The 138,151-nt window shown below is 39.5% G+C and overlaps 17 protein-coding genes, 2 long non-coding RNA genes and 1 other non-coding gene across 29 annotated transcripts; 7 read left to right on the forward strand and 13 right to left on the reverse strand.

The window, feature by feature from the left end:
• Nucleotides 1-34,910: 34,910 nt before the first annotated feature.
• Nucleotides 34,911-34,984, forward strand: TRNAD-GUC. Its single transcript has one exon. It is a non-coding gene; the product is annotated as a tRNA-Asp (tRNA).
• An 11,835-nt stretch (nt 34,985-46,819) lies between these two features.
• Nucleotides 46,820-47,275, reverse strand: LOC122044851 (polygalacturonase inhibitor-like). The gene has a single exon (XM_042604961.1). It carries the CDS (start codon nt 47,273-47,275, stop codon nt 46,820-46,822), a length of 456 nt encoding a protein of 151 aa, XP_042460895.1.
• Nucleotides 47,276-53,593: 6,318 nt separating this feature from the next.
• LOC121990355 (polygalacturonase inhibitor 1-like) lies at nt 53,594-54,843 on the reverse strand. Its single transcript, XM_042544501.1, has one exon. The coding sequence runs from the start codon at nt 54,841-54,843 to the stop codon at nt 53,842-53,844; it is 1,002 nt and encodes a 333-aa protein (XP_042400435.1). The 3' UTR covers nt 53,594-53,841.
• A 159-nt stretch (nt 54,844-55,002) lies between these two features.
• LOC121990367 (AT-hook motif nuclear-localized protein 10-like) lies at nt 55,003-57,833 on the reverse strand. 4 transcript variants are annotated; one of them, XM_042544521.1, is made up of 6 exons: nt 57,752-57,833; nt 56,645-57,147; nt 56,347-56,399; nt 55,673-55,804; nt 55,382-55,546; nt 55,003-55,300 (listed from the first exon to the last, which is right to left on the reverse strand). In XM_042544521.1, exons 2-6 carry the CDS (start codon nt 57,066-57,068, stop codon nt 55,166-55,168), a joined length of 909 nt encoding a protein of 302 aa, XP_042400455.1. In that variant the 5' UTR covers nt 57,069-57,147; nt 57,752-57,833; the 3' UTR covers nt 55,003-55,165. The 4 variants fall into 4 exon arrangements, with proteins under 4 accessions (XP_042400455.1, XP_042400462.1, XP_042400449.1 ...); XM_042544528.1 differs by having other exon boundaries at nt 56,645-57,224; nt 57,752-57,825; XM_042544515.1 differs by having other exon boundaries at nt 56,645-57,224; nt 57,649-57,785.
• A 668-nt stretch (nt 57,834-58,501) lies between these two features.
• Nucleotides 58,502-68,070, forward strand: LOC121990399 (pyrophosphate--fructose 6-phosphate 1-phosphotransferase subunit alpha-like). The gene is made up of 19 exons (XM_042544535.1): nt 58,502-58,672; nt 60,487-60,659; nt 62,176-62,288; nt 63,481-63,555; nt 63,645-63,758; nt 63,851-63,918; nt 64,108-64,191; nt 64,417-64,470; nt 65,302-65,382; nt 65,505-65,598; nt 65,672-65,745; nt 65,839-65,949; nt 66,073-66,117; nt 66,205-66,261; nt 66,412-66,516; nt 66,592-66,708; nt 66,918-67,024; nt 67,266-67,431; nt 67,669-68,070. Exons 1-19 carry the CDS (start codon nt 58,583-58,585, stop codon nt 67,792-67,794), a joined length of 1,854 nt encoding a protein of 617 aa, XP_042400469.1. The 5' UTR covers nt 58,502-58,582; the 3' UTR covers nt 67,795-68,070.
• A 635-nt stretch (nt 68,071-68,705) lies between these two features.
• LOC121990409 (RNA-binding protein 24-like) lies at nt 68,706-75,297 on the reverse strand. Its single transcript, XM_042544546.1, has 8 exons — nt 74,571-75,297; nt 74,341-74,467; nt 72,524-72,653; nt 71,314-71,350; nt 70,975-71,209; nt 70,471-70,594; nt 70,301-70,394; nt 68,706-69,135 (listed from the first exon to the last, which is right to left on the reverse strand). The coding sequence occupies exons 1-6, from the start codon at nt 74,808-74,810 to the stop codon at nt 70,497-70,499; spliced, it is 867 nt and encodes a 288-aa protein (XP_042400480.1). The 5' UTR covers nt 74,811-75,297; the 3' UTR covers nt 68,706-69,135; nt 70,301-70,394; nt 70,471-70,496.
• Nucleotides 75,298-76,259: 962 nt separating this feature from the next.
• On the forward strand, nt 76,260-77,389 carry LOC121990462 (AT-hook motif nuclear-localized protein 29-like). The gene has a single exon (XM_042544594.1). The coding sequence runs from the start codon at nt 76,367-76,369 to the stop codon at nt 76,988-76,990; it is 624 nt and encodes a 207-aa protein (XP_042400528.1). The 5' UTR covers nt 76,260-76,366; the 3' UTR covers nt 76,991-77,389.
• A 15-nt stretch (nt 77,390-77,404) lies between these two features.
• On the reverse strand, nt 77,405-79,308 carry LOC121990474 (40S ribosomal protein S15-like). The gene is made up of 5 exons (XM_042544603.1): nt 79,147-79,308; nt 78,891-79,042; nt 78,757-78,814; nt 77,764-77,898; nt 77,405-77,689 (listed from the first exon to the last, which is right to left on the reverse strand). The coding sequence occupies exons 1-5, from the start codon at nt 79,147-79,149 to the stop codon at nt 77,576-77,578; spliced, it is 462 nt and encodes a 153-aa protein (XP_042400537.1). The 5' UTR covers nt 79,150-79,308; the 3' UTR covers nt 77,405-77,575.
• A 77-nt stretch (nt 79,309-79,385) lies between these two features.
• Nucleotides 79,386-82,119, forward strand: LOC121990419 (transcription termination factor MTERF6, chloroplastic/mitochondrial-like). Of its 4 annotated transcripts, none has more exons than XM_042544576.1 (2): nt 79,386-79,573; nt 79,819-82,119. In XM_042544576.1, exon 2 carries the CDS (start codon nt 79,824-79,826, stop codon nt 80,820-80,822), a length of 999 nt encoding a protein of 332 aa, XP_042400510.1. In that variant the 5' UTR covers nt 79,386-79,573; nt 79,819-79,823; the 3' UTR covers nt 80,823-82,119. The 4 variants fall into 4 exon arrangements, with proteins under 4 accessions (XP_042400510.1, XP_042400502.1, XP_042400495.1 ...); XM_042544568.1 differs by having other exon boundaries at nt 79,386-79,569; XM_042544561.1 differs by having other exon boundaries at nt 79,387-79,573; nt 79,801-82,119.
• A 502-nt stretch (nt 82,120-82,621) lies between these two features.
• LOC121990450 (protein MIZU-KUSSEI 1-like) lies at nt 82,622-83,574 on the reverse strand. Its single transcript, XM_042544584.1, has one exon. The coding sequence runs from the start codon at nt 83,508-83,510 to the stop codon at nt 82,776-82,778; it is 735 nt and encodes a 244-aa protein (XP_042400518.1). The 5' UTR covers nt 83,511-83,574; the 3' UTR covers nt 82,622-82,775.
• Nucleotides 83,575-84,616: 1,042 nt separating this feature from the next.
• LOC122019615 lies at nt 84,617-85,174 on the reverse strand. Its single transcript, XR_006121986.1, has 2 exons — nt 84,961-85,174; nt 84,617-84,839 (listed from the first exon to the last, which is right to left on the reverse strand). It is a non-coding gene; the product is annotated as an uncharacterized LOC122019615 (long non-coding RNA).
• A 644-nt stretch (nt 85,175-85,818) lies between these two features.
• LOC122044867 (AT-hook motif nuclear-localized protein 10-like) lies at nt 85,819-87,338 on the reverse strand. The gene is made up of 3 exons (XM_042604962.1): nt 87,193-87,338; nt 86,189-86,691; nt 85,819-85,943 (listed from the first exon to the last, which is right to left on the reverse strand). Exons 2-3 carry the CDS (start codon nt 86,610-86,612, stop codon nt 85,819-85,821), a joined length of 549 nt encoding a protein of 182 aa, XP_042460896.1. The 5' UTR covers nt 86,613-86,691; nt 87,193-87,338.
• Nucleotides 87,339-88,066: 728 nt separating this feature from the next.
• On the forward strand, nt 88,067-97,597 carry LOC121990485 (pyrophosphate--fructose 6-phosphate 1-phosphotransferase subunit alpha-like). The gene is made up of 19 exons (XM_042544611.1): nt 88,067-88,214; nt 90,029-90,201; nt 91,705-91,817; nt 93,009-93,083; nt 93,173-93,286; nt 93,379-93,446; nt 93,636-93,719; nt 93,945-93,998; nt 94,830-94,910; nt 95,033-95,126; nt 95,200-95,273; nt 95,367-95,477; nt 95,601-95,645; nt 95,733-95,789; nt 95,940-96,044; nt 96,120-96,236; nt 96,446-96,552; nt 96,794-96,959; nt 97,196-97,597. Exons 1-19 carry the CDS (start codon nt 88,125-88,127, stop codon nt 97,319-97,321), a joined length of 1,854 nt encoding a protein of 617 aa, XP_042400545.1. The 5' UTR covers nt 88,067-88,124; the 3' UTR covers nt 97,322-97,597.
• Nucleotides 97,598-98,212: 615 nt separating this feature from the next.
• On the reverse strand, nt 98,213-104,804 carry LOC121990498 (RNA-binding protein 24-like). Its single transcript, XM_042544619.1, has 8 exons — nt 104,078-104,804; nt 103,848-103,974; nt 102,031-102,160; nt 100,821-100,857; nt 100,482-100,716; nt 99,978-100,101; nt 99,808-99,901; nt 98,213-98,642 (listed from the first exon to the last, which is right to left on the reverse strand). Exons 1-6 carry the CDS (start codon nt 104,315-104,317, stop codon nt 100,004-100,006), a joined length of 867 nt encoding a protein of 288 aa, XP_042400553.1. The 5' UTR covers nt 104,318-104,804; the 3' UTR covers nt 98,213-98,642; nt 99,808-99,901; nt 99,978-100,003.
• Nucleotides 104,805-105,766: 962 nt separating this feature from the next.
• Nucleotides 105,767-106,896, forward strand: LOC121990550 (AT-hook motif nuclear-localized protein 29-like). Its single transcript, XM_042544670.1, has one exon. It carries the CDS (start codon nt 105,874-105,876, stop codon nt 106,495-106,497), a length of 624 nt encoding a protein of 207 aa, XP_042400604.1. The 5' UTR covers nt 105,767-105,873; the 3' UTR covers nt 106,498-106,896.
• A 15-nt stretch (nt 106,897-106,911) lies between these two features.
• Nucleotides 106,912-108,815, reverse strand: LOC121990560 (40S ribosomal protein S15-like). The gene is made up of 5 exons (XM_042544678.1): nt 108,654-108,815; nt 108,398-108,549; nt 108,264-108,321; nt 107,271-107,405; nt 106,912-107,196 (listed from the first exon to the last, which is right to left on the reverse strand). The coding sequence occupies exons 1-5, from the start codon at nt 108,654-108,656 to the stop codon at nt 107,083-107,085; spliced, it is 462 nt and encodes a 153-aa protein (XP_042400612.1). The 5' UTR covers nt 108,657-108,815; the 3' UTR covers nt 106,912-107,082.
• A 77-nt stretch (nt 108,816-108,892) lies between these two features.
• On the forward strand, nt 108,893-111,626 carry LOC121990508 (transcription termination factor MTERF6, chloroplastic/mitochondrial-like). 4 transcript variants are annotated; one of them, XM_042544650.1, is made up of 2 exons: nt 108,893-109,080; nt 109,326-111,626. In XM_042544650.1, the coding sequence occupies exon 2, from the start codon at nt 109,331-109,333 to the stop codon at nt 110,327-110,329; it is 999 nt and encodes a 332-aa protein (XP_042400584.1). In that variant the 5' UTR covers nt 108,893-109,080; nt 109,326-109,330; the 3' UTR covers nt 110,330-111,626. The 4 variants fall into 4 exon arrangements, with proteins under 4 accessions (XP_042400584.1, XP_042400576.1, XP_042400568.1 ...); XM_042544642.1 differs by having other exon boundaries at nt 108,893-109,076; XM_042544634.1 differs by having other exon boundaries at nt 108,894-109,080; nt 109,308-111,626.
• A 502-nt stretch (nt 111,627-112,128) lies between these two features.
• On the reverse strand, nt 112,129-113,080 carry LOC121990539 (protein MIZU-KUSSEI 1-like). The gene has a single exon (XM_042544659.1). The coding sequence runs from the start codon at nt 113,015-113,017 to the stop codon at nt 112,283-112,285; it is 735 nt and encodes a 244-aa protein (XP_042400593.1). The 5' UTR covers nt 113,018-113,080; the 3' UTR covers nt 112,129-112,282.
• A 1,043-nt stretch (nt 113,081-114,123) lies between these two features.
• On the reverse strand, nt 114,124-114,681 carry LOC122019679. Its single transcript, XR_006121992.1, has 2 exons — nt 114,468-114,681; nt 114,124-114,346 (listed from the first exon to the last, which is right to left on the reverse strand). It is a non-coding gene; the product is annotated as an uncharacterized LOC122019679 (long non-coding RNA).
• A 10,556-nt stretch (nt 114,682-125,237) lies between these two features.
• Nucleotides 125,238-128,050, reverse strand: LOC121990572 (probable L-type lectin-domain containing receptor kinase S.5). The gene is made up of 2 exons (XM_042544686.1): nt 126,428-128,050; nt 125,238-126,346 (listed from the first exon to the last, which is right to left on the reverse strand). Exons 1-2 carry the CDS (start codon nt 127,836-127,838, stop codon nt 125,499-125,501), a joined length of 2,259 nt encoding a protein of 752 aa, XP_042400620.1. The 5' UTR covers nt 127,839-128,050; the 3' UTR covers nt 125,238-125,498.
• Between the last annotated feature and the right edge of the window lie 10,101 nt (nt 128,051-138,151).

The following is a 138,151-nucleotide window of genomic DNA, read 5'->3' on the forward strand; positions in this document are numbered from 1 at the left end:
TACAGTCTGACCTGGATGTTGTTTTGCTGTTGACACTGATTTAAGTTTGTATCAGATATTTAACTCAGATTGATTACTAATCTAGGTTAACTTGGTTGACCTGATTGAGAAAGTCCTAACTGGGATGTTAGGCAGTTGGAAAGTCCTGGTGAGTGAAGCCAGGCAGATTGGAAATCTTGGTGAGTGAAGCCAGGTGAAAACCCTAGTGAGTGAAGCTAGGTGCAAGTCCTGGTGAGTGAAGCCAGGCAAGGGAAAATCCAGATGGATCAAGGGTGATCGGACATCTGGTGTTGAAAAGTCCAAGAAGGAAACTTGGCATGCGAAGTCAGAGAGGGCTCGGTAGCTCGTTCTCTAGGACCAGATGAAGTCGGAGAGGGCTAGGGAGCTCGTTTCTCCGGACTAGGTCAGAGAGGGCTCGACCCGGACAGCTGGATCGGTCGGCAGACCGATCCAGTGAAACCTTGGACACCTGATCGGTCTGGCGACCGATCAGGAATCGATCAGTGGCTACTGATCGATTACTGATCGGTCTGCAGACCGATCAGAAATCGATCAGTAGCTACTGTGATTTTACTGATCGGTCTGGAGACCGATCAGGAGGCTGTAAGCGCGGGAAGAGCGACATCTGATCGGTCTCGGGACCGATCAGATTAGTGCCTGATTAGTCCGCAGACCGATCAGAAGCTGTGCGCAGCGACATCTGATCGATCTGGAGACCGATCAGATTAGTTCCTGATCGGTCTGCCAGACCGATCAGCGATGATTCAGAAAGCGTGGATCGGTCTGCAGACCGACCCACGGTATTGTTTGTTTTGCATGTACTTTTTCTGATTGCCGTATTTGTTTTCACCCATCTATTTTTAACCATCTGCTGTGAGTCTTTTTAGCTTGCAGGTTGCAGGTCACACTCTCATGGTTGAATTCAAATTAAGCTTCATTAAGAGAAGAAGACAAGTGCTCTTTACACTGTGATTTGCTGCAACAGATGCATTTGAGGCATCAACGTTCACTGACGAATCTGATTGCGATTGGGCTGCGCTCAGTTTGACCTCTACTTATTGGTTCGTATCCAGAGACGCCAGTGATTTCCATTGGCATGGGTTCAGAGAACCAGATGAGGAGGAGAGGTGATTGGCTACGCCTTGTTGGCAGCAGCGATTCTGCAGGCAGCGGTGATTAAAGCCAGTGAAGCAGAGAGACATAAGAAGGAAGAAGAGAGGTTCAGAAAAGTAACCGATTCTCTGTTTCCTTGCGATCAATCCTTGAGAAAGCAAGTTGGTGAAGCTGTGAGCTCCTTGCTAAGAAGGTTGTTGTGCGCTCTCTGCTCTGTTTCTTCTCCGCGTGGCTGTAAGCTCATCTGATTATTCTTCTCAGCCACTGTAAGTCTTGTGCTTAATTCTATAATCAACTGAGACTCTGTTGAGAGGTTGCTCCACCGAGAAGGAGACATCTTTAGCCGGATTTTGTCCGGGGTGTGATCTACCGAAAGATCAAGGAGTCGTCCTCCTTACGGACACGCCAAGGAGTAGGGGCAAGTTATCCCCGAACCTTGTATATCCGTGTGTCTGCTGTGTGTGTCTTTCTTCCTCCGTTTTAGTTTTCTACTTCCGCTGTGCTAACAAGTCTTTCTTTAAGAAAGATTGTGTTTAAGTTTTCAAAGAGGCTATTCACCCCCCCCCCCCTCTAGCCATCTAAGATCCCAACAAGTGGTATCAGAGCAAGGGGCTCTTTGATTCGGATTAACACCCAAAAGAGCAAACAAGGATGGCTATGAAGGAAGGCTTTAGCACAAATCGACCACCCTACTTCGAAGGAGCAGATTTTCAATATTGGAAGGGCCGCATGGAGTATTACCTCAAGACCGACATTGCCATGTGGTTCTCAGTCAAGGAAGGTTTCACACCACCAAAGGATGAAGAAGGTAAGGAACTCGATTCGTCAAGGTGGTCTACCGAACAACTCCTCAAAGCACAAGCCGATGCCAAGGCTATGGTCACCTTGCAATGTGGAATCGCCAAGGACCAACTCGTCAAGGTAGGTCCGTTCTCGAGTGCAAGAGACCTATGGAACAAACTCATCGAGCTCCAAGAAGGAACTCGAGATTCTCGGATTGCCAAGAGGGACCTATTCTTGAATCAGCTCCAAAATCTAACCATGAAGGACAATGAAACGGTAAGTGAACTTCATGGGAGATTCAAGGAGATCATCAACGGTCTACACTCTGTGGACGAACGAGTGGAGAATCACGATCTAGTAAGGTACGCTCTTAAATCTTTTCTGAGAAATGCCTTGTGGTCATCTATGGTAGATGCCTACAAGGTATCCAAGGATCTTTCCATTGTTAAACTAGATGAATTTTTCTGTGAGATGGAACTTCATGAGCTTGCTAACAAAGGTCAAAAAGAGAAGGGTATTGCTTTATTTGCAGGACCAAAGAGCAAGGATGGAAGAAGGAAGAAGGAAAAGAAGAAGGAAAAGGAGATTTCCTCATCCACCTCTTCCTCCGAATCCGATGATGAAAGTGGATCATCATCAAGTGAGATGGCGAACTTCGTAAGAAGGATTATGAGAAGAAGCCGAAGATACAAAGGAAAAGGTAAAACTAATGATCAAAATTTTGATAAATCTAATGTTATATGTTATGAGTGTAGCAAGAAAGGACACATTCGGAGCGAGTGTCCGAAATTAAAGAGGAAGGAGGAACGAGCCAAAAACAAGGAGGAAAGAGTCAAGAAGAAGAAGGCTCTCAAGGCCACTTGGGATGAGTCCTCATCAAGCTCATCGGAGGAAGAAGAGAAGATGAAAAAGAGCACACGACAATTAGCACTTATGGCAAGGGAGGTTTCGGACTCCGGAAGTGAGGGAGACTGGAGCGACGCTTCAACCGCGGCTTCATCATCGTCGGATGATGAAGAGGTAACCTCTTCTCATATAGAAAAGTGTTATAAGACTATCACTCACTTATCTACATTGCTTAAAAAGTCAAAAACAGAAAATAAATTGTTAAAAGAAGAAGTAAAAACCTTAAGGACCCTTAGGGAAGATGAGGTCGATGACCTACATCTAGAAGTCCTTGAGGATGAGAACAAGGCTTTAAAGGGTGAGATTGAGAAACTCAAGAAAATGCTTGAGAAGTTCTCAACTAGCTCTAAGACTCTAGACATGATTTTAAATGCCCAAAGGGCAGTCTACAACAAGGCCGGGCTAGGGTATCAACCCAAGGAGTCGAGTTTCATTTATCTAATGTCTAGAACTCAAAATAGTAGATCACATGTTTCTAGGGCTCATGGAACTAGGAAAGGTATGACCAAGGCATGGATTCCTAGGTCTTTCGTTGTAGAAGCATTAGGTCCCAAGATTTGGGTACCTAAAACCTCTATCTTCCGTGTCTTGTAGGCATTGGTCGAGGGGGAGCATCTATCAACTTGGTTTGTTGATAGTGGATGCTCCAAGCACATGACCGGGACAAATCTTTACAACCATTCAAAATAAAAGTAGAGGTAATGTGTCTTTTGGTAATAATGGTAGCCTTAAGGTTGTAGTAGTTGGAGACATTCATATATCCGAATGTTTCCATATCAAGAATGTCCTTCTAGTCAAGGGGATGACTTTTAATCTCCTAAGTGTCAGTCAATTGTGTGATACGGGTTACACAATTGAATTTTATTCAAGTCAATGTTTGGTTAAACACATTGACACACTTGACACAGTACTAGTAGGCACAAGGGTTGATAATATTTATCAAGTAGCGTTTAAAAGTGCTACTAATGCTTTGATTAAGTGTTTCATGTCGAAAGAAGAAGAGTCTTGGCTATGGCATAGAAGGTTGGCACATGTAAACATGAAGAACATCCGGAAGTTGGCCAACCAAGGATTAGTGCGAGACTTACCCAGCATCAAGTACCACAAGACCAAACTATGTGATGCATGTCAAAAGGGTAAGCAAACAAAAGTTGTTCATAAAGGTAAAAGCACTGTAAGTACATCTACTGTTTTAGATTTATTGCACATGGACCTATTTGATTGCAATAGTGTAATATCATTGAATGGAAGTAGATATTGCTTGGTAATCGTTGATGATTTTACTAGATACACATGGACTTTCTTTTTGAAACATAAGGACCAAACTATAGATATTTTTATTTCCTTTTGTAGAAGAACTGAAAATGAAAAATCGACAACAATTAAAACCATTAGAAGTGATCATGGTGGGGAATTTCAAAATCATAGGTTTTTAGAGTTTTGTCAAGAAAAGGGATATAGGCATGAGTTCTCTACTCCAAGGACCCCACAGCAAAATGAGGTTGTGGAGAGAAAGAACCGAGTCCTACAAGAGGCTGCACGAAGCATGCTCAATGAGTACTCACTACCGAGCTACTTATGGGCTGAAGCTGTGAATACAGCTTGCTATGTGCAAAATCGAGTTTTAATACATAGGTTTTTAGGAAAGACTCCCCGTGAACTTTGGTTTGGGAAACCGCCTACAATTAAACATCTTAGGGTGTTTGGTTATAAGGTGTTTATCTTGAACACCAAGGATCATCTTGGGAAGTTCACGGCTAAGGCTGATCAAGGGATACTGGTCGGGTACTCTCTTACCAGCAAAGCCTATCGAGTCTACAACAATAGGACTAAATTGATTGAAGAGTCCTCTGATGTAGCTTTTGAAGAAATCCCTAACTTAAATGATCAACCAAGGGATGTAGGAGAAATTCAATTTGAACTTAGAAATCTAAGTTTGAATGATCAAAATGAAGAACGAGTCGAAGTTGACTCTGATGTTGATGAGCAAAGGCAACAAAGAACTCAATCTGATCCTTTGCCTGATATTGAGTCCTTGCCTGTGCCGAGTGAGACCACTCATGAGGCACCGCCAACACCAAGGCAGTCTAGGTTAGCCACTAGTCATCCCCAAGACCAAATTGTGGGAGACATCCAACAAGGGGTTAGGACTAGGTCATTCTTTAGAAATGAGTCTAATGAAGTCGCATTGATTTCAGATATTGAACCAAAAATAGTTGATGAGGCATTGCACGATCCTGATTGGATCTTAGCTATGCAAGATGAGTTAGGTCAATTTGAAAGGAGCCAAGTGTGGGACTTAGTTCCTAGACCTAAGAAGACCACCATTATTGGAACTAAATGGGTCTTCAAAAATAAGTTAAATCAAAAGGGAGAAGTTGTAAGAAACAAGGCAAGACTTGTAGCCAAGGGCTATAGTCAAGTCGAAGGTCTCGATTATGATGAGACTTATGCTCCCGTGGCCCGATTAGAGTCCATTCGTTTGATGCTAGCTTTTGCTGCACATAGAGGTTTCAAGCTCTATCAAATGGACGTTAAATCAGCCTTCTTAAATGGATTCATCAAAGAAGAGGTCTATGTTGAACAACCACCGGGGTTTGTGAATACCGAAGTTCCAAACCACGTGTACAAGCTCATTATGAGCTTAAACAAGCACCTCGAGCATGGTATGAAAGGTTGTCAACTTACCTATTAGAAAAGGGCTTTGTAAGAGGCCAAATAGACCCAACACTATTTCTGCGTAGAGATGGTGAAAATATTTTTGTAGCCCAAGTGTATGTCGATGACATAATTTGTGGCTCAAATAACAAGGGCTATTTGAATGAATTCATTTCTCACATGGAAAGTGAGTTTGAGATGAGTCTAGTAGGAGAGTTGACATTCTTCCTCGGACTTGAAATCAAACAAACTCGAGATGGAATTTATGTCCATCAGACAAAATACACTCAAGAGATGTTTAGAAAATTCAATATGAGTGACTCTAAGGAAGTGTCCACTCCAATGGCGACAAACACTCGCCTTGACAATGATGAGAGTGGAAAACCAATTGATCTAACGCAATATAGAAGCATGATTGGTAGTCTTCTATATCTCACAGCTAGTCGACCGGACATACTCTTTGCTGTGGGCATATGCGCAAGATATCAAATCTGTGCCAAGGAATCTCATTTAATTGCAGTTAAGAGAATTCTGAGATACCTTAAAGGCACAATTAGAGTAGGTCTTTGGTACCCTCGTACTGAGTCTTTTGACTTGATAGGTTATACCGACTTCGATTATGCTGGGTGCAAATTGGATTGGAAAAGCACTAGTGGGGGTTGCCAATTCGTAGGATCATCATTGGTTAGTTGGTCAAGTCGGAAGCAACATTGTGTTGCTCTCTCCACGACCGAGGCTGAATACATTGCCATGGGAGAGAGTGTATCACAATTGTTGTGGATGATTCACACTCTAGAAGATTATGGACTTTCATATAAAGGAGTGCAAGTGTTGTGTGACAACATTAGCACAATAAACCTAACGAAAAATCTAGTCCATCATTCAAGGACCAAACACATTGAAGTGCTTCATCACTTCATTAGAGATCACGTAGCTAGGGGAGACATTGCACTCACATATGTTGAGTCAAAGTCAAACTTAGCCGACATTTTCACAAAACCCCTTCCGGAAAATGAATTTAGTCATTTAAGGAGGGAATTGGGAATGTGTTTGGCTCAATAAGTCATGTTGACCACATCATGATCAATAAGGACCATTAAAATGACAAGAAAAATTGGGAAATTAATTTGGGCAACTTGGGGACATCTCATACAAACTATAAGGTTTAACAAATTGTTTTTGTTTGCTAAATATGGGGTGAGATGCTAGGATCAACCAAATTATTCAAAATGTATCATGCATCCCTTGAATAATTAGGTTGAAGAGACATTAATTGAGTATGGGGAAGGCCATTACATAATTCATGTGTATTTGGCTCCTAGATCTTACTCATATATTCCAACCAAGGAATCTTGGTTGGACTTTTGCCTAGAAATTATCTAATTATGGTTGATGGTTGATGTGTTGATTGGTATTGTTGTTTGGTTCATTTCATGACTTTGATTGATAAAACGATAGGTTGTTAAAGGAAATAATAGCAACTTGGATATATTTTGACAAACTTGAAACTAAACATAACAAGGATCAAAAATTTCAGCTTTCATGCCTTGATTGAAAAATTAGGACAAGTTGTTTATATTTTGACAAATTTGAACCTGATCATAGAGATGAGTTTAGCAAAAATATGTTTTGAACTTCTAAGGACCAAGAAGACAGAACTCCATATGGTTGGAGTTAGTGTGAGGTTTTGTTTGATAAGAGTCTGAAACTTTTGGATTATGAACAAGTTCAGGCCATAAGAAATCATATTTCGAATATATTAGTGTTTGGTGATTCCTAAGTTCTAGGGTATGTCTTAGGGAAGTTATGAATTATTGAGTTCCGGATTCTTCAGACTTCATGGCTCAGTATTTCAGTTACTGAAATTACTGAAATCGGGTTATCAGACACTGATCGGTCCACAGACCGATCAGGAAAGTCTGGATCGGTCTGTTGACCGATCCAGAACGAAGCCAAACTCTCTGTTTGGTATCTGATCGGTCCAGTGACCGATCAGCGCACGAAGAAAGGCCCCTGATCGGTCCGGGCACCGATCAGGATGATCCCTGATCGGTCCACTGACCGATCAGGTGTCGCCGATTCACTCGGGTGAATCTGATCGTTCAGGATTTCTCTTGATCGAACAGCCGTCCGATCAGGGAATAGATCGATCCCTGGCTTTAACTCCTCCCGACTCCCTCCTTTCCCATTACCTACGAAGCCCTAGCCGACTCTCTTTTCCCCCGTTTCTTCTTCCCCTTGATCGCCGAACCCTAGACGACTCCCTCCTGCCTCAGCATTTCTTTCTTTCTCCGAAAACCAGAGAAATGGCTCCAAGGTAACTTCATCAGCTCTATTTCTCGTTAGTACTTCATTTGTTTCATTTCTCACTGATTCAGTGATTTGGGGTGGTGCTCGGGTTGTGCTCCTTTGCTTCATCTGTGTCATGTTCCTAACCCCTTAGGAAGAAACCAGTAGGTGAGGGTACTTCCAAGTCCAAAGATAAATCCAAATCCAAAGAAACCTCCCGACCTCAACCATCCAGTTCGGGAAGATTTCCCAATCAACAATTTGAACAATCCTTTAAGGAAAGGACCTTCAAGTTGCTCCCATGTAGATCAGTCGATAAAAAATACATGAATGAGTTTTGTCCAGCGATTACGGAGACCATAGCCTACTATAAACTTGATTCCTTGGTATATTTAGAGAAGGATATCAACCTTGACCTAGTTTCTGAATTCTATAACAACCTTCATCAGACTATTGATGGTAGTTATAGATCAAGAGTGGCTAAGCAAACCGTTGATTTCAGCTTAATTGCCTTCTTTGATTATTTAGGCTGTCGTTTGTGTTCGGGGACTGTGTTCTCATTCTATCCTGCTTTGCCTGAACCCGTGCCTCATCCTCTTGATGTCTCATCTGACTCGATTTATGAGTACTTCTTTGGACATCCGAGACCGGATGGATTAGATGAGTTAGATGTCGACTTTCCTACATTTGCAGCCCTTGGCCTTTCTGCTCCTGATTACATTCTTTTCAAAATTGTCACAAACTCTCTACTACCTATTACTTCTAAACCATTGGCAGAGATTCGACCGTATCATTGTCTGATGCTTTATGGGTTGCGTAGACGTCTTGACTTTGATATCATGTCGAGTGTCTATACTTCTATCATATCCCATAGCGAGCCAAGCGGTTACACCATCTATATGCCTTATGGGCATGTAATTACTGATTGGCTTGAGACCCTGGGTGTTGACGTCTCTAGGGGGAGGATGGTAAAGATGGTTAGGCAGGATTGTCGACTTGGGAAACGTGCATTTTCCAAGTCTGGAATCTTAGGACAGGCTGGGGCAGTTAGGTGGAAGGATGGGAGGGCATTAGGTGAGTTACCTCGACGACAGGTTGCTCCTGTTGCTGCTCCTCCTGCTGATGACGATGGAGAGGCCGATCCTGATCTGCGCTGGCAGATCGCCGAGCTGGAGAGTCGCTTTGATCGCCACGAGGAGATGATGGCTGCTAAGTTCGATGGACTACGCATACGGATTGACCAGCGCTACGACGATCTGCGCAGCCAGCAGTTGGTGACTTAGCAACTGCTTCGAGGGTGGATGGCCAGATACCCACCTCCGCAGCACCACCCGGACCATACACTTTCGAGCAGCAGCATCCCGCCTCCGGAAGATATTCCTCCAGCCGACACTGGAGATGTTCCTCGTCTTGAGGAAGATGACTGATACTTTTTGATGATCATATTGATTGTATGTTTTGGATGATGGTTGCTAGATACTTATGTCTGACCTGGTTGTATGCTACTTACTGTTATGCTACTCATTCTTCCTTATATATTTGCTGTTCTTTTCTTGGTTGTTACTATACTCTTCATATGTCTTTTATTTCTTTATTCATTTACTGTCCTAAAATACACTTAGAAGGAATTCTAGGGGGATTAAGCAGAAGACAGTATGGATTAAGGGGGAGCTCTTTAAGTTATCTTACCTTGTTCGCTCCTTTTCGGTGTTTGACAAAGGGGGAGAAGATAACTAAGTTTAGAAATGAATGAAAGGTTGATTTTAGGGGAGAGGATGACTTTGAGTCTTTTTGAATCCTCTTACCTAATTCACACCTATTCGACTAAGTTAAGTTAAGTGATGAATTGACTTCATCGAGTCGATATGAAAAAGGGGGAGAAGATAACTAAGGTATATCCATCTTAAGGGGAGGATCCTGATTTCCCTAAAAATTATGGGTATATGAGTATTTCTGATCTAAACTTAAATCGTGTTGTCAAACAACAAAAAGGGTGAGATTGTTGATACAGTCTGACCTGGATGTTGTTTTGCTGTTAAGTTTGTATCAGATATTTAACTCAGATTGATTACTAATCTAGGTTGACTTGGTTGACCTGATTGAGAAAGTCCTAACTGGGATGTTAGGCAGTTGGAAAGTCCTGGTGAGTGAAGCCAGGCAGATTGGAAATCTTGGTGAGTGAAGCCAGGTGAAAACCCTAGTGAGTGAAGCTAGGTGCAAGTCCTGGTGAGTGAAGCCAGGCAAGGGAAAATCCAGATGGATCAAGGGTGATCGGACATCTGGTGTTGAAAAGTCCAAGAAGGAAACTTGGCATGCGAAGTCAGAGAGGGCTCGGTAGCTCGTTCTCTAGGACCAGATGAAGTCAGAGAGGGCTAGGGAGCTCGTTTCAGGAGGCTCGTCATGAAGCCAAGTCAAGCGGATCGGCACCGCGGAGCATTCGACTGAGGGACCGGATCAATCGATATCGTCGATGCCTTCGTCTTCTCGTCGCAGCCGATCGAAATCGATCGATCGATCGACTCAGGATTTTACTGATCGGTCTGGAGACCGATCAGGAGGCTGTAAGCGCTTGGGAAGAGCGACATCTGATCGGTCTCGGGACCGATCAGATTAGTGCTTGATCGGTCCGCAGACCGATCAGAAGCTGTGCGCAGCGACATCTGATCGGTCTGGAGATCGATCAGATTAGTTCCTGATCGGTCTGCCAGACCGATCAGCGATGATTCAGAAAGCGTGGATCGGTCTGCAGACCGACCCACGGTATTATTTGTTTTGCATGTACTTTTTCTGATTGCCGTATTTATTTTCACCCATCTGTTTTTAACCATCTGCTGTGAGTCTTTTTAGCTTGCAGGTTGCAGGTCACACTCTCATGGTTGAATTCAAATTAAGCTTCATTAAGAGAAGAAGACAAGTGCTCTTTAGACTGTGATTTGCTGCAACAGATGCATTTGAGGCATCAACGTTCACTGACGAATCTGATTGCGATTGAGCTGCGCTCAGTTTGACCTCTACTTATTGGTTCGTATCCAGAGACGCCAGTGATTTCCATTGGCATGGGTTCAGAGAACCAGATGAGGAGGAGAGGTGATTGGCTACGCCTTGTTGGCAGCAGCGATTCTGCAGGCGGTAGTGATTCGAGCCAGTAAAGCAGAGAGACATAAGAAGGAAGAAGAGAGGTTCAGAAAGAAGTTAACTGGATTCTCTGTTTTCCAATCGATCAATCCTTTGAGAAAGCAAGTTGGTGAAGCTGTGAGCTCCTTGCTAAGAAGGTTGTTGTGCGCTCTCTGCTCTGTTTCTTCTCCGCGTGGCTGTAAGCTCATCTGATTATTCTTCTCAACCACTGTAAGTCTTGTGCTTAATTCTATAATCAACTGAGACTCTGTTGAGAGGTTGCTCCACCGAGAAGGAGACATCTTTAGCCGGATTTTGTCCGGGGTGTGATCTACCGAAAGATCAAGGAGTCGTCCTCCTTACGGACACGCCAAGGAGTAGGGGCAAGTTATCCCCGAACCTTGTATATCCGTGTGTCTGCTGTGTGTGTCTTTCTTCCTCTGTTTTAGTTTTCTACTTCCGCTGTGCTAACAAGTCTTTCTTTAAGAAAGATTGTGTTTAAGTTTTCAAAGAGGCTATTCACCCCCCCCCCTCTAGCCATCTAAGATCCCAACAGGGATGACACTTCTTCATCTGAATCAGAAGCTCAAGAATATGCGGGGATTGCACTGATGGCAAGCCACGAAAGACAAAGTACATCAGAACCCAGCATCGATGAAGGGGGAGCGACCTCAGATGGAAGTAGCGAAGCAGGGGGAGATTCAGGCTTCAAGTCTGATATGGTAAGTGAGATATGCCTTTTACCCCCTGATGAACTTTACTTTGGTATCAAAGCTATGACTAAATCCATGTATAAATTAGAAAATAAAAATGCCAAATTAGAAAATGAAATTTTAGAAACAAAGAGAATTTTGGCAAAATCATGTCTTATAGAGGATTTTGAAAAATTAAAAATTGAAAATGAAAAACTAAAAGAAGAAATAGAAAGATTGAAAAAAATCTAATTGTTCAAATATTTCTACTTTTAGAAATTATAAAAGTTTAAATTGGTATTATAGATTTCATCAAAGTCAAATTAGAAATATATCAAAAATCTATATACCTAGGAAATACTTGGTTAATCCTGTAGGTAGGAACCTCTATTGGGTTCCAAAAACCTATTTAATTTAAAATTAAAATTAGACTTAGCATTTTCAGCAAGAAAATTAAACAACTAATTTCTTTATGAGGCTTTGTCTAAGGAAGTGGTTGTTGCTCCAATAACCAAGAAGGCCTAGTGCCTCGCCACGACCTGGAAGTCAAGTATTGAAATGAAAAGTTTAATTGATTAACTGAAAAAGTATTAATTTAAATTACTTAATGCTTTAAAAGAGTTATTCAATTTGTGTTAGAAAATATTTAAAAAAAAATTTTAACTTAACTTAGAAATTTTTTATTATCTTAGAAATTTTTATGAAAATTGACTTAGATTTTTTTATAAAAGTAAACTTAGAGTTTTTTTTTATAATATTGCCTTATCATTTTTTTTAAAATTGACTTAGAATTGTTTCTTATGAATATTCACTTAGAATTTTTTTAATTAGAAAATTTTTTTTTAGGAATGCTGAGATAAGTTTTAAAACTTCAATTTTTTAACACTTATGACTGTTCTTATCTGAAAAATATTTTTTTTCGAACAAAAAATTCTGAAGAGTGTATTTACTTAGACATTATTTTACACTTGAAAGTTCATGTTTGAATTGACCTTAGACTTGTTTATAACCCCAAATTTTATGTGATCAAAGGGGGAGAAGTATGTTAAGTCTAGGGAGAGGTACTATAATACTATAATTTTTCAATTGAAAAATATTTGGACTTATTTGAATATAAATTATTTTTATTGCATATGGTTACCCTAACTTAACTTGGGTTGCTCACATCAAAAAGGGGGAGATTGTTGGAACCCCAAGGTGTTTTGATGTGATCAAACAAGCTAAGTTAGGTCCTGCGTTTGTTTAACCCTTGTGTCTAAGTGTGCAGGAGCTTAGGAACACAGGAAGTCGAGCGGAAGACGCGGCTAGCGAGAAGGACGGCACGGGAGAGAGTCGACGGGCTCGGTGCGTCCGAGGGACGAGGTGACCGCGGAAGAGTACACCGGTGGACGAGAAGAACGTGTGCGACGTTCGAGGGACGAGAAACCGGGAAGGAAAGCTGCTCGAGGAGAAGGCCGGAACATGGGTTCGGGTGAGCCCTATTCCGGAAGGCCGAGATCACCCAAGCTAACGGAGCCGGAGCGAACAGACCCGGACCGAAACGAGCTAAACCGGAGCAGTGGAACCGGACCACAAAAAGTCAACAAAGTTGACTTAAGAGGTCCGGGCGCCCGGAGCTGGATTTTGACCAGGATCGCGTCAAACGCGATCTGATAGTTGGGGATAGAATTTTATCCCCTCCAAGGCGCCCGGAACTCCTTCCAGGCGCCCAGACCAGTACTATAAATATAGTACTGGTCTGCACATTCAGAACAACTAACTTGTAATCAATTCCTTCTGTGCTTTCAATTCTGTTCTTTTCATTTGTGCTGTCAACGTTGTAAAGAGGCTACTCCTCCTAGAGGAGAATCAGATAGTGCGCTTGCGTTCCTAGGATTAGCAATCCCCTGATTGCAAACCAAGTAAAACTCTGGTGTCTGCTTTTCTTTACTTAGTCTCTTTTATTTATTTATTACAAGTGTTCATTATATAGTTGAAATCCGAGAAAGGTTCAAGTTTTATTTTGTAGGGCAATTCACCCCTCCCCTCTTGCCGGCCTCCAAAGGGACCAACAATAATAACCCCCCATGATTTACCTCTCTTTATATAACCCGGGACGGACTGTGAGGGACGCTTCAGGTGTGAGTGTTATCACCTTTTGCCACCATAACATAAACTCAATTACATCATTAAAATATAATAAATTATATCTCAAACTTAAGCTTAAATGCAATATACTTGAAATACATTACCATTGAAATAGAAGATAGTAGAGGGATGGAGATAAGCGCTAAAAAAATACAGTATACCTGAAAATAACACAAAAAAAAAACAAAAATTAGCATTTCAATCACATTATATATTGCCTTAAATACAACAATAAAGTTCTTTCAATAAGCTCGCCAAGTTAAGGCCGAAAAATTTGAAGCTAGCCAAGGAAAGGCTGACCAAGCTAAGGCTGGCTAAGGAAAGGTTGGCCAAGCTCAGGCCGTCAAGGTGAGGTCGTCCTTGTCGCAGCTAGGGTTGAGGTTACAAGCTTGGCCACGGCCAACCAAGCTTGCTTCCTAAGGCGACGACTGAAGTCAAGTCAGCTTGGCGGCCAAGGGCAAAGGTGTGGAGATAACACCAAAATAGAAAAGTGATAGTAGAGAAAATTATCGGTGCGGGAGAGGAACTCACGCCTTAGGAGATCACCGTCGCCGGAGAGGAGATCGTAGGAAGATCTGCTGAGGGAGGGAGAGAGGAGATTGGGCACATGTGGGAGCGAGGAGATTAGAGCTTGGAAGCAAATTGGGCGAGTTCACGGAGGGGAGCGGGGGGATTCACATGTTTGAGATATTTAGGGCACTTCAGCGACCGAATTTAATATTTGATGGCTAATTTGTAACCGATTTTAAATTCTAATCACTAAGTAAAGACAACAACAACAACCAAGCCTTTTTCCACTAGGTGGGGTCGGTTGTATGAATCCTTTTACGCCATTGAGCTCTATCTCCTATTATATTATCATCTATATTTAAATAAATTTTATCTTGTTTTATTGTTACTAACCAAGTCTTTTTTTATCTTCCTCTTCCTCGTTTGATATGTATGTTTATCATAGTTTCACATAACCTAACTGGAGCATTTATTGATCGTCTAAGTACATGTCTGTATCATCTTAAATATATCTCTCAGAGTTTTTCCTCAATAGATGCAACTCCGACTTTCTCTCTAATGCTCTCATTTCTTATTTTATCCATCCTAGTATATCCACACATCCACCTTAACATCCTCATCTCTGCAACTCTGATCTTCTGCTCATGTGCTCGAGTCATAGCCCAACATTCAACTCCATATAACATAGCAGGTCTAACTGTGGTTTTATAGAACTTACCTTTAAATTTAAGAGGTACTTTACGGTCACATAAAATACTCAACGCTCCCCTCCATTTCACCCATCCTGCTTGTATTCTATATAAGATATCTCTCTCAATCCCTTCATCATTTTGCAAAAATGATCCTAAATATTTAAATCTCTCAGTTCCGGGTAACTCGTCCTCTCCGATCTTAACAATTGTTTCATTATTTCTAATATTGCTAAACTTAAATTCCATATATTCTGTCTTTAATCTACTAAGCTTAAAACTTTTCCATTCTAGTGTTTCTCTCCAAGATTCTAGTTTAGCATTTACTGCTTCACGTGTTTCATCTATTGGTTGCTACTCGGAAAACCTATCGGTTCCACTGTACAAAAATTTTGTACAAAGATCTGAACCTTTTCCTAGCTACCATGTGTTCTTTTAAATTAAACTTGGATCGCCTACGGAACTTAACACGTTTGATCCTAAGTTTAATTTATTTGTTCTTTTAGGTTTAGACTTGGATCTCATGCGGAACTTAACACGTTCGATCCAAATCACCTAGGTCACAAAGACAATTAAATATCTATTTCCAAAATCGGCTTCCAGTACTGCATGGCGAGGCACATGACCTTCTTGGATATGGGAGCAACCACCACCGACTAGACAAAGCCTTTTAAGGAAATTAAATATTTAACCTTCCCATAGTAACCCTAGGTTAACCGTTAAGAACAATCAAATTACAAGGAAAAGAAAAAACAAAAGAACACAACTTCGAAAACTAATTCGAAAAACTAGAATCGCATGCATTTTGTATTTGGTATTTTTACAAAGAAGCAAAACTAACATGATGCGGAAAACAATTATTAGTTATACCTTTCTTTGTGAATAATGACCTCTTGATCTTTTACCGTATTTCTCTTCTAATCTCGGACGTTGTGTGGGCAACGATCTTCCGAGACGAGAACCACCTAGCACCTTCTTCTCCTTCCTTTAAGTTTCGGCCAAGCACAAAAACTTCAAGGGATGAAGAACCTTTTCCACCAACCAAGCTCCAAGGGCTGCAAGCTTTCTCTCCTTCTTCTCCAAGCTAAGATCCGGCCACCACTTGATCTCCAAGAAAGATGAGAGGTTCGGCCACACCAAGGAGAGGAGAGAACTTGAAGGGGCCGACCACACCAAGGAATAAAAGAGGGAGAAAATAGAATAGAGGATGTTACCACAAAGGCACCCAAACCCCCTCTTTTATAATCCTTAGCCTTGGCAAATAAGGAAAATTTAATAAAACATTCCTTAATTCTATTGCAATTGAAAAAAAAATTAATTAATTAAAATTAAAATTCTTTTCTTAATGTATATGGCTGACCAATCAACACAAGGAAATTAGGAAATTTTTCGCTAGAAAAATTAAAGCTTCCTAATTTGCTTTCGGAAAAATTTTAAAATAAAATTTCTCTTTAATAATCCCTTCATGGTTGATGCTATAAAAGAAAATTTCTATAATTTTAAAATTTATCTTTTCAACATGTGGATGATAAATAAGTAAAGTTTTTACCAAAAATTAAAATCAACCTTTTAATCTACAAATAAAGAAAGAGATTTAACTCTTCTCTTAATCTTTTGTAGAATCTTATAAAAGGAAATATTTTAATTTTTAAAATCTCTTTTAAATAATATATTCCACATAAGAAAATTTTTAAAATTAAAATTCTTTTTGTATTTTTAATAGCCGGCCACCTAGACTTGGGTTCAAGCTAGGGCCGACCACCCATGAAACAAGGCTTGGCCGGCCCTAGCTTGGTCCCCAAGCTAGCTTAGCCGGCCCCTATAACATGGGTATGAAGGTGGGTATAGGTGGGTATAGTACTATATAAATAAGAGGCTACAATAGGGACCGAGAGGAGGAATTGGTTTTGGTCTCCCGATAAAATTAAGCATCCCGTGTTCGCCCCGAACACACAACTTAATTTTATCAATAATAATTCATTCCACTAGAGAACTATTATTGAACTACCGCACCAATCCCAAATTACATTTTTGGGCTCCTTCTTATTATGAGTGTGTTAGTCTCCCTGTGTTTAAGATGTCGAATGTCCACTAATTAAGTGAGTTACTGACAACTCATTTAATTAATATCTTAGTCTAAGAGTAGTACCACTCAACCTTATCGTCATGTCGGACTAAGTCCACCTGCAGGGTTTAACATGACAATCCTTATGAGCTCCTCTTGGGGACATTATCAACCTAGATCACTAGGACACAGTTTCCTTCTATAATCAACACATACTGTAAGTGATATCATTTCCCAACTTATCGGGCTTATTGATTTATCGAACTAAATCTCACCCATTGATAAATTAAAGAAATAAATATCAAATATATGTGCTTGTTATTATATTAGGATTAAGAGCACACACTTCCATAATAACTGAGGTTTTTGTTCCTTTATAAAGTCAGTATAAAAGAAACGACCTCTAATGGTCCTACTCAATACACTCTTAGTGTACTAGTGTAATTATATAGTAATAATAAACTAATTCCTAATTACACTACGACCTTTTAATGGTTTGTTCCTTTCCATCTTGGTCGTGAGCTACTGTTTATAATTTATAAGGTACTGATAACATTATCTTCTGTATGTGACACCACATACTATGTTATCTACAATATAAATTAATTGAACAACTACAAACAAATGTAGATAATTTTGACCAAATGTGATTCTTTATTCAAAATAAATATCTACAAAAGCTTAGGCTTTCAGTATACACTCTAACATCATCTACCAAAATAATATCATCTGCAAACAACATGCACCACGGTACTGTATCTTGAATGTGCGTAGAGAGTTCATCCATAATTAATGTGAAAAGATACGGACTTAGAGCTGATCCTTGATGTCACCCTATTTTTATTGGAAATGCTTCAGTTACTCCGCCTGAAGTCTTTACTCTGGTCGTTACATCCTTATACATATCCTTAATTAGTTCAATATATATTACGCTAACACCTCTCTTTTCTAAAATTCTCCATATAATTTCTCTTGGGACTCTATCATAAGCCTTCTCTAAGTCAATAAATACCATGTGTAGATCATGTTTTTGCTCCCGATATTTTTCAATTAATTGTCTAAGAAGATGTATAGCTTCTATTGTCGACCTTCCAAGCATGAACCCAAATTGATTTTCTGTCACTGTGGTCTCCTTCCTTAATCTTTTTTCTATTAATTTTTCCTAAAGTTTCATAGTATGACTCATTAGTTTAATACCCCTATAGTTTGCACAATTTTGTATGCCTCCCTTGTTCTTATATAAGGAAACTAGAGTACTTATCCTCCATTAATTAGGCATTTTTTTTCGTTTTCAATATCATGTTAAATAATTTTGTAAGTCATTCAATACCTTGTTTCCCTAAGCACTTCCATACCTCTATCGGAATATCATCTGGTTCAATGACTTTTTCATTGTGCATCTCATTTAAAGTTTGTTTTACTTCTGAAGTTTGAATTCTACGATAAAAATTAAAATTTCTATGCTCATTTGACCTACTTAAATTACCTAAGTTAAGTTGGTCACCTAAACCTTCATTAAAAAGTTGATGAAAATACCTCTTCCACCGCTCTTTTATTTCTCCATCGTTTACTAATACCCTATTATATTCATCTTTAATATATTTTATTTGGCTAAGATCTCTTGTTTTTGTTTCTCTCACTTTAGCTATTCTATAAATATCTCTTTCTCCTTCTTTTGTATCCAATTTTTGATATAACCGTTCAAAATTTTCATTTTTTGCTTCACTCACTACTTTCTTACCTTCTTTCTTGGCTAGTGTATATTTTTTTAAGTTTTCCTCGTTCTTACAAATATATAATTCTTTATAAGCTATTCGCTTTTCCTTTACTTTTTCTTGTACTTTCTCATTCTACCACTAAGATTCTTTACTTAGTGATACATGTCTTTTTGACTCACCGAGTACACTCTTAACTATTATTTTCAACTTTGATACCATCTTATCTCATGTTGTATTAGAGTCATTGTATATTTCTGTAATGCCCGAAAATTCTCGAAACTGCATTATAAATATTCTATGATTTTTCTGGAATTTTTAGATATTTTTCCAGAATTTTTCGAGTAGCGGAAGCAACAAAAATAATTAGAACCGCAAAATAGCTTAGGCGGGAATCGAACCCGAGACCTATGGCTTAGGGATAATGTTGAGAACCAGTTGAACCCAGCAGGGCCATGCTGAAAGGAAAGGGGACCAATTATATTTATAATTGGGTTGGCCGAATTAGTTACTTAGTATAAATAAGAAGGTTAAGTTGGGGGTTGGTTTATTTTGAGAACTTGGTTCGGCAACATCAAATTTCACCGTGACCTATCCCTCTCCCAAAAACCTTCACCGCCGCCCACTCCTCTTCTTCCTCCTCTCTTGGCGCCCAAGCCCCAAGGGCTCTCGGATCATCTTCCGGCGACGACTCCAACACGAAAGAAGTTCTTCTCCGCGAGAGGAACGCAAAGACGTGAGCGGATCGTCGAGAAGGTCATCTCCACCGAAATTCGAGCGAATAGAATCGTAAGAAATTACGAACAGGAGGTAAGAAACCCCTCACCTGCAGTATAATAGCTACCGTTGGATTTTCTGTGCATTAGTTTAGTTATATGCGTATGTTTTCGACACATAGGGTGTATTTAACCCTCCTCACAGGTTTAGGGATTTAGCGAGTACCTTTAGATGGGCCGGACACGTCTTTTCTCCTTCAGTTGGAGGTTTAGATGCGGTTGGGTGCCTAAAAGTAGTCTCCCTAATAGAAAGGGGAGTTAAAGCACACTAGGTGGTCGATTAAATAACTAGCTTAGAAAAAAATGCAACCTAGGCATTTTTTTTATTAGCACAGTTGAATGCATTAGAAGCATCTAAATCAGTAAATCAGTTTATTCTAGCTTATATGGGACTGCGGTCCAATGGGTGGGCTCCCACAGTCGCCTCTAGGTTCAGACAACCTAGCTCTAGGTTCAGATAACCTAGAAATAGCTATTTAGAACAGTTTAGCTATACTCAGTATTTTACTTTTCAGTTGGCACTGTACTGGATTAGATATCCATTGGGCTGGGCTCCCATAGTCGGTCCCTAGGTTTAGATAACCTAGTAGCTCTACTAAATTCGGGATTTGTAACCCCGGGTCTAGTTAGAGATGCGCGCATAACAAGTACAGTTGCCGGGCCCAAACAACAGCATGATTACTATTTTCACTTATTATGATATTAGCTTTCAAACTCTTAATTCACTCCAGTGATTATAGTTTAAGATCAGTTTTAGCTTAGTTCAGTTTCAGTTTCAGTATCATGCTCCAGCTTAGTTTTTCTGTGTGAATATGCATGATAACTTTATGTGCAGTTGTTATACATGTTTATATGTTCAGCTTTAGATATGTCATGATTGTATGCTTATATGTTATGCCATGCTTAGTCTATTCAGTATATTCAGCTTATGTTTTAAACAACATGATTTAAAATCATATTTGCATCGTTGCATGTTTTTGTGAGGTAGATGGTTTCTTACTAAGCTTTTTAGCTTACAGATACTACTTTTCTTATACTGCAGATAAAGGTAAAGGAAAAGTGGACTAGCAGTGGAGGCTGGAGGTCAATGCAGATCAAGATGTGTGTGGAAGGAACTGGAATAAAAGATCCTCATGGATTTTAGCAAGCTTAAATAGTAGAAGTCTTAGTATTTCTTCTTTTATGCAATTTTGAACCTTAGAGTGTTTAAATCATGGGAGATTTATTTAGTTTGTTAATAATTATGTTAGAATGTTGGTTAATAGTTGTTAGAATGCATTTCCATTGATTTTAGAATTGTGGTGTGAGATTTTGGCACGTCAAAGTGCTGAAATCAGAGTTCCCGGGCGAAATTAGAACTCTGATCGGTCTCCAGACCGATCAGAGCCTGGGCAGTGCCACTGGATCGGCCAACCGACTGATCCAGACAGATACAGTATGCTACTGTATCCTCCTGGATCGGTCAGCTGACCGATCCAGCACGATACAGTAGCGTCTCAGGAGAGCTTCAGGTGCCTGGATCGGTCAGCCGACCGATCCAGTTGGGAACAGAACGACCGCAGCTCCGATCGATCTGTGGATCGATCGGCAGGTCAGTAAGTAGTTGGGAAGTTCAGTTTCTAGTCCCTAGCTCAGTTGGGATGTTCAGTTCCCCTCCTTAGCATATGTATACCAGCAAAGAAGGTCTTTAGACCTTTCTTCTCAGTTGTATCCATCATTAGTAGAGTAAAATTTTTTATTAGCCCAGTTTTCCGCACAGTATAGTTTAGCATAATCGTAGCGACCGGCCTTACAGCCAGTACTCAGAAGGTGGGTCGTTACAATTTCACCTAATGCTTGTACTTCTACCTTCTCCTTAAATATATTTTGCTTCCCATCCTTTAACTTCCACCACTTAATTCTAGGAATTGTATATATTTTCTTTCTATTGATACTATGTTTGAGGCGTATATTCAACACTACTACCCTATGTTGGGTAGTTAAGCTTTCTCCAGAGATGATTTTACAATCTTTACAAATCTATCTATCCTTCTCCCTAATCATCAAAAAGTCAATTTACGATTTATTATTCCCACTTTTGAATGTGACTAAGTATTCTTCTCTTTTCTTAAAAAACGTATTAGCTAATATAAGGTCATATACTATTGCAAAATCTAATATAGATTTCCCTTCCTCATTCCTCGTTCCAAACCCATAATTCCCATGTACTTTTTCATATTCCTCATTTTTCACTCCGATATGCCCATTTAGATCACCTCCTATTAAAATCATTTCATTTGGTTAAATATTTTGTAATATTTCATCAAAGTCCTCCCAAAACCTTGATTTGGTAGATTCATCTAATCCTACCTGTGGTGCATATGCGCTAATTATGTTCATAGTTTCTTTTGCCACTATTATCTTAAGGGCTATAATTCTATCCCCTTTTCTAACTACTCCTACAACTTCATCCTTTAATAAACTATCTACAATAATTCTCACTCCATTTCTTGCTTTACTCTTTCCCGTGTATCATAACTTAAAACTCGAGTTCTCTATTCTCTTGACCTTCTCGCCTGCCCATTTTATCTCTTGTACACACCACTAAGTAAAGACCAAAATTAAAATTAAATTACAAAATTAAAGATTGCCTATGTCTAATTCACGGAATCCGCCTCGTAATTTAACGAGTAAAGTAATTTAAATGCGTTGTTAAATTGGGGACCGATATTAAAGTAGTCACTAAATTAAAGCCTGAATTTAATTTAATTTAATTACTAAATTAAATACCATTTATGTCCAATTTATAGAATTTCACATGTAATTTCACAAGTAATGTAAATTAATTTCAATCTCTAGATTAGATTAGTACTGCAATTCAGGGGGCGTTTGGTTCTTTCCTAGGAATAGGAATCGGAATGGGAATCATTGTATTGTGGAATGAGAATGGGTATGAGCATGAATATCACTCTTAAAAGCAATGTTTGGTTAGTTGCATATCTTCTATCGGAATAAATCAAAAATTTCCTTTTTTACCCTTAAAGGAAAATAAGAGAAAAAATTAGATGTGAGAGAAAGATGAATGTGAGAGAAAAATATGATGAAAGAGAATGATGAGAGAGTGTAACGACCCACCTTCTGGGTACTGGCTGTAAGGCCGGTCGCTACAATTATGTTAAACTATACTATGCGGAAAGCTGGGCTAATTAAAATTTTAGTCTACTAATGACGGATACAACTGCTAAGAAAGGTCTAAAGACCTTCTTTGCTGGTGTACATATGCTAAGGAGGGGAAACTGAACATCCCAACCAACTACCGTCCTGCCGATCGATCCGCAGATCGATCGAAGCTATGGGGCATTCGGTTCCCAACTGGATCGGTCGGGCAGACCGATCCATGTGTGGCTGGATCGGTCGGGCAGACCGATCCAGGTGTGTCTGGATCGGTCGGCAGACCGATCCAGGCACCCGAAACCCCTGGAACGCTACTGTATCGTGCTGGATCGGTCGGCTGACCGATCCGTGCATCTGATGCCTTAGCACAGCTGGATCGGCCTACCGACCAATCCAGGAGCACCCTGATCGGTCGGTAGACCGATCAGTTCGATACGAAATCAGAAATGCTGATTTTGACACCTTGTCGTGCCAAAACCACCTGCAACCACTCTAACATATACTAATAACTATTCTACCATACATTGGCAACATTCAAGACATAATATAATGCATGTTCACTAGTTCATACCATTAACCATACTAGAATGCGAAGCATAAGGGAAAAGAGAGCAAGACTTTAATAACTAGGCTTGCTACAAGTTCTAATGCATAGTAAAATAAAACTAGATCCCTAGGATCTTTATTCCAGTTCCTGCCACACACATCCTCATCTGCACTGACCTCCAGCCTCCACTGCTAGTCCATTTTCCTTTTACCTGTATCTGCAGTATAAGGAAAATAGTATCTGTAAGCTAAAAAGCTTAGTAAGAAACCATCTACCTTACTAAATCATGCATACGATACAAATATGCTTTTGAATCATGCTGTTTGAAAAACATACTGAATATGCAAGCATGGCATGGCATGGTATCATACAAGGCATGGCATAACATAAGCTGAACATAAAATAAAACTGATCATAACATGTCTATAACTGTATATGAAGCTATCGTATTTAACAACTAAAATAAGCTGAGTTGATACAAAAGTGAGCTAAGCTGAGACTGAGCTAATACTGAATTCCATTATGTTTTAAAACTGATTTGGAAAACTATTATAAATAATAGATGAAAATACTAAACATGTTGCTGTAGGGCCCTGGCAACTGTACTTGTTGTGCGCGCATCCCTATCTAAACCTGGGATTGCAAGTTCCGAATCTAGTAGGGTTTACTAGGTTAGCTAAACCTAGGGACGACTATGGGAGTCCAACCCAGTGGATATCTAATCCAGTACAGTGCCGCTGCTAAAAGTAAAATACTGAAATGCTAATTAGCTGAATCCAGGTTTTCTGAACCCAAAACTAGGTTGTCTGAACCTAGAGGCGACTGTGGGAGCCCATCCATTGGACATCTAGTCCCATAAAGCTGGAATAAAACTGATATGCTGTTTTAAATGTTTCTATACATTTAACTATACTGTTAAAACTGTCTAATGTTGCGCTAAACATTTTTATCGAACGCCTAGTGTGCTCCAACTCTCCTCTCTAATAGGGAAACCACCTCTAGGCACCCGACGACATCTAGAACCTCTATCTGAAGAGGAAAAACGCGTCCGACCCATCCAGAGGTACTCAACTAACCCCTAAATCTGCGAAGAGAATTAAATACACTCTAGATGTCGATAAAAATCTACATATAACTAAATTATAAGCATGCAATCAAACGAGAGCTACTTATACTGCAGGTGAGGAGTTTCTTACCTTGTGTGCTAGATTTCTTACAAATCTAATCGCTAGGAATTCCGGTGGAGACGACTTCTCGACGATCCGCTGTTGGTTGCTACTCGGAAAACCTATAGGTTCCACTGTACAAAAATTTTGTACAAAGGTCTGAACCTTTTCCTAGCTACCATGTGTTCTTTTAAATTAAATTTTGGATCGCCTGCGGAACTTAACACGTTTGATCCAAAACTTAATCTATTTGTTCTTTTAGGTTTTGACTTGGATCTCCTGCGGAACTTAACACGTTCGACCCAAGTCTCCTTAAGTTATTAATTCCATTAAATATTAATTTCCATAATTGGTTCCCAGTACTGACGTGACGAGGCACATGGCCTTCTTGGATATGGGAGCAACCACCACCGACTAGACAAAACCTTTTATAGAAATCTAATATTTAATTTCCTAAAATAACTTTAGGTTAACCAAAGAGAACAATCAAATCACAAGGAAAAGAAAAAACAAAAGAACACAACATCGAAAAACATATTCAAAATTCTAGAACATAAGCCTCTTGTATTTGGTATTATTTCCATAAATAACTAGCATGATGCGGAAAGAAAAATTACTAGTTATACCTTGTAGAAAAACCTCTTGATCTTCTACCGTATTCCTCTTCTAACCTCGGACGTTGTGTGGGCAACGATCTTCCGAGATGAGAAACCACCAAGCACCTTCTTCTCCTCCTAGCTAGGTTCGGCCAAAACAAGAAAGCTTCACCAAGGAAGAAGAAAAACACCAACCAAGCTCTAAGAGATGCAAGCTTCCTCTCCTTCTTCTTCTTCTTCTCCAAGTAGTATCCGGCCTCCATAAGAGCTCGAAGCAATAGAAAGTTTCGGCCACCACAAAGAGGAAGAAGAGAAGAGATGATGGCCGGCCACAACACCAAGGAAAAGAGGGAGAGAAAATAATAGAGGTTGTGTCTCATGAAGGCACCCTCACCCCTTCTTTTATATTCCTTGGCCTAGGCAAATTAGGAAATTTAATTACAATAAAATTTCCTCAATTTCCTTGACATGATTTAATTGAGAAAAATAAAATAAAATTTCTCAAATAAACCTACATTGGCCGGCCACATCATTGGAGAACAAATTGGACAAGTTTCAATCAACAATTAAAACTTCCTAATTTGTTTCCAGAAATTTTAAAAAATAAAATTTCTCTTTAAAATCTTTTCATGGTTGATAAAAAGAAATTTCTATAATTTTAATTTTATCAACATGTGAAAAATTTTAAAGAGAAAATAAAATATCTCACCAATCTACAAATAAGGAAAGAGATCTAATCTCTTTCTTTAATCTTTTGTAGATCTTTTATAAGAGAGATATTTTAATTTAAATTCTCTTTAATAAATTAATTCTTCCCCATAATAAAAATTAAAATTAAAATTCCTTTTTAATTTAATTTGGCCGGCCCCCACTAGCTTGGGTTCAAGCTAGGGCCGGCCACCCAAATTCATACCTAGGTCGGCCCTAGCTTGTTCCCAAGCTAGCTTGGCCGGCCCCTATTGGGTGGGTATAGAAGGTGAGTATAGAACTCTACAAATAAGAGGCTACGATAGGGACCGAGAGGAGGAATTGGTTTTGGTCTCCCGATAAAATTAAGCATCCCGTGTTCGCCCCAAACACACAACTTAATTTTATCAATGATAATTCATTCCACTAGAGAACTATCATTGAACTACCGCACAAATCCCAAATTACATTTTTGGGCTCCTTCTTATTATGAGTGTGTTAGTCTCCCTGTGTTTAAGATATCGAATGTCCACTAATTAAGTGAGTTACTGACAACTCATTTAATTAATATCTAAGTCCAAGAGTAGTACCACTCAACCTTATTATCATGTCGGACTAAGTCCACCTGCAGGGTTTAACATGACAATTTTTATGAGCTCCTCTTGAGGACATTATCAACCTAGTATCTCTAGGACACAGTTTCCTTCTATAATCAACAACACACACTATAAGTGATACCATTTCCCAACTTATCGGGTTTATTGATTCATCGAACTAAATCTCACCCATTGATAAATTAAAGAAATAAATATCAAACATATGTGCTTGTTATTATATTAGGATTAAGAGCACACACTTCCATAATAACTGAGGTCTTTGTTCCTTTATAAAGTCAGTATAAAAGAAACGACCTCTAATGGTCCTACTCAATACACTCTGAGTGTACTAGTGTAATTATATAGTCAAGATAAACTAATACCTAATTACACTACGACCTTCTAATGGTTTATTCCTTTCCATTTTAGTCGTGAGCTACTGTTTATAATTTATAAGGTACTGATAACATCATCTTCTGCATGTGACATCACATACTATGTTATCTACAATATAAATTATATGAACAACTACAAACAAATGTAGACAATTTGACCAAATGTGATTCTTTATTCATAATGAATGTTTACAAAGCTTAGGCTTTCAGTATACACTCCAACAATCTCCCACTTATACTAAAAGACTAAGCTGCCATATCTGTTGTCATACATATGATTCTCATCCCCTCCACATGCCGATCAAAAGCTTTCGCCGGAAGAGCCTTAGTGAAAGGATCTGTCAGGTTATCTGCTGATGCAATCTTGGCGACGACAACTTCTCCTCGCTTGACGATGTCTCGTATCAGGTGGTACTTGCGCTCTATATGTTTACTTGCCTTATGGGCTCGTGGTTCCTTCGAGTTTGCAACTGCACCGCTATTATCACAATAAATTGTGATAATCTTGGGCAAACCAAGAATCACATCTAAGTCCATTAGAAAATTCCTGAGCCATACAGCTTCTTTGGCTGCCTCAGAGGCTGCCACATACTCAGCTTCCATGGTTGAGTCTGAGATGCATTTCTGCTTAACACTCCTCCATGCAATGGCTCCACCTCCTAGAGTAAACACATAGTCTGACGTAGACTTACTATTGTCCCTATCTGATTGGAAGTCCGAATCCGTGTAACCCACAGGGAGCAAATCATCTGCCTGGTAAACTAGCATATAGTCTCTAGTCCTTCTCAGGTACTTTAATATATGTTTTATCGCAGTCCAATGTCCTTGTCCAGGGTTACTCTGATATCTGCTGACCATGCCCACGGCAAAATAGATATCAGGTCTCGTACATAGCATTGCATACATTAGACTTCCTACAGCTGAAGCATAAGGAACTGCTTTCATATCCTCTATCTCTTTCGATGTCTTTGGAGACATCTCTTTAGATAGAGCTACTCCATGTCTAAAAGGTAAGAAACCTTTCTTGGAATCCTGCATGCTAAAACGAGCAAGGATTGTATCTATATATGAAGCTTGAGACAGACACAACATTCTTTTCTTACGATCCCTTATAACTTTGATCCCAAGAATATGTGCACAATCTCCTAAGTCCTTCATATCAAATTGTTTGGACAACCATACCCTTACGTCTGATAATACCTTGACATTGTTGCCAATTAACAAAATATCATCTACGTATAGTACAAGAAATACCACCACGTTTCCGTTACACTTCTTATATACACAAGACTCATCCGGACTTTGAATAAATCCATATGACTGGATTACTTCATTAAAGCGGATGTTCCAAGATCTTGAAGCTTGCTTTAGTCCATAAATGGACTGATTGAGCTTGCACACAAGATGTTCTTTGCCTTTTTCAATAAATCCTTCTGGTTGCTTCATATGGATGTTTTCTTCAAGACTTCCATTAAGGAAAGCTGTCTTGACATCCATTTGCCAAATCTCATAATCCATATGAGCAGCAATGGATAAGAGTATACGGATAGACTTAAGCATGGCTACAGGTGAAAAGGTTTCCTCATAATCGATTCCCTCTTTCTGAGTGTACCCTTTCGTAACAAGCCTAGCTTTGAAGGTTTCTACCTTCCAATCTATCCCTCTTTTCCTTTTGTAGATCCACTTGCATCTAACGGCTTTTACACCATCAGGTGGTTCTACAAGCTCCCAGACCTTATTAGAGTACATAGACTCTATTTCAGAATTCATTACCTTTTGCCAAGATGCTGCATCTATATCTTGGAGTGCTCATTATATGTTCGGGGGTTCATGTTTTCCCGGATCAAGTCCAAGACTCTCCCAAAACATGAACCTTTCAGTCGCCTTACAACCCTCCCACTACGAAGAGGCGTTCTCGTGGTTGTGTATCATGTGTGACACGTGTTGCGCTCTTGTGGTACTTCATCTTGTATTGTTGCTGAAGTAGACATGTCCTCTCTAAGTTCTTCCAAAACAACTTTACATCGGGCTTGTGATCCATTATATAGTCTTCTTCTAAAACGGGTATTGGTGCTAACAATGACCTTCCGGTCTTTAGGACTATAAAATAAACCACCTTTTGTTCCTTTGGGATATCCTACAAACACGCGAACTTTTGTACGGATTCTAATTTATCAAGATCCGTTTCAAGACATGTGTTGGACTACCCCAATCCGAATATGTCTTAGACCGGGTTTTCGCCATTCCACAATTCTATGGGAGTAGAAGAAACTGATTTAGAAGGTACTAAGTTCGGAACGATCTGCTGTTTCCAGAGCATATCCCCAAAACGAATTTGGTAATTCAATAACTCATCATCGATCTAACCATCTCCATAAGAGTCCTGTTCCTTCGCTCGCTACACCATTCTATTGGGGTGTTCCAGTGTACACAATTGGAATCCCGACCTTCGATAAGTAATTCCTAAACTCTCCTAAGAGGTATTCGCCACCACGATCAGACCGTAGTGTCTTGATACTTTTACCTAGTCGTTTCTCCACATCAGCCTTGTATTCTTTGAACTTATCAAAGCACTCGGACTTGCGGCGCATTAAGTAAATGTATCCATATCGTCTATGAAAGAGACAAAATATTCAAAACCTCCTCTTGCCTGGACAGACATAGGACCACACAAATCAGAGTGAACCAATTCTAACACTTCTTTGGCTCTATACCCCTTGGCCTTGAATGGCCTTTTGGTCATTTTACCTTCTAAGCAGGATTCACAAGTTGGAAAATTTTTCAACTCTAATGAACTCAAAAGTCCATCGGCTATAAGCCTCTGAATCCTACTTAAGTTAATATGACCAAGCCTTAGATGCCAAAGATATGCTTGGTTCATTTCCGAAGGTTCTTTTCTCTTATTAGAATTAGAAGATGAGTTATAAATTTTCATGTATTGCTTTGTGGAAGAAATTGGATTTAAAGTATACAAATTGCCAACTAATGCACCAGAACAGATAATCACTTTATTTCTTTTAATAACTACATCGTTACTGAAAGAAACTGAATATCCATCTAAAAACAGTTTAGAAACTGAAATTAAATTCTTTCTAAAACTGGGTACATAAAGACAATTTCTTAAAACCATATTTCTATTTCTACTAAAAGATAAGTAGACGTCTCCCACTGCAACAGCTGCCACCTTAGTAGTATTGCCCATGTAGACGGTAATCTCCCCTTCAGATAGTCGTCGGGTTTCCTGGAACCCCTGCAAGGAATTGCAGACATGATCATGGCTCCTGTATCTACACACCAGGTCTTGGTAGATAACACCGCTAAACATGTTTCAACAACTAGAGCATGAGATATACCTTTGTTTTGGTTCCTACGAGGACATTCCGCCTTCCAATGTCCTGCCTGCTTGCAGATGAAGCATCTTTAAATCCCGTACTCTGAGATTTATTCACTTTCTTTCTGAGCCGACTTGTTTCTTCTTCTTCTTTCCTCTCGGTTTAGAAGTAGAACCATTTTCAAGATAGTGAATTTGAGAATTGTGACGAAATAATCCTTCGCGCTTGAAGTTCTGTCAGTAGTTCCCCTAATGAATAAATCCTTTTATTCATATTATAATTCGGAATTGCTCAAAACTTCTAGGTAGCGTTTGAGGATCATATCGATCTGGGTTTCCCATCAATTTCTCCTCCAAGGATCTATATCTCGTTCAGATAAGCCATCATTTTTAGGATATGATCCCTCACAGGAGTACCCTCTTGCATGGTGGCGTCATTATCTTTCTCATGGCTTCTTGCCTAGAAGCCCTATCCCGATGACCAAAGAGTTCCTTGAGATTGTTCATAATATCATAGTCGTTGGTAAATCTTAATGTCGATGTTGCAATACATTTGACATTGAGCGAAAATGTAACACCGCGCCATCTCATCCGCTTACCCATTTCCTATGAAATTCAATCTCCTCTTGGGTAGATTCACCAAGAGGTGCTTGGCAACGCTCAGTCAAGACAAATTTATAGCTTTCAGAAGAAGAACAATGTCCGTGTTTCTTTTCCAATCTATGTAATTAGGTCCAAGAAGTCTATTTCGTTGAAGTATGATGGACAGAGGTTGAAAGTCATCCTAAGAATCACAAATAACTTTTGGTCAGTACTCTAAATTTAGAATAATATTGATTCCTCAAACAATACTATTTTAAATTAACCAACACCTCATAACACCGTGAATTTTGTATGCCACGTTAGTGTGGACGTATACAAATTCAACATTTGTAAAGGAGGGTTTTAACCCATTAATTTTATTATCTTGTCAACCTAACTTTTGACAAATAAAATTAATAGTTGGTATTATTTGGTCACACAAATAATAGCGGTGACTCTGTTGGGGAGGATACTATTAGATGTGTCTAAGTGTATACAATTACTTGACACTAAGTCCATTAATAAGATTATGCCCCTTCCGTTGGGGAAGATCACACGCTCTTAATTAACTTCCTATAGTCATCCAAAAATGGAAGTATGTTCTAGTGATCCGCAAACAAGCTCATCCGTTATGGAGGAAGGCACTCAGAGCCAACGCGCAAGCTTGTTTGCATCACTTACAAACCAGTAATGGAGACCATGGGATTTATTTAAAAATCCCTCTCCCACTTAGTTATTTATAAATGAGGAATTTTAACTATGCTAGCCTACTTTACTTGTAAACTAACATGCACACACAGCACAATATAAAAGCAATAGAGAAACTAATTTTCAACTATTATGGCTTTTATCTCTAGTTGTCCTCCGTGTGTTGTCATCCCAAGTTGCTGCCATATTTGGCCACCGCCACCGGGTCTAGCTGTCGCATCCATCTTGCTCCTAGTTCCGCTGCGCCTCTGGTCCTTAGAAGGTTCCACGCTTTGCAAGATTCGATCCGCAACATAAATAGAATTTTACATTTTTGATCCTATATTCCATAAAAGGAATGTACATGTATCTAGATCAAAAATAAAATCCTAATAAAACTAAATACAGCTCCTGCTGTATTTTAATACAATCATGCACACACATATAAATGCCCTTGACATGTACAAGGGTCCAATCACACACATAATAACTAAAAGCCATAATAGTTGGATCCTGCATTCACAAAGTTAGCACATCCTACTATTAACCTGCCTAAATTATGTATGACATGTGCATAATTAAACTAAATACCAAATACACAGAGGTAAAACCCTAGCTCTGATACCAATTGTTGGTTGCTACTCGGAAAACCTATAGGTTCCACTGTACAAAAATTTTGTACAAAGGTCTGAACCTTTTCCTAGCTACCATGTGTTCTTTTAAATTAAATTTTGGATCGCCTGCGGAACTTAACACGTTTGATCCAAAACTTAATCTATTTGTTCTTTTAGGTTTTGACTTGGATCTCCTGCGGAACTTAACACGTTCGACCCAAGTCTTCTTAAGTTATTAATTCCATTAAATATTAATTTCCATAATTGGTTCCCAGTACTGACGTGGCGAGGCACATGGCCTTCTTGGATATGGGAGCAACCACCACCGACTAGACAAAACCTTTTATAGAAATCTAATATTTAATTTCCTAAAATAACTTTAGATTAACCAAAGAGAACAATCAAATCACAAGGAAAAGAAAAAACAAAAGAACACAACATTGAAAAACATATTCGAAATTCTAGAACGTAAGCCTCTTGTATTTGGTATTATTTCCATAAATAACTAGCATGATGCGGAAAGAAAAATTACTAGTTATACCTTGTAGAAAAACCTCTTGATCTTCTACCGTATTCCTCTTCTAACCTCGGACGTTGTGTGAGCAACGATCTTCCGAGATGAGAAACCACCAAGCACCTTCTTCTCCTCCTAGCTAGGTTCGGCCAAAACAAGAAAGCTTCACCAAGGAAGAAGAAAAACACCAACCAAGCTCTAAGAGATGCAAGCTTCCTCTCCTTCTTCTTCTTCTTCTCCAAGTAGTATCCGGCCTCCACAAGAGCTCCAAGCAATAGAAAGTTTCGGCCACCACAAAGAGGAAGAAGAGAAGAGATGATGGCCGGCCACAACACCAAGGAAAAGAGGGAGAGAAAATAATAGAGGTTGTGTCTCATGAAGGCACCCTCACCCCTTCTTTTATATTCCTTGGCCTAGGCAAATTAGGAAATTTAATTACAATAAAATTTCCTCAAATTCCTTGACATGATTTAATTGAGAAAAATAAAATGAAATTTCCCAAATAAACCTACATTGGCCGGCCACATCATTGGAGAACAAATTGGACATGTTTCAATCAACAATTAAAACTTCCTAATTTGTTTTCGGAAATTTTAAAAAATAAAATTTCTCTTTAAAAATCTCTTCATGGTTGATAAAAGGAAATTTCTATAATTTTAATTTTATCAACATGTGAATAATTTTAAAGAGAAAATAAAATATCTCACCAATCTACAAATAAGGAAAGAGATCTAATCTCTTTCTTTAATCTTTTGTAGATCTTTTATAAGAGAGATATTTTAATTTAAATTCTCTTTAATAAATTAATTCTTCCACATAATAAAAATTAAAATTAAAATTCCTTTTTAATTTAATTTGGCCGGCCCCCACTAGCTTGGGTTCAAGCTAAGGCCGGCCACCCAACATACCTAGGCCGGCCCTAGCTTGTTCCCAAGCTAGCTTGCCGGCGGCCCCTATTGGGTGGGTATAGAAGGTGGGTATAGGTGGGTATAGAACTCTACAAATAAGAGGCTACGATAGGGACCGAGAGGAGGAATTGGTTTTGGTCTCCCGATAAAATTAAGCATCCCGTGTTCGCCCCGAACACACAACTTAATTTTATCAATGATAATTCATTCCACTAGAGAACTATCATTGAACTACCGCACCAATCCCAAATTACATTTTTGGGCTCCTTCTTATTATGAGTGTGTTAGTCTCCCTGTGTTTAAGATATCGAATGTCCACTAATTAAGTGAGTTACTGACAACTCATTTAATTAATATCTAAGTCCAAGAGTAGTACCACTCAACCTTATTATCATGTCGGACTAAGTCCACCTGCAGGGTTTAACATGACAATTTTTATGAGCTCCTCTTGAGGACATTATCAACCTAGTATCTCTAGGACACAGTTTCCTTCTATAATCAACAACACACACTATAAGTGATACAATTTCCCAACTTATCGGATTTATTGATTCATCGAACTAAATCTCACCCATTGATAAATTAAAGAAATAAATATCAAACATATGTGCTTGTTATTATATTAGGATTAAGAGCACACACTTCCATAATAACTGAGGTCTTTGTTCCTTTATAAAGTCAGTATAAAAGAAACGACCTCTAATGGTCCTACTCAATACACTCTGAGTGTACTAGTGTAATTATATAGTCAAGATAAACTAATACCTAATTACACTACGACCTTCTAATGGTTTGTTCCTTTCCATTTTAGTCGTGAGCTACTGTTTATAATTTATAAGGTACTGATAACATCATCTTCTGCATGTGACATCACATACTATGTTATCTACAATATAAATTATATGAACAACTACAAACAAATGTAGACAATTTGACCAAATGTGATTCTTTATTCATAATGAATGTTTACAAAGCTTATGATTTCAGTATACACTCCAACATCCGCTCGCGTCCACGTGCTCTACTCGCGGAGGGGAATGTCCTCGTGCTGAAATCGTCGCCGGAAAGTGACCTTGGGACCCTAGGGAGAGAACCCTAGGTTGTTTGGGTGTTGGCGCCGAGAGAAGGAGAGGAAGGAGGGGTTGGCGTCGGTGAGGGTTTGGAGAAAATAATTGGCGTGAGGTTTTGTGAGGAGAGGGCTGCCGAACCAAATTAAACCAAACCCACACTTAAGTTTTTCCTATTTATATTAAGCGGATAACTATGCCCAACTTAAATATAAATATATTTGATTCTCCTTTCCTTTCAGCACGGCCCTGCTGGGTTCACCGGTTACTAAGGCTAACTAAAGGTTTAGCGGACCCGAGAGGTCCCGGGTTTGATTCCCGCTTAAGCCTTTTTATTCTTCTAATTATTTTTGCTATTTCCGTTACTCGGAAAATTCCGGAAAAATATCTAAAAATTCCAGAAAAAACATAGAATAATTCTAATGCAAGTTTGAGAATTTTCGGGCGTTACAGAGAGAAAATATGATGATAGAGAAAATATGATAAGAGAGAAAGTGTGATGAGAAAGAATGAAGAGAGAGAAAGTGTAATGAGAGAAAATAAGAAAAGAAAGTGTGATTGTAGAAAACCATTAAGAATAAAACCATCAAAAATAAAACCATTAAGAATATGTATACCATACACCTCGCTGGGATTGTAGTTCAATTGGTCAGAGCACCGCCCTGTCAAGGCGGAAGCTGCGGGTTCGAGCCCCGTCAGTCCCGAACTAGGATCCGATCCGTTAAATAAATTTATCCATTTATTTAACGTGAAAAAAGAAAGAGGGAGCAAGAGCTAATACCCAGCGGGATCCCTATTTCTTTTGTTTTTATTTCGTATTTATCATCAGACAAATATGGGAATTTCCATTTCTTTCATTAGAGAGCATGATGAGAGAGAAAATATGATGTGAGAGAAAGTATAATGGGAGAGGATGAAGAGAGAGAAAATATAATGAGAAAAAATGAGGAGAGAGAGTGTGATGAGAGAGATTGAAGAGAGAGAAAGTATGGTAAGAGAGAAAGTATAGTGAGAGAGAAAGTGTGATGAGAAAAAAAGAGAACAGTGAGTATGATGGGAGAAATTGAGGAGAGAGAAAGTGTGATGAGAGAGAAAGTGTGTTAAGGAAAAAAGGAGAGAGTATGACAAGAGATATTGAGGAGAGAGAAAGTGTGATGAGAGAGAAAGTGTAATGAGAAAAAAAAGAAGGAAGACAGTGCGATGGAAGAGATTGAGGAGAGAGAAAGTATGATGAGAGAGAAAGTGCAATGAGAAAAAAAGGAGAAAGAGAGTGTGATAGGAGAGAGAAAGTGTGTGATAAAATGATGAGAGAGAAGTGATACGAAAGAAAAAATAAATAAATATATTTTTATATTTGATATTAATGGAGAAAATTTTAGTTTTAAGTCAAGGGTATTTTTGGAATAAGGGAATATTTTGATTGATGAAAATAGGGTAATGACTCATTGAAGGAGAGGTACATGGGAATGAGTTATTACCCAATTTCAAGGATTCATTCCCTTATTTGTATTCCTATTCCTATAATCCAAATATTAACAATGGTAATCAATGATTCTCATTCCCATTCCCCTCTCCTATTACCCTAAACCAAACGCCCCCTTAATTTCGGTCTCTACGTAATATTTCAACATTAGATATGACATTTAACCAATGTAATTAGTCGTAAATGTGAAATTAAATCATAAATTAGGCCTAAATTTTAGTATATTAATATAATGATCGCTAAATCATCAACACATTTGAATACCCTTACTTCTAAATTAGCGATAGTGATTTTGATTTCTAATTTAATGACTGAAATTAAATTTGGTCCCTAATAAATTCAGTTCTTAATTAACTTCAGTCCCTAAATTAGGACCGAATTTAAATTAGAGATTAAATTTAAGTTTGGTAGCTAATTACTAAACTCTAAACGTATATACAATTTTTGCCCATAATCCTAACCTCCTAGTTAAGGATTAAAAATGAGGCACTTAACTAAAGGATGTTGGGCTCCTGTACTACCGGCTACGAGTACTTTTTGATTTATCCTGATAGCCGGTGGGAAACTTTCGTTGGACCGGACCGATCACTCCAGACTCGACGTTATCCAACCTGATTAATTTTTTTTTTAATTAAGGACTAAAAATAATTTTGATCCCCAATTTTAGCGACCAAAATTAAATTTGATTGCTATATATTGGATCTTAAACGGATATTCAATTTTATCTGTCACCCTAACCTCCTAATTAGGGACCGTGAATAATTTAAGTTGACCCCTCGGATGGGTCTAGTAGCTAGCACATGAGGTGTTGCCACCAATGAGATCTGGGGTTCGAATCTAGGTAAAGTCGAGGTAAATGTCTCCCTTATGTGCTAGTCACTATTCCAAAGGCTAGTAGTCGTCTGTGATTTATCTCCTTCATATTGGTCCTAGGACAGATTGACAGGAATACTAGGAACGAACATATTCACCTTTTACCCTGAGTGAATAATTTAAGTCCCTAATTCAATGACCAAAATTAAATTCGATCGTTATATGCTGAATCTTAAACGGATGCGTAATTTTTATCCATTATCTTAACCTCCTAAGTCAGGGATCCAAAATAATTCAATTGCTAATTTAAAAATTAAATTTTATTCTGTTGCTAATTTAGAAATCGAATTTAATTGCTATTTCCATTTTGTCGTAGGGGATCACACAAAAATAACTGATGTCATTTTGCTAAAATGTTTTTATAAACCTGATGTAGGAAAAGCAAAGAAAGAACATAATGGATCATAGACTACAAACCATGTTGGGCTTTTTTCCGTCCCCAAATTGTGGGCTGACGGAAAACTAACCTTAAACTAAACTAACCTTTAGTTTAGAGGTTTGGGAATGAGAGAATAGATTCATTTTCAAACCTTGTATTTGGTTGATGGAAATGGAATTAGGATTTTAAAATGAAATTCAAAAATTTGGGTATGGATGAAACCGACCTCCTCCCTTGGGTTTGATGGAATGGAAATAAAAATTAAGTTTTAGACGAAAATACCCTTCGTATATTTATTCAATTTTTTTCATTTCACTCTCTCTCCTTGTTCTCTCTCATCATTTTTTCTCCTTGCCCCCACGGGCTGGATCAGCTGGTAAGTGGCCTGGAGTTTGCTCAAATGGTCGCAGGGTCGAAGGTCGCCAGTTGCACACAAGAATAAAATCTTGGTCTGCTGGCCTAAAATTCCTGAGACCCCCAGTCCACTTACCCGCCCAGCTTAACCGTGATTTACTCCCTCTGAAATCATGTGGGGCCGGGCTCAGGGGGCCGCTGGGGTGGCGGTTCCACCTTTTTTTTTTGCTCAAATTTTTTCTCTCTCCTCATTCTATTATCACATTTTCTCTCTCAACATACTTTCTCTCCTCATTCTCTCTCATCACACATTCTCTACCATTTTCTCTCTGTATTCTATCTCATCACACACACTCTCATTATTTTCTTTCTCTTCATTCTCTCCTCATTTTTTCATCATGCTTTATCTCTCATCATTTTTCTCTCTTCAATCTCTCTTACCATACTCTCTCTCCATATTTTATCTTATCACACTTTCTCTCTCCTCATTCTCTCTCATCACACATTCTCTACCATTTTCTCTCTGTATTCTCTCTCATCACACACACTCTCATTATTTTCTCTTTCTTCATTTTCTCCTCATTGTTTTCATCATGCTTTCTCTTTCATCATTCTTTCTCTCTCTTCAATCTCTCTTACCATACTCTCTCTCCATATTTTATCTCATCACACTTTCTTGTTAGGATCCTTCGTACGGCTAGAGAGGGGGGGTGTGAATAGCCGACCCCAATTCGTTCGATTCTTTCTACAATGTCGAGTTAGCGCAGCGGAAATAAAACAATAGAAGCGACAAGGAAAGAAATCAAACCTCAAACTCGATGGATGTAACGAGGTTCGGAGATTAGGGCTCCTACTCCTCGGCGTGTCCGTAAGGTGGACGAGTCCGGTCAATCCGTCGGTGGATGAGTCCCCGGAGAACCGGCTAATATAAACTCCTTATGGGTGGAGAAACCTCACCACAATCTTTTGCAACAGCAAACAAAGGAGTACAACAATGGAGAAAACAAACAAGAACAATAGAAATTGTAATACACTTGCTTGCCTCTTGTTGTCGGAACCTTGATGAAGCGACTTCTCGGATCCAGCTAGAACACCGGAGAAACTCACGCGAGCTTCGACGAGTTCAAGAACTCAAGACAATGAGAGCTCAACCAAAGCTCGCAGAAGCGAAAAGATTCAAAGAAGAAGAAGAAGACTTTGGCTCGCAGTAGCCCTCCTTTTATAACTGCGAAGAAAGCGAAGAAAACAGAAGAAATCTGGCGTTGCGGCGCGGTTACTGAATCGGTCGGAGACCGATCAGACCTATTCGATCGGTCCCGGACCGATCGCTTTCTTCACGTAGCCGCCCACCTTACATGCGGGTTCGATCGGTGCGGGACCGATCAAATATGGATCGGTCTGACCGATCCCAACCTCAGCGACATCGTCTCGATCGGTCCCCGCACCGATCGGGACATGGCCTCGATGCGTGGACCGATCACCGCCTCTCTTCGCCTCTGTTCGCTGGCGATCGGTCACGGGCCGATCAAGAATCAACAGAGCTTGTATCGATCGGTCACGGACCGATCGAGCAAACAGATCACCGATCGGTCTGGTGACCGATCCAGAGCTTGGGTTTGGCCCAAACCAAGTCCCAAGACTTCCAAACCAATATCCGGTCAACCTTGACCTATTGGTACTTCATCCCTAACATCTGGTCACTCCCTTGACCTGCTAGAACTCCCTGCCAAGTGTCCGGTCAATCCCTTTGATCTACTTGGACTTTCCAACACCAGAAGTCCGATCATCCCTGATCCATCTGGATTTTCCCTTGCCTGGCTTCACTCACCAGGACTTTCACCTGGCTTCACTCACCAGGATTTCCACACTGCCTAACATCCTAGTTAGGACTTTCTCACTGCCTGGCTTCACTCACCAGGACTTTCCCACTGCCTGGCTTCACTCACCAGGACTTTCCACACTGCCTAACATCCCAGTTAGGACTTTCTCATTCACCTAGCTTCACTCACTAGGATTTTCACCTGGCTTCACTCACCAGGATTTCCAATCTGCCTGGCTTCACTCACCAGGACTTTTCCGTCTGCCTGGCTTCACTCACCAGGACTTTCCCTTGCCTGGCTTCACTCACCAGGACTTCCCACCTGGCTTCACTCACCAGGACTTTCCCTTGCCTGGCTTCACTCACCAGGACTTCCCAACTGCCTAACATCCCAGTTAGGACTTTCCACTGCCTGGCTTCACTCACCAGGACTTCTCCGTGCCAAGTCTCCATACTTGGACTTTTCCCGTGCCAAGTCTCCATACTTGGACTTTTCGCGTGCCAAGCTCCCTGCTTGGACTTTTCCAATGCCAAGTCTCCATACTTGGACTTTTCCAGTGCCAAGCTCCCTGCTTGGACTTTTCCGGTGCCAAGTCTCCATACTTGGACTTTTTCCCGAATCAGGTCAACCAGGTCAACCTAGACCTACGGTTACACCAATAATCTCCCAAACATCTATTCTTGTCCCATATCAAGAATAGAACTCCCTCACGAGTGTCAAACATCAACATGCAACTCAACTAGGTCAACCTTGACCTAAAGTTGCATCAACAATCTTCCCAAGTCAAACATCAAAATACAACTCGAGTCAAGTCAACTCGAGTCGGGTCAACCAGGTCAACCTTGACCTAAGGTTGCACCAACAATCTCCCCCTTTTTGATGTTTGACAAAACCATAATCAAGTTAGGTTAATCCGATAACCTAACTTAGGTTTTCCAACCATCTTCTAATGTCCAATGTTCTTTCCTTGAACATTCTCTGGACATTCTCCCCTTAGGTTAACCCGATAACCTAACTTGGGTTCTCCAATAATTCTCCCCCTTTTTGACACACATCAAAAAGTATTCCAATGTTCTTCCTCGAACATTCCTTGACATTCTTCCCCTAGCTTAGGTTAACCCGATAACCTAACTTGGGTTTTCCAATAATTCTCCAATGAACGCTCTCCCCTTTTTGACACACATCAAAAAGAAAAAAAAAAGAGTATCAAGGTCAAGAGTTTCTTCCTAATGAAAGTCCCATACCTTTCATTGAAACTCTTAATTTCCCCCTTGGTACTAAACTCAACAATCAACTTAGCGATAATCCCATATCACTAATCCTCAAAAATCTTAAGGAGTAAAAACTCCCCCTAAAAGTCAACTCCCCCTTGACTAATAGGTAAAACTCCCCCTAATGATCAACTCCCCCTTGACCATTGCACCAACAATGTCTTGGAGAGTCTCAAACCTTCAGAAATTCGAAACTCAACTTCAAAAACTGAAATTTCAGACACCTGCTGAAAATCAGAACCTGGCACGCACTGATCGGTCCCCAGACCGATCAGAAACCACCTGGATCGGTCCCTAGACCGATCAGTCCTTCCCTGGATCGGTCCGGTGACCGATCCAGCCTCTGAAATCAGAGATTTCTGATTTCCTTCCCGGAAATTCAGAAACTCCTAAAAAATTCCAGAAAATTCGAAAAATTGTGAAATTTTGAGGATACATTCCTCATATCATACACTATCATGGAAAAATAATTTTCTATGAAAATAGTTTCCATTTTCAAATCTTGATACAAAGTTCAAAAACTTTGAAATAGTTCAAGTTTTAACTCAACTTTGTATCACAATGTTCAATGATGAATGCTATCACTAGGAAAGCTTCATCAAGGTTTTCCAAATCAATTTTAAAATGCTTTTAAAACCATTTGAATTTAGGACCATAATCTTAGGGCTAAATGTACATGACTTGTACACAAGCTTTCCCTATGATCCCTCATTTCTTGAATTAGGCTCATCTAGGTACAAGAACTATGCACCTTGATCCTAACTCATGATCCTAATATCTCACACACATCTAAAGTGTATCAAACACATCCATGTCAATTTTGATGTGAGATATGGGTTTAGGTATCTTAGACTAAGGTCTCATGCATTCTCTAAACACCAATTTGATCTCAATATCAAATTATATGTTTGTCCTTAAATCAATTTCATTGATTATAATGCAAGAGATGATGACATGGCATATGGCAAATAATCATGGTAAGTTAACACAAATAAAATACCTAGATTACCTATCTAAGTATCCTTAATTACTTAGCTAACTTAAATTCTAATCCTAGATTGCCCAAAGTGCTCCAAGAAAATGTCAAAACCCAAATTGGCATTTCTTGATCTCTTGTTTGATTTATACCATTTAAGACTCTACAAGAGTAGCACTTCTAAATTAAGGCCCGGATTGCCTTGATTACCTAAGAGAGTATCAAAATCCCAATTTGATATTTCTCTAGGTTTTTCCAAATTGTGCCAATTGAGATTAAAAATGAGATTTCCAATCTTTAGGCACATTTAACTCTTCAAAGGAGTAAATGATAATTCATTTCATTTTCAAAGGTTCACACAAACCTTGAAAATGCTCCTTGAGTGTCAATTTCCTCAAAGTTGGGTTAACTACCCTTCTTATTGGAGTTGACACTCTCTAACCCATCTATGGGGTAGAGAAGATGCTCCTAGGAACCCAATACCTATTAGAGCTCATTGGGTTCACTAAATATTCACTAGGGATAACTTCCCTAGCAACCCTCCTAATGACCCTCTTAGGCTTTAAAGCCTTGGTCATTTGGGACTCATCAAGATCAACTCTAGGGGTGACTCCCCTTGTGACCTTGGTGATGGTCTTCCTAGCCCTAGGTTTTGTTCCATAATCGAATGGAACATTGTGGTAAGTGGGCTTGACCATTTGGGACTTAGATTTGTGACCCAAACCTTTCTTGTCCTTGGGCTTTGAAATTTGACCCTTAAACCCTAGAGATGACTTCTCCAAGTTCTTAAGAGCCTTTTCCAAAGTATCAAGTCTTGACCTCAAGACTTGATTCTCCTTCTCTAATACCTCAAGTGTTGATTTATCATTCTTTCTTGAGGTGTTCCTAGGCATATGTCTAGTTGTCTTGGGGTTTCTACCTAGGTTCTCCTTAGCCTTAGATGAGTTAATCCTAGAGTTGGCCTTCCTAGTATTATCCTTATCTAAGTTAACATGCTTAGCATCTAAACACATGTATTGATTCCTAAGGTTAACATGCTTATCATTATTGACTAATGCAATAAAATTACTAGCATGTATCCTACTAGAATTGCACGAATGAGCCTTAAAAGATACCTTAGGGTTTGCCTTAGCTCCCCCTATCGATGTGCTCGATCTCTTGTCCTTGCGAGGTTTCCTCCCCTTCGGACATTGGCTCCTATAGTGTCCCCGTTGCTTGCATTGAAAGCACACCACGTGCTTCTTGCCTTTGCGTGTTGGGACTCCGGCTTCCTTGACCTTTGGTGCCGGTGGAGTCTTCCTAACTCTCTTTGGACATTTGCTCTTGTAATGTCCACACTCCCTACACTCAAAGCATATTATATGTAACTTATTTGAAATTGAAATGCTTGAGTTACCTAGGTTTGGGCATGGGTGTGAGCTCTCTTCCTCATCCCTTCCGGAGGTAGATGCCTCTTCTTCTTGCTCCGAACTTGAACAAGAGGAACTCTCCTCCTCTTCTTCCTTGGATGTTGAGTAGCCCTCAACTCCCAATTCGCTCCCTCCATGATGTGAGCTACTTGGCTCACTAGGCTCCTCTTCATGACTTGAAGTGGAACTCTCCTCATGGTACTTGGCCAAGTTATCCCACAACTCCTTGGCATTGTTGTATTCACCTATCTTACGCAAAATATTAGTAGGTAATGAAAATTCAATTGTTTTAGTTACCTCATTGTTGACCGTTGATTGATGGACTTGTTCCTTTGTCCACTTGTTCTTCTCTAGAGGCTCTCCTTCTTTATCCATTGGAGGAGTAAACCCTTCTTGTACACAAAACCAATTCCACATATTAGTCCTAAGAAAATACATCATCCTTACCTTCCAATATGCGAAGTTGTCGTTGTAGAAGGGTGGAATGGTGATGTCTTCTCCGAATTGATCCATCTCTAGCGCTTGTGCTCCCACGGGTGTGAATCCGATGAAGAGCGGCCTTGCTCTGATACCACTTGTTAGGATCCTTCGTACGGCTAGAGAGGGGGGTGTGAATAGCCGACCCCAATTCGTTCGATTCTTTCTACAATGTCGAGTTAGCGCAGCGGAAATAAAACAATAGAAGCGACAAGGAAAGAAATCAAACCTCAAACTCGATGGATGTAACGAGGTTCGGAGATTAGGGCTCCTACTCCTCGGCGTGTCCGTAAGGTGGACGAGTCCGGTCAATCCGTCGGTGGATGAGTCCCCGGAGAACCGGCTAATATAAACTCCTTATGGGTGGAGAAACCTCACCACAATCTTTTGCAACAGCAAACAAAGGAGTACAACAATGGAGAAAACAAACAAGAACAATAGAAATTGTAATACACTTGCTTGCCTCTTGTTGTCGACTGGAACCTTGATGAAGCAGCAGCTTCTCGGATCCAGCAGCTAGAACACCAGCAGGAAACTCACGCAGAGCTTCGACGAGTTCAACAGAACTCAGCACAATGAGAGCTCAACCAAAGCTCAGCAGGAAGCAGAAAAGATTCAGCAGAAGGAGAGAAGAAACCTTTGGCTCGCAGCCGTAGCCCTCCTTTTATAACCTGCGAAGAAAGCGAAGAAAACACAGAAGAAATCTAGCCGTTGCGACGCAACGGCTAGTGCCTGGATCGGTCAGGAGACCGATCAGGACCTATTCTGATCGGTCCCCAGACCGATCAGCTTTCTTCACAGAAAGCTGCCCACCTTCTGTGCGGGTTCTGATCGGTCTGTGGACCGATCAGGCCATAGCTGGATCGGTCTACAGACCGATCCCAACCTCAGCGACATCGTCTCTGATCGGTCCCCAGACCGATCAGGACATGGCCTGATCGGTCTGTGGACCGATCAGCCTGCCTCTCTTTCGCCTCTGTTCGCTTGCTGATCGGTCACCAGACCGATCAGTAACCGAACAGAGAGCTTCTGTTTGGTATCTGATCGGTCACCAGACCGATCAGAGCAAACAAGTATCACTGGATCGGTCTGGTGACCGATCCAGAGCTTGGGTTTGGCCCAAACCAAGTCCCAAGACTTCCAAACCAATATCCGGTCAACCTTGACCTATTGGTACTTCATCCCTAACATCTGGTCACTCCCTTGACCTGCTAGAACTCCCTGCCAAGTGTCCGGTCAATCCCTTTGATCTACTTGGACTTTCCAACACCAGAAGTCCGATCATCCCTGATCCATCTGGATTTTCCTTGCTCGGCTTCACTCACGGGACTTTCCGGCTTCACTCACCAGATTTCCAATCCCCAACATCCTAGTTAGGACTTTCTCACCGCCTTGGCTTCACTCACGGGACTTTCCAACCGCCTGCTTCACTCACTGTGACTTTCCACACCGCCTAACATCCCGCTAGGACTTTCTCATTCACCTAGCTTCACTCACTAGGATTTTCACCGCTTCACTCACCAGATTTCCAATCTCGGCTTCACTCACAGACTTTTTCCGCTCGGCTTCACTCACGTGACTTTCCCTTGCCTCGGCTTCACTCACCAGACTTCCCAACCGCCTAACATCCCGCTTAGGACTTTCCACGCTCGGCTTCACTCACGGTGACTTTTCAACTGCCTAACATCCCAGTTAGGACTTTCCACTGCCTGGCTTCACTCACCAGGACTTCTCCGTGCCAAGTCTCCATACTTGGACTTTTCCCGTGCCAAGTCTCCATACTTGGACTTTTCGCGTGCCAAGCTCCCTGCTTGGATTTTTCCAATGCCAAGTCTCCATACTTGGACTTTTCCAGTGCCAAGCTCCCTGCTTGGACTTTTCCGGTGCCAAGTCTCCATACTTGGACTTTTTCCCGAATCAGGTCAACCAGGTCAACCTAGACCTACGGTTACACCAATAATCTCCCAAACATCTATTCTTGTCCCATATCAAGAATAGAACTCCCTCACGAGTGTCAAACATCAACATGCAACTCAACTAGGTCAACCTTGACCTAAAGTTGCATCAACAATCTTCCCAAGTCAAACATCAAAATACAACTCGAGTCAAGTCAACTCGAGTCGGGTCAACCAGGTCAACCTTGACCTAAGGTTGCACCAACATTTCTCTCTCTTCATTCTCTTCTATCACATTCTCCTCATTCTCTCTCATCACACATTCTCTACTATTTTCTCTCTGTATTATCTCTCATCACACACACACTCTCTCTCAATATTTTCTTTCTCTTCATTCTCTCCTCATTTTTTTATCACACTTTCTCTCTCCTCAATCTCTCTTACCATATTCTTTCTCCATATTTTCTCTCATCACACTTTCTCTCTCTTTATTCTCTTCCATCACACTCTCTCTCCTTATTTTCTCTAATCACACTTTCCCTTTCTTCATTTTTTCCTATCACACTTTCTCTCTCATAACATTTTCTCATCATACTTTCTCTTCTCAATTTCTCATTTTCTCTCATCACACATTCTCTCTCTTCATTTTTTCCCATCACTCTTTCTCTCTCAACACATTTTCTCTCTCATCATACTTTTTCTCTTCTCAATCTCTCCTATTACACTCTCTCTCCTCATTTTCTCTCATCACACTTTCCCTCTTTTCATTTTCTCCCATCACACTTTCTCTCTCATCATACTTTTTCTCTCATCATTCTCTCTCATCATATGTTTCCCTCACATTCAACTTTATTTTTCATCTAATTTTTTTTTCTTATTTTCCTCTAAGGGTAAAAAAGGAAATTTAAGTTCATTCCGATTGAAAATATTCAACTAACCAAACATTATTTTTAATAATGATACCCAATCTCATACCCATTTCCTATTCCACAATTCTATGATACACATTCTCATTCCGATTCCTAGGAGAGAACCAAACACCACCTAAATATTAATTACTCTTTCAAAAATAATCTACTTCATCTTATCAATCTCCTTTGTATTTACAAAAATTTTAATTGATTTTTTTATAATTCTTAGGTTCTATGAATTTTGGAGATAAATTATATTCACCCTTCGGAAAATTAGAAATATAATTTATACATACTCTTAGATATTCATTTCAGAGTATTTATTCCTATTTGAATTAGAATTTGAATTATTTTATTTATTTTTTAAGTAGTTTATCATTGTACTACATCTGTGGTATGGAGAAGGTCTTTTTTTTAATAATCTATGTATTTAATTTTTAAAATCAATTAATTTCAAAGATAATTGATCTGGATCCATAAAAAAATTTTATTAACCATCAAAATAAATTAAGAAACGCTAATAAAAACATATCTAAAATCGTTGCATAATTGTCCGTTTGGGCACGAAGAAGATCTTGATCTTATAGTTGGAACTTCCAGATCATTTTGAAAAAAGAAATTGAATAAATTTGGAGAGTGCAATCAAAAGGCTTGCTAGAGACTTTTACAGGCGTTTTAACGGATAGGTTCCTTATATTAAAATTATGTGCCGTATTGGATCACTGAAGGCCGGGACTTGGCCGGAAACCGAGGTGTTGGAGATGCCTAGGAGGGAGAGACGGGAGAGGCGGGCGAAGGAGGGAGCGATGGGACCGGAGAGGCCAGGCATGTCTTCGAGGGAGAGGCTTTCGAGAAACGGGAGGTCTCCGAACGCGGCGGGGACTGGGGTGCCGGGGGCGACGCCGGCGTCGTAGATGTAGACGTTGTAGACGCGGCCGGTGGTGGTATCGCAGTAGAGGTTGTCCCAGGCGAAGCAGTTGGTGTTGGGGAGCCACGTGGCGAGCAAGGGAGGGCTGCCGAGCCCGTGCTTGACTGCGAGGAGGGCGGCACGGTCGCCGGCGTTGCAGTCGAAGGCGGAGAGCGCGGCAGGAGCTGTGAGGAGGAGAAGGATCGCAGAGGAAAGCAGAGCAGTCCAAGGATAAGCCATTTGTTCGTGAAGTAGTGATCTGGAGCTGGCTTTGGATATGATTCCATTTCCATTTATAGCACGCCGGCGAGACAAAGGCCGACGGAGGCGGCGAATTGTTAAATACGATTCTTTCCAAAAGTCTGCTAAGAATAAAAAAATTAAACAAAACTTCATCATGATACATTGTTATACAAGTCTGCTAAGAATCAGACTATTTTAAAAAGGAAAAGGCCTGACAATTTTTCTTCTTTTAAAGTTATTTAAACACATTATTTTCCCCATATTAATGGCTTGCCATGCCATTTCAGTAATGGAAACGTTGAAATGGGCCTCGTGGAGAAAAAAATTTAATAAAAATAAATAGTGGGAAACTGGCCCATATATAATTCAATTTCAAATAAATTTTAATTTTCAAGGTGACAAAAGACGAATACTCTCCTCGTCTCAGCGCCCCCTAAATTTTAGTTTTCATGGACAATATTCAACTATGAAGTTTTCATTGGGCAATTGCTAGTGTGAAATTTTCTTGTGTTTTTCAAAGTCAGTAAATTTGGATTACTGACAAGCTTGCAAAGCCATGTGAACCGATTGGAGCTTGTCATCTTCTTAATCATTAATATTTAAAAGTATCATCTGCCTAAGGTTGTGTATCTATGTTTACTTTCTTTCATATCCATAGAATCGACATTAAAATGTCGTTAAAGTATTGGATAAGCAAAAATTAAAAGACTCTCTTTCTTTTTAAAACTATAATTTACTAAACAACTTAAGTGATTATACGTTTTTCTTGATTACATATGTAATTTTAAAAATGTCCAGATAACTTAATCTCTCTTCTTCATTTTTACTGTTCATCCATTTTTTTTATTGTATTATTGATTTTTCGAAATCACCAACAAAATATTGTTGTTGTTTTTCAATGACAACATTATGTTACTTGTTTTCAAAAAATATTAACTTTTTGGCAATACAATGTTGTTAATTCTTGAAGGTGTTGTTGATTTTCATAAACTAGCAAAAACATTGTTACTAATTTAAATTTTGAGATCGTAACTTTTGACTGAAATTGAATCACGAGATGCACAACATGTCAGATCGAAACTCATTCAAAGATTTTTGATTTGATATATTGAGCATCACATATATCAATCTGAATCAAAAGTTATCATTTCTCAAAGTTCACCCAGCATATCGTAGCTGCTACAACTATAAGTTCAACTTCAAGATGTTATAACTTTTGATTCATATTGAACCATGAGACACACAATATATTAAATCGAAGTTCTTTGAAGAAGCTTCGATTTTATATATTATGCATTCTGTAATTCAATCGGAATCAAAAGTTATAGTCTCTTAAAGTTATAACTTGTAGTTGTAGTAGTTACGATTTCATAGCTGTTATAACATATTGCTTATTTTCAAAAGACCATAACTTTTGACTGGAATTAAACCATGAGACACAATATATCAAATCAAAACTTGTTTAGAGATATTTGATTTGATCTATTATGTGTCTCGTGATTCAATCTCAGTCAAAAATTATAGTATTTCAAAGTTTAAGTCAGCAACAAAGTTGTTGTTGGTCTTTCGAAGATCAACAACATGTTGTAGCTATTACAAAATTTTAGCTGCTATAACTATAAGTTATAACTTTGAGAGACATAACTTTTGATTCTGGTTAAACTACAGAATGCATAATATATTAAATCGAAACTCGTTTAAAGATCTTTAATTTCATATATTATGTATCTCATAGTTCAATCTAAATTAAAAGTTATTGTAGGGATGGTGCACGTGAGAGGGGGGAGGGGTGAATCATGTGATTTTATAAACTTAATTTTTTTTTATTTTGAAGATGAGTACGCAGCGGAATTGAAACAAACTAAGTAATAAAACAAAAGTACGCAATCAATTACTTCGTTTGGAGCCTTCGGTGACTCCTACTCTAAGATTCAGGTCCCTCAGATCTATCGATGGAAATTTATAATCAAATCACTTATTTACAAAAGTTAGGTTGGTAACAATACTACCAACCTTAAAATATAATAAGCAGAAAGAAAGATATAGTAATATTACACAATAACTATATGTCACCCAAATCTAGGCTCATTTGAGCAAGTAGCTGCATCGTGTCATTCTTGTGTTGTTAAGGCTTAAATGCGGCAGAGTAGTAGTGTACGATAGGAGCAGTCAAATGGTCAAGGAAGCACATAAAATCAGTTTTCTTGAAGTACTGCTTTGTGCTGGCTGAATAGGGCTTTTATAGAGTGTTAAGGGCGCCTCAAATTCTATCTAAGATGCTTCCAACCCTATCTGAGATACCTCGAACTGTAACCTCTATCTGCTTCGATACCTGCAGTCTCTATTCGCAAGAGGGGGCCTCCAAGCGCTCAGAGGTGCCTCCAACACACCATTGAGGTGCCTTCTCTACGAGGGTGCCTCCGTCATGTCTAGGGTGCCTCCAAGTGTTGATTCGAGGCACCTCAGACACTATTCATCCGAGGCTGATTTTTGCCATTAACTCCTATAAAAATTCATTAGTCCAAATAACAAATATACCCTACAAAATAGAGTTAGCACAGTGATAAAATAAATTTATTATGACTTAGATCGTATCTTACCAAGACGAGGATCTAGTCATGGTCTCAACTTAGACTTTCAAAATTAATCTAAGTTGGGCCAATGCCTATAACCCACTGGGGCTCGTCCTCACTAGATCTTGTAAGTACCCCGTTATCGTTTAGGTGTAATTAATCAAGTCAAGTTAGGTCCTATGTTTGTTTGATGCATTGTATCTAAATGTGTAAGAACTTAAGAGCACAGGAAGTCGACCGAAGACACAGCTAGTGAAAACGATGACATGGGAGAAAGTCGACGGATTTGGTGCGTCTGAGGGATAAGGTGCTGCGGAAGAGTATGCTAGCATATGAGAAGGAAGTGTGCGACATTTTCGAGTGATGAGAAGCCTAAGTGAAAGCTTGCTCAAGGAGAAGACTGAAAAATGGGTTCAGGTGAGCCATATTTTGGATGGTCGAAATCATCCAAGCGAACAAAGTCGGAATGGAGGAGAAATGGATAGTCAACAGGTTGTTGACTTTCTGAGCGCCTGGACCAACTCCAGGCACCCGGACCGCCCAGGTGTCTGGACCAACTCCAGGTACCCGAACCACCCAGGGCGCCTCCACAGGAGCCTGCGTGAGCGTAGGCGTCCGAGCACCTGAACCTAGTCCGGGTGCCAGGACAAGATAAATTTTATCTTTGTCGAGCCGTTACGATGTAGATAAAGTTTTATCCACACCTAGTCGCTCGGAGCCCTTCCAGACGTTCGGAGCTGCCACATCAACAAATGGTCAGATTCGACCAACAGACTATAAATAAAGTCCTGATCTCAGGCGTTTAGAACAACACTTGTAAACCAATTATGTGCTTCAGCTTCTAGTTCTGTTCTTTATTTTTTTACGCTTTTAACGTTGTAAGAGGCTACTCCACCTTTAGAAGAAGGAGATTTTAGTCAGCCACATTTGTCTTGCATTAGTAATCCTCTGATTAAAAACTAAGCAAATATATCTTGCCTCTATTTTTATTTTATGCATTTAATTTTAATTTATAAACAAGTGTTTGTATAACTTAGTCCAAAGATCGAGAAAGGGCTTGTTTGCTATTTCAGACAATTCACCCTCCTCTTACCGGTTGACCAGGGACCTATAAATCTCTCTCCTCCAGTTATTTACCTAACCTTACTTATCAAATATCTGGTCCTCTAGACCTGCTTAGACTTTCTTTGGCCCTGCTCAGTGTCTGATCAACCTGATCAACTAAAATTTTTTTACAATAATAAGTTAGCACAATAGATATAAAATATTCAAGTAAATCAGTGTTAGCAACTTTCAAGATTCGTTGGTTCGATCGACCGTGCGCAGTCGACTGGAAACCAGTTGGTAACACATGCTTGGAGTTTACTCCTCTAAGATTTTTTATTACCTAGGGTTACCTTCCCCTAAGGTTGCCTAGTTTCACTCACTAGAACTTCCATTGCCTAACTTCGCTCACCAAGACTTTCCCTACCTAACTTCACTCACAAGGAGTTCCACCACCTATTTTCACTCACTAGGGGCTGACTTCACTCACCAGAACTTCAACCACCTAACTTCACTCACTAGGATAAGACTTCATTCACCAGGACTTCTCTTTGCCTAACCTCCAATTAGGACTACTAGCTTAGTAGACTTCTCACATGCCTAACCTTGGGTTGGATGACTTACCCTTGCTAGTCATCTATTTCTGACTATATTTCTCTCTTCCAAACATCAAGTCTTTTTCGGATTAACCCTAAGTCAATTTGACCATACATCGACATATTATCAAATATCAAAACCCTAGAAATCGATTGCACCAACAGGTATCACCTCTTAAAGTTGAACATAGTTGTAGAAGCTATGATTTTGTAGCTGCTACGTGTATACTAAGTAAATTTTAAGAGGTCATAACTTTTGACTCAGATTTAATCATAGAATGTACAATATATCAAATCAAAGATTTTTAAACAAGCTTTGATTTGATATATTATGCGTCTTGTAATTCAATCCGAATCAAAAGTTATGACTTCTCAAACCTATAACTTATAGTTGTAGCAACTATGATTTCATAGTTGCTATAATGTATTGCTAATCCAAAAGGTCAGCAACAATGTTGTTACTGACTTAAACTTTGAAAGACCATAACTTTTAACTTAGATAAGATCATAAGACACAGAATATATCACATCGAAGATCTCTGAACGAGATTCAATTTAATATATTATGCATGTGGGGGTTTAATCCCAGTCAAAAGTTATAATCTTTTAAAAATCAGCAATACGTTGTATATGCTACGAAATCATAGCTGATAAAACTATAAAATATAATTTGAGAGATCATAACTTTTAATTCGGGTTGAATTACAGGACACATAATATATCAAATCGAAGTTTGTTCAAAGATCTTTAATTTGATATATTGTGTGTCTCATAGTTCAATCTGAATTAAAAGTTATCATCTCTCAAAATTTCACTTGTAGTTGTAGCAGCTACATTTTTATAGCTACTACAACGTATATGCTGGGTAAATTTTGAGAGGTTATAACTTTTGACTCAGATTTAACCATGAGATACACAATATATCAAACCGAAGATCTTTAAATGAGCTTTGATTTGATATATTATGTATCTTGTAATTCAACCCAAATGAAAAGGTATGACTATCAAAATTATAACTTATAGTTATTATAGCAGTCACGATTTTGTAGTTGCTACAACTTGTTGTTGATCTTCGGAAGACTAGCAACAATGTTGTTGCTGACTTAAACTTTGAAAGACTAAAACTTTTGATTGAAATTGAATCACGAGACGCACAATATATCAAATCAAAACTCGTTCAGAGATTTTCGATTTGATATATGTGTGTCTTATAATTAAATCTCAATCAAAAGTTATGGTCTCTCAAAGTTTAATTCAGCAGCAACATTGTTGCTAGTCTTTCGAAGATCAACAACACGTTCTAACAACTATGAAATCTTAGCTAATACAACTATAAGTTATTTTGAGAGACTATAACTTTTAATTCGTATTGAACTACAAAACACTTAATATATCAAATTAAAACTTATTCAAAGATTTTCGTGTGTTTCATAGTTCAATATGAATTAAAAGTTTGACTTTTTAAAGTTGAACTTGTAGCAGTTACGATTTTGTAGCTACTATAATATATATACTGGATAAACTTTGAGAAGTGATAACTTTTGATTCATATTGAACCATGTGACATACAGTATATCAAATTGAAAATTTCTGAACAAATTTTGATTTGATATATTATGCGTTCCGTGATTCAATCCCAATTAAAAATTATAGTCTCTTAAATCTTTAAGTGGGTAATAATTTTATTATTGGTTTTCAAAAATCAGTAACACCTTTGAAAAGCAACAACATTGTGTTGCTGAAAAATCAATAATATAGATTTTCTAATTTTTTAAAAATTAGTAACATGATAAAAACAAATATAGGTTAGAATTTTTTTTTTCTGGATAAAAGGTAAACAAGAATCGAGAAAAGTAAAAATGAAAAAAGAGATAAGTAAAAAGGCAAAAAGAGACTACACATTTCAAAAACCACATAAGTGATAGTAGAAAACACATAATTACTTATGCTCTTTGGTAAATTACCGTTTTAAAAATCATCAAAGTCTAATTTTATTTTATTTTTTATTAAAAATACAACTCACCTCATATAATTATTCAACTATCTTCGTAACTGATGCAACCGAGTTGACACATAGTTATATTCTATAAAATACTAATGGTTACAAATGGTAAATGTTAGATACGAGACCATAATTTTTAATTCTTAAACTCTGTGATGGTAATATGGAATATATAATATATCGAATAAGATCTAAAGTTCCTTTTGTTTTGACACAAAATACAGAGCGATCCTGATTATTGACTGCGCAGCCGGAAGATGGATCACGGTCAGAGAAGAAAACGAACAGAGCAAGCTGCACTCGACTTCATTAACTCTCTCGAGACCGCGACGCATGCCGTAGCTCCGCTCACAGGCGACGGCATGGCGGTAGCGGCGTACCGCAGAGGCACTTATTGTGGAGGTAGCTCGCCGCGTCGTGGTACGCCATCGCCCTCCCCGTCGGGATCTCCCCGCACAGCATGTTGTAAGACAAGTCGAGCACCCGCAGCTTGTACAGGTCCTTGAGTGACTTCGGGACGCCGCCCCGGAGGCGGTTGTGGCTCAGGTCCAGGTATTCCATCTTCCACGGCATCTCCGCCTTCGTCAGGTCGAACCCGAGCTCGTTCCACGACAGATCCAGCTTCACCGTCGGCCGCGTCCGGTTGAACAAGAACGCCGGGTCACCACTCAGCCGGTTCCGCCCCAAGTCGATCGTGTTCACGTCCCCCTCGCCGTACGATGCGGGGATCTCCCCGCTCAACCTGTTGTTCGACAGTACGAGGAATTGGTACTCGCCGTGGAGCAACCCCGGCGGTATCGAGCCGGAGAGATGGTTGCCGCTGAGATCCAAGTACCGGAGGTACGGAAGCCGGGCCAGCTGCGGGGGGATGGCGCCGGAGAGCTTGTTGTTTGGCAGGGTCAGCGCGCTGAGGTTGGTGCCGACGAGGAAGGCCGGGACTTGGCCGGAAACAGAGGTGTTGGAGATCCACAGGAGGTAGAGGCGGGAGAGACGGGCGAAGGAGGGAGGAATGGGCCCGGAGAGGCCGGGCATGTCCTCGAGGGAGAGGCTTTCCAGGAACGGGAGGTCTCCGAACACGGCGGGGACTGGGGTGCCGGGGGCGACGCCGGCGTCGTAGATGTAGACGTTGTAGACGCGGCCGGTGGTGGTATCGCAGTATAGGTTGTCCCAGGCGCAGCAGTTGGTGTTGGGGAGCCACGTGGCGAGCAAGGGAGGGCTGCCGAGGGCGTGCTTGACTGCGAGGAGGGCGACACGGTCGCCGGCGTTGCAATCGAAGGCGGAGAGCGCGGCGGGAGCTGTGACGAGGATAAGGAACGCAGAGGAGAGCAGAGCAGTCCAAGGATAAGCCATTTGTTCGTGAAGTAGTGATCTGGAGCTGGCTTGGAATTCCAATTATAGCACGCCGGAAGAGACAAAGGCCGACGGTGGTCACGAATTGTTAAATACCAACCTTTGACCTTGGTGGTACAGTGCACGTGATCAAAACGTGTATAATACTTTTGAATCTTGAAGTTTATACCAGCATTTTCCCGGGAAAATTAAGAAGAAGAAAGAATGTGTACACAACCTCAATCGATTCAATTAACACAGGAAACACAGAGGACTGCTGCTATTTGACGGCTGGCTGGAAATCTCTACTCGTAGAAAGTTAGTTCAGTGTGTGTCGTGGTGCTCAAGCCGAAAAGCTGCCGGCAAGCGACGCGAGTCTTTCCAAGTCTTTTGCCCCGGACGCAGAAGGCCCTGAAGGGCTCAACTGCAGAGTTCCCTTCTTCCCTTGACCTTGAGAGCTAAAGCTGCCCACGATCACCTGCAGCAGCAGTTTCGATCATTTTCATTCACTTGCCTTCTTCACCAAAAAGCAACAAGAAACATATAGTAGTAACGTTACCTGCACCGGTGAGGCCGCTATCAATGCGCCCGCCACCCCGCCGCCTATGACATGCCCGTCGGGATCGGCTAATGAAACACTGAGACTGCTTGTTTGACGATGCTGGCCTCCTCCGCTCTGGGTCAGCAGGAATGATCCAGAGAGTGACAGGATTTCAAAACGACCCTGTTAAAAAGGGCATGAAATTGTAAACAACACCAAGTGTTATATCAGGCTTAAGCATCGAACAGGTGATACAGGCATTTCCACAGTGATGAAAGGTGCACGAATGTAGTAGATTCCGAGCCTGACCTCGTAAGTTAAGGTGCTACCGTGTGTATCAGCCTGACAGAGAGAGGCATTTGCAATTGCACCATTTGCAGACAGGACGCAAATCGCACGTCTGCTTTGCTGCGAGAATTCCATGATCTTTGCTGATACATCCTGAAAAGTATAAGAAAGCAGATATAAGCAGTTTGGTGTCGACTGGGCTAGAGACGAACATTGAAATTACAAGCAATATAATCTGCAAAACTCGTGAGGTTAAAGTCTATAGCAGGTGCAACAAAAGGATTCGATATTGAAGCCTAGCAATAACATAATAGTTCTTCGATTAGAAACCTCCTTTTCTACTAAGGATCTCACACCTATGCATGCTTCGAGACCTAATCAGAGTAGCACCTTCCTAGTTCTTCAACTACAGTCAAAATGAGTCTTACTATTTAGCTGACCCAAATAGTATAAGTGAAGCTAAAAAGATGGCTTAAACTTGGAGAAAACAACTATTTAGCTGACTATTGTTCTTCATCAATAATCTTTAGATTGAAACTTCATAACTATTTGACTGTTAAATTCGTGCTCAAGTAAGTTCCACCTATTGAATTATTCTATACCAGTGATGAAAGCATCATGATGTAGCAAAAATTTCATAAACAATAGAATGCTGTTAAAACCAGTTCTAGTTCAACAAAACAAACAGGACTTACCTCTCCAGTTTCAACAGCAATAACATGAGGCATAAATCCAGTTCCAGTTGAACCTGCAAGTAATTTACCTTGTAAGAAACACAAATGCCATGGCGGACCAAAGACAACCAATTCTAGATGTCATCAAAGTTGCAATTTCTAGAGCCAAATAGATAACCATACTAAATAGAATATCCAGAATTAGATAAATCCAACTGATTTCAATTGACAACCAAGGAAGAAAACAACAGAAACTTCATGGAAGACTTATAAACTTTTCCAAGAAGCAAACAACTTACAATACAAATATGTAGCTTACCAAGAGCTTTTATGGGTCGCTTGTTGGTTGAACCTCGTGGACGACCTCTAGCCCTTTTGGCACCCTCTGCAGCAACTGTTGCAGCAACATGAGTAGCCGGAGAGAATATTCCGGTGCTCGGAGGAGGAGCCGCCGGACTTGTTGATAGCGGTGACACGCCGAGTACTGGCGTGCCATCGGTACCATACTTCCTTGGACGGCCACGCTTTCTCTTGAAGGACTCCCCGGAGCTATTGCCGGGATAAACGCCGCCGCCGCCGCTGCCTGCCACTGCATGGAATTGATGAGTGACACTGGAACTCCAACCAGTCACTCCCTGAGACATGGGAGTAACACTGGCACTGCCTGATGGTTCGTAGACGCGAACACCATTCTCATGATCCACAATCTTCGCGTTGAACAGAGAAGACAGATTTCTTTCCATGGGTTAGCTCCTTTTATGCTTCCCGACTGCTACAATCCCAACAGTGACCGCCCGGCGGCAAACATGAATTGACGGAAACCTTCGCCGGGCATTAAGAAAGTGCAACAAGATCAGATTTTTATTTCCACGGATACATTTCTGAGCAATTATATACTCCTACAATGGAAAGAAAGTAAAATTCAAACAGATTTCTCAATTTTTTCCGGCGTTTCCTGAAACAACATCAAAATCGCAGCTTTTTTGATCTAGTTCAAAAGTTAAATGACTTCAGAAGAGGAAGTAAGAAAGCCCTAAACGGCTAAACCATACGCAAAATGAAATTATTCACGGCGAACACAAGAAAGCGTGGTAAAAAACAGGGTTTTTTTTTAAAAAAAAAATTATTCTGGTCAAGAATGACCGAGTTTTTGGGTGAAATAAAAATATGAAATTCGAAATTTGGTAATTAATTAAAATAAGAAATTATCAGATGAGAAATTTGGGAACCCGTTTAGGTTTTCGGAAAATAAAAAAATAAAGGTATTAAACCCTGAAATAACAAATTCAGAAGGAAATCTACAAGAAAAATTAGAGAAATTACGAGATCTGTTCCTCAGCCTTCTTTCACTCGATTTGCTCCCGGAAAAAAAAAGCACAATTAAAAAAGGTTTTTGAATTTGGCAGGGCGAAGCAGGGAAGCGTACCGAACAAATCGTGGGAGAGAAGAAATCTCAGTGGAAGAATCTTTCGCAGCTGGTGAGCAAAATTTGTCATGCACAATTCCAGATCACCCCCTAATAATTTCTAGTATTTTTTTAAGGAAAATAATATTATAAGCGATAAATTTGGAAGTATATATATATTTTTTAAAAATATAAAATGGAAAGATTAAAATATCTTCCATTAAATGCACAAATTACAAATATCCAAACGGGACAAATAATATTTTAATCGAAAATAAGCAATATTTTAAACATATATATATTTTTAAAAATTATTAAAATAATGCTCTTATTTTAAGTTCCACCTCATCTTAAACGGATGCCAACCGTCAACTTATAAGTCAACATCATGAGGAATATCTATCAGGCGGGTACGTGTCTGGACACGAATCTTATGGCACTCAATATTTTTCCTAAATGGATCGGATAATTTCCGGGTCCCAGTGATGGCCTTTCTGTGAATAAATAAAAGATTCCGGGCATTTTCGAACGGTTGGAATTGGATCAGAGGTTTTGGTGGCGACAGTCGATACTAGAGGTTTCGGATCGCCTGTCTCTGTTTCGACAACGCTAAGTAAAATAGTGATCCACCATTGGTATAATCATTTGGGCCCACTAAAATGAACAACTCAGGTGAGACATTTAGCAGATTGGTGGTTCGGATGGGAAACGGACAGTGACTTGGTTCGACTGTAAGGTAAACCTACCGCTTCAGCGCTTCTTTTCAATTCATTACTTAACGGGCTGCGGCGGGGCAACAAGGCAAGTAGAAGCGAGAGGGAGGCAGAGAGAGAGAGAGGCAGGCGGAGGAGGATGGATTCCGACTACGGCGTGCCCAGGGAGCTCTCAGATCTGCAAAAGCAGCGTTCGCTGTACCAACCGGAACTTCCGCCGTGCCTTCAGGTCTCGTTTCCGCTATTTTTGGGCTGTGTTTTTGTCTTCCTGCCGTCGCCGTTTTGTCCACCCTCGCTTGTTTTTGATCGGGTATAGAGAATAGTGCGTTTTCTATTTGTTGTGTGGGGTTTTTCGGGGGAATTGCTGGATCGTCGTCCATGCTCTGCATTCCTGTTGGATCTGGAAGTTTTTTTGGTGGTTTGAGAGTTTGATAGTGCGGGATGAAACTGTCGTTTCAGATCTCTCTTCTTTGCATTCTTTACGCGCTCGATATTGTGTGTCATTTAAACGTTTCACGAAGAGCTCGGGCGGTTGTGGCGCACTGAGCAGTCTTCGTTTTTGTTTATTTTTACTGACAGTTTTTTCAGGACTGCTTAGGGAGGTAACGAAAGTATTCTTAAGCGTGTCGTTTGTCCTGGCTGGGAGAAATTCTTTCTGGACTAGTTAACTCTAGTGGAGATGCTGTTTTAGCACTTACGTTTGTTAATTTTTGTCCAATCATGCGACAAACGTTTTATTTTGAGGATCCTTTTTGTCAATTTTAGAAAAAGTTAGTTAAATGAAATGGTTCATTACGTTTTTTTATTGATAATGATATGGAATCTGAATGGATGTTTTTTTTTAAAATTTTCCCCCTTTTTTGAACTCCTGAATTCGAACCTATCAACGACGAATTCTCAAAAGCTTAAACATATATGTGGAATTGTTAGGCTACCATTTTGCATGGATGCATTGTCTAAACATTGTAACTATTATAGCAAATTTTCATATAGTAAATAATTGTCTCTACTGCTTGTCTTCAAGAATATAAATACAGTTGCAAAAAATAATGACAATTGATGGTTATTTTACAGATTTTGACATTTACTTGAATCAACGTCCAGTAATGCTAGTTCATAATAATGCATTTTCTATTCTTGCATAAAAATCGTTTTTTTTATCAGATGTCATGGATGTTCAGCAATTCCATTACCCACATTGATATTTTAGGTTTAGGGCTTCTACATTGTGTCCTTTATATACATGTAATTATCCCTTAGAACATATACATAGTCTATTGCAAGGATTGAAATGCCGAGCTGTGCCAATTGGCACGAGAGGAAATCACTATTTTGTATGTCGTTGGCAAGCAAGACCATATTGGCATGACGAGACAACATGAGGGTCGAGTGTTGATGGACATGCACAGTGAAATATGAGAGACAAGAGAAAGAGAGAAATTTGCAGAGAGACCATCATATGGAGGAGAGTGGAGAAGAGGATTGGAATTACAAAATTTGAAATTTAATTTAAACCCAAAATATAATATTTTTCATCTCCAAAATTTGAAAAAGCTTGAATTTTTCTATAATATTTTACATTTTCGATCAAATCTAGAATTATTCAAATGTTGTAGAACAGAGGACAATTTCTTATTTTCTTGTTTTCTGGTTGTTTATTCGGTTACCGGGCTGGTTTCATGCTACTAATGAAAATAGTCATTCATTCTTCTTAACAATAGATCCTGGGGATGGTTCATTATGCTATTGCTCTAGGTTTGCATACAACTACGTTTCTTTTAGTAAAATGTGTTTTAGACGCACGTGGTTCCAAGTTAATTTAATGCCAGATGCAAAATTATGGTTGTATCATATTTTATTGGCTAAAACTCTATCATGGCTTGACCTTGGTCTATTGAACCCAACTCAGCAAGCATTCTTTATTTGATTCAGCTGTCTTAATATAGGTTATTTCTGTTGCTGGTCAATAGTCTTGTTGCTACTCATATAGTATTCTGGTATAGTGGTATGTTCTAAGAGATTATTCTTTTATCCTCTCCTCAGGGCAATGCAGTCAGAGTTGAGTTTGGAGATGCAACAACTGCTGTTAATCCCACTAATGCACATGTCATTAGCCAAGTATTTCCACACACTTATGGGCAACCATTGGCACATTTTTTAAGGCCTAGTGCGAAAGTTCCAGATGCGCATATCATAGTGGAGCAACCAAATATTAGGTGTATTTTCTTATATAAGTTCATCTTTCTAGTATTGACATCCTCTTAAAATACAAGAGTTATTTTATATCAGGTACATTACATTGTGGACCTTTCAACTTGACAACATTTACATGTGCCATCCAATGCACTACGAGTATGAAAATAGAGGTTTTGTAGAATTAGCAACTCAAAAATGATAGACTGTATATATACAGAATGTACTAGGAAATTTATAAGTTCACTCTAGTCTAGTATTTTCTTAGAGGATAAGCTAATGGCAAACAAGAGGATCATTGTGATTGAAGTATGAACTGATGATCCAATTAGGAGGGTCTCTCAATTGGATGAGGCTGTATGGATGGAGGAAATTGGTACACTTGACCCAAGGATATATTTGTGAAGTATGGTGATACTTTTGCTGTTCAGCAATAACTGTGCCTTTACTGAAGCCACGCTGGATTGTGTTTTGATGAACAAGGATTAGGTGACTGGCTGGCTGAAACATTCATATCAGTAACCTGGCAGTCTGCCAGTTCATTGAGTCATGTGTAATCTGGTTTTGAAAATATTGATTATAACCTGTCAGTCTAACTCGCAGTTTTCTGGTCAATCTGCAACTTATTGGCTGAATTGAGGTGTATGCATGCCAACCTGATTTGTCATCTCATGGAGAGTCAACCTCTGACACATAAGTAATAAGCTTGAATTGATCAGAAGTTTTTAACAAGTTGATTAACTTACATTATGCAAATTTTGTGTATGGAGATTAGTTAGATGCATGGATTGAAATACCGAACTGTGCTGCCTTAAATGGGCAATATTTACCATTCCAGCACAGGATTAGTATCGGTACCTACCCGCACCGCGACCGCAAGGTCTGCGAGGTTGTGACGGCCTTGCGAGGTCATCACGAGGCGGTCGTGGCCTCGCGAGGACGCCGTGTTGCGTAGGGTAGGACGCTCGCATGATGTTGCAGGAAAAAAAACTTAAGATAAACTTGATGAAACTTAAACTTTATATTAATAATTTCAATTAACTCCCCGCAATAATTGATACTCTAAATAAGCTTAATCAAAACCTAATAAAATTATTTCATTAATTTAATATATATATTTTTATTTATTTTAATTTTAAAAATATATAATAAAATTTATTATTTATTTACCATATAGAGGAGTACGATCTTGTATATTTTCTTCTTTTTAGAAAATCATTTTATTTTTAATTTTTGTATTTTTAATATTTAGATTAAAATTTTTATTTTTAAATAATATTATATTTAAAAAATACCGAAATCATATCGGCATGACATGATATAGTATTGAAACCGTATCGTTCCAGTCATACACCAAAACTCTGATAGCTCGAGATTTTAAACCATGGTTAGATGTGTCTTGGGTTTGTTGTTGATTCAGGATTTTAGCAAATTTTAAATTTAATAGTTTTTTTTCTTTATAAAAATCAATACTTAACATGCAATTTGTCTTAGTAGCTTTTTTCAAGCAACTTCTAACCATTTTGCTTCTTGTTGTAGGGTTGGTATAGTATTCTGTGGGAGGCAATCCCCAGGGGGGCACAACGTCATTTGGGGTCTTCATGATGCTATCAAAACCCACAACCCTAAAAGTACATTGCTTGGATTTGTTGGTATGTCGAGTATTTATTAAATATTCATTAAAAGTATATAAATATAGCTTTTTTTGTTGCATTATCTGTAATGATATCTGGTTCAAATTGTCATACGCCTCAACACTTGTGCTCTTAGTAGGATTTGCATCTTAATTCTACATATGATATTCATTGGTCAAATATAAATTGGTTATATGAGGTTTGTCTTTTTACCCTTATGCAAGTCTATTTATCTATGTAAATCTTGAGGTTACTACATCATGGAAAGAGGTGCAGTTCCTCAAAGGTAAATTTTCAAACCAACCATGGTGCATGGAGTATAGAAATGGTAATTGCCCAACAAAGTAAAATTGGGCATTCATACATTTCACAATTTTTAATTTGTCATTATTATTAATCCACTAAATCATTTAACTTTATAATTTTCTAAATCCTATTTCTTATGAGATATTAATCATAATCTATAGATGAATAGTTGTTTCCATTCTTGATTGAAAAGGTTAATTTAATTGTTCATTTGAGTGTTTCTTAGTGCTCATAAGTTTGGATATTTTAGATCTTTGCTGATTCTTTCTTATACTTGGGTCTAAAATCTTAGCCCTTTGGAGTTTTATGCTGTTCTTTATGCATTTTACTAATGCCAAGTTAGTACTTACCATCCAATCCTAGCATCTCTTCTATGCTTTTGTCTTGACTTTCTACCAGCACAACATAACTTTCATTTTATGAGTTTTGATCAGTGTGCTGTTTTAATTGCTTATTATTGTTATGACTACTTTTTTTTGGGTACAATCAGAAAAAGAATACTTCAATAAACATCCTGCTATAGGAAAAGGAATTTTGCCATAGTGGAAGCCTCCAAAGATCTAAATTATTATTTTTTTTCATGCAACAGACTTGTTTGTTAGGTTGTTCTCTATATCCAAGAATGTGTTAAGTCCATTCAATCTTAATTCTTGGAGGTTTTTTTTTTTTAAAAAAAATAAGGCTCAAAGTGTACTAATATCTTTCAAATGCTTTTTGGACCTACCTCAACAATCAAATGCTTTTTGTCCCAGAAATTATTGTTCTAGTTGTTATGTTTAAATCATATTTGTTTTGCTTTACAAAATTGTGTTTACTAGGTAGCTACTTGGATGATTTAGATGGTCTACAATTTTGATGAATTGTATATGTATCCTTTAACATTATTTATTCTCATTCCTTGCAGGAGGTACCGAAGGATTATTTGCAAAGCAAACTGTGGAAATAACTGACGATATCCTGTCTACTTATAAAAATCAAGGTTTTTTGAAGGATACCTATGATCTGACAGTTTTTCTTCTACTTTATTCATATATTTCTTCTAACTATAATTTTTCCTTGGCTTTGTAGGTGGCTATGATTTACTTGGCCGGACAAAGGATCAGATAAGATCAACTGAACAAGTCAATGCTGCAATGTTGGCCTGCAAAGACTTGATGTTAGACGGCCTCGTCATTATTGGAGGTATTGTCTAATTATGCAAAAGTATGTCTATTCAGATAGCCAGGACTAACTGTTGATTATCCCTTTTTTTTTTTTTTTTTGCAATTCTCTAGGAGTTACTTCCAACACAGATGCTGCCCAGCTTGCTGAGACATTTGCGGAGTTAAAATGCCCAACAAAGGTTCCAGATTTTGAGTTTGTTGATTCAACAAACTAACTAATATTTTTTGTATCTATTTGGCGTCCAAAGGACTTTAATTTGACAAATTGATGTATCTACTATTGCAAATTTTGGTGGATCTTTATGAGGAAAAAGGTTGTTTTGTTTGATCTTCTAGAAGTATTAAATGCGAAGAAATTTTGCTGACAGGTGGTTGGAGTTCCTGTAACCTTGAATGGAGATCTAAAGAATCAGTTTGTTGAAACAAATGTTGGGTTTGACACAATATGCAAGGTATTGTTTTTTTAGTGAACTTAGTTACATAATTTTTCCTAAGATGAATTGCAACTGGAGTTGCCTTTTATTTTCTTTTAAATTCAGAGAATCATATTTCTCATAGCCTTTTTATTTTGATTTTCAAAATACATTCTGGTTGCGTCTTACACTTTCCCATGGTTGTGGCTGATATTGTTCAATGAAATATCCTAACAAAAATTACTCTCGTCATTCTATTTGCAGGTTAACTCACAACTGATTAGTAACGTATGCACAGATGCTCTCTCAGCTGAAAAGGTACTGTCTTGCTCCTTTAGCTTAAAACCAAAGCTTTGTGATAACGTAGAGTGATGGTTCTGTGTTGTGTTTGAACATAGCACTGAAAAATACAAGAAAAAACCCACCTAGTTTTCACTTTATGTCCTTGATTCCTTTCAAGGATAAAAATTATATAAATTATATACTCTATTTCAGAAAGTATCATTTTGTTGTTTTTTCCATGCTTTTCTCTTTGTGCCATGTGCCCACTTTTGGAAGGTGACATGTCACAGAAATTTGAAGAAAATTTGCATCAGTGTTCATCCTAGTATATACTTTAGTGAGAGCTATATTCTTTGTGTATCCTCTTGCGCTGTACAAGAATGAATACACCATCTCTCAATCCTTGGGTTTCATCATTCATTTGCTCTCTTGTGTCAATTCTTCTATTGCAAGTTTGGATAAATGGCTGCTATTCCTGTCAAATATACAAATCCATTTTCTTTCGTGTTCCTCCATATCTGGTGGTTGACACAGATGAGAAACTTTGATTCACTCTATAGATGATGTTGTAAATCAAAACTAGGGTTTGCATTAGTTGGTGGATCATACTGGAAGGGGAGAGCTCTAGAAAACATTGAGTGGTGATTGAACCAGACATTTCCCTGTCCTTATTGTCCGTTGATATGAATCAACACTAATCTGGTATCATTCCAAGCTGATCTAGTAATCAGCACTGAATTGGAAGTTTTTAGCATTTGTTCTTTTGTACATGGTGCTTTCAATCGTACACTTATCTGAGGGCTTATTATGACTTGCTTTGCTTTATTTTGTTTCTTTGACTTATTTAAGATTTCATTTGCTTTTCAGTATTATTACTTTATTCGCCTGATGGGCCGTAAGGCTTCCCATGTAGCTTTGGAATGCACTCTCCAGTCACATCCCAATCTGGTAAGTTCTTATTTCTGGTTGCATTTATCTGTTCTTGCTGCCTTTTATCTTCTTCTTCTTCTTATTATTTTTATTTTCTATGTTACTCAGATTCTACTCTTGGTTTATTGTTACTGGTTCAGGTTATCCTAGGGGAGGAGGTCACATCATCTAAATCTACAATTTTTGATATTACAAAACAATTATGTGATGCAGTCCAAGCCAGGGCTGAGAAGGGTAACATGTGGATTCTCTCTTGCTGTACTGTTCTATGAATCATTTACTGATGTACCAAGTGCTTCTGATACAGACAAGAATCACGGTGTCATCCTTATTCCGGAGGGGCTTGTGGAGAGTATACCAGAATTATATGCCTTACTTCAGGTAAAATAAACCTTGCTTCATTATACTTTTGTTGCTTGTTAGATTGAAGCTCAGAGACTAGTTTTTAGATAATTTAATGGTCAAATGGATTAGGAAATTCATGCTCTTCATCACCGGGGAGTGTCTGTTGATGATATTTCCTCTCAACTTTCACCTTGGGCTTCTGCTTTATTTGAATTCTTGCCACCATTCATCAGGAAACAGGTATAGGTCTTTCTTGAGTTGCTTCTTTGTGTATTAGAATATATTTAGATGTTTATTCACTAGATGGTGGAAAATATTTCCTGAATATTTATCAAATCTAAAACCGCATGTTGTACACTGCAGTTACTTCTACATCCAGAATCTGATGACTCTGCACAGCTTTCCCAAGTAAACGTTCAACATTTTGACATATTGAAAATATTTGAAGAGGAGTCATTTTCTTCTCTTACTTTTGCTTAGTGTTTTTCTATATAGATTGAGACAGAGAAGCTTCTTGCACATTTAGTTGAGACAGAAATGAACAAGCGTTTAGTAAGTTCAACTTAAATTCAAGAATTTCCAGTAGTTCAGACTGACAACTTAGTTTTTACTTTCTATTAATGGTCATGACCCTTTTATTTATTTTTATGCTGCATCTTTTATCCTCTATGCAAACGGTTTAAGTTGTGGATTATTTTACAGAAGGAAGGTACTTACAAAGGAAAAAAGTTCAATGCAATATGCCACTTTTTTGGGTATCAAGCTCGAGGATCCTTACCATCAAAATTTGATTGCGACTATGCCTTTGTATGTCTTACATTTTGCAACTGGTATGTTTAAGTTCCTCATCTGAGTTGTGACGTCTATCAATGCTCTTTTCAGGTTCTTGGCCACGTGTGCTATCACATATTAGCAGCTGGCTTGAATGGGTACATGGCTACCATTACAAATCTGAAAAACCCTGCTAACAAGTGGAAATGTGGTGCTGCTCCATTTACAGTAAGACCTATGACTCATCAACTTGTTACTGAAATTCAAATGCTTTGAACGGCCAAACTGAACAAACTTGCAAACTTTGCTGGCCCAAATCGATACTTTTAGTTTTATGATTAAACTGCAATTTAAGGCAAATTCTAAGGGTTAAGTTAGAATTGTCCTTTACTGATGTACATAAGTTTCATTTGACGAGAGGCTTCGATTATTGCTAGGCAATGATGACTGTGAAGAAACATTGGTCATGTCATCCTGGAGTCACCTCAATTGGAAAACCTGCCATCCATCCAGCCACAGTTGACTTGAAAGGAAAAGCATATGAGTATGTAGTTTCTCACTGATCCTTTTTGGACTTTCTATTTCATTGCTAGGTATTTCTCTTTTTCTATCGAATGCACAAGGTTAACCAGATATAATAATTTGTAGAATCTTCATTCATAGAGTAAGAATGCAAGTATTTCATTAGAATATTTGAGTCAAGGATCTTTTTGATTATTTCCTCCATCTGCAAACTATAGATTAACATGTTTTATCAGTCAACCTTACCTAAATTTGTATTCCAGGTTACTACGAAACAACTTCTCAAGACTTCTGATGGACGATATCTATAGAAACCCAGGGCCTGTCCAATTTGAAGGACCAGGTGCTGATGTTAAACCTCTCACACTGTGTGTTGAAGATAAAGACTACATGGGCAGGATCAAAAAGTTGCAGGAGTATCTTGATGAGGTTATTTTTATATCATTTAATGGATTTTTTAAATTTGCTACTCTTGCATTCTTGTCATCCTTAGCATTTTCACTAGGAACTACTTTCCAGTAAAATAAAACCTTTCTGTGCTATTTCATTAGCTGGTTATGAATCACTTCGGATAATTTTTCTCTGTAATTCATAATTCCGGAAGAAAGAAATGATATATATTACATTTTCAGCTTATTTTTTTACTATATTTTGAATTTTATATAGGTAAGAAGCATTGTGAAGCCTGGCTGCTCGCAGGAGGTCCTTAAAGCAGCTTTAAGTGCCATGTCTTACGTGACAGAAACTTTGACCCTAATGTCTTCCTCTCCAAACGTGCAGAAACTTCATTGAAACCTCTTTTTCACCGTGAACTCTTGTCAAACCTTTTCCATTCTACCCTCTCAGTTTTACAAACTGATGATGATATATGTTCATTGCTTTTTTGAGTCTATGTTTTTCTTTCCTTTGTTCCTTCTTACATGAGAGGAATAAGAAAAAAAAAACAATTTCTGTTATATTATTTGGATCCTTTGCCACCAGAGAAGAGTTACAGACACTGGTACCAGCATTTTGTGTTGTGACATTGTGAATGATAAAGTCAATATTCATCGTCTTGTGAGGCCCTAATCTTGCCCCAGTACAGATGGTGGACACATAATATTTCTTGTGTAATTATCAAGGTCTTGTGAGGCCCTAATCTTGCCCCAGTACAGATGGTGGACACATAATATTTCTTGTGTAATTATCAAGGGTCGATTCTCAGAAACTAACGATATAAAATTTATTCTATCATGCCCTTATGATCTGTGTATTTATATACCTCCTTTCATATTTGTGGGGTCAACACTAGGAGGACCGGTAAGATAACGGATATATATATATATATATATATTTTGTAAGGCCCTAATCTTTGGGAAAACACCGTTTCAAACTCATCTCTAGCGCGAGTGTATTATTGTGGGCATATGGGGAACTTGAAAGGGATGGAGAAAACCGGAATAGGTATGGCACTTGAAGAACTTCAACCAGATTGCATCCACTTGCATTGTCATCTACAAGGCAGTTATATTTATCAAGGGCTGGGTTGAGTATCAGAAACAATTTGGCCATGTCTTTCTGTAATCTCAAGTCTTCAACTAACCTTCAAGTTAAAACTGTAATTTGAGGCCGTAGAGGTTACACACAGATGCAATTTAGATGATAAATGCAAACTACTATGTGCTAAAAAAAAAATCCAAAAATTAAAAAAAGAGAGACTAACATTATCACAACAAAATGAACTAAATATCAACTGGAAATCGGGCACATACTGACTGGAGCTGGTTTTGACACCTTCAAATACCAGATTATTTCCATGACACTGTTTGTTTAATAACATCAGATCTATCTAAACATAGATACCACATGGAATTGAAGTGATGAAGCTACAGGTCGACTGTTACATTGAAGATGAACTTAACATTTAGTAACATGAAATCAACTGACAATAGAATTAGCTTCTCTTTCTTTCAGGGAAGCTGCGGAGTTGTCAGACTCCAAATCTGACTCCTCGATTCCTATATGTATATATGCTGAAGATTGGACACAGGTTTGGGTATCCAATCTTTCACACTGAGCGATCTGTGCTCGTGCTTTCGGCTCCCTCCATTAGAGCAACTTGATGACTCTGTAACTGACCATGACAAGGACAACCTGTAAAAAAAAGATTCATATGTAATTCATGATTTCTACCCAGAACAACAATACAGGATGAGTTGCTTCTTGACAACATATTCATGTTCCTGATTGAAAGTGCACGAGAAACCAGTGAGAAATTTATCATAAAACATGAATCACTTTGATGTGTGACTGCGACCCCCTTGATCAAATTGACTATGCTACCAAGCTACTGAAAACATCAGAACAGTTTTGTCATTAATATCAATGATGCAATATAAATCCAAATCTACCTCTGCGGCATCCGTTCAGATATCCTCACAGTAATCGGTGCTTAGAATATGTAACTTAGATGCATGAACTATATAATGAATCGGTGAGAACATGCCTGTTTTCTACATTGTTAAATATTACACAAATAACTTGATCCTGACTGTTAATATCAACCTGTTCTATAAGATCATGCATTTAAGCTACCCAAAAAAAAAAACCATCCTCGCACAAGACCTTTTGTGATGAAGTGGAAATGCTTCACAGTAGCAAATTTTCCAGAATTTTGACCTAGATCAACCTTTTCCTTACAGAGCATAGAGTCAAAGGTCTAGCAAATTTTTCTGAATTCACGAATAGCAATTTTTTCAAGCTGACAATTTTGAATATTTCCTCTAATTATTTAGAGTAGACTATCCGACGGACAAGATCAACCAACAAAAAGGCATTACTCCTAACTATTTAGAGTCAATATCGATCTTATCCACTTATTTAGTTCTGCCGAAGATATATCTAGTGATATCTATATATTTCAAATCATTCTAATTCCAGCTAATACTTCTCACCATGTTAATTTAAACTAAATCAAAATATAATTTTGCCAACACTCCCTCTTGCACTTTTTTTTTTTGAAAAAAATCACAAATTCCAGTTCTGCTCATCGTGCTATTCATACTCCGCATGTGCTCTTTTTCAGATTGTATTGAATGTATGTATGCACAACATGTCAAATGATAGGCAACATGTCAGAAGTAAACATATGGTAAAAGGCTGAAGGTTCTAGCATATGCTCGTAAGCATAGAAATTATGAAATGAGCATACTAAGGATGAACTATATATCATTTTGTGCCAATTCAACAGTCAACTACCAACAATTAAGAAAGAATTCTATCAAATTGCCCACATATACAAGTATAAATTAGAAATAACCTCTAGAATGCAAAGATGATAACTTGCAAGGCAAGAATGTGCGCCACTAATGTGAAGTACTGCTCTTCTTAGTCCTGCTGCAATCTAAGGATACCTGTTACATGAAACAAATAGCTATCGGATCAGTTAAAACAAAAAGAAAGAACCACAGAGTTGGATCCATAATCTACCTCAAGATGATATCATGATGCTCATTTCAAACGGCTGTTTGATCTGAACCATTTCCCTGCACAAACTGTGGTGAGTGGCCAGGAACTATGAAGTGTGGCTGAGCTGGAACATTGGACGGTATTCCTGTACGATAAAACACAATGTCCACTCGCATTAGCTATGTGCCCATAAAATAAAAAGCTGCTGGGAGCTGCATATACATGAGCAAGGATCAAGAATGTCAGAGTTTTTCTGTCCTCCTTTTAGCTCAGAATATATTCATTAAGATTAAATGAAAATTTAACCTAAATGGATAATGATTTTCGTTGTCAGATTCTCTAAGTTAAAACTGAACCGTATAAAATGGCACACAAATTTCAGGTGAGTTCCATCAAGTATTGAAAATTTGAAATTTGCAAGCTTATCTTAGACAAGGGCACTCCATTTCAGCCAGTCAACTAAATAATAGTGCTAGATAATGACCATCAAACTATTATGACTTATTAACATGGAAAATGTACCACCTGGATAGGGTGTTTGTATCACTGGTCGAGTTGCACCAGGTATTCCATTGACATTTGATCCACTCAATTGCACAATCTGGTGAGCTGGCATTGAGTAACCCTGAATTGTCATATAACCAGGCCCGCCTGAGATGGGCTGGCCAATTTGACCATGTGGATAAATGGCTGTGTTTACAGCTCCAGGAAGACCATAAACTTGAAGATAATGATGTCCTGTGTAAGGGTTATATACAGTCTGGACAAAAAAAAAATGGAGATAATCACAAGAGATGCATCTGCTTAAACTTTCAAAAGAATATCTAGTTCAAAAATAGGATATCATGGTTTGTTGCCCTGAACCTGTGGATATAAGTACTCAGGTCCGTATGGATTGTAACTGCAAGGAAACCAACAAATCTCTTAAATGATTGACCTATGGAAAGTGATTGAATATCAACAATAACATTCTACATAATAAGTTGTGTCACTAATAGATGATAAAATGAGGAAAAAATTTTGAGGAAAAAGCTAAAATGGTACAAACATATCCAAAGATAGCTATAGAATCAACATCTAGAGAAATTAAATTGAGGGTGTGAAATGTAAAAAAAACCAAAATAAAAACTGGCAAACATAATATTATTACTAGTGATATAGCTTTACATAGTTTTCAATGAAGTGATTTGATCCACCATGACAATTTGTGGCATTCATTATTGGGTCCTTTTGATATCATACTGCTTGTTTATTCAATCTATATTACAAATAGAAAGGTTTTTAATGTTTTGTTAAAATGTTAGAAAAAATGAAACAAATAAACAGATATATTAGGTTTACTTAGTATTTCACAAGAAATTTATAAGATAAGATGCATTCACCATCCTTAATTTTCTTATAGAATAGAACTTTTGATGTTTTTTTTTATCACATAGATTAAACAATTCATTTTATCGTGATATTTGTTGTTTCTATTGATTCTCATCTAATATAGTTGATCTTCGCATACACGACACTCTACATATAAGCTAGTTACTTTTGGCAAGAAAAAACTCACCACTTAACAAAAGGAATTATATTCAATGAGTCACTCCTTTTCAATAATTCCCATCTCAATTCCCTTCAGTCTGATTCTTTTATTTCATTCTAGGTTATTAAATAGGAACATAGAGTATTTCACTCTAGCATATGGCACAACTTAACTGACTATAGAAACTATGAGACGCAAAAAAAAAAAAAAAACTTTTCCTCTTCCCTAATAATGGCAAGATGTTATGGAAGAGACCGAAAATAGCCATATCCATTCTAATTATTAGAATTTCAGATCATAAAGTTCCAACTTGAAAAGTCTGGATGCAGAGATACTGTATATTTTTCTACTACACACATTCAGTCTAAATGTTTGTAGCACTCATTCTTTAAAACAAGGATGCCATAAGGTAATCAAACACTGCAGATTCAAAGGTAAAATACAACAACAACCAAGCCTTACCCCACTAAGTGGGTTGGCTAAGATTCAAAGGTAAAATCATTCAGAAAAAATGGCTTTGAAAGATTTAGCCAATCAACTTACCTATATTGTGGATATGGAAACCCATGTTGGTAGCTAAATGGAACTGGCACTTGATGAGTGGGGCTTCCAACAAATGGCACTTGCTGAACAGGTACACCTCCAATGTAAGGGGCTACTGGCCTTGGGCGGACTAAAAACAAAAAATGGAACAAAATATCAGTAATCTTATTGTAAAATAGACGATGGCGTGCCTTATGTGTTTGCTGAAGAAATGAGACAATAAATAATTATGTGTTCCATTTTACTACACATTCTAAAACTTCACTTCTAATCTCCTTTTCAGAATATTTTTGCTGGAAGAGGAATTATAAAAACAATGAATGAAACTAGGGAAATTTAATATATGATTGATAACATGACTACTAGGTCAGTGTGGCTATGAGAAAATAAAATAGACAAGGGATTAATCATCACAGAAAATGAAATGTTATTAGACCAAAGGAAGCAGGACCACATTAAAAAGCCTTGCATAACCATGATATCTTATGTAAAACTGCAAGTATCAGAAGATCCATAGAGAAGAGTAAACTCAATTGTGGTTCCTCTTTTTTCTCCTGTATACTACTTCCTCTCTGCTTACACTGCAGCCTGCTCTAGAAAAACTCAATGGTGGTTCCTCCATTTCTCTTCATCTTATGCTCTTCTCATTCTAGCATTCCACTTGCATTTGATAGTAAGCCTCATGCAATATGTAGAATGTATCTTGGTCATAGATTTCCACTTGGCAAATATAATATAGTAAAGACTTAAAACCACCATGATGATGTATAGGTTCACAAACAAAGTAGCACATAAAGCAACAAAACTAAGTTCTTTTTAGAAGAACATTCTATCAGGAGAATGACTATCACTAACATGCAGTCCATAACTAGTGTGCTGGGGAGAAGCTTAACATCAGTACGATCATTTCTTTAAAATGAATGCATGAAATGCAGTTTGTTGCTCTCCCTATATCTTCATTCCTTTACGTGCATTTTCAATGGGCAATTTCAGTTTTTTGAACCACAAGGTATTCTGCTGATCTCACCAACAAACAGTCCAAGTTAATGCAAAGTTCTCAAGGAGGACAGGAAATGAGATTCTATGATCTGGTCAAATTCATAAACTAAACAAATTGCATCTTAAGGCTCACAAAGTCACTGACTAAATTGTTACAAAGCTATGGAATTATCACTTGAAAATAGATAGGCTTGACAATGAGAATTAATAAGGCAATAACCTGGATGATGACATTTGCAAATAAAAAAAATTACAGGGAGAAGCATCTTGAGGTCATCACAGAATGTATATCCAAGGATCAAGGAACCCATGGAATAGAGAGTATAGGAGAAACTAAAGGACAAAAAATGGTTCAAAAGGCTCAATTAATTTGAAATAAGTCTCTCCAAAAATTCAAAATAAATGCCATCATTTATATATTTATTTTATAAAAGATGTCTAACAATTTCATGAATAGGTTAATCTTTGTTATGCTTGTGTTTATAAAAAGGGAAATGATTTTTTATTTCCTTAAATGGCACACTAAGCGCACTTAATAACTTAAAGAAAAAATGGAAAGAAACTCTTCAAACAATATATGTAGCAAGAGATTCTGGTCTCAAACAGTCATACAAAAGACTTTAGTGCATAGAAACAAGAGATTTTGTCAGTGTCAATGTAGCATCATCACCGTAGTGCATAAAGTTGGCAACAAAGGAGAACAATGAATTCAGTGGAAAGCAAATATGAAGCATTTAGCATTTTAGACAAACACTTTTCTACAATTTTTTTTTTCAATGTGAAAATGATGCAATAGAATCGAAGTGTAGTTGGTATACCGCCAAATGGAAGAGTAGAGTGTGGCCTTCCAAGGGAAGCCAAGTTACAATTTGCTCGCCGGCCATCAATAACTGGTGTTGGATCAACGCATGCCCGCTTTGCAGATTCAGGATCTCGAAAAGTGACCTAATCCCACCGTACAAACAAACACAAAAGAACAGCTAAAGCAACGATCTCCCTTCCGCACACTGCAATATTCCGCAAGAACGCAAACCCAAGCGATACTCACGAAGCCATAACCCTTGGATCGGCCGGTGTTCTTGTCCGTGATCACGACGGCCTCGAGTATCTCCCCGAATTGCTCGAAGTGGCGGCGGAGCATCTCGCTCTTGGTCTCCCACGCGAGGCCGCCGACGAAGACCTTCGTGTACGTGGTGTCCCCAAAGGGCGAATTCAGGAAGTGGATGCCGGAGCTGGAGCTCGACGCTGATCCGGAGGCCGACCCAGGCCCCGAATGGTGAAAAGCCATCGAGAAACCCAAAAGCACGAATTCAGACTCGAAAGCGATACAGGGGACGGATCGAGCGCCGGAACCCTAGCTAGGGCTTTCAAAATCCTAGCTTTAGGGGTTCGGACGATCAAAAATGCTAACTTTACAAGGACTAGAAGAAATCTCGCACAGAAAACGAACGAACAAGGAGGACAAACGGGATCAAACTCGCAACTGAAAGCAATTGAACCTATCGAGGAAGAACACATATATTTATCGGAAATTAGTACAATTTCCACAAAATTAAATAGAAAAGGTGGGGTAGGTCAGACGAAATTATGGAGAGGGGCCTCGTTGCACTGTGTGGACGCCAAATGCATCCTTTAAGAACCCTAATTGGCGAATATTCAATGGTAATCACTCCTCGAGCGTGGAAATTTTCTGACTCGAGGATTGATTAGACAAACCAAACTGCCTGTGAAATACTGAAACCCTATTTCAAGTTTCTTGATGTTTAAGCATCCACTTCCATCGATTGCTTTAGCCACTTCCAACCTTTTTATCAATTAATGCAAATCAATGGGCTAGCGATCGATTGCGATTTGCGTGGACCAATTGCATTTTAAAAAAAAAACTAATAAAGAATTTTAAATCAATTGTCTTCAATTATTTATTCAAACATAAAATTGCATGCAATCCGAACATGTGGTATCGTTCTTACCATCGAAATATTGATAAATGTCTCCTCAATTTTATAAACACAATTCAAATAATGTTTGGGCACGAGTATTAGATTGATCTATTGTGATTAGTCATCATGATTAATGTTTGGACAAAACTACGCAGCAGATAACTTCAAAACTATTGAATTGATTAAATTAGTCACTGGCTTTAAATTAATCACTGGCCACAAGAGGCACTAATAACCACCATTAATGGTTAAAAACAAAAGAAAGCATAGATTTTGTTGCGACCTTCAAACCTTTTTAATCCATTATTTAACATGTCATGAAAACACACTAATTAAAAACCTTTTCCTACTCACAAGTCAAAAACCTGTTATGCATCTTAATCATCATTTTTCTATTAAGATATTGGGAGATGGTGCTTAATCATAGACAGCTCAAGATCTGTTTTTTTTTTTCCTGCTGAAAAGGTGATGATCTTGTGGAAAAAGATTGCATCTTGCAGCTTTTGGTGGTGCAGGGGAAGAGATAGGATTCTCAGATCAGATGGGTGAAAAAGGTGGGAGAACAAGTTGCACTGATTGTGTTCCAACTCCTGTTTTTGATCTGTGAATATATAAATTCTTAGAAGGAGAGTGCAACGATAAAATTATTGTCATGTGATAAAAAAAATATAAATTTAAATTTTGAAAATAACTTTTTCTAAAAATAAGATAGGATTATATACAATGAATCATGAAATCCTAACTTTGTGCAACAGACTATCCTTTAAAATATATAAATTCTTAATCTGTTTCGATCTTTGCTTGTGTTGTGAATTCTTGCGGGAGAAAATTTCTATTTTGGATTCGGTTTTGACGAAGAATCTTTTCGAAGAAATCGCCGCGGGCGCGAGTCGACGTGACGGAGATGGAATCAAGTGATCCCAGCGGCGGCGGAAGACCTCCCCCTCACGTGCACCACCTCCTCCGCCTGCCACCGCCGTCGACGCACGTGTCGAGGCAAGATTTCAAGCAGTCGCAGGCGAAAAGACTCCATCTTTCCCCAGACGACGGCCCGCCGCCATCACACTCTTCCCCAGCCGGCAGCACCGTCTGCCGATCCCGCGGCCGACCGCAGGGCTCCAAGAACAAGCCGAAGCCGCCGATTATCGTCAAGCGGGACTCCCCCGACGTCCTGCGCTCACACGTGCTTGAGGTCGTCGACGGCGGCGACGTCCTCGAGTGCGTCACCGAGTACACCCACCGGCGAGGGAGGGGGGTCACCGTGCTCAGCGGCGCCGGTTCCCTGGCCAGCGTGGCGCTCCGCCCTGCCTTGCCGGGGAGCGCTGTGGTCACGCTGCGCGGCCCGTTCGAGATCCTCTCGCTGACTGGGACCGTACTCCCACCGCCGGCGCCACCAGGCGCCGGCGGCCTTTCCGTGTTCCTGGCTGGGAGCCAGGGGCAGGTGGTCGGCGGCGTCGTCACAGGGCCGCTGGTGGCCACGGGATCAGTGGTGCTCATGGTAGCGAGCTTCGCCACTGCAGTCTTCTAGCGGTTGCCGCTGGAAGGCGCTGAGGGTGAGGAGCGGGAGCCGGTCACCGTGGCAAGCGGAACGGGAGGCTGCGACGTCGGCGCCACCGGCGGAAGGAGCAGCACTCAATTCGGTAACTCAAATTCCTACCAGCTCCTAAATGACGACTTTATCTGGGGAACTGGAACCGGTGGAGTCCGACCGCAATTTAACTCTTGCAAATTCTTCGTTAGATTCTACGATCTGTATCTTCTCCTTCTACGTGGAGAAATATTTGGAGATTTTAAATTAGATCGAATCCATTCGTTATCTCTTTCATTATAACCGCTTTTATAAATAAAAAATGATTCAGTGATTTTGATTTAATATTTTAGAAAAAAAATGTAAGTTGCCGACAACATTTCAACGTAACGGAGGCAGCTAAAGACAGACAGCTCAACCAAAAAGTAGTAGCAATTCAAGAATTGGAAACCAAAATTCACCTGCCGTTCAAAATCACAAAGAAACCACCGATGGTTTATTGCAGAATACAAGAACTAAAGATAATCGAGAGGCATACATGGAAACTTAAGTAGTCATAATCTTTATCCTCCGAACATGATTTTTTTACTTGAGAGGGATGAACCTGGAGGAGTGAGTAGCACCAATACCAGGCCTTCCATGCTTCACGGGCTTGTATGATATTGAGAACTCAGCCAAGTAATGACCAATCATCTCGGGCTGATATCAGAAAAATCAAAATAAGATAACAATCTTGATTATGCACCTCTAGTTAAACCTAGTAAAATAGTTACCTTGATTTCAACCTGGTTGAAGGTTTTTCCATTGTATACGCCAATGATGCTGCCGATCATCTCTGGGACTATGATCATGTTCCTAAGATGCGTCCTCACAGGCTCTGGCTTTTCACCAGGAGGTGCATCTCGCTTCTGAATATTGTGTCGACAATAAACAAGGTGATTCAGTTAATAGAATCGCATACTGAGAAATCAGATATTGATATGAACAGCAATTTTGTGTTAAATTGGCCATAGAATCAGATCCTGAGAATTCAGATATTAATATATAGAAATCCTTAGACATCACCCAGCTATTTAACTAGTGTTGTTTTTATGCCTCATTTAGTTTATAGAACCATTACATGAGTCAGAAAGAAATAATGTTTAATACTATCTAAAACCTTAAGAGACAGGATAAATAACAAATACCTTTTGGCAACTTCACGGTTTTTGTAAATTCTAGTAACCAGACAAACTCTCTGTTGCAGGAACAGTGACATGGTAAATACTTTGAAACAGCCTATCCAAAGATGTGTATCACCACAAAACTAGACACACAGACCCACACTTCCATAAACAATATATGTATGCATATGAATAATCTCAGAAGCAATTACACTTTTCGCAGTTTTTAAGGAACTACCATTATGCATATTTTAATGTATGTAATAAGATTTAGAAGACCTAATTTAAACAAGAAAATGTATCACTTAGCAAAACTACCTTCGTGATTGTACCATTTAAGTTGATAATAAACTTTCATAAGAAATTTCACTAAACAAAATAAATGCTCATATTCCCACCAAGAAAATGCAAGAAAAAACAAATTTACGCTTCCAGCTATAATTAGTATGTTGATGTGTTTTGGATTCTTATATTGCATATACAAATATAATCATACCATCAAGATGAGTGATGCAACTAGTTACAATGAAAACTTGATTTGCCATTTCGTAGATAAAAGAACAAATGCAGTGGAAATAGAGAAGGGATAAAGGACCATCATACCGCCTTGCGAAGCTTCTTAATCAGAGCCATTGGCTTTCTCTTCAGTCCTCTCTGGAACCTGCGCACATCAGCGCCATTTTAAGGCGAAATTGACGAAGAAGAATAAAACGCATATCCAGAGACGAGATCTAAACCTTCTTCGAGCGCGAGCGCCGAAGAGCTTGACGAGTTCATCAAGGCCCATGTCGAGGAGCTGATCGAGGTCTACACCGCGGTAAGAGAACTTCCTGAAGGTCCTCTTTTTCGGATGCGCCCCTCCGACGTCCACCGCATCCGAAGCATCCGCCTGGTCAAATCCAAAAAAAAGATATCATTTTCTTTCTAGATCGTAAAAGACTGCGGAATCCTTACTGTACCCCAGCAGAAAAGGAGAGAAGGACGTCAATCTACCATGATTTTCTGGTTCTCTCTGGCTATGAATTCCGCCGCGCGAACTTAGAGAACAGGAGAGCAGAAGCGCAGGAGAGTAGGGTTTCGGCATATATTTATACTCGTAGAGCTAATGAATGGATTTACCATTTTACCAATGAACAATTGGATTAATAAGCAAAAACAAAAAAAAAATAATTACGAAACATTCATTTCACACACTATACGGGTAAACAAACGGGTACAAAAAAAACGGGGGCGAAACAAAAAATCAGAATCACGGAGGCTCGACGGGCACTTGGATAGGGTGGGGTTTTGAGGGTTCGTTCTCCCTCCCCTTCCTCCGCCTGTTCGTGATAAGGTCTCCGTGAGATAAGCGAGGATTTAGCGAAATACTTGGTTCTCTCATAGGTCTCGACTTCCCTGGATCTTCGGAGGAACAAGGTCGGTATGTTCGCTTTCTACTTTTTTATTTCGCGAGGTTTTTACGCGACTGCGTTTGAATTCGATGTCTTCCGTAGTCATGTCCTTGATGCAGTGATTCAAGTCGTTAGTTTTCCCCTTTCATTCTATTGTGGAATTGTGATGATTTATTTGTTGATTTCTTTATAATGCTTCCTCTAATTTCAACTTGTCCTTAAATTCGATGCTTTGATTTACTCAATCTCAAAACAGAAAGCACGGCTTTCTTAGGAAAAATGGAAAGGGGCACTGCCACTGGTCAGAAGCTCAGTATTGTTGAGTTCTTCGAGGAGAAAGGATTCGATGACGAGAAAATAAACAGAATGCTGAGGAAATGCAATCGGCTGGAGAGCATAGAAAGGGAGAGAGCCAGTGAGAACTGGGATTACCTGGAAAGCATTGGTATTCAAAAGAGGAAGCTTCCTTATGTTATCTTCAAGTGCCCCAAGATCCTAGCTTTGAGCATGAATCAGAAGCTTGTTCCTACTGTCCAGTGTCTTGCAACCTTGGGATCAAAGCCTGGTGCAGCGGCCTCAGCCATCACCAAATTTCCTGACATTCTCTCTCACAGCATCGAGCTGAAGCTATGCCCTCTGTTAGCTTTCTTCCAAGCACTAGGAATTTCAGAGAAGCAACTGGGTAAGATGCTCTTGCTTAATCCAAGGCTCATTAGCTACAGCGAAATGAAATTGACTCAGATTACTGATTTCCTTGTAAGCATTGGCTTCCATGAGGAGGGGTTGATTGGTAAAACTTTAGTGAAAAACCCATTTTTAATGGGTTATAGCATTGAGAAACGGCTTTGGCCAACAACAGAATTTCTCAAGTCGATAGGCCTAGATGAACTAAGTTTGCAAAGGGTTGTTTGCTATTATCCTGAAGTATTTTGTAGGGATGTAAATAGGGTTCTCAAACCAAATTTAGCATTCTTAAAGGGGTGCGGCTTTGACAATAAGCAAATTGCAAATTTAGTTGCTGGATATCCACCTGTTCTGATCAAGAGTGTCAGCAAATCCCTGGAACCCAAAGTGAGATTCTTGGTTGAAGTAATGGGAAGAGAAATCAGTGAGATAGCTGATTACCCTGAGTTCTTTCGGCATGGGATGAAGAAGAGTTTGGAATTTCGGCAAAATATTCTGAAGCAAAAAAACGTACATTGCAGTTTAAGTGAAATGCTTAGCTGCAACCAGAGGAAATTCATTGCCAAGTATGGATTAACTGTTGGATTCTCTTGATTTTGTTTCTCGATTCTCTTCCCTTAGTTTGGTCTCAATTACACTAGCTAGAGAACCAAGTGTTTGATCATTGTTAAAGAGGCTGTAAGAACTTGCTTCATGGTAAGAGATATCGTTGTTCTTTTGTGCTTGGTTAGCACTGTTGAGCATGAGTTGTGTTGCAAAATAGCCAATTGTTCTTATTGTTCCTTATAGTTCTATTAAATAATCAATCACAAATTCTGCACTCATTAAAATTCCTGTTTACATAAATATGCATGCGTGTTTCCTCTATTTAAGGCATACTACATATCTCTTTTTTTTTTTCCTTGAGTTGAGGTGCTAATATTATATATCTATATGATATATCCTTAAGAAATGATAAAATGATAGAGAACATGCTAAGATAGTATTGATATTTTTAAGTAAAATGAATGGGTTCTATGATATGTTCATTTTGCTAGAAATTGTTTATGCTAGTAAGCAATGCTCGTGGTATATGGAACTGTACATCAAGCAGCAAACTTGCCGTACACTAGCTATTTAGATGAGCAATTCTTGGCAGAATTACATGATAGAGTTTTGAAGATTCTATTTGGGATCACCTATATATAAATAATCTCCGGAAAAACTGATCAGCAAAGTGAATATGTAGCTCATAAAGTGATGCCATATGAATACCAAGTAGATCATCTAAACAAAGTTGATGGATTCAGAATTGTAGCAAGCTAGTTTTTACTTCAATGGATTGTAAAAGTGCTCAGAATTGCTGAACAGTGTATATTTTGGTGATGTCTAAAGTTGCAAACTTCAAACTCAAATCAGTTCAGAACAGTTGAACCAAACAATTAACTGATTCAATCAAGAATCATAAGGCTTTTGACTTTGGGATATTTCTTCCTGCTGCCATTGTACTTTTGTTCCCTTTCAAGTGAAGAAGGGGGGAAAAAAACAATGATTCCTGCTGGTGGTTTGCTTTCTTGTAATATTCATGTTTAGTGTGCCATCTGTTGTGAACCAAAACTTTTCGCGAACTTGTTTGTTCTTCCAGCAAGGAGGCAACAGAAATTGGTAAACATCATTTCATGCCCGGATGTCGGTCGGTTTCTGCGATCCTGCAGCTGCAAGTTGATAATCTTTGATGCTGTTATCTGTGAGCCATTGAATCGCCTCTTGTTGCTGATAAACTCATGAGGTTAGAACATAATAGCAGTTCTTTTTCTTCTTTTTTTCTTTCAATTTACTGATTTAATGTCAGTAAGGGACGAAGGTGACTTCATATCACTTTCATACATTGAATTATTAAGATTGGACATCACCATGAGAATTTTATTTCACCATCGAGATCTAGCTAGATAACTACACATTATCCATGGTCGTGGACCATTTTTGTGACATAATACGTACAAAAGAACTTTAATCATGTGAAAAAGAAACAAAGTGAAGTTGATAATAATCGATAGGAAACGGCGTTCAGTCGGTTCGGTCGATCGGTAAACCCACCGAGAAATTGAGAAATTTAAGTCGAACCGGAAAGTTGATTGATTGCTCGTGCGGATATCGACAGGTGGGGGGGACTAGAGATACATCAAACCCATCATGAACCATAAGATTCTCTTTGTCTACCCATCTTAGTCCAACCATAACAAGAACAAGGAGGAAGAACACCAAATGCCCGAATTAAACCCCTAAACTAATGTGTCAAGATCAAGTAAATAAAGTTGGAAATAATTGAGCGCAATATAATAATTTTTTATTTAACTTTGTTATCGTCCTCTTTTTTGAATCGACAAAATAAGGATTAAAATGACAATGAATTGATTTGCTAGTTGAAGATAGATTTGGCATCGATAAGAAGTTTTATATATAATTGGGAAAATACGATACAAGTTTATTTACACGAAATTAATTCGGTTTATAATATTCTGCCATTTTTTTTTATTGATTATCGATGTGCTTAGATTCCATTGAAATCTAAGTTCTGAAGAGGAAGATGCTGAGCTGTTGTCCTCCTCTTCCCTCTGCCGGGTCGATCATGTGGAACGATTCTGAGTCCGTCGACCCGATAACCCGCTCGAAGCTCGCTCGCATGTAAAGCAGGTCCCCTGCCTCGCCGCCGCCGGCGGCGGCAGGCAGAATTCCGGTCCCCGCCGACACCGACCGCATCAGCCTGAAGACCTCCGCGTCGGCCTCCGTCGGCCGCCTCCGGATCGCGAAGCCCACCTTCCGCCCGTTGCAGTACATGGTCCACACCGGCGTGCTGAGCAAGGGGCCGCGGCCTCCGCCGCCGCCGCTCTCCAGAGCGACGCGCAGCAGGCCGTGCTGCATCTCCCGCGCGAGGTACGCCGTGGGCACCGTGAACTCCAGGAGCAGCAGCGGCGGCGCGGCGGCGTGGTCGTGGACGCAGAACCGGACGCGGCCGCGGCGGTGGCCGAAGAAGGTGCCGGTGACGGTCGTGGCGGCGGCGACCGTGGGAGCGGGAGCAGTCACGGCAGCAGCGGTGGAATTGTTGTCCGAGTCGTCCTCGTCGAAGGCGGAGGCGTTGGAGGAAATGGGAAAGCCGGCGCAGCAGGGGACGACGCACTCGATCAGACTGCGGAAGGAGCGGCGGCCGAAGCGGACGTCCTTGGTGCAGTCGACGGCGGTGGCAGTATCGATGATGTAGAGGCCACTGCCCCTCTGGCTCCCCAAGTCAATCATCGTCCTCATTAATTTAATTACCTCGTCTCAAACGAAGAACGAAGGGGGAATCGAATGCTCAAGACACCACGAGAGCTGGCCGTTTAAATAGGTGACGAGAGACAGAGATTAAGCTCCGTTTATTTGGACGGAACGGAAGTAGGGATGAGTATTTGATTAATTCGATTCATAAATTAACTGAATTAATCGAAAATTAATTTAATATTAGCTAATCGAATCAAATCAAAATTTTATTAAAATTGAATTAACTTTATTTTAGTTAACATTAAATTAATTAAATTTGTTTAAAATAATAATAAAAAAATTTATATAAAATTAATATTAAATTAATCGAATTAATCGAAGAAGGCATTAGATAGAGAGAGAAAGAAACAAAGAATGAAAAGTGAGAGGCTTAATTCTTCCCCAGGTGCCGTACGTCTCTATTCCCTTCTAACAGAGCACATGGATGAGCTAGCCAATTTGAGAAAGTGCTTTCTCTATTTTCTGAAACATATTTCTGTAATAATTAGAGCATGCAGAGACAATTTAGGGTCAAAGTTCTTGAAAGGATCCCTTACGTGAGGTCTCTCTCAAACTCGGCACCATCCTACTTGGCTTGTTCCTTCCTCCTCCACAGCTGAGTGGATTCCCCAGCTACAATTCTCATCGCCATATACATCTCTTCCCTAGCAAGGAAATGAAGAAGCCTTATCTTCATCATCATGCATCAACATCTGCACCACTAACATCAGTTACATAGCTTTCGGATGGCTCGTGTGAGCAAGGATTAATTACTGAGATGAGATTTTTTTTTCCTCCTCTTCTTTCTTCTTCTATCATTGTACGAGCACCTTCATTCATGCACAAAAGGTGTTTAACTTCAAAACAAAACGCGATGGCCCAAGCCATGCGCTTTCCATCCCCAAAGTCCTTCTCTTCTCCCACTATAATTCACACAAAAAACAAACTAGAATGATCTCTTTCTCTTTCTCTTCCTCTCATGAGAATTGAGGTTCAGACAGACATGCTATGCATGTGTAACGATGCCCCACCTGCTTCAGATTATTAAGAATACAAGACACGGGTGGGACTCGATCATCATGCATCATACCCGTGCCTTTTTCCAAAGAGAAAACCCTGTTTTACTGTGTGTTGACGACCACGTGCATGTGCATGAGAGGTAGCCAGTCGATCAGCTACGTCTGTTTGCTCTGCTTGTCCAAATGGGAGAAGAAGCGGCAGGCACTCGACATGTTCGACAGATTGCCTCGCCGGCTGCGGGAGCATGTGGCGCTGCTGCCCTCCACTTTGGAATTAATATACAATCCATGCTCGCATCGCCTTGTTCGCTGATCCCTGCACATGAATGCTTCATGATTAGTGGTTAATGGGAGGGAGGACGAGAATATGTGCGTCGTCGTCGCTTGGAGGGCGGATCTCTGCCGGGGATTTGGGCTTCAATGGCCGACAAACTCACCTGCTCCTCTCAGCTCGTGTTGTTTCCCCTGCGCTCTGGTTTTTCTGTTTGGCGTCTCCCGTGCAGTCGATCGATCGATCCAGCAGCCGACGCAGAGGGTATAGATATAGATCAGACAGAGGGTTTCTGCATGGGAACTGAGCTACGTACGTTGAGCTCGCTCGATCATTTCTGTTCATTTCAGTAATTGTTCACTCCATCGATCTAATCTAATTGAGCCGATTTAATTTGCTCAATAAATTAAATTAAATTAAAATTTTTATTCTAATTGATCGAACCGATTAATGGGTTCCTTCTTATCTTATGCAAACTAAGTGGGCCGTATCAATTGCACGGCCCATCGAGACTTAGCTAAAAGGAACTGTATTACTATTATTAATTCAACAATATATTAAACTCAATAATAATAATGGCAAAAAATATTTAAACTTATAAAAAATAGTGGTATTAGTAAATATCATTTGCAATCGTAGAGTTTATGTGAATTAATAAATTTTATATGGGAGTATAAGTATAAAAAGTTTTAAATATGATAATAAATTAAGAAATTAGAAATTGTGATAATTTAACAAAAAAAAGAAATTTGTTCATTTTGAATTTGATGGAGTTGGACTGTGAGCTGGTCTAATTCTTAGTTGGCGGCACCGACCGGTCCCACGACTTTGTCTCCACGCGTTCACAGGTCATATGTGGAGATCTCTTTCGAAACAGGTGGAGTGGAAGGATAGAACAATAAAAACATATTTACAAAATAAAAGTAGATGTTGTATTTTTCAAACTTCGACCACTAGAGTTTTATTTATAGTTCATTGGTCATAATTAATCATTTACTAACATGGCGTTTTTTGAATCTGGATATCAATAGTTGGACTCGGTAGACTCGATTGCTGTTAAAACCAGTTCTAGTTCAACAAAACAAACAGGACTTACCTCTCCAGTTTCAACAGCAATAACATGAGGCATAAATCCAGTTCCAGTTGAACCTGCAAGTAATTTACCTTGTAAGAAACACAAATGCCATGGCGGACCAAAGACAACCAATTCTAGATGTCATCAAAGTTGCAATTTCTAGAGCCAAATAGATAACCATACTAAATAGAATATCGTGAATTAGATAAATCCAACTGATTTCAATTGACAACCAAGGAAGAAAACAACAGAAACTTCATGGAAGACTTATAAACTTTTCCAAGAAGCAAACAACTTACAATACAAATATGTAGCTTACCAAGAGCTTTTATGGGTCGCTTGTTGGTTGAACCTCGTGGACGACCTCTAGCCCTTTTGGCACCCTCTGCAGCAACTGTTGCAGCAACATGAGTAGCCGGAGAGAATATTCCGGTGCTCGGAGGAGGAGCCGCCGGACTTGTTGATAGCGGTGACACGCCGAGTACTGGCGTGCCATCGGTACCATACTTCCTTGGACGGCCACGCTTTCTCTTGAAGGACTCCCCGGAGCTATTGCCGGGATAAACGCCGCCGCCGCCGCTGCCTGCCACTGCATGGAATTGATGAGTGACACTGGAACTCCAACCAGTCACTCCCTGAGACATGGGAGTAACACTGGCACTGCCTGATGGTTCGTAGACGCGAACACCATTCTCATGATCCACAATCTTCGCGTTGAACAGAGAAGACAGATTTCTTTCCATGGGTTAGCTCCTTTTATGCTTCCCGACTGCTACAATCCCAACAGTGACCGCCCGGCGGCAAACATGAATTGACGGAAACCTTCGCCGGGCATTAAGAAAGTGCAACAAGATCAGATTTTTATTTCCACGGATACATTTCTGAGCAATTATATACTCCTACAATGGAAAGAAAGTAAAATTCAAACAGATTTCTCAATTTTTTCCGGCGTTTCCTGAAACAACATCAAAATCGCAGCTTTTTTGATCTAGTTCAAAAGTTAAATGACTTCAGAAGAGGAAGTAAGAAAGCCCTAAACGGCTAAACCATACGCAAAATGAAATTATTCACGGCGAACACAAGAAAGCGTGGTAAAAAACAGGGTTTTTTTTTAAAAAAAAAATTATTCTGGTCAAGAATGACCGAGTTTTTGGGTGAAATAAAAATATGAAATTCGAAATTTGGTAATTAATTAAAATAAGAAATTATCAGATGAGAAATTTGGGAACCCGTTTAGGTTTTCGGAAAATAAAAAAATAAAGGTATTAAACCCTGAAATAACAAATTCAGAAGGAAATCTACAAGAAAAATTAGAGAAATTACGAGATCTGTTCCTCAGCCTTCTTTCACTCGATTTGCTCCCGGAAAAAAAAAGCACAATTAAAAAAGGTTTTTGAATTTGGCAGGGCGAAGCAGGGAAGCGTACCGAACAAATCGTGGGAGAGAAGAAATCTCAGTGGAAGAATCTTTCGCAGCTGGTGAGCAAAATTTGTCATGCACAATTCCAGATCACCCCCTAATAATTTCTAGTATTTTTTTAAGGAAAATAATATTATAAGCGATAAATTTGGAAGTATATATATATTTTTTAAAAATATAAAATGGAAAGATTAAAATATCTTCCATTAAATGCACAAATTACAAATATCCAAACGGGACAAATAATATTTTAATCGAAAATAAGCAATATTTTAAACATATATATATTTTTAAAAATTATTAAAATAATGCTCTTATTTTAAGTTCCACCTCATCTTAAACGGATGCCAACCGTCAACTTATAAGTCAACATCATGAGGAATATCTATCAGGCGGGTACGTGTCTGGACACGAATCTTATGGCACTCAATATTTTTCCTAAATGGATCGGATAATTTCCGGGTCCCAGTGATGGCCTTTCTGTGAATAAATAAAAGATTCCGGGCATTTTCGAACGGTTGGAATTGGATCAGAGGTTTTGGTGGCGACAGTCGATACTAGAGGTTTCGGATCGCCTGTCTCTGTTTCGACAACGCTAAGTAAAATAGTGATCCACCATTGGTATAATCATTTGGGCCCACTAAAATGAACAACTCAGGTGAGACATTTAGCAGATTGGTGGTTCGGATGGGAAACGGACAGTGACTTGGTTCGACTGTAAGGTAAACCTACCGCTTCAGCGCTTCTTTTCAATTCATTACTTAACGGGCTGCGGCGGGGCAACAAGGCAAGTAGAAGCGAGAGGGAGGCAGAGAGAGAGAGGCAGGCGGAGGAGGATGGATTCCGACTACGGCGTGCCCAGGGAGCTCTCAGATCTGCAAAAGCAGCGTTCGCTGTACCAACCGGAACTTCCGCCGTGCCTTCAGGTCTCGTTTCCGCTATTTTTGGGCTGTGTTTTTGTCTTCCTGCCGTCGCCGTTTTGTCCACCCTCGCTTGTTTTTGATCGGGTATAGAGAATAGTGCGTTTTCTATTTGTTGTGTGGGGTTTTTCGGGGGAATTGCTGGATCGTCGTCCATGCTCTGCATTCCTGTTGGATCTGGAAGTTTTTTTGGTGGTTTGAGAGTTTGATAGTGCGGGATGAAACTGTCGTTTCAGATCTCTCTTCTTTGCATTCTTTACGCGCTCGATATTGTGTGTCATTTAAACGTTTCACGAAGAGCTCGGGCGGTTGTGGCGCACTGAGCAGTCTTCGTTTTTGTTTATTTTTACTGACAGTTTTTTCAGGACTGCTTAGGGAGGTAACGAAAGTATTCTTAAGCGTGTCGTTTGTCCTGGCTGGGAGAAATTCTTTCTGGACTAGTTAACTCTAGTGGAGATGCTGTTTTAGCACTTACGTTTGTTAATTTTTGTCCAATCATGCGACAAACGTTTTATTTTGAGGATCCTTTTTGTCAATTTTAGAAAAAGTTAGTTAAATGAAATGGTTCATTACGTTTTTTTATTGATAATGATATGGAATCTGAATGGATGTTTTTTTTTAAAATTTTCCCCCTTTTTTGAACTCCTGAATTCGAACCTATCAACGACGAATTCTCAAAAGCTTAAACATATATGTGGAATTGTTAGGCTACCATTTTGCATGGATGCATTGTCTAAACATTGTAACTATTATAGCAAATTTTCATATAGTAAATAATTGTCTCTACTGCTTGTCTTCAAGAATATAAATACAGTTGCAAAAAATAATGACAATTGATGGTTATTTTACAGATTTTGACATTTACTTGAATCAACGTCCAGTAATGCTAGTTCATAATAATGCATTTTCTATTCTTGCATAAAAATCGTTTTTTTTATCAGATGTCATGGATGTTCAGCAATTCCATTACCCACATTGATATTTTAGGTTTAGGGCTTCTACATTGTGTCCTTTATATACATGTAATTATCCCTTAGAACATATACATAGTCTATTGCAAGGATTGAAATGCCGAGCTGTGCCAATTGGCACGAGAGGAAATCACTATTTTGTATGTCGTTGGCAAGCAAGACCATATTGGCATGACGAGACAACATGAGGGTCGAGTGTTGATGGACATGCACAGTGAAATATGAGAGACAAGAGAAAGAGAGAAATTTGCAGAGAGACCATCATATGGAGGAGAGTGGAGAAGAGGATTGGAATTACAAAATTTGAAATTTAATTTAAACCCAAAATATAATATTTTTCATCTCCAAAATTTGAAAAAGCTTGAATTTTTCTATAATATTTTACATTTTCGATCAAATCTAGAATTATTCAAATGTTGTAGAACAGAGGACAATTTCTTATTTTCTTGTTTTCTGGTTGTTTATTCGGTTACCGGGCTGGTTTCATGCTACTAATGAAAATAGTCATTCATTCTTCTTAACAATAGATCCTGGGGATGGTTCATTATGCTATTGCTCTAGGTTTGCATACAACTACGTTTCTTTTAGTAAAATGTGTTTTAGACGCACGTGGTTCCAAGTTAATTTAATGCCAGATGCAAAATTATGGTTGTATCATATTTTATTGGCTAAAACTCTATCATGGCTTGACCTTGGTCTATTGAACCCAACTCAGCAAGCATTCTTTATTTGATTCAGCTGTCTTAATATAGGTTATTTCTGTTGCTGGTCAATAGTCTTGTTGCTACTCATATAGTATTCTGGTATAGTGGTATGTTCTAAGAGATTATTCTTTTATCCTCTCCTCAGGGCAATGCAGTCAGAGTTGAGTTTGGAGATGCAACAACTGCTGTTAATCCCACTAATGCACATGTCATTAGCCAAGTATTTCCACACACTTATGGGCAACCATTGGCACATTTTTTAAGGCCTAGTGCGAAAGTTCCAGATGCGCATATCATAGTGGAGCAACCAAATATTAGGTGTATTTTCTTATATAAGTTCATCTTTCTAGTATTGACATCCTCTTAAAATACAAGAGTTATTTTATATCAGGTACATTACATTGTGGACCTTTCAACTTGACAACATTTACATGTGCCATCCAATGCACTACGAGTATGAAAATAGAGGTTTTGTAGAATTAGCAACTCAAAAATGATAGACTGTATATATACAGAATGTACTAGGAAATTTATAAGTTCACTCTAGTCTAGTATTTTCTTAGAGGATAAGCTAATGGCAAACAAGAGGATCATTGTGATTGAAGTATGAACTGATGATCCAATTAGGAGGGTCTCTCAATTGGATGAGGCTGTATGGATGGAGGAAATTGGTACACTTGACCCAAGGATATATTTGTGAAGTATGGTGATACTTTTGCTGTTCAGCAATAACTGTGCCTTTACTGAAGCCACGCTGGATTGTGTTTTGATGAACAAGGATTAGGTGACTGGCTGGCTGAAACATTCATATCAGTAACCTGGCAGTCTGCCAGTTCATTGAGTCATGTGTAATCTGGTTTTGAAAATATTGATTATAACCTGTCAGTCTAACTCGCAGTTTTCTGGTCAATCTGCAACTTATTGGCTGAATTGAGGTGTATGCATGCCAACCTGATTTGTCATCTCATGGAGAGTCAACCTCTGACACATAAGTAATAAGCTTGAATTGATCAGAAGTTTTTAACAAGTTGATTAACTTACATTATGCAAATTTTGTGTATGGAGATTAGTTAGATGCATGGATTGAAATACCGAACTGTGCTGCCTTAAATGGGCAATATTTACCATTCCAGCACAGGATTAGTATCGGTACCTACCCGCACCGCGACCGCAAGGTCTGCGAGGTTGTGACGGCCTTGCGAGGTCATCACGAGGCGGTCGTGGCCTCGCGAGGACGCCGTGTTGCGTAGGGTAGGACGCTCGCATGATGTTGCAGGAAAAAAAACTTAAGATAAACTTGATGAAACTTAAACTTTATATTAATAATTTCAATTAACTCCCCGCAATAATTGATACTCTAAATAAGCTTAATCAAAACCTAATAAAATTATTTCATTAATTTAATATATATATTTTTATTTATTTTAATTTTAAAAATATATAATAAAATTTATTATTTATTTACCATATAGAGGAGTACGATCTTGTATATTTTTCTTCTTTTTAGAAAATTATTTTATTTTTAATATTTAGATTAAATTTGTTATTTTTAAATAATATTATATTTAAAAAAATACCGAAATCATATCGGCATGACATGATATAGTATTGAAACCGTATCGTTCCGGTCATACACCAAAACTCTGATAGCTCGAGATTTTAAACCATGGTTAGATGTGTCTTGGGTTTGTTGTTGATTCAGGATTTTAGCAAATTTTAAATTTAATAGTTTTTTTTCTTTATAAAAATCAATACTTAACATGCAATTTGTCTTAGTAGCTTTTTTCAAGCAACTTCTAACCATTTTGCTTCTTGTTGTAGGGTTGGTATAGTATTCTGTGGGAGGCAATCCCCAGGGGGGCACAACGTCATTTGGGGTCTTCATGATGCTATCAAAACCCACAACCCTAAAAGTACATTGCTTGGATTTGTTGGTATGTCGAGTATTTATTAAATATTCATTAAAAGTATATAAATATAGCTTTTTTGTTGCATTATCTGTAATGATATCTGGTTCAAATTGTCATACGCCTCAACACTTGTGCTCTTAGTAGGATTTGCATCTTAATTCTACATATGATATTCATTGGTCAAATATAAATTGGTTATATGAGGTTTGTCTTTTTACCCTTATGCAAGTCTATTTATCTATGTAAATCTTGAGGTTACTACATCATGGAAAGAGGTGCAGTTCCTCAAAGGTAAATTTTCAAACCAACCATGGTGCATGGAGTATAGAAATGGTAATTGCCCAACAAAGTAAAATTGGGCATTCATACATTTCACAATTTTTAATTTGTCATTATTATTAATCCACTAAATCATTTAACTTTATAATTTTCTAAATCCTATTTCTTATGAGATATTAATCATAATCTATAGATGAATAGTTGTTTCCATTCTTGATTGAAAAGGTTAATTTAATTGTTCATTTGAGTGTTTCTTAGTGCTCATAAGTTTGGATATTTTAGATCTTTGCTGATTCTTTCTTATACTTGGGTCTAAAATCTTAGCCCTTTGGAGTTTTATGCTGTTCTTTATGCATTTTACTAATGCCAAGTTAGTACTTACCATCCAATCCTAGCATCTCTTCTATGCTTTTGTCTTGACTTTCTACCAGCACAACATAACTTTCATTTTATGAGTTTTGATCAGTGTGCTGTTTTAATTGCTTATTATTGTTATGACTACTTTTTTTTGGGTACAATCAGAAAAAGAATACTTCAATAAACATCCTGCTATAGGAAAAGGAATTTTGCCATAGTGGAAGCCTCCAAAGATCTAAATTATTATTTTTTTTCATGCAACAGACTTGTTTGTTAGGTTGTTCTCTATATCCAAGAATGTGTTAAGTCCATTCAATCTTAATTCTTGGAGGTTTTTTTTTTTTAAAAAAAATAAGGCTCAAAGTGTACTAATATCTTTCAAATGCTTTTTGGACCTACCTCAACAATCAAATGCTTTTTGTCCCAGAAATTATTGTTCTAGTTGTTATGTTTAAATCATATTTGTTTTGCTTTACAAAATTGTGTTTACTAGGTAGCTACTTGGATGATTTAGATGGTCTACAATTTTGATGAATTGTATATGTATCCTTTAACATTATTTATTCTCATTCCTTGCAGGAGGTACCGAAGGATTATTTGCAAAGCAAACTGTGGAAATAACTGACGATATCCTGTCTACTTATAAAAATCAAGGTTTTTTGAAGGATACCTATGATCTGACAGTTTTTCTTCTACTTTATTCATATATTTCTTCTAACTATAATTTTTCCTTGGCTTTGTAGGTGGCTATGATTTACTTGGCCGGACAAAGGATCAGATAAGATCAACTGAACAAGTCAATGCTGCAATGTTGGCCTGCAAAGACTTGATGTTAGACGGCCTCGTCATTATTGGAGGTATTGTCTAATTATGCAAAAGTATGTCTATTCAGATAGCCAGGACTAACTGTTGATTATCCCTTTTTTTTTTTTTTTTTGCAATTCTCTAGGAGTTACTTCCAACACAGATGCTGCCCAGCTTGCTGAGACATTTGCGGAGTTAAAATGCCCAACAAAGGTTCCAGATTTTGAGTTTGTTGATTCAACAAACTAACTAATATTTTTTGTATCTATTTGGCGTCCAAAGGACTTTAATTTGACAAATTGATGTATCTACTATTGCAAATTTTGGTGGATCTTTATGAGGAAAAAGGTTGTTTTGTTTGATCTTCTAGAAGTATTAAATGCGAAGAAATTTTGCTGACAGGTGGTTGGAGTTCCTGTAACCTTGAATGGAGATCTAAAGAATCAGTTTGTTGAAACAAATGTTGGGTTTGACACAATATGCAAGGTATTGTTTTTTTAGTGAACTTAGTTACATAATTTTTCCTAAGATGAATTGCAACTGGAGTTGCCTTTTATTTTCTTTTAAATTCAGAGAATCATATTTCTCATAGCCTTTTTATTTTGATTTTCAAAATACATTCTGGTTGCGTCTTACACTTTCCCATGGTTGTGGCTGATATTGTTCAATGAAATATCCTAACAAAAATTACTCTCGTCATTCTATTTGCAGGTTAACTCACAACTGATTAGTAACGTATGCACAGATGCTCTCTCAGCTGAAAAGGTACTGTCTTGCTCCTTTAGCTTAAAACCAAAGCTTTGTGATAACGTAGAGTGATGGTTCTGTGTTGTGTTTGAACATAGCACTGAAAAATACAAGAAAAAACCCACCTAGTTTTCACTTTATGTCCTTGATTCCTTTCAAGGATAAAAATTATATAAATTATATACTCTATTTCAGAAAGTATCATTTTGTTGTTTTTTCCATGCTTTTCTCTTTGTGCCATGTGCCCACTTTTGGAAGGTGACATGTCACAGAAATTTGAAGAAAATTTGCATCAGTGTTCATCCTAGTATATACTTTAGTGAGAGCTATATTCTTTGTGTATCCTCTTGCGCTGTACAAGAATGAATACACCATCTCTCAATCCTTGGGTTTCATCATTCATTTGCTCTCTTGTGTCAATTCTTCTATTGCAAGTTTGGATAAATGGCTGCTATTCCTGTCAAATATACAAATCCATTTTCTTTCGTGTTCCTCCATATCTGGTGGTTGACACAGATGAGAAACTTTGATTCACTCTATAGATGATGTTGTAAATCAAAACTAGGGTTTGCATTAGTTGGTGGATCATACTGGAAGGGGAGAGCTCTAGAAAACATTGAGTGGTGATTGAACCAGACATTTCCCTGTCCTTATTGTCCGTTGATATGAATCAACACTAATCTGGTATCATTCCAAGCTGATCTAGTAATCAGCACTGAATTGGAAGTTTTTAGCATTTGTTCTTTTGTACATGGTGCTTTCAATCGTACACTTATCTGAGGGCTTATTATGACTTGCTTTGCTTTATTTTGTTTCTTTGACTTATTTAAGATTTCATTTGCTTTTCAGTATTATTACTTTATTCGCCTGATGGGCCGTAAGGCTTCCCATGTAGCTTTGGAATGCACTCTCCAGTCACATCCCAATCTGGTAAGTTCTTATTTCTGGTTGCATTTATCTGTTCTTGCTGCCTTTTATCTTCTTCTTCTTCTTATTATTTTTATTTTCTATGTTACTCAGATTCTACTCTTGGTTTATTGTTACTGGTTCAGGTTATCCTAGGGGAGGAGGTCACATCATCTAAATCTACAATTTTTGATATTACAAAACAATTATGTGATGCAGTCCAAGCCAGGGCTGAGAAGGGTAACATGTGGATTCTCTCTTGCTGTACTGTTCTATGAATCATTTACTGATGTACCAAGTGCTTCTGATACAGACAAGAATCACGGTGTCATCCTTATTCCGGAGGGGCTTGTGGAGAGTATACCAGAATTATATGCCTTACTTCAGGTAAAATAAACCTTGCTTCATTATACTTTTGTTGCTTGTTAGATTGAAGCTCAGAGACTAGTTTTTAGATAATTTAATGGTCAAATGGATTAGGAAATTCATGCTCTTCATCACCGGGGAGTGTCTGTTGATGATATTTCCTCTCAACTTTCACCTTGGGCTTCTGCTTTATTTGAATTCTTGCCACCATTCATCAGGAAACAGGTATAGGTCTTTCTTGAGTTGCTTCTTTGTGTATTAGAATATATTTAGATGTTTATTCACTAGATGGTGGAAAATATTTCCTGAATATTTATCAAATCTAAAACCGCATGTTGTACACTGCAGTTACTTCTACATCCAGAATCTGATGACTCTGCACAGCTTTCCCAAGTAAACGTTCAACATTTTGACATATTGAAAATATTTGAAGAGGAGTCATTTTCTTCTCTTACTTTTGCTTAGTGTTTTTCTATATAGATTGAGACAGAGAAGCTTCTTGCACATTTAGTTGAGACAGAAATGAACAAGCGTTTAGTAAGTTCAACTTAAATTCAAGAATTTCCAGTAGTTCAGACTGACAACTTAGTTTTTACTTTCTATTAATGGTCATGACCCTTTTATTTATTTTTATGCTGCATCTTTTATCCTCTATGCAAACGGTTTAAGTTGTGGATTATTTTACAGAAGGAAGGTACTTACAAAGGAAAAAAGTTCAATGCAATATGCCACTTTTTTGGGTATCAAGCTCGAGGATCCTTACCATCAAAATTTGATTGCGACTATGCCTTTGTATGTCTTACATTTTGCAACTGGTATGTTTAAGTTCCTCATCTGAGTTGTGACGTCTATCAATGCTCTTTTCAGGTTCTTGGCCACGTGTGCTATCACATATTAGCAGCTGGCTTGAATGGGTACATGGCTACCATTACAAATCTGAAAAACCCTGCTAACAAGTGGAAATGTGGTGCTGCTCCATTTACAGTAAGACCTATGACTCATCAACTTGTTACTGAAATTCAAATGCTTTGAACGGCCAAACTGAACAAACTTGCAAACTTTGCTGGCCCAAATCGATACTTTTAGTTTTATGATTAAACTGCAATTTAAGGCAAATTCTAAGGGTTAAGTTAGAATTGTCCTTTACTGATGTACATAAGTTTCATTTGACGAGAGGCTTCGATTATTGCTAGGCAATGATGACTGTGAAGAAACATTGGTCATGTCATCCTGGAGTCACCTCAATTGGAAAACCTGCCATCCATCCAGCCACAGTTGACTTGAAAGGAAAAGCATATGAGTATGTAGTTTCTCACTGATCCTTTTTGGACTTTCTATTTCATTGCTAGGTATTTCTCTTTTTCTATCGAATGCACAAGGTTAACCAGATATAATAATTTGTAGAATCTTCATTCATAGAGTAAGAATGCAAGTATTTCATTAGAATATTTGAGTCAAGGATCTTTTTGATTATTTCCTCCATCTGCAAACTATAGATTAACATGTTTTATCAGTCAACCTTACCTAAATTTGTATTCCAGGTTACTACGAAACAACTTCTCAAGACTTCTGATGGACGATATCTATAGAAACCCAGGGCCTGTCCAATTTGAAGGACCAGGTGCTGATGTTAAACCTCTCACACTGTGTGTTGAAGATAAAGACTACATGGGCAGGATCAAAAAGTTGCAGGAGTATCTTGATGAGGTTATTTTTATATCATTTAATGGATTTTTTAAATTTGCTACTCTTGCATTCTTGTCATCCTTAGCATTTTCACTAGGAACTACTTTCCAGTAAAATAAAACCTTTCTGTGCTATTTCATTAGCTGGTTATGAATCACTTCGGATAATTTTTCTCTGTAATTCATAATTCCGGAAGAAAGAAATGATATATATTACATTTTCAGCTTATTTTTTACTATATTTTGAATTTTATATAGGTAAGAAGCATTGTGAAGCCTGGCTGCTCGCAGGAGGTCCTTAAAGCAGCTTTAAGTGCCATGTCTTACGTGACAGAAACTTTGACCCTAATGTCTTCCTCTCCAAACGTGCAGAAACTTCATTGAAACCTCTTTTTCACCGTGAACTCTTGTCAAACCTTTTCCATTCTACCCTCTCAGTTTTACAAACTGATGATGATATATGTTCATTGCTTTTTTGAGTCTATGTTTTTCTTTCCTTTGTTCCTTCTTACATGAGAGGAATAAGAAAAAAAAAACAATTTCTGTTATATTATTTGGATCCTTTGCCACCAGAGAAGAGTTACAGACACTGGTACCAGCATTTTGTGTTGTGACATTGTGAATGATAAAGTCAATATTCATCGTCTTGTGAGGCCCTAATCTTGCCCCAGTACAGATGGTGGACACATAATATTTCTTGTGTAATTATCAAGGTCTTGTGAGGCCCTAATCTTGCCCCAGTACAGATGGTGGACACATAATATTTCTTGTGTAATTATCAAGGGTCGATTCTCAGAAACTAACGATATAAAATTTATTCTATCATGCCCTTATGATCTGTGTATTTATATACCTCCTTTCATATTTGTGGGGTCAACACTAGGAGGACCGGTAAGATAACGGATATATATATATATATATATATTTTGTAAGATCTAATTTCTTCTCAAACTCAGCGAGGTGTATTATTGTGGGCATATGGGGAACTTGAAAGGGATGGAGAAAACCGGAATAGGTATGGCACTTGAAGAACTTCAACCAGATTGCATCCACTTGCATTGTCATCTACAAGGCAGTTATATTTATCAAGGGCTGGGTTGAGTATCAGAAACAATTTGGCCATGTCTTTCTGTAATCTCAAGTCTTCAACTAACCTTCAAGTTAAAACTGTAATTTGAGGCCGTAGAGGTTACACACAGATGCAATTTAGATGATAAATGCAAACTACTATGTGCTAAAAAAAAAATCCAAAAATTAAAAAAAGAGAGACTAACATTATCACAACAAAATGAACTAAATATCAACTGGAAATCGGGCACATACTGACTGGAGCTGGTTTTGACACCTTCAAATACCAGATTATTTCCATGACACTGTTTGTTTAATAACATCAGATCTATCTAAACATAGATACCACATGGAATTGAAGTGATGAAGCTACAGGTCGACTGTTACATTGAAGATGAACTTAACATTTAGTAACATGAAATCAACTGACAATAGAATTAGCTTCTCTTTCTTTCAGGGAAGCTGCGGAGTTGTCAGACTCCAAATCTGACTCCTCGATTCCTATATGTATATATGCTGAAGATTGGACACAGGTTTGGGTATCCAATCTTTCACACTGAGCGATCTGTGCTCGTGCTTTCGGCTCCCTCCATTAGAGCAACTTGATGACTCTGTAACTGACCATGACAAGGACAACCTGTAAAAAAAAGATTCATATGTAATTCATGATTTCTACCCAGAACAACAATACAGGATGAGTTGCTTCTTGACAACATATTCATGTTCCTGATTGAAAGTGCACGAGAAACCAGTGAGAAATTTATCATAAAACATGAATCACTTTGATGTGTGACTGCGACCCCCTTGATCAAATTGACTATGCTACCAAGCTACTGAAAACATCAGAACAGTTTTGTCATTAATATCAATGATGCAATATAAATCCAAATCTACCTCTGCGGCATCCGTTCAGATATCCTCACAGTAATCGGTGCTTAGAATATGTAACTTAGATGCATGAACTATATAATGAATCGGTGAGAACATGCCTGTTTTCTACATTGTTAAATATTACACAAATAACTTGATCCTGACTGTTAATATCAACCTGTTCTATAAGATCATGCATTTAAGCTACCCAAAAAAAAAAACCATCCTCGCACAAGACCTTTTGTGATGAAGTGGAAATGCTTCACAGTAGCAAATTTTCCAGAATTTTGACCTAGATCAACCTTTTCCTTACAGAGCATAGAGTCAAAGGTCTAGCAAATTTTTCTGAATTCACGAATAGCAATTTTTTCAAGCTGACAATTTTGAATATTTCCTCTAATTATTTAGAGTAGACTATCCGACGGACAAGATCAACCAACAAAAAGGCATTACTCCTAACTATTTAGAGTCAATATCGATCTTATCCACTTATTTAGTTCTGCCGAAGATATATCTAGTGATATCTATATATTTCAAATCATTCTAATTCCAGCTAATACTTCTCACCATGTTAATTTAAACTAAATCAAAATATAATTTTGCCAACACTCCCTCTTGCACTTTTTTTTTTTGAAAAAAATCACAAATTCCAGTTCTGCTCATCGTGCTATTCATACTCCGCATGTGCTCTTTTTCAGATTGTATTGAATGTATGTATGCACAACATGTCAAATGATAGGCAACATGTCAGAAGTAAACATATGGTAAAAGGCTGAAGGTTCTAGCATATGCTCGTAAGCATAGAAATTATGAAATGAGCATACTAAGGATGAACTATATATCATTTTGTGCCAATTCAACAGTCAACTACCAACAATTAAGAAAGAATTCTATCAAATTGCCCACATATACAAGTATAAATTAGAAATAACCTCTAGAATGCAAAGATGATAACTTGCAAGGCAAGAATGTGCGCCACTAATGTGAAGTACTGCTCTTCTTAGTCCTGCTGCAATCTAAGGATACCTGTTACATGAAACAAATAGCTATCGGATCAGTTAAAACAAAAAGAAAGAACCACAGAGTTGGATCCATAATCTACCTCAAGATGATATCATGATGCTCATTTCAAACGGCTGTTTGATCTGAACCATTTCCCTGCACAAACTGTGGTGAGTGGCCAGGAACTATGAAGTGTGGCTGAGCTGGAACATTGGACGGTATTCCTGTACGATAAAACACAATGTCCACTCGCATTAGCTATGTGCCCATAAAATAAAAAGCTGCTGGGAGCTGCATATACATGAGCAAGGATCAAGAATGTCAGAGTTTTTCTGTCCTCCTTTTAGCTCAGAATATATTCATTAAGATTAAATGAAAATTTAACCTAAATGGATAATGATTTTCGTTGTCAGATTCTCTAAGTTAAAACTGAACCGTATAAAATGGCACACAAATTTCAGGTGAGTTCCATCAAGTATTGAAAATTTGAAATTTGCAAGCTTATCTTAGACAAGGGCACTCCATTTCAGCCAGTCAACTAAATAATAGTGCTAGATAATGACCATCAAACTATTATGACTTATTAACATGGAAAATGTACCACCTGGATAGGGTGTTTGTATCACTGGTCGAGTTGCACCAGGTATTCCATTGACATTTGATCCACTCAATTGCACAATCTGGTGAGCTGGCATTGAGTAACCCTGAATTGTCATATAACCAGGCCCGCCTGAGATGGGCTGGCCAATTTGACCATGTGGATAAATGGCTGTGTTTACAGCTCCAGGAAGACCATAAACTTGAAGATAATGATGTCCTGTGTAAGGGTTATATACAGTCTGGACAAAAAAAAAATGGAGATAATCACAAGAGATGCATCTGCTTAAACTTTCAAAAGAATATCTAGTTCAAAAATAGGATATCATGGTTTGTTGCCCTGAACCTGTGGATATAAGTACTCAGGTCCGTATGGATTGTAACTGCAAGGAAACCAACAAATCTCTTAAATGATTGACCTATGGAAAGTGATTGAATATCAACAATAACATTCTACATAATAAGTTGTGTCACTAATAGATGATAAAATGAGGAAAAAATTTTGAGGAAAAAGCTAAAATGGTACAAACATATCCAAAGATAGCTATAGAATCAACATCTAGAGAAATTAAATTGAGGGTGTGAAATGTAAAAAAAACCAAAATAAAAACTGGCAAACATAATATTATTACTAGTGATATAGCTTTACATAGTTTTCAATGAAGTGATTTGATCCACCATGACAATTTGTGGCATTCATTATTGGGTCCTTTTGATATCATACTGCTTGTTTATTCAATCTATATTACAAATAGAAAGGTTTTTAATGTTTTGTTAAAATGTTAGAAAAAATGAAACAAATAAACAGATATATTAGGTTTACTTAGTATTTCACAAGAAATTTATAAGATAAGATGCATTCACCATCCTTAATTTTCTTATAGAATAGAACTTTTGATGTTTTTTTTTATCACATAGATTAAACAATTCATTTTATCGTGATATTTGTTGTTTCTATTGATTCTCATCTAATATAGTTGATCTTCGCATACACGACACTCTACATATAAGCTAGTTACTTTTGGCAAGAAAAAACTCACCACTTAACAAAAGGAATTATATTCAATGAGTCACTCCTTTTCAATAATTCCCATCTCAATTCCCTTCAGTCTGATTCTTTTATTTCATTCTAGGTTATTAAATAGGAACATAGAGTATTTCACTCTAGCATATGGCACAACTTAACTGACTATAGAAACTATGAGACGCAAAAAAAAAAAAAAAACTTTTCCTCTTCCCTAATAATGGCAAGATGTTATGGAAGAGACCGAAAATAGCCATATCCATTCTAATTATTAGAATTTCAGATCATAAAGTTCCAACTTGAAAAGTCTGGATGCAGAGATACTGTATATTTTTCTACTACACACATTCAGTCTAAATGTTTGTAGCACTCATTCTTTAAAACAAGGATGCCATAAGGTAATCAAACACTGCAGATTCAAAGGTAAAATACAACAACAACCAAGCCTTACCCCACTAAGTGGGTTGGCTAAGATTCAAAGGTAAAATCATTCAGAAAAAATGGCTTTGAAAGATTTAGCCAATCAACTTACCTATATTGTGGATATGGAAACCCATGTTGGTAGCTAAATGGAACTGGCACTTGATGAGTGGGGCTTCCAACAAATGGCACTTGCTGAACAGGTACACCTCCAATGTAAGGGGCTACTGGCCTTGGGCGGACTAAAAACAAAAAATGGAACAAAATATCAGTAATCTTATTGTAAAATAGACGATGGCGTGCCTTATGTGTTTGCTGAAGAAATGAGACAATAAATAATTATGTGTTCCATTTTACTACACATTCTAAAACTTCACTTCTAATCTCCTTTTCAGAATATTTTTGCTGGAAGAGGAATTATAAAAACAATGAATGAAACTAGGGAAATTTAATATATGATTGATAACATGACTACTAGGTCAGTGTGGCTATGAGAAAATAAAATAGACAAGGGATTAATCATCACAGAAAATGAAATGTTATTAGACCAAAGGAAGCAGGACCACATTAAAAAGCCTTGCATAACCATGATATCTTATGTAAAACTGCAAGTATCAGAAGATCCATAGAGAAGAGTAAACTCAATTGTGGTTCCTCTTTTTTCTCCTGTATACTACTTCCTCTCTGCTTACACTGCAGCCTGCTCTAGAAAAACTCAATGGTGGTTCCTCCATTTCTCTTCATCTTATGCTCTTCTCATTCTAGCATTCCACTTGCATTTGATAGTAAGCCTCATGCAATATGTAGAATGTATCTTGGTCATAGATTTCCACTTGGCAAATATAATATAGTAAAGACTTAAAACCACCATGATGATGTATAGGTTCACAAACAAAGTAGCACATAAAGCAACAAAACTAAGTTCTTTTTAGAAGAACATTCTATCAGGAGAATGACTATCACTAACATGCAGTCCATAACTAGTGTGCTGGGGAGAAGCTTAACATCAGTACGATCATTTCTTTAAAATGAATGCATGAAATGCAGTTTGTTGCTCTCCCTATATCTTCATTCCTTTACGTGCATTTTCAATGGGCAATTTCAGTTTTTTGAACCACAAGGTATTCTGCTGATCTCACCAACAAACAGTCCAAGTTAATGCAAAGTTCTCAAGGAGGACAGGAAATGAGATTCTATGATCTGGTCAAATTCATAAACTAAACAAATTGCATCTTAAGGCTCACAAAGTCACTGACTAAATTGTTACAAAGCTATGGAATTATCACTTGAAAATAGATAGGCTTGACAATGAGAATTAATAAGGCAATAACCTGGATGATGACATTTGCAAATAAAAAAAATTACAGGGAGAAGCATCTTGAGGTCATCACAGAATGTATATCCAAGGATCAAGGAACCCATGGAATAGAGAGTATAGGAGAAACTAAAGGACAAAAAATGGTTCAAAAGGCTCAATTAATTTGAAATAAGTCTCTCCAAAAATTCAAAATAAATGCCATCATTTATATATTTATTTTATAAAAGATGTCTAACAATTTCATGAATAGGTTAATCTTTGTTATGCTTGTGTTTATAAAAAGGGAAATGATTTTTTATTTCCTTAAATGGCACACTAAGCGCACTTAATAACTTAAAGAAAAAATGGAAAGAAACTCTTCAAACAATATATGTAGCAAGAGATTCTGGTCTCAAACAGTCATACAAAAGACTTTAGTGCATAGAAACAAGAGATTTTGTCAGTGTCAATGTAGCATCATCACCGTAGTGCATAAAGTTGGCAACAAAGGAGAACAATGAATTCAGTGGAAAGCAAATATGAAGCATTTAGCATTTTAGACAAACACTTTTCTACAATTTTTTTTTTCAATGTGAAAATGATGCAATAGAATCGAAGTGTAGTTGGTATACCGCCAAATGGAAGAGTAGAGTGTGGCCTTCCAAGGGAAGCCAAGTTACAATTTGCTCGCCGGCCATCAATAACTGGTGTTGGATCAACGCATGCCCGCTTTGCAGATTCAGGATCTCGAAAAGTGACCTAATCCCACCGTACAAACAAACACAAAAGAACAGCTAAAGCAACGATCTCCCTTCCGCACACTGCAATATTCCGCAAGAACGCAAACCCAAGCGATACTCACGAAGCCATAACCCTTGGATCGGCCGGTGTTCTTGTCCGTGATCACGACGGCCTCGAGTATCTCCCCGAATTGCTCGAAGTGGCGGCGGAGCATCTCGCTCTTGGTCTCCCACGCGAGGCCGCCGACGAAGACCTTCGTGTACGTGGTGTCCCCAAAGGGCGAATTCAGGAAGTGGATGCCGGAGCTGGAGCTCGACGCTGATCCGGAGGCCGACCCAGGCCCCGAATGGTGAAAAGCCATCGAGAAACCCAAAAGCACGAATTCAGACTCGAAAGCGATACAGGGGACGGATCGAGCGCCGGAACCCTAGCTAGGGCTTTCAAAATCCTAGCTTTAGGGGTTCGGACGATCAAAAATGCTAACTTTACAAGGACTAGAAGAAATCTCGCACAGAAAACGAACGAACAAGGAGGACAAACGGGATCAAACTCGCAACTGAAAGCAATTGAACCTATCGAGGAAGAACACATATATTTATCGGAAATTAGTACAATTTCCACAAAATTAAATAGAAAAGGTGGGGTAGGTCAGACGAAATTATGGAGAGGGGCCTCGTTGCACTGTGTGGACGCCAAATGCATCCTTTAAGAACCCTAATTGGCGAATATTCAATGGTAATCACTCCTCGAGCGTGGAAATTTTCTGACTCGAGGATTGATTAGACAAACCAAACTGCCTGTGAAATACTGAAACCCTATTTCAAGTTTCTTGATGTTTAAGCATCCACTTCCATCGATTGCTTTAGCCACTTCCAACCTTTTTATCAATTAATGCAAATCAATGGGCTAGCGATCGATTGCGATTTGCGTGGACCAATTGCATTTTAAAAAAAAAACTAATAAAGAATTTTAAATCAATTGTCTTCAATTATTTATTCAAACATAAAATTGCATGCAATCCGAACATGTGGTATCGTTCTTACCATCGAAATATTGATAAATGTCTCCTCAATTTTATAAACACAATTCAAATAATGTTTGGGCACGAGTATTAGATTGATCTATTGTGATTAGTCATCATGATTAATGTTTGGACAAAACTACGCAGCAGATAACTTCAAAACTATTGAATTGATTAAATTAGTCACTGGCTTTAAATTAATCACTGGCCACAAGAGGCACTAATAACCACCATTAATGGTTAAAAACAAAAGAAAGCATAGATTTTGTTGCGACCTTCAAACCTTTTTAATCCATTATTTAACATGTCATGAAAACACACTAATTAAAAACCTTTTCCTACTCACAAGTCAAAAACCTGTTATGCATCTTAATCATCATTTTTCTATTAAGATATTGGGAGATGGTGCTTAATCATAGACAGCTCAAGATCTGTTTTTTTTTTTCCTGCTGAAAAGGTGATGATCTTGTGGAAAAAGATTGCATCTTGCAGCTTTTGGTGGTGCAGGGGAAGAGATAGGATTCTCAGATCAGATGGGTGAAAAAGGTGGGAGAACAAGTTGCACTGATTGTGTTCCAACTCCTGTTTTTGATCTGTGAATATATAAATTCTTAGAAGGAGAGTGCAACGATAAAATTATTGTCATGTGATAAAAAAAATATAAATTTAAATTTTGAAAATAACTTTTTCTAAAAATAAGATAGGATTATATACAATGAATCATGAAATCCTAACTTTGTGCAACAGACTATCCTTTAAAATATATAAATTCTTAATCTGTTTCGATCTTTGCTTGTGTTGTGAATTCTTGCGGGAGAAAATTTCTATTTTGGATTCGGTTTTGACGAAGAATCTTTTCGAAGAAATCGCCGCGGGCGCGAGTCGACGTGACGGAGATGGAATCAAGTGATCCCAGCGGCGGCGGAAGACCTCCCCCTCACGTGCACCACCTCCTCCGCCTGCCACCGCCGTCGACGCACGTGTCGAGGCAAGATTTCAAGCAGTCGCAGGCGAAAAGACTCCATCTTTCCCCAGACGACGGCCCGCCGCCATCACACTCTTCCCCAGCCGGCAGCACCGTCTGCCGATCCCGCGGCCGACCGCAGGGCTCCAAGAACAAGCCGAAGCCGCCGATTATCGTCAAGCGGGACTCCCCCGACGTCCTGCGCTCACACGTGCTTGAGGTCGTCGACGGCGGCGACGTCCTCGAGTGCGTCACCGAGTACACCCACCGGCGAGGGAGGGGGGTCACCGTGCTCAGCGGCGCCGGTTCCCTGGCCAGCGTGGCGCTCCGCCCTGCCTTGCCGGGGAGCGCTGTGGTCACGCTGCGCGGCCCGTTCGAGATCCTCTCGCTGACTGGGACCGTACTCCCACCGCCGGCGCCACCAGGCGCCGGCGGCCTTTCCGTGTTCCTGGCTGGGAGCCAGGGGCAGGTGGTCGGCGGCGTCGTCACAGGGCCGCTGGTGGCCACGGGATCAGTGGTGCTCATGGTAGCGAGCTTCGCCACTGCAGTCTTCTAGCGGTTGCCGCTGGAAGGCGCTGAGGGTGAGGAGCGGGAGCCGGTCACCGTGGCAAGCGGAACGGGAGGCTGCGACGTCGGCGCCACCGGCGGAAGGAGCAGCACTCAATTCGGTAACTCAAATTCCTACCAGCTCCTAAATGACGACTTTATCTGGGGAACTGGAACCGGTGGAGTCCGACCGCAATTTAACTCTTGCAAATTCTTCGTTAGATTCTACGATCTGTATCTTCTCCTTCTACGTGGAGAAATATTTGGAGATTTTAAATTAGATCGAATCCATTCGTTATCTCTTTCATTATAACCGCTTTTATAAATAAAAAATGATTCAGTGATTTTGATTTAATATTTTAGAAAAAAAATGTAAGTTGCCGACAACATTTCAACGTAACGGAGGCAGCTAAAGACAGACAGCTCAACCAAAAAGTAGTAGCAATTCAAGAATTGGAAACCAAAATTCACCTGCCGTTCAAAATCACAAAGAAACCACCGATGGTTTATTGCAGAATACAAGAACTAAAGATAATCGAGAGGCATACATGGAAACTTAAGTAGTCATAATCTTTATCCTCCGAACATGATTTTTTTACTTGAGAGGGATGAACCTGGAGGAGTGAGTAGCACCAATACCAGGCCTTCCATGCTTCACGGGCTTGTATGATATTGAGAACTCAGCCAAGTAATGACCAATCATCTCGGGCTGATATCAGAAAAATCAAAATAAGATAACAATCTTGATTATGCACCTCTAGTTAAACCTAGTAAAATAGTTACCTTGATTTCAACCTGGTTGAAGGTTTTTCCATTGTATACGCCAATGATGCTGCCGATCATCTCTGGGACTATGATCATGTTCCTAAGATGCGTCCTCACAGGCTCTGGCTTTTCACCAGGAGGTGCATCTCGCTTCTGAATATTGTGTCGACAATAAACAAGGTGATTCAGTTAATAGAATCGCATACTGAGAAATCAGATATTGATATGAACAGCAATTTTGTGTTAAATTGGCCATAGAATCAGATCCTGAGAATTCAGATATTAATATATAGAAATCCTTAGACATCACCCAGCTATTTAACTTGTGTTGTTTTGATGCCACATTTAGGCTATAGAACCATTACACGAGTCAGAAAGAAATAATGTTTAATACTATCTAAAACCTTAAGAGACAGGATAAATAACAAATACCTTTTGGCAACTTCATGGTTTTGGTAAATTCTAGTAACCAGACAAACTCTGTGTTGCAGGAACAGTGACATGGTAAATACTTTGAAACAGCCTATCCAAAGATGTGTATCACCACAAAACTAGACACACAGAACCACACTTCCATAAACAATATATGTATGCATATGAATAATCTCAGAAGCAATTACACTTTTCGCAGTTTTTAAGGAACTACCATTATGCATATTTTAATGTATGTAATAAGATTTAGAAGACCTAATTTAAACAAGAAAATGTATCACTTAGCAAAACTACCTTCGTGATTGTACCATTTAAGTTGATAATAAACTTTCATAAGAAATTTCACTAAACAAAATAAATGCTCATATTCCCACCAAGAAAATGCAAGAAAAAACAAATTTACGCTTCCAGCTATAATTAGTATGTTGATGTGTTTTGGATTCTTATATTGCATATACAAATATAATCATACCATCAAGATGAGTGATGCAACTAGTTACAATGAAAACTTGATTTGCCATTTCGTAGATAAAAGAACAAATGCAGTGGAAATAGAGAAGGGATAAAGGACCATCATACCGCCTTGCGAAGCTTCTTAATCAGAGCCATTGGCTTTCTCTTCAGTCCTCTCTGGAACCTGCGCACATCAGCGCCATTTTAAGGCGAAATTGACGAAGAAGAATAAAACGCATATCCAGAGACGAGATCTAAACCTTCTTCGAGCGCGAGCGCCGAAGAGCTTGACGAGTTCATCAAGGCCCATGTCGAGGAGCTGATCGAGGTCTACACCGCGGTAAGAGAACTTCCTGAAGGTCCTCTTTTTCGGATGCGCCCCTCCGACGTCCACCGCATCCGAAGCATCCGCCTGGTCAAATCCAAAAAAAAGATATCATTTTCTTTCTAGATCGTAAAAGACTGCGGAATCCTTACTGTACCCCAGCAGAAAAGGAGAGAAGGACGTCAATCTACCATGATTTTCTGGTTCTCTCTGGCTATGAATTCCGCCGCGCGAACTTAGAGAACAGGAGAGCAGAAGCGCAGGAGAGTAGGGTTTCGGCATATATTTATACTCGTAGAGCTAATGAATGGATTTACCATTTTACCAATGAACAATTGGATTAATAAGCAAAAACAAAAAAAAAATAATTACGAAACATTCATTTCACACACTATACGGGTAAACAAACGGGTACAAAAAAAACGGGGGCGAAACAAAAAATCAGAATCACGGAGGCTCGACGGGCACTTGGATAGGGTGGGGTTTTGAGGGTTCGTTCTCCCTCCCCTTCCTCCGCCTGTTCGTGATAAGGTCTCCGTGAGATAAGCGAGGATTTAGCGAAATACTTGGTTCTCTCATAGGTCTCGACTTCCCTGGATCTTCGGAGGAACAAGGTCGGTATGTTCGCTTTCTACTTTTTTATTTCGCGAGGTTTTTACGCGACTGCGTTTGAATTCGATGTCTTCCGTAGTCATGTCCTTGATGCAGTGATTCAAGTCGTTAGTTTTCCCCTTTCATTCTATTGTGGAATTGTGATGATTTATTTGTTGATTTCTTTATAATGCTTCCTCTAATTTCAACTTGTCCTTAAATTCGATGCTTTGATTTACTCAATCTCAAAACAGAAAGCACGGCTTTCTTAGGAAAAATGGAAAGGGGCACTGCCACTGGTCAGAAGCTCAGTATTGTTGAGTTCTTCGAGGAGAAAGGATTCGATGACGAGAAAATAAACAGAATGCTGAGGAAATGCAATCGGCTGGAGAGCATAGAAAGGGAGAGAGCCAGTGAGAACTGGGATTACCTGGAAAGCATTGGTATTCAAAAGAGGAAGCTTCCTTATGTTATCTTCAAGTGCCCCAAGATCCTAGCTTTGAGCATGAATCAGAAGCTTGTTCCTACTGTCCAGTGTCTTGCAACCTTGGGATCAAAGCCTGGTGCAGCGGCCTCAGCCATCACCAAATTTCCTGACATTCTCTCTCACAGCATCGAGCTGAAGCTATGCCCTCTGTTAGCTTTCTTCCAAGCACTAGGAATTTCAGAGAAGCAACTGGGTAAGATGCTCTTGCTTAATCCAAGGCTCATTAGCTACAGCGAAATGAAATTGACTCAGATTACTGATTTCCTTGTAAGCATTGGCTTCCATGAGGAGGGGTTGATTGGTAAAACTTTAGTGAAAAACCCATTTTTAATGGGTTATAGCATTGAGAAACGGCTTTGGCCAACAACAGAATTTCTCAAGTCGATAGGCCTAGATGAACTAAGTTTGCAAAGGGTTGTTTGCTATTATCCTGAAGTATTTTGTAGGGATGTAAATAGGGTTCTCAAACCAAATTTAGCATTCTTAAAGGGGTGCGGCTTTGACAATAAGCAAATTGCAAATTTAGTTGCTGGATATCCACCTGTTCTGATCAAGAGTGTCAGCAAATCCCTGGAACCCAAAGTGAGATTCTTGGTTGAAGTAATGGGAAGAGAAATCAGTGAGATAGCTGATTACCCTGAGTTCTTTCGGCATGGGATGAAGAAGAGTTTGGAATTTCGGCAAAATATTCTGAAGCAAAAAAACGTACATTGCAGTTTAAGTGAAATGCTTAGCTGCAACCAGAGGAAATTCATTGCCAAGTATGGATTAACTGTTGGATTCTCTTGATTTTGTTTCTCGATTCTCTTCCCTTAGTTTGGTCTCAATTACACTAGCTAGAGAACCAAGTGTTTGATCATTGTTAAAGAGGCTGTAAGAACTTGCTTCATGGTAAGAGATATCGTTGTTCTTTTGTGCTTGGTTAGCACTGTTGAGCATGAGTTGTGTTGCAAAATAGCCAATTGTTCTTATTGTTCCTTATAGTTCTATTAAATAATCAATCACAAATTCTGCACTCATTAAAATTCCTGTTTACATAAATATGCATGCGTGTTTCCTCTATTTAAGGCATACTACATATCTCTTTTTTTTTTTCCTTGAGTTGAGGTGCTAATATTATATATCTATATGATATATCCTTAAGAAATGATAAAATGATAGAGAACATGCTAAGATAGTATTGATATTTTTAAGTAAAATGAATGGGTTCTATGATATGTTCATTTTGCTAGAAATTGTTTATGCTAGTAAGCAATGCTCGTGGTATATGGAACTGTACATCAAGCAGCAAACTTGCCGTACACTAGCTATTTAGATGAGCAATTCTTGGCAGAATTACATGATAGAGTTTTGAAGATTCTATTTGGGATCACCTATATATAAATAATCTCCGGAAAAACTGATCAGCAAAGTGAATATGTAGCTCATAAAGTGATGCCATATGAATACCAAGTAGATCATCTAAACAAAGTTGATGGATTCAGAATTGTAGCAAGCTAGTTTTTACTTCAATGGATTGTAAAAGTGCTCAGAATTGCTGAACAGTGTATATTTTGGTGATGTCTAAAGTTGCAAACTTCAAACTCAAATCAGTTCAGAACAGTTGAACCAAACAATTAACTGATTCAATCAAGAATCATAAGGCTTTTGACTTTGGGATATTTCTTCCTGCTGCCATTGTACTTTTGTTCCCTTTCAAGTGAAGAAGGGGGGAAAAAAACAATGATTCCTGCTGGTGGTTTGCTTTCTTGTAATATTCATGTTTAGTGTGCCATCTGTTGTGAACCAAAACTTTTCGCGAACTTGTTTGTTCTTCCAGCAAGGAGGCAACAGAAATTGGTAAACATCATTTCATGCCCGGATGTCGGTCGGTTTCTGCGATCCTGCAGCTGCAAGTTGATAATCTTTGATGCTGTTATCTGTGAGCCATTGAATCGCCTCTTGTTGCTGATAAACTCATGAGGTTAGAACATAATAGCAGTTCTTTTTCTTCTTTTTTTCTTTCAATTTACTGATTTAATGTCAGTAAGGGACGAAGGTGACTTCATATCACTTTCATACATTGAATTATTAAGATTGGACATCACCATGAGAATTTTATTTCACCATCGAGATCTAGCTAGATAACTACACATTATCCATGGTCGTGGACCATTTTTGTGACATAATACGTACAAAAGAACTTTAATCATGTGAAAAAGAAACAAAGTGAAGTTGATAATAATCGATAGGAAACGGCGTTCAGTCGGTTCGGTCGATCGGTAAACCCACCGAGAAATTGAGAAATTTAAGTCGAACCGGAAAGTTGATTGATTGCTCGTGCGGATATCGACAGGTGGGGGGGACTAGAGATACATCAAACCCATCATGAACCATAAGATTCTCTTTGTCTACCCATCTTAGTCCAACCATAACAAGAACAAGGAGGAAGAACACCAAATGCCCGAATTAAACCCCTAAACTAATGTGTCAAGATCAAGTAAATAAAGTTGGAAATAATTGAGCGCAATATAATAATTTTTTATTTAACTTTGTTATCGTCCTCTTTTTTGAATCGACAAAATAAGGATTAAAATGACAATGAATTGATTTGCTAGTTGAAGATAGATTTGGCATCGATAAGAAGTTTTATATATAATTGGGAAAATACGATACAAGTTTATTTACACGAAATTAATTCGGTTTATAATATTCTGCCATTTTTTTTTATTGATTATCGATGTGCTTAGATTCCATTGAAATCTAAGTTCTGAAGAGGAAGATGCTGAGCTGTTGTCCTCCTCTTCCCTCTGCCGGGTCGATCATGTGGAACGATTCTGAGTCCGTCGACCCGATAACCCGCTCGAAGCTCGCTCGCATGTAAAGCAGGTCCCCTGCCTCGCCGCCGCCGGCGGCGGCAGGCAGAATTCCGGTCCCCGCCGACACCGACCGCATCAGCCTGAAGACCTCCGCGTCGGCCTCCGTCGGCCGCCTCCGGATCGCGAAGCCCACCTTCCGCCCGTTGCAGTACATGGTCCACACCGGCGTGCTGAGCAAGGGGCCGCGGCCTCCGCCGCCGCCGCTCTCCAGAGCGACGCGCAGCAGGCCGTGCTGCATCTCCCGCGCGAGGTACGCCGTGGGCACCGTGAACTCCAGGAGCAGCAGCGGCGGCGCGGCGGCGTGGTCGTGGACGCAGAACCGGACGCGGCCGCGGCGGTGGCCGAAGAAGGTGCCGGTGACGGTCGTGGCGGCGGCGACCGTGGGAGCGGGAGCAGTCACGGCAGCAGCGGTGGAATTGTTGTCCGAGTCGTCCTCGTCGAAGGCGGAGGCGTTGGAGGAAATGGGAAAGCCGGCGCAGCAGGGGACGACGCACTCGATCAGACTGCGGAAGGAGCGGCGGCCGAAGCGGACGTCCTTGGTGCAGTCGACGGCGGTGGCAGTATCGATGATGTAGAGGCCACTGCCCCTCTGGCTCCCCAAGTCAATCATCGTCCTCATTAATTTAATTACCTCGTCTCAAACGAAGAACGAAGGGGGAATCGAATGCTCAAGACACCACGAGAGCTGGCCGTTTAAATAGGTGACGAGAGACAGAGATTAAGCTCCGTTTATTTGGACGGAACGGAAGTAGGGATGAGTATTTGATTAATTCGATTCATAAATTAACTGAATTAATCGAAAATTAATTTAATATTAGCTAATCGAATCAAATCAAAATTTTATTAAAATTGAATTAACTTTATTTTAGTTAACATTAAATTAATTAAATTTGTTTAAAATAATAATAAAAAAATTTATATAAAATTAATATTAAATTAATCGAATTAATCGAAGAAGGCATTAGATAGAGAGAGAAAGAAACAAAGAATGAAAAGTGAGAGGCTTAATTCTTCCCCAGGTGCCGTACGTCTCTATTCCCTTCTAACAGAGCACATGGATGAGCTAGCCAATTTGAGAAAGTGCTTTCTCTATTTTCTGAAACATATTTCTGTAATAATTAGAGCATGCAGAGACAATTTAGGGTCAAAGTTCTTGAAAGGATCCCTTACGTGAGGTCTCTCTCAAACTCGGCACCATCCTACTTGGCTTGTTCCTTCCTCCTCCACAGCTGAGTGGATTCCCCAGCTACAATTCTCATCGCCATATACATCTCTTCCCTAGCAAGGAAATGAAGAAGCCTTATCTTCATCATCATGCATCAACATCTGCACCACTAACATCAGTTACATAGCTTTCGGATGGCTCGTGTGAGCAAGGATTAATTACTGAGATGAGATTTTTTTTTCCTCCTCTTCTTTCTTCTTCTATCATTGTACGAGCACCTTCATTCATGCACAAAAGGTGTTTAACTTCAAAACAAAACGCGATGGCCCAAGCCATGCGCTTTCCATCCCCAAAGTCCTTCTCTTCTCCCACTATAATTCACACAAAAAACAAACTAGAATGATCTCTTTCTCTTTCTCTTCCTCTCATGAGAATTGAGGTTCAGACAGACATGCTATGCATGTGTAACGATGCCCCACCTGCTTCAGATTATTAAGAATACAAGACACGGGTGGGACTCGATCATCATGCATCATACCCGTGCCTTTTTCCAAAGAGAAAACCCTGTTTTACTGTGTGTTGACGACCACGTGCATGTGCATGAGAGGTAGCCAGTCGATCAGCTACGTCTGTTTGCTCTGCTTGTCCAAATGGGAGAAGAAGCGGCAGGCACTCGACATGTTCGACAGATTGCCTCGCCGGCTGCGGGAGCATGTGGCGCTGCTGCCCTCCACTTTGGAATTAATATACAATCCATGCTCGCATCGCCTTGTTCGCTGATCCCTGCACATGAATGCTTCATGATTAGTGGTTAATGGGAGGGAGGACGAGAATATGTGCGTCGTCGTCGCTTGGAGGGCGGATCTCTGCCGGGGATTTGGGCTTCAATGGCCGACAAACTCACCTGCTCCTCTCAGCTCGTGTTGTTTCCCCTGCGCTCTGGTTTTTCTGTTTGGCGTCTCCCGTGCAGTCGATCGATCGATCCAGCAGCCGACGCAGAGGGTATAGATATAGATCAGACAGAGGGTTTCTGCATGGGAACTGAGCTACGTACGTTGAGCTCGCTCGATCATTTCTGTTCATTTCAGTAATTGTTCACTCCATCGATCTAATCTAATTGAGCCGATTTAATTTGCTCAATAAATTAAATTAAATTAAAATTTTTATTCTAATTGATCGAACCGATTAATGGGTTCCTTCTTATCTTATGCAAACTAAGTGGGCCGTATCAATTGCACGGCCCATCGAGACTTAGCTAAAAGGAACTGTATTACTATTATTAATTCAACAATATATTAAACTCAATAATAATAATGGCAAAAAATATTTAAACTTATAAAAAATAGTGGTATTAGTAAATATCATTTGCAATCGTAGAGTTTATGTGAATTAATAAATTTTATATGGGAGTATAAGTATAAAAAGTTTTAAATATGATAATAAATTAAGAAATTAGAAATTGTGATAATTTAACAAAAAAAAGAAATTTGTTCATTTTGAATTTGATGGAGTTGGACTGTGAGCTGGTCTAATTCTTAGTTGGCGGCACCGACCGGTCCCACGACTTTGTCTCCACGCGTTCACAGGTCATATGTGGAGATCTCTTTCGAAACAGGTGGAGTGGAAGGATAGAACAATAAAAACATATTTACAAAATAAAAGTAGATGTTGTATTTTTCAAACTTCGACCACTAGAGTTTTATTTATAGTTCATTGGTCATAATTAATCATTTACTAACATGGCGTTTTTTGAATCTGGATATCAATAGTTGGACTCGGTAGACTCGATTCACTCTGTAACAATTTTTTTCCAATGGATCAAGGTTTCTCGAGTGCCTGGACTTGATCCGGGTGTTTGGAGTCAGCTGATGTGGATTCTGTACTGATCCTTTTCGACTAACAACTCGCTGCTGTAGAGGAACAGTTTGAGCGCTGGATCGGGTCCAGACGCTCGGATCGGGTCTGAGCGTCTAGACATGGTTAACTTAGAGTTGATTATTTTCTCGTTCGATCTTTTGGGTGATACTCCAACCGTCTAGAGTTGAGCTCACCTGAATCTAATTTCGATCTTCTCCTCGAGCAGTCTTCCTCCTCGAGCAGTCTTCCTCCTCAGATTCTCATCCCTCAAAAGTGTTGCTCGCATCCTTCTCGTCCACCTGCACACTCTTCTGCAGTTCCTCGTCTCTCGGATACATTGAGCCTACTGACTCGCTTCTCATGTCATCTTTCTCGCTAGCTTTGTCTTCCACTCTACTTCTTATGTTCCTAAGTCCCTACACACTTATACACAAGGAATCAAAATCGTAGAGCCTAACTTAACTCAATTGATCACATCAAAATCAACTCGGGGTATTTACAGCACCGCCTCCACAGTGGGTGCTTTTGCTCTGCGCACTAGACTAGGTCGCATAACCTATGCATTGGGGGCCTCCATGCCAGCCTAGGTTGCACCGCCTCCACACTAGGTGTCTCTGCTCTACACACCAACATAACACTAGGTACCTTTGCTCTATGCACTAGCTTGGGCCGCATCGTTGTCCGCACCAACCTCTGCCTTAGTCTGGACAAAATCTGTTCCCAACTGGATAGCTTGACGGATCTGGATGAGATTCCCGATGAGTGGATTGTAGGATGCCTTGACTCGCCACTCCCACATCTCAGTGAGCTAGAGGTATTGGTGATGAACCTACCGAATCCATAGGGAGTCCTTTTTGCATTGGATATCCCACAAAGATTTGGATAACAATGCGAAGTTCCATGTTTATTGATTGCGTAGTCCATATCCCCCTTCCTCCTTTGCCAAGCACATGGTAGCCCAAGAAATGGGCTAGTTTATCCGATCTAATAAGTTTAAATCGCAAATGAAAATGGATTATCAAAACAAAAGGAATGTCCGATGCTACAATTACCAAGGAGAAAGATACACCAAAGACGATTGCCCAAAACTAAAGAAAAAGGAGAAGGATAAAGGCACGCAACCAACAAGATCCAAGCACAAAATCTGAAGGCCACATGGGATGAATCATCATCCTCTGAGTCTGAGGTCGAAGCTTTCTTTGGATTAGCCCTGATGGCTAACCATCAAAAAGAAGATGAAAGCAGCTCAGAGATGAGCATCGATGAAGGGGGGAGATCATCAGAAGAAAGCAGCGATGAAGGGGAGCATTGATAAGCGTGATTTTGTTGCACTATTTTGATTCATACATGCATGATTTGATGTCTTGTTCATAGATGAAACTCATATTTACATTACATTTCATGCATTGCATTTATTCTTAGACTTAATTGTAAATTATCTTATTATGACGTTATTTGATGCTAATATTTGATTGTTATTTTGTAGGCATCAAAGGATCTTAGACTTAGATTAATTTGAACCAAAATTGAGTTCGAATTGGAGTTCAAACAAGATGATCAAGCTTCAGAACAATTTGAACGGTCCATCCGAGATCAAGAGAGATATGAGCCTTACATAGAAGATCTACTCCATCCGAGCCATGTAGAAGTAGATCTCAACCGTTGATGAAGATCCAGAGTTTTTGATCCAGATCTGAGATGTTTGAACCGTTAATCAAGATAGAAGAATTATGGACCGTCTGATCAGATTTGGAGTTGATTTAAAAGGATGAGAAGCTACAGTGATCTACGAGCTCGACGTTTCTCTTCTCGCAACATTTTCATTGTTCACCTTCGTCCCCGACGCTCTCGTCCACATTCAAGATCCAAGAGCAAGTCTTCTTCATCGGCGACGATCTCTGAGCTACCGGCGTTCATCTTCCGAGGTCAGAGAGCGGTAGAGGGAGGTACCCCAGTTCACGATTTAGATTCTGTTTCACCGCCGTGTTCCTGATCGAGGGAGGTTCCTGATCGGTGATCTTCGCATTCATCGGAGCTTGAAGGGAGGTTCCTAGGAGTTTCTAATCCTATTCTAATTCTCATTCTGAAGCGAAACTAGATCGATTTGATCAATCAATCTGGTTTAGCAAATTCCATAATTCTTCCTCTGTTCTTCGGCTGATGAGATTACCAGACGAACGGAGCTTGAAGGGATGTTCCCAGGAGCTGTGAGCGCCGCCTGGTAATAACTGGAAGCTTGATTACTCTTAGTCGGATGCTTGAAGGGAGGTACCCAAGAGCATATCTGTTTGACAGCAGATTGAGTTAGGGTTGATCTCGGTTTTGGGATGTGGAACGTGTTTGTTTTTGTTTACTTTTGATTTCCAATACAATTGCTCAGATCTGATGATCTGATAGCTTAGTTTGTAATTTACTTCCTGTTTTGAATTTGCTATTTCGGTTAATGCAAGTTTATGCTTGGTTTCAATTCTTGAATTTAGAAAACTCTTATTCTATTCAATGGATATGTTGTGACTGTGATTATGCTTGAAAATTCTCAGTCATATGTGGTTGATCATGATTGTGTTTGAAGATCTGTTAGTTGATATACTTGATTCAATGATGCATTTAAATCCAAATTTAATTGTTATTAATTTGATGAGATGAAAGTGAATCATGTTTAGATTAGATCAACCTTTCTTTGATTCTATTCTTGATTTAACTAGTGCATTATTGAGAATTAGATGAATTCAATTTGTAATATGAATAAAATGGAAGTGTCGAGTTTACCTTGTTGAAGCAAGAATTTAATTTGAATCAAGCATAGAATACTCACACATTTATTTAGTTATCCTTGAAAAAAATACGACTTGGGACTCCTTACTACAACTCTTCTTTTGAGTTTAATGAGTTTCCAATCTTAATTAATTTTGAAGTGCCACGTGACATTTAAAAAGGCAAACATCAAGCATCAGAACATAAGGTAAGTGAGGTACGTGCACTATCTCCCAAACAATCTTTTAATTTCATTAAAATTCTTTCTAAGGATTTAATAAAATTAGAAAAAGAGAACATTGATTTGAAAAAACAATTAGATAGCTTAAAATCAGAAAATGAAAGATTAAAAGAAAAAGTAGAATTATCCAAACAAAATTCTGTACGCACAAATACCTCTAATTATTCAAATGTTAGATATATCGACAAGCTAAACTGGTATTTATGATTTCACAGGGGTCAAATTAGAAAGATCCTAAGAAATTATGTATTTCCAAAATTTCTGATTAATCTAGTAGGAAGGATTATATTGAGTTCCAAGATCATGCTTAGACTAAAATTCTTTTAATTTTTAAAAGGATAAAATGTCAGAAAAGAGATTAAATATTAATTTCTTTAAAAGACTTTGTCTAAGAAAGTGGTTATTGCTCTAATATCCAAAAAAGCCTAGTGCCTCGCCACAACTTGGAAGCCAATTATTGGAATAAATGTTTAATCGACTAACTAACAAGTTAAAGTTTTTTATGTCAAAATATGTCTTTATGAAAATTTTTTATGAAAAAATGTTCAAAATTCTGTTTGAAATTATTTAGAAATTATTTTTTAACTACCCTTAAAATTGAATTTCAAAATTTTCTAACTTTCTATGTTACTTTCCCCTATTTTTTTGATATGATCAAAGAGGAAGAAATAGATACAAGTTTAGGGGGAGTAAGGGATATTTTTTTATCACATTTTATTAGTCCAACTTATCACATTAAAACGGGACATTTTTTTATCACATTTTATTAGTCCAACTTATCACATTAAAAATACATTTTAATGCTTACCTTAATTTTACAATTTCTTTACAAAACTTATGTTAGTGCAATTTATTTTTTTATCCTTAACTTGAACTTGAGTTTATGCACATAAAAAAAAGAGAGATTGTTAGAATCCCGTGGTAGTTTTGATGTAATCAACCAGGTTAAGTTAGGTCCTGTTGTGTTTGATCCTTGTGTCTAAATGTGCAGGAGCTTAGGAACACAAGAAGTCGAGCGGAAAACACAGCTAGCGAGAAGGATGGCACGGGAAGGGAGCAGACGAGCTCAGTGCATCCGAGGGACGAGGTTCTACGGAAGAGTACACCGGTGGACAAGAATGACATACACGACGTTCCGAGGGACGAGAAGTCGGAGCGGAAGACTGCTCAAGGAGAAGGCCAGAAAAAGGGTTTGGGTGAGCCTTATTCCGGTTGGCTAAAATCACCTAGGCGATTAGAACAGCAAAAGTGGCTGTAAGTGCTGCTGGAGGCACCTTCAAGGGCAGTTGTGTTAGAGTGTATACTAAAAGTATAATTTTTTGTAAACATTTATTTTGAAATAAGAAACATATTGGTCAAATGTCTACATTTATGCTAAGTGTAGTTGTCCATTTAGTTTATTTTATAGATAACATGGTGTGAGGAGATACACAGAAGATCATGTTATCAGTTCCTTAAAAATTATAAACAGTTGCTCATAACCAAGATGAAATGAGACAAACCATTGGAGTGGTTGTAGTGTAATTAGGTATTAGTTTATATTGACTAATAAAACATTAGTACACTATAAGTGTATTGAGCACGACCATTTGAGGTAATATCTTTTTTATACTGACTATATAAAAGAACAATACCTCTGTTATTATGGAAGTGTGTACTCTTAATCATGATATAATAACAAGCACATATTCTTAATATTTATTTCTTTAATTTATCAAAGGGTGTGATTTAGCTCGTTAAATCAATAGGCTCGATAAGTTGGGAAATGATATTATTTATATGATATTTTGTTGATTATAGAATGAAATTGTGTCATAATAATCTAGGTTGATGATGCCCCCTTGAGGAGCTCATAAGGATTGTCATGTAAATCCTGCAGGTGGACTTAGTCTGACATGATAATAAGGTTGAGTGGTACTACTCTTGGAGCTAGATATTAATTAAGTGAGTTATCAGTAACCAATTTAATTAATGGACATTCAATATCTTAAACACAGGGAGACTAACACACTCATGATAAGAAGGAGCTCATATAGTAATATGGGATTGGTGTGGTAGTGCAATGATAATTTTTTAGTGGAATGAGATATTATTGATGAACTTGAGTTGGGTGTTCGGGGCGAATACGGGAAGCTCAAGCTCATTGGGAGATCAAAACCAATTTCTCCTCTCGGTCCCTATTGTAGCCTCTTATTTATAAAGTCTTATATCCATCAAAACCCAACATCTTACCCACCTCTTGGTGGCCGGCCAAGCCTAGCTTGGAGCCCAAGCTAGGGCCGGCCAAACCAAACCAAGTTGTGAGCCAAGTTGTGGCCGGCCCTAGGTTGGAGCCCAAGCAAGGGTGGCCGACCACATATATATTAAAAGGAGTTTTTTAAATTTTAAATCTTTTCTTATGTGGAAGCCATGGTTTTAAAAAAAGAGTTTTAAAATTTTAAATCTTTCCTTTTATAACTTTCTACAAAGGATTAAAAGAAATGTTTGATATCTTTCCTTATTTGTAGTTAAAAGGAATATTTTAATTTTTGATAAAACTTTTCTTTTTTGCAACCATCCACATGTTTTAAAAGAAAGATTTTAATTTATATAATTTTTCTTTTACAACTAACAAGGGATTTAAAGAAAGAAATTTTTTAATTAAAATTTCTTACCAGAAACAAATAAGGAAGTTTTAATTTCATGTTTAAAACTTTCTTTGTTTGGATTTAAAGGGGTGGCCGACCATGACAAGAAGAAAAGGAAATTTTAATTTTTTTAAAAAAACTTTCCTTTTTAATCATTGGCAAGGAATATAAGGAAGTTTTAATTATGTTTAAAACTTTCCTTATTTGCCAAGACCAAGGAATATAAAAGAGAGGGTAGAGGTGCCTCACCTCACAACAACACATATTCTATTCCTCCTCTCTTTTTCCTTGTGGTCGGCCCTTCCTCTTCCCCTTTTCTTCTTCTTTGGTGGCCGGCGGCATCAACCTTTGTGGAGATATTGGTGGCCGGCTTATGCTTGAAGGAGGAGTAGAGAAAGAAGACATTGTTTCCTTGCATCCCTTGGAGATTGGTTGGTGGCCGGAACTCATCATCTTTGGAGGTTGTTGGTGGCCGAAACTTGGAAGCAAGAAGAGAAGGCTTAGGTGTATTTCATCTTGATAGATCGTCGCTCACACGACGTCCAAGAGAAGGAGAGGAATACAATAGAAGATCAAGAGGTTTATAAGCTACATAAGGTATAACTAGTTATTAGTTTCCGCATCATAACTAGTTCATCTTTTGTATAGATCTTGAAAAATCAAACACAAGAGGTTATCGATTTTAATTATCGTTTTTGTTATCGATATTCGTTTTGATTTCATGTTTCGATAATGTGTTTCTATTGAGGTCTCTGTAATTAAACCTAGTTTACTGTGAGAAGTTTAAATATCCGATTTCTTTGAAAGGCTTTGTCTAGGCAGTGGTAGATGATCTCATACCCAAGAAGGCCTAGTGCCTCGCCACGTTTGACCTGGAAGTCGATCCTTGAAATAGATATTTGATCAACTTCTGTAATCTGGTTTAACTTAGGAAGATCACATCGGTTAAACTTGAAATAAGAATGTTAAATTTCGTTCCCAATTCATGTTTAACTTCTGAAGGATAATTTGGATTAATAATGTTAAGCATTGTTTGTAATCCAAATTTAACTTCAGTAGAGCACATGGATAGCTAGGATAGTTCTATGCTTATACAAATTTTTGTACAGGAGAACTAGGACGGTATTCCGAGTAACAACCAACAAATTGAAGGCACCTCCGCGCCTTCTGTGGAAGGCTCCTTCCATGGCTGGAAGGTGCCTTCGATGAACAGTACGAAGGCACCTTCTAGCCCTATGGAAGGCGCCTTCGACTAGACAGATTTTATCGTTGGCAGTGGATATATTTTTATCCACTGACGCCTCGCTGGAGGCGCCTTCCAGCTCTATGGAAGGCGCTCCAGGGGCTATAAAAAGACTCCTGGACCTAGGAAATTAACAATAACTCTTGTAATATTTTCTTAGCAACTATCTGGGAGTTCAACGATTGTAAGAGGCTTCTCCGCCTACACGTAGGAGATTTTTTTAGTGCTTTCATTGTCCTTGGATTAACAACCACCTAGGTTGTAACCAAGTAAATTCTAAGCCTTGTCTTTTTAGTAGTTAATCTGAGTTATTAGTATTGTTGCTTTTAATTTGAGTTGAAAGAATGGGAAATGTGTTGTTTTTCTTTTTCAAGGAATTCACCTCCTCTTGTCGGCTCCGCTGCACCAACAAATTGATTATCAGTCTTGGACCTCAAGGCTTCTTTTATAACTTTTTATTTAGTCGATTGATCCTTTTTCAGTCGATCGACCTTCAGAATTTGTTCGGCTTCACATCCAGGTTCACGATATGTCCTGATCGTATCTTCCATGAAATCAACCTGGATCGGTCGATTGAATCCCTATTTGGTCGACTGAACACCAAGAACTTCCTTTTGGTGCTTGATCGAATATGATATGATCTTTTCTTACCAAATGTGTTTGGTCGACTAATCACATGTTTGGTCAACTGAACTATGTTATTTCCAACCTCGTGTGATATGATCTTATCTGATCTCTGGATAACAAAAATGTTCAGTCGATTGATATAATGATCAGTCGACTGAATCAATATTTCCTTCTTTTACTCAATTTGAATCTAATCTGATCTCATCATTGAGAATATGCCGACTGAACCACTTAGTTTGATCGACCAAATTTTTGGATCATGCCGAACATTATTTTTCTACAAAACAAAGTTAACACAGTATAATAATAATGATCTTGCAAAATAAAGTTAGAAATAGATAAGTATGCATGCATTAATATAACAATTAGGACTGTTTTGATTTCGACTTAGAAACTTCCGTTGGTTTCTTGAGTCAAATCATTTCCTAAGATTGTCCCAATTAGGACACGATCTCACCACTTCACTCCATGAGCTTACCTTAACTTACTCGTTAAATATTTGGTCCTTCAGACTTGTTTAAACTTTTTCTAGTCTTGCTTAGTGTCTGATCAACCTGATTGACTAAGACTTTAACATTGAGTTAAGATAATAGATATAAAATCGTAAAGTAAAGCAGTGTTCGCACAATAGTTATAAAGCCATTCGGTCACACTTGTTTGTAGTTTACTCTTCCAAGACTTTTTATCTGTCTAATCTCTAGTTAGGACTAGTCATTTGGTAAACTTTGCATCGCTGCCAAGTCTCTAGCTAGTCACCTTGACTACTTGGATTTATTAGTCGCTCAGTAAATTGCTTACAACTGCCAAGCCTTCACTCATCTTGACCACTTGGACTTGTTAGTCACTCGGTAGACTACTCACTACTGTCTATCCTTCAGTCACCTTAACCACTTGGACTTGCTAGTCACTCGGTAAACTACTCACCACTGTCAAGCCTTCAGTCATCTTGACCATTTGAAATTTATTAAATATATTTTCAAACAAATATCAAAATCCTGGAGGTCGACTGCACCAACACGAGATCTACATGCTGCAGCACATGGGATGATAGTGGAATGTGGGCTGCCTTGATGTCACTTTGAGTGATCATGAAAACACCTCCAAAGATAATTCAAAGAGAAATGGTGATAGTGGGTCACCTTGCTGTAGCTCCCTCCGGCTTTTGAGGAATCCATACATGGCATCGTTGATGTCCACCGATTAAGATAAGGTTGTGATGCACTCCTCAATCCAAGCCCAATATTGTTACGGGAAGCCAAAATGTGAGAGGGCAGCTATCAAGAAGGTTTAATCCACCGTATCAAAGTAGGTCTACTTTGAGCACACGTCTTGGTGAGACCCGCTTCCATGCATATTTTCGCAACAATTCTCAAGCAAGATGGATGTTTTCCACCATGGATCTACTTTCAACATAGGCGGCTTGTGCAGGATCCAAAATTTTGCTCAAAATCATGCGAAATTGATTTGCTAGCACCTTAGAAATGACTTTGTAAATCATCGTACAATACGAAATCAATCTGTAGTATATGACAGACGGTGCATATTCTGATTTTGAAAAGAAAACCTACACCGCTGGCGCTGCCTACACATCCGTGTGGACTGTCATCCATGTCCCTTGAAAAATTTTGAATCATATCCCGTCTGACCCGATGCCCAATCATTGTCGAGCACGGATTCTTTGGATCACAAAGTGTGATTTAAAAGATGGACCAACTCATTTATAAATGGGAGTTCTATGAACCCTACCTATTATACATATGGATCTATAAAATTTCACCTATAAATAATCAAAAACGGATCCAGAGGATTGGACTGATCATTGTCTATATCTCTATATCAAAGAGGTAATCAGGACAACTAGGAGTAGCGGCGGCTAGTGAGCACCGCCTCTTCCAGCTGTGCACTTATACGTATATTTTATTTTAATTAAAAAATGTATACAAAATGTATTTATCCAGTCATAACGCGTATCAGGGAGCATCATATAATTTTTTAATTATAGGAATATTTTGACAATTTTAAATTTAAAATACACGTTAAGCATGTAAACTTTGAGGTGACTGTATTTTAAGAAAATTATTAGCAATCACTTAAACTGAGACCCTCTAATATTTCATTCAAAATAAACTGAAGATATTCAAACTTTTATATAAAAAAATCTATTTGAATTAGATAATTAGTTTTAGTTCTTAAAATATTATTGTACAATCAATTTATGGGAATATTACAACGAACCAAGCTATTTTGCAAATAGTCGCCATTATATATTTTACATTATTGACAAACAATTTTTAAAAAAATTATTTTAAACGGCTGAAAAAAAAGTCAAGGAACGCGATTTAAAGACATAGTCTACAATTAAATGTTGACTTTGTACAGGCAAGTACTGGGAAGGTTCATACCGACGACCGATAGGCAGAAGGAATCAAAATGAATGTTATTTGTTTTGCATGACGATGAGATTGCGATGGATTTGTTGAGAAGACCGGCAGCCATTAACGTCCTTCTCACTGCTAGTCCAAGTTTATCGCGTAGATTGCTTGAGCTCCTCCAAAGTCGTCTACAATTGGGGGATGAGCCTCGCCGTCAGACTGGAGGGGGTCCATCTCGGCTGAGGTATTGGGACTGCGAGGTCGTGTACCCGGCTGATGACGCATAGTTTGACGACGTCATGCTCATGCTCATCGCCACCCTGCGTATCAGCCGGAGGCGGTCGTCTTCCTCATCGTCCACGGGGCCGGAGGGCCAGACGAAGGAGGGCTTCGCGGCCGGCACTGTGGGCGGCGGCACCGACCGGGAGAGGATCTGGAGGATGGTCTCCGTCTTGGGACGATCGGACGGGATTGGGTGGCTGCAGGCGAGGCCGAGAAGGAGGAGGCGCTCGGCGTCCTGGGCGTCGAACTCGCCGTCGAGGCGCGGGTCGACGGCGTCGAGGATGTGGCCGTCGCCGTGGAGCTTCCAGACCGAGTCGGTGAGGAACTGTCCGTTGTCGCCGCGGGGGCGGCGGCCGCAGACGACCTCGAGGACGACGGCCCCGAAGCCGAAGACATCGGAGGTGCGCGTGGCTCTGCCGGTGTGGAAGCACTCAGGGGCGATGTAGCCCAGCGTGCCGGGGACGCCGGCCAGCTCCAGCTCGGCGTAGGAGGTTTTGTCGATCTCCAGCGCGCGCGCGAGGCCAAAGTCGCCGAGGCGCGCACCGAAGCCGGCGTCGAGCATAACGTTGGAGGATTTGAGGTCGCGGTGGATCACGAGCTGGTCGTACTCCTCGTGGAGGTAGTGCAGCGCCGACCCCACCCCGGCCACGATGTTGTAGCGCCGCTCCCACCCCAGCAGAGGCCGGTGGTCGTTGTCGCCGCCGTAGAGGTGCTGATCCAGACTGCCGTTCGGCATGTACTCGTACACCAGAAGCAGAATCCCCTTTTCATGGCACCACCCTGCTTGTTATTAAGAGATCAATTGATCAAATTTTCTACTCGACAAATCGATTTCTCTGTAACACTAATTGAAAGACTCACCGACGAGGGGCACAAGATGCTTGTGGCGGAGGCGGTTGATGATGGTGAGCTCCTTGAGGAAATCATCGGTGCCGCTGCTTCCCCTGGAAAACTTCTTCACCGCCAGCTGGCGGTTCTCCCCCGGTAAAATCCCCCGGTAGACCACCCCGAACCCACCCTGCCCAAGCTTCATCTTCTCGTCGAAGTTCCTCGTCGCCCTCCGCAGTTCCTTGAACTCGAACTCCCTCGGCGTCCCTGGAAGGCTCCTGAGCGTCCCCGCCATCACTGCCCCCGAGTCCACGTCCCTCACCCTCCGCCGCCTCATGTGCATCCACACCACCACCCCTACAACCAGCGCCAACCCGACTAACGCCGCGGCGGCGATCACCGCCCCCAACTTCCACCCTGAGAGAGCGTCGTTGTCGTCCTCCGGCAGGATCTCAACCGTCAGATTCCACGCCAGCACGCAATTGAGCTGGTAAGTCTCCCCAGTCGCCCCGGCGAAGCCGAAGAAAGAGTACTGATTCAGGTACTCGCTTAGATCCAGAGGCGCTTGCAGAGCCGGAGACGCCGGCTTCGGATTTCCAACGACGGTCATGTACATCCGGATGAAACGCGCGCCACCATCGTAGTTGATCCACACCGTGTAGTTGACCCCGTCGACAGGGGCGATCGAGATGTTGAAGCGCGTCATACTGGCCGTGACATTGGAGACGACGCCGTTGATATCGAGGCCGACGTGGTTGTCGTCAGGGTCCTCGACGCTGCTGTCCATCACGGTGTCCAGCTCCAAGGCGACGAATTGGTTGGTCGAGAGGCCGTTTAGGGTCGCGTTGGTGAGGCCGAGGTAGGCCCCTTCGCTGCCGGGCGGCGGACCGTCGAGGGAGCGCGCAATAACGAAGGCGAGACCGTCGCCGGGGATGTCCTCGTTCGGGCGGTAGACGTTGATGTTGAAGGAAGTGTTGAAGGAAGCGACGCGCTGGGAGGCGTTGGCGGTGGCGGTGGCGGGGAGGTCCTCCCAGAGTTTGAAGGAGCGGGTGAGGAAGACGTTGCCGGATTTGTTCATGAGCTGGTCGACGTTGTCGTAATGGTCGGGCGTGAGCTGGAGGGCACCCGGGCTGATGGCGGCGTCCTTGAAGAAGACGAGATTGCTGCCGTTGACCACGTTGTCGAAGGAGGGGAAAACGAAGGAACGTGAGTTGGAGGAGTTTGCGGGGACGGCATCGGAGGAGGCCTGGGAGAGCGCAGGGAATACCAGGTAGAGGAAGAAAACGGCCGCAAGGAGACTGCGACGGCTACGTCGGCCTCGGAGGGGAAGGCAAGCGGTGGCGACGGCCATCAGAAGAGGATTTGGGCGGAGCATGCAGCGGAGGGAGCGATGAGAGGCTAATACTTGTGGATTAAGTATTAATAGAAAAAGACTGAATAGCATGACTATTCTGTTTGACCCGTTCTTGGCTGACCAGGTTCGACCAGATCAATGTCCACACCAAAGTGAGAAGAGATTAAACCAAGGTGGTGCCCGATGGGGTCGAGGTGGCTTCGAACACCATTATTTCCTCTCTTCTAGTTTTTACCTTCTCAAGTAAACGACTTCACCTTAATTAGATTTCTTTAATCCATTATGTAAAAAAATTTACTCATTCCCAAAGAATCTATATAAACGTGACTGTCCCTGGAGTCATGGTGTCGCGGTAGAATATATATCCAAATTGTCTTCTAGGTACTTACGGTTCGAACCCCAGCTACGATGTATTTGTAGAAATTTTTCCTCTAAATGGAGGGCGTAATCGAAGGATGTTGGGTTTCTGAGCTGGCCACCGCGTACGCTTCCCGATTTACCCCGGTGACCGGTGGGAAACTTTCGTGGGATCGAACTGGTCATCCAAAGATAATCAATGAGGTTAACTGAGATTATCATTTTTTTTTATATAAATGTGACTTTGTTTATAAAACATGAGTCTGATAGTGGAGATGGGCTGGAACACAATTACAACTAGCTAGGAAAACAAGTCCGTGATTAATGTCTATTGGGTTTATTTTAGAATTTGAGAATTATTATGTATCTATATGAACCTTCCTCCATATCCGTGAGATCGATATTAGGGGGGCCGCTAAGATAGCGGATCTATCTGATCCGGCAATGAGAATGGGAGTCCCCATTTAGCAGAGTCAACGCCACGTGGAGGTCGAAAGGTAAAAGGCCAACCAGAAGCTTGGCCGAGCGGATAATGATGGTGACGACCGGCTGAAGCTTCCGAGCGGAAGCAATACACCCCGGCGGGAAGTCGGGGTTCCGACGCTCATGATGAATAGTATAGTAGTGCCGAGCGGATGGCCCGCTCGGCCGAAGGAATAAGGTATCAACACTGCGAACAGTCCAGAGCACATGACCAGGAATACCCCGAACGGACGTATACCTTAGTCCGGTCGGACTTGATGGGACTGCCGAGCGGCATGCCGCTCAGTGCGGAAACAGAAGTGCTAGAATGATAAGACAGAAGATTATGCTATCTCATCAGAAGATTATGCTGTCCCATCAGAGACGTGCTCGGACTGTAGCAGTAAGGGGTCAGGCAAGCTCCTCTGACAAGCCCATACTAGGTATGGGCTGAGGACACATGTGTGCCTCAGTGTATGTGCATCAGCCTCCTCAGAGCTCTATATAAGAGCCCGCAGATTTCGCCGGAGGTATGAAAACTCTGATCTTCGGAGCTATTTCATCGTCTTCTTCTTGCCTGACTTGAGCGTCGGAGGGTCGTCGCCGGGGACTCCTCCCCGGCCCGACTTCTGTGCAGGTTCGCCGGAGGTCTGTGCAGCTGGTCGGAGATAGAGGAGAGCGCCACGTGCCCAGCGTCCGTCGATTCAGCGACTCGGACAGGATCACTATCTTTTTTAACAAAAAAAAAAATTATTTATATTTCTAATTTGGACAAGGAAAAATTTTCATTTACAATAACAAATATTATTTTATTTATTTAAATGATATATTTTATTATAGTGCATAATTAATGAATAAACTTTATGTTCTAGACTTTGAAAATTTAATTTATAACATAAATATAAAATAGTTAAAATCCAATAATTTAAACATAACATATATTTAGTACTATCATTTGAGTCATATAAATGAGAAACGCATATCTAAACTTCATAAGGATGGAGTTTTTGACCCATTTGATTTTGAATCATATGAGGTATATAAAATTTATCTATTAGACAAGATGACTAAAACTCTTTTTAGTGAACAAAATGGACGAGCTAATGAATTGTTATGACTTATACATAGAGTTATATGCGACCCTTTTAATACAACAACTAGAGAAGGCTATCAATATTTTAGTACTTTTACTAACGATTTCAGTAGATATGATTATGTATATTTATTGAAATACAAGTCAGAATCTTTTGAAAAATAAAAAAAAAATTAAGAATGAAGCCCAAAAATCATGGAGATGAAAAGTTAGGGATGTAGGTACTACGTTGACTGGATGTAGATCCCGCTCCGATGTTGGCTGGATGTAGACCTCGCTCCGATGTTGACTGGATGTAGACCCCGCTCCAAATCTGTAAGCATGAGAAACGTCATTGCCCGGTCAGGGAATGAGTCCCCAACGTTGGCCCTCCATGCTCAAGTCAGTCATCAACATAAAGAAAAAGATGAAACAACAGTAACACAAGCGCAAAAGGTGAATTATACACGTACCTACGCTGGTGTACGGACCCCCCCCTTTATATAATATCCTAATGGGCGACGTGCATGCTTTTTGAGGCATGAGCACGTTCTCCCATTGGTTGTGAACATGTTCCCCACGTGGTCATGGACACGTTCTCTAATTGGTCTTAGGCACATCCTCCGATTTGTCTGTCGTACAATCCGTCTGTAGACCATGCCATGTGTTGGTGACGTCATGTCTCAAAAGTATGTCAAAATACACGTCAGCGTTCCCGTCGATTGATCGAGTGGGATGTTAGGATCTTTGGCGGCCGGCTAGAGGGGGGATGAAAAGTCGCTGCACAAAAACAAAATAAAAAGACCTTTCTCGAACTTATAACTTAATTAAAACACTTGCATCAACATAGAAATAATAATAAACTAAAAAGACGAGGCTCCATAGATTTACTTGGTTACAACCGGGGAGGTTGTTAATCCAAGACAGATGAAAAAGCGCACTAAAAATCTCCTCTGGGCAGAGAAGCCTCCTACAACAATGAACGAACAGAATCAGAAAGCTAAACTCAGACAAACTCAAGCACAAGTGTTGTTAATTTGTAATTCTTGTTGTTGTTAGCTTCTGGGAGTAGGGCTGCTTATATAGCCCTGCTCGGGGCGCCTGGAATGAGATAAAATTTTATCCCTAACACAACGTTCAAACACCACGTCGAATTGGCTAAGAATTGGGTTCCGGGCACTCGGAAGGGTTCCGGGTGCCCGGAGTCCGAGCACTCGGAAGGGTTCCGAGCACCCTGGACTGGTCCGAGCACCCCTAGTTTAGGCGCCCTGGACTGGTCTGGGTGCCCTGACCAGGTCCAGGTGCCCCGATCTAGTCCGGGCCCCCGGGGCATAAAATCATCTTTTTTTAATTTTTGGTCCCGGTCTCTTGCTCCGGTTCCGCTCGCATCAATCCGGGTCTTCCGTTCCAACACCGCTTGCTTGGGTGATTTTGGTCATCCTGAATAGGGCTCACCCGAACCTAACTTCCGGCCTTCTCGAGCAAACTTCCGCTCCGACTTCTCGTCCCTTGAAATCGCTGCTTGCTTCCTTCTCGTCTGCCAACGTACTCTTCCATAGCTTTTCGTCCGTCAGATAGTTGCGTCTTTTGCTCCTCGAGCAATCTTTTGCTCCGACTTCTCATCCCTCGGAAACACCGCACGCTCCCTTCTCATCTGCCAGTGTACTCTTTCGTAGCATCTCGTCCCTTAGATGCACCGAGCTCGTCGACTCTCTCCTGTGCCATCCTTCTCGCTAACTGCGTCTTTCGCTCGACTTCCTATGCTCCTAAGTTTCTACACACTTAGACACAAGGTTAAACACAACATGACCTAACTTAACTTGTTTGATCACATCAAAATTAATTTGGGGTACCAACAATCTCTCTCTTTTTGATATGAGAAACCCAAGTTAAGTTAGAGTAAACCAACATAAAGTAAAAGAAATAAATTTTACAATAAAGTGCAAAAATTGAAAAAATTTAAGTTACCTCCCCCTAGACTTAATCTTCCCTTCTCCTCCTTTCATCACATAAAAAGTGGGGTACTTAAAAAAAAATCTAAGTGTAACTTTTCAAAAATAAGAAAGTTTTTAGTTTAAAAAAAACTCTGTTTTTCTAATAATTTTGAAAAACTTATTAAGTTTTTGAAAACTTTGAAAACAATTTTGATATCATTTAAAAAAAATGGAATGTAAATAATTTTAGAAACTTTTAGTTTTGCAAAAAAAAATCTAAGTAAAAAATATTTGAGTAACTATTTAAAACATTAATTACAATTAAATACTTTATCAGCTAGTCAATTAAAAATTTATTTCATTAATTGACTTCCAGATTGTGGGGAGGCACTAGGCCTTCTTGATTATTGGAACAACAATCACTTTCTAGATAAAGCCTCTTAAGGAAATCAAACATTTAATCTACTCTCTGAAAGCCCTAACTTTAAAGTTTTAATTCAAGAATGATTTTGGAACCCAATATATGTTCCTTCCAACTGGGTTGATTAAAAATATTTTAGAAATATATTTCCAAAAAAATTTTCTAATTTGTCCATTCTGATAATCAAGGTACCAATCTAGGCCATTAAATTTTCTAATACTTATATTATATGAGCATGTATAATTTTTCAAGTTCTTTATTTCTTTTTGCAAATTATCATTTTTCAGTTTTATTTTATCAAATTCTTCTAATGGACAAGATTTGGCTAGAATCAATTTTAACTCTTGATTTTCTTTTTCTAGCTTACAACAATCCTTTGACAATAATTTAACAAACTTGAATAATTTATCGGGAGATAGAGATCGTACCTGACTTACCTTGTCGATCCCATCATCCGTAGCTCCCCCTGAACTGCTGCTTTTATCTGATGTAGCTCTCCCTTCATCAATGCTCTCGATGCTAATTTCGGACGAGCTTGCTTTATGTTAGTTTTCTTGATGGCTTGCCATTAATGCAAGTTCGGAGAAAGCCTCAATCTTTAATTCGGACGATGTTTCATCCCACGTAGCCTTTAGCGTTTTATACTTGTTAGATTGGACATGCTTCTTGTTCTTGCCCTTGTCTTTGTTCTTCAACTTATGCCAGTTGTCTTTAACATGCTCTTTTTCATTCAGTGGTAGCATTTGGTTTTTTCATTTCTTTCTACCCTGTAGATGGTTAGTTTTTCTAAATTTAAATATATTTTTTTAAATCGTCTTACCATCATTGTCATTTCATCATCATCGAGAGAGGATTCTGAATCTTGTTCGTCCATTTTTGCCTTAAAGGTAATGTTGTGCTTTGACTCCTTCTTTGACATCTTGTTTCATGGATTTCAAAAGTTGAAAATAACTCTTCTAAGGTAACAGATTCTAAATCCTTAGAGATATAGTAGATATCTACTAATGATGCCCATTTTATATTTCTAGGAAATGCATTAAGAGTGTACCTTAGCCAATCGCGACTGCATACCTTTTCTTCGAGATTTGAAAATCCGGTGATGAGCTCCTTGATCCTCAAGTGAAGATGTGCTATAGTTTCGTCTTCTTCTAATCGGAGATTGCTGATTTGGTTGCGAAGTAAGTCCCATCTAGAATGTTTCGCCTCCGAGGTTACTTCATGAAGTTCCAAGAATTTTTCCTAGAGGTCCTTGGCGGACTCGTAAGCTCCGATCTGATTGACTTCTTATGGTGGTAGGACGCTCAGTAGATGAAACTCTACCTTGTCGTTTGCCACAAAGTCGGCTTGTTCTTTCTTCATCCATTGATACTTTTCCTTGCCCTCGAGTGCTTCAAAATCAAATTCCATTACTAATAATAAATCAAAGTCTATTTTGAAAAATACCTTTATTATATTTTTCCAGCTCGCGAACTCCTCCGCGAATTTTGGTGGGTAGATGCTTGGTCTGGCCATCTCGTGTGCTTCATTTGGCGGTTAGTCCTCCTGAAGCGTCCTTGCTCTGATATCACTTGTTAGGACTCTTGGCGGCCGACTAGAGGGGAGGGGGGGGTGAATAGACCCTCCACAAAAATAAAACAAAAAGACATTTCTTGAACTTCTAAGTTAATTGAAATATTTGTACAAACATAGAAATAATAATAAACTAAGAAGATGAGGCTCAACAGATTTACTTGGTTATAATCGAGGAGGTTGTTAATCCAAAGCAGATGAAAAAACGCACTAAAAATTTCCTCAGGGCGGAGAAGCCTCTTACAGTAATGAATACACATAATCAGAAAGCTAAACTCAGACAAACTCAAGCACAAGTGTTGTTACTTTGTAATTCCTGTTGTTGTTAGCTTCTGGGAGCAAGGCTGCTTATATAGCTATGCTCGGGGTGCCTGAAATGAAATAAAACTTTATCCCTGACGCAATGTTCAAACGCAACGTCGAATTGGCTAAGAATTAGGTTCCGGGCATCCGGAAGGGTTCCAGTCCGGGCACCTCGGACTGGTCTGGGTGCCTTGACCAGGTCCGGGCGCCCCAGACTGGTCCGGGAGCCCCAGACTGGTCCGGGCGCCCCAGACTGGTCCGGGCGCCTCGACCAGGTCCGGGCACCACAGGGACAAAAATCAGCTTTTGTTGATTTTTGGTCCTGGTCTCCTACTCCGGTTCCGCTCGCATCGGTCCGGCTTTTCCACTCCGGCTCCGTTTGCTTAGGTGATTTTGGCTATCCAAAATAGGGCTCACCCGAACCCAACTTCTGGCCTTCTTGAGCAAACTTCCGCTCTGGCTTCTCGTCCCTCGGAATCGTTGTTTGCTTCCTTCTTGTCCGCCAGCATACTCTTCCACAACTTTTCATCCCTCGGACAGTTGCGTCTTTTGTTTCTTAAGAAATCTTCCGCTCCGGTTTCTCATTCCTCAGAAACACCGCACGCTCCATTCTCATCCGCTGATGTACTCTTCCGTAGGATGTTGTCCCTCAGATGCACCGATCCCATCGGCTCTCTCTCGTGCCGTCCTTCTCGCTAGCTGCGTCTTTCGCTCGACTTTCTATGCTCCTAAGTTCATGCACACTTAGACACAGGGTTAAACACAATATGACCTAACTTAACTTGTTTGATCACATCAAAACTACCTTGGGGTACCAACATAGGATAGCCGCTTGATCGAGTACTCCTCTGCTCGGTCGACTATTCCTCTGTTCGGTTACTCTTCCCTACGATGACGAGTCTAGATAGTATGTTCACACCTGATCGAAATAGCAATCCAGTCATCTACACGCGCCTTCGCTTGGCTCATACCATTGCCGGTCAGACGAGTCATGCCCGGTGGGCCCTTGATGTAGGGCTCCGCTCAGCTACCATTTAGTGAGCCCGTTGGTCCTCTGACGTTGACCTCCTTGACTTTAACATCTATGTTAGCTGCTATCTTTTTTCCTTTGACCCACACTTGGTGGGCCTCCTTTATCACCTCATCACAAGCTTTCCCCGCAAGTTTAGTCGAAGGAGGCGACAAGTCCAACTGACTGGACAAGTAGTGTATCGAGTGACCTCCTCCGATCGAACACTATCCATGGCCTGGTAACTGGTCAGAGGGCTGACCGAGCATTCCTTTGTTGGGGATGTGTAGTTGCTACTTAGATGATACCTCATAAGTTTGATGTTGGATTGGCCATTCGGCTATACCATAATCGAATATCTGTGCCCATCGGGATGGTTGACGTTAATACTTAGCGAATTTTTTCATTTCTCTAAACTTTCTTAGCTGGGTGCCCAACAACAAGGACTGACATTATCTCAATTTCTAGAAGACTGTGCAAATCTCTAAAAATTATGGCCGAACATGCCACCCATACCTTTTAATTAAACCTCATTTATGCCCCGCTATAACCTACCGATACGTGTCCTACTTTCTACTGCCGCACGCTCAATGTGATAGGCAGATAACCGCTGGTGATATGACAGGTGCCTTTTCAAATTCTAAAGTCGGATCTTTTCCTAGTTTTTCACAACCCTTCATCGGACGGCTTAGGGCGATTGACTGCGAGGTGTATAAACATTACTTCGCTTTGCCGTCGTCTTCATTCCCTGCGTTTTCGTCTTCGAGCGGCGTCTGCGACATTTCTTCTCTTCTTCTTCTCCGGTGACCATTCTCAGTAAGCTCCTTCTTCTTTTCCTTCGTTGAATCCATTCGTTACTTCTTCCAGATTTCCTCGCTTTTGATGACTAGTTCCTCACAACCTCCGGTGTCCATCCCTGGACTTTGGTATACTTCCACCGAATCCATGTTTGATGGGGACGACATAGAAAAGCTGAAATCCACATACCAATTTCCCTCTTCTTATCAAGTTGCCTTTCCTTCCGCTTACGACTGGCCACACGAACCACTAGCCGGCTTTTTGACTTTCTTTAAGGACAAATTTATTGTAGGCCTTCGGTTTCCCATTCATCTTTTTTCCGCCGTGTGTAAATATTTTCATATTTCCCTACATCGATTAGTGTCGAACTCCTTTAGGTTGCTGTGCGGGGTAGTAATTCTCTTTCGCTTGCACGGTCTTCCCTTGACTCCTCAATTCTTTCATTACTTCTACTACCCTAAATTGTCCGAGTCGGAGACCTTCTTGCTCCAAGCCTGAGTGGGCTCGGTCTTCTTCGACAAAATGTTGTCCTCCAATAAGCATTGGAGGGAGCATTATTTCTTTGTTCGTTTTTCCGGACGGCCCGACTTCCCGACCGAGTGGCAAATGGAAGTGATGACGACTCCTAGGAGATACAGAAACCGATCGGACTCTCTCCAAGCATCATCCAGTTTAGCCTGTCAGAAGTATTACATCCACAAGCTGTTGTTGGAGGGCGTCCTGTATGTGTTCGGCCTGAGCCTGATCTGAACACGCCTATCGTCCAGCCTAGGTATGCTCTTTCATCTCCTCATCTTTGAATCTAATTAACTTTTCCTCCCTTTTTTGCAACCTGCATCATGTTGAGGGCACGCCTGGCCGGCAAGAGTAGGCTCGTGGACGCAGAGATCAACTCAACGACCGTGGCTGAGTTGGAGAGCCGTGGCTTGCAGTCGGTCACCCCTTTTGAAGACCCGCTTGGTGAGGCTGGCGAGACTCTTGCGCCGGTCAGCGAGGCAGGAGGCAGTCAGACAGCGGCTAGTGATGCATCTGTTGGTGCAACCTTAGGTCAAGGTTGACCTGGTTGACCCGACTCGAGGTGACTTGACTCGAGTTGTATTTTGATGTTTGACTTGGGAAGATTGTCGGTGCAACCTTAGGTCAAGGTTGACCTAGTTGAGTTGCATGTTGATGTTTGACACTCGTGAGAGAGTTCTATTCTTGATGTGAGACAAGAATAGATGGTTGGGAGATTATTGGTGCAACCCTAGGTCAAGGTTGACCTAGTTGACCTGAAAAGTCCAAGTATGGAGACTTGGCACTGGAAAAGTCCAAGCAGGGAGCTTGGCACGAGGGAAAGTCCTAACTGGGATGTTAGGCAGTTGAAAAGTCCTGGTGAATGAAGCCAGGCAGTGGGAAAGTCCTGGTGAGTGAAGCCAGGCAGTGAGGAAGTCCTAACTGGGATGTTAGGCAGTTGGAAAGTCCTGGTGAGTGAAGCCAGGCAGTGGGAAAGTCCTAACTGGGATGTTAGGCAGTGTGGAAATCCTGGTGAGTGAAGTCAGGTGGAAAATCCTGGTGAGTGAAGCCGGGCAAGGGAAAATCCAGATAGATCAAGGGTGATCGGACATCTGGTGTTGAGAAGTCCAAGTGAGTGAAGCTTGGCATATGGAGTCGGAGAGGGCTCGGTAGCTCGTTCTCCGAACTAGGTTAGAGAGGGCACTCTAAACCTAGGAGTTGGATCGGTTTGCAGACCGATCCAAAGCTGTGATTCTCGAGTCGCTTCCAAGCTTGCTGCCCTCACCCCTGATGGTCTAGAGAGCGTGCTACCGAACCCTCTCCGACCATCATGAAGCTTCCACATTGGACTCCCAATTGACTGGTTCAGGAGGTTTCCTGATCGGTCCATGGACCGATCAGGGACGGAACAGAAGCGAAGGCTTCTTCCCTGATCGGTCTGCAGACCGATCAGGATGTTGCCTGATCGGTCCACAGACCGATCAGGGTTCTAGCCGTTGTGACGCAACGGCTAGTTTCTTGGCTGTCTTCTTCGCAGGTATAAAGGGGTCGAGGGCAGCTGCCGCTGTAACTTCTTCTTCTCTTCTAGAACTTCTGTTCTTCTGCTGCTCAAGCTTCTGCTTCAACTGAGCTTTGATTGAGCTCGCCTCCGAAGCTTCGCGTGAGCTTCCAGTCGTCGACCAGCTGCTGCGTTTGGGTTGTGAAGTTGCTGCTTCACCTCCAGTCGACAAGAAAGCAAGCAATTGGTAGAGTGCTATTGTATTCATATTGTATTGCTTTTCTTACTGTTCTTGTACTCTTTGTTTGCTGTTGCAAACGTTTGTGGCGAGGTTTCTCCACCCACAAGGAGTATATTGTATTAGCCGGTTCTCTGGGGACTCATTCACCGACGGATTGACTGGACTCGTCCACCTTACGGACACGCCGAGAAGTAGGAGCCCTAATCTCCGAACCTCGTTACATCCTTGTGTTAAGGTTTGGTTT

Source organism: Zingiber officinale, chromosome 1B (assembly GCF_018446385.1).
Source record: "Zingiber officinale cultivar Zhangliang chromosome 1B, Zo_v1.1, whole genome shotgun sequence".
Lineage (NCBI taxonomy): Eukaryota > Viridiplantae > Streptophyta > Magnoliopsida > Zingiberales > Zingiberaceae > Zingiber > Zingiber officinale.

Coding starts and splice junctions, on each gene's coding strand:
- LOC122044851 (XM_042604961.1), bottom strand. CDS start 47,275: ATGGCTTATCCTTGGACTGCTCTGCTTTCCTCTGCGATCCTTCTCCTC.
- LOC121990355 (XM_042544501.1), bottom strand. CDS start 54,843: ATGGCTTATCCTTGGACTGCTCTGCTCTCCTCTGCGTTCCTTATCCTC.
- LOC121990367 (XM_042544521.1), bottom strand. CDS start 57,068: ATGGAAAGAAATCTGTCTTCTCTGTTCAACGCGAAGATTGTGGATCAT. Junction 56,400..56,644: donor GCGACCCATAAAAGCTCTTG/GTAAGCTACATA, acceptor AATTACTTGCAG/GTTCAACTGGAACTGGATTT. Junction 55,547..55,672: donor GTAGCACCTTAACTTACGAG/GTCAGGCTCGGA, acceptor CCTTTTTAACAG/GGTCGTTTTGAAATCCTGTC.
- LOC121990399 (XM_042544535.1), top strand. CDS start 58,583: ATGGATTCCGACTACGGCGTGCCCAGGGAGCTCTCAGATCTGCAAAAG. Junction 62,289..63,480: donor TACATTGCTTGGATTTGTTG/GTATGTCGAGTA, acceptor CATTCCTTGCAG/GAGGTACCGAAGGATTATTT. Junction 66,118..66,204: donor ACTCTGCACAGCTTTCCCAA/GTAAACGTTCAA, acceptor TTTTCTATATAG/ATTGAGACAGAGAAGCTTCT.
- LOC121990409 (XM_042544546.1), bottom strand. CDS start 74,810: ATGGCTTTTCACCATTCGGGGCCTGGGTCGGCCTCCGGATCAGCGTCG. Junction 72,654..74,340: donor CTCTACTCTTCCATTTGGCG/GTATACCAACTA, acceptor TTTTGTTTTTAG/TCCGCCCAAGGCCAGTAGCC. Junction 71,210..71,313: donor CTGAGTACTTATATCCACAG/GTTCAGGGCAAC, acceptor TTTTTTGTCCAG/ACTGTATATAACCCTTACAC.
- LOC121990462 (XM_042544594.1), top strand. CDS start 76,367: ATGGAATCAAGTGATCCCAGCGGCGGCGGAAGACCTCCCCCTCACGTG.
- LOC121990474 (XM_042544603.1), bottom strand. Junction 77,899..78,756: donor TTAAGAAGCTTCGCAAGGCG/GTATGATGGTCC, acceptor CACAATATTCAG/AAGCGAGATGCACCTCCTGG. Junction 77,690..77,763: donor TCAACCAGGTTGAAATCAAG/GTAACTATTTTA, acceptor TTCTGATATCAG/CCCGAGATGATTGGTCATTA.
- LOC121990419 (XM_042544576.1), top strand. CDS start 79,824: ATGGAAAGGGGCACTGCCACTGGTCAGAAGCTCAGTATTGTTGAGTTC.
- LOC121990450 (XM_042544584.1), bottom strand. CDS start 83,510: ATGAGGACGATGATTGACTTGGGGAGCCAGAGGGGCAGTGGCCTCTAC.
- LOC122044867 (XM_042604962.1), bottom strand. CDS start 86,612: ATGGAAAGAAATCTGTCTTCTCTGTTCAACGCGAAGATTGTGGATCAT. Junction 85,944..86,188: donor GCGACCCATAAAAGCTCTTG/GTAAGCTACATA, acceptor AATTACTTGCAG/GTTCAACTGGAACTGGATTT.
- LOC121990485 (XM_042544611.1), top strand. CDS start 88,125: ATGGATTCCGACTACGGCGTGCCCAGGGAGCTCTCAGATCTGCAAAAG. Junction 93,287..93,378: donor CGGCCTCGTCATTATTGGAG/GTATTGTCTAAT, acceptor GCAATTCTCTAG/GAGTTACTTCCAACACAGAT. Junction 96,553..96,793: donor TTGAAAGGAAAAGCATATGA/GTATGTAGTTTC, acceptor TTTGTATTCCAG/GTTACTACGAAACAACTTCT.
- LOC121990498 (XM_042544619.1), bottom strand. CDS start 104,317: ATGGCTTTTCACCATTCGGGGCCTGGGTCGGCCTCCGGATCAGCGTCG. Junction 102,161..103,847: donor CTCTACTCTTCCATTTGGCG/GTATACCAACTA, acceptor TTTTGTTTTTAG/TCCGCCCAAGGCCAGTAGCC. Junction 100,717..100,820: donor CTGAGTACTTATATCCACAG/GTTCAGGGCAAC, acceptor TTTTTTGTCCAG/ACTGTATATAACCCTTACAC.
- LOC121990550 (XM_042544670.1), top strand. CDS start 105,874: ATGGAATCAAGTGATCCCAGCGGCGGCGGAAGACCTCCCCCTCACGTG.
- LOC121990560 (XM_042544678.1), bottom strand. Junction 108,322..108,397: donor GGCGCTCGCGCTCGAAGAAG/GTTTAGATCTCG, acceptor TGATGTGCGCAG/GTTCCAGAGAGGACTGAAGA. Junction 107,197..107,270: donor TCAACCAGGTTGAAATCAAG/GTAACTATTTTA, acceptor TTCTGATATCAG/CCCGAGATGATTGGTCATTA.
- LOC121990508 (XM_042544650.1), top strand. CDS start 109,331: ATGGAAAGGGGCACTGCCACTGGTCAGAAGCTCAGTATTGTTGAGTTC.
- LOC121990539 (XM_042544659.1), bottom strand. CDS start 113,017: ATGAGGACGATGATTGACTTGGGGAGCCAGAGGGGCAGTGGCCTCTAC.
- LOC121990572 (XM_042544686.1), bottom strand. CDS start 127,838: ATGCTATTCAGTCTTTTTCTATTAATACTTAATCCACAAGTATTAGCC. Junction 126,347..126,427: donor GCATCTTGTGCCCCTCGTCG/GTGAGTCTTTCA, acceptor AATAACAAGCAG/GGTGGTGCCATGAAAAGGGG.